General features: G+C 41.9%; 4 protein-coding genes and 4 non-coding genes across 13 annotated transcripts; 1 reads left to right on the forward strand and 7 right to left on the reverse strand.

Moving 5' to 3' along the window:
• Window positions 1–2,490: 2,490 nt before the first annotated feature.
• Window positions 2,491–10,293, reverse strand: LOC138623897 (uncharacterized). Its single transcript, XM_069703696.1, has 7 exons — window positions 9,904–10,293; window positions 9,758–9,800; window positions 6,713–6,807; window positions 6,259–6,397; window positions 5,631–5,738; window positions 5,469–5,524; window positions 2,491–3,939 (listed from the first exon to the last, which is right to left on the reverse strand). The coding sequence occupies exons 1-7, from the start codon at window positions 10,124–10,126 to the stop codon at window positions 3,797–3,799; spliced, it is 807 nt and encodes a 268-aa protein (XP_069559797.1). The 5' UTR covers window positions 10,127–10,293; the 3' UTR covers window positions 2,491–3,796.
• A 348-nt stretch (window positions 10,294–10,641) lies between these two features.
• Window positions 10,642–15,158, reverse strand: rpl7 (ribosomal protein L7). Its single transcript, XM_069703697.1, has 7 exons — window positions 15,104–15,158; window positions 14,499–14,598; window positions 14,219–14,385; window positions 13,641–13,778; window positions 12,557–12,666; window positions 11,166–11,381; window positions 10,642–10,691 (listed from the first exon to the last, which is right to left on the reverse strand). Exons 1-6 carry the CDS (start codon window positions 15,115–15,117, stop codon window positions 11,173–11,175), a joined length of 738 nt encoding a protein of 245 aa, XP_069559798.1. The 5' UTR covers window positions 15,118–15,158; the 3' UTR covers window positions 10,642–10,691; window positions 11,166–11,172.
• On the reverse strand, window positions 11,023–11,115 carry LOC138623913 (small nucleolar SNORD12/SNORD106). Its single transcript, XR_011311112.1, has one exon. It is a non-coding gene; the product is annotated as a small nucleolar SNORD12/SNORD106 (small nucleolar RNA).
• On the reverse strand, window positions 12,297–12,388 carry LOC138623912 (small nucleolar SNORD12/SNORD106). Its single transcript, XR_011311111.1, has one exon. It is a non-coding gene; the product is annotated as a small nucleolar SNORD12/SNORD106 (small nucleolar RNA).
• Window positions 13,414–13,505, reverse strand: LOC138623911 (small nucleolar SNORD12/SNORD106). Its single transcript, XR_011311110.1, has one exon. It is a non-coding gene; the product is annotated as a small nucleolar SNORD12/SNORD106 (small nucleolar RNA).
• LOC138623914 (small nucleolar SNORD12/SNORD106) lies at window positions 13,850–13,940 on the reverse strand. Its single transcript, XR_011311113.1, has one exon. It is a non-coding gene; the product is annotated as a small nucleolar SNORD12/SNORD106 (small nucleolar RNA).
• Window positions 15,159–17,169: 2,011 nt separating the features above from the next.
• rdh10a (retinol dehydrogenase 10a) lies at window positions 17,170–28,642 on the forward strand. Its single transcript, XM_069703700.1, has 6 exons — window positions 17,170–17,806; window positions 18,203–18,438; window positions 24,909–25,007; window positions 26,105–26,250; window positions 26,765–26,896; window positions 27,018–28,642. The coding sequence occupies exons 1-6, from the start codon at window positions 17,521–17,523 to the stop codon at window positions 27,139–27,141; spliced, it is 1,023 nt and encodes a 340-aa protein (XP_069559801.1). The 5' UTR covers window positions 17,170–17,520; the 3' UTR covers window positions 27,142–28,642.
• Window positions 28,643–34,344: 5,702 nt separating this feature from the next.
• Window positions 34,345–119,701, reverse strand: stau2 (staufen double-stranded RNA binding protein 2). 6 transcript variants are annotated; one of them, XM_069703703.1, is made up of 16 exons: window positions 119,601–119,701; window positions 117,543–117,750; window positions 116,514–116,644; window positions 116,036–116,195; window positions 114,575–114,710; window positions 99,100–99,259; window positions 98,504–98,542; window positions 93,541–93,648; window positions 85,210–85,422; window positions 84,586–84,723; window positions 81,558–81,686; window positions 79,263–79,320; window positions 72,086–72,441; window positions 61,240–61,353; window positions 37,549–37,614; window positions 34,345–36,348 (listed from the first exon to the last, which is right to left on the reverse strand). In XM_069703703.1, the coding sequence occupies exons 2-16, from the start codon at window positions 117,739–117,741 to the stop codon at window positions 36,313–36,315; spliced, it is 2,043 nt and encodes a 680-aa protein (XP_069559804.1). In that variant the 5' UTR covers window positions 117,742–117,750; window positions 119,601–119,701; the 3' UTR covers window positions 34,345–36,312. The 6 variants fall into 6 exon arrangements, with proteins under 6 accessions (XP_069559804.1, XP_069559805.1, XP_069559806.1 ...); XM_069703704.1 differs by lacking the exon at window positions 119,601–119,701 and adding an exon at window positions 119,332–119,542; XM_069703705.1 differs by lacking the exon at window positions 119,601–119,701 and adding an exon at window positions 119,118–119,212.
• Between the last annotated feature and the right edge of the window lie 1,306 nt (window positions 119,702–121,007).

The raw sequence follows: 121,007 nt of genomic DNA on the forward strand, positions 1-121,007 counted from the left end.
TTGATTTTCACGTCTGATTACACGAGGCTACAAATAGCAGTAAATTAGCTTAGCCTAGCACTAACGGGGGGGGAAACAGTTGTCCGGCTCTGTCAAACCAGCACCACCACCCACCAGCACCACCACCACCACCACCCACCAGCACCTCTAATGTTCACTAATTAACACGTTACATGTCTTTTGTTTAACGCTAACCCCAAAATAAGGGGCTCTCTATGTGTTTATTCCATCAGGTAAAACTAATAATTCTCCGTTTTAGGGATAGGTATGAGTCCAATTACTTCCTGGATTATCGGCTTGTTTCCTGGCAACTGCTCAGGCCAGCTGTTGGTTTTACACTTCAGATTTTGAACACGTTAGCAACAAGCTAACAAAAGAGAAATCATGTGTTAATTAGGGAGCTTTAGAGGTTCTCCTTGGCAGATTTGACAGAGCTAAGTGAGCTGCACATTTCATTCTCCCTGCAGGACAGCAAAAAAAAAACCTGCTTTCCAAAATGCTTTAAATGTGTTAAATAATGCTGCAACAAAGCAATATTTGAATCAACACGTCATCCACCTCCCGCGGTAACAAAGCTCTGATCTTTTGTCTCTTTGGCGCTTCTCCTCTCATACTGACCCAAACATATTTAGGGCATTTTTTTATTTTTTTATTTGAGGCATTGGCAAAGTTATAATTTGGCAGACAGGCAGCATTCTCTGATCCCTGCTGATAGAGATAACACTGGCACAATATCAAGTCAGGTGAAACAGTACCACAACCTGGCTGTTCTTTTTCTACAGCACCAGCGGAGCTGGGAGCATATCGTGCAAATCCTCCAGGATGAGCACAAGGCAGGAAAGTGTTTATTATTAATGATGAAGTGACGTTAGACTGTCCCTTTAAATCCATTCGTGCATTGTCAGCTCTAAAATCCATTAAAAAAAACTGACCATGGTTATGTTAAATGAGAGTTGAATCTTTGGTCTGTTACTGTCCCTTGTTGTTGAAGATCTCTGTGGAACTGCAGTGAAAGGATAAACCACTTGTGGGCAGGCCCCAGTACAGCTCTTATTAAAGGCCTCATTGTTGACTGTTTGTTCCAGGTCATTTTGTTTCACTACACTTGAAAGGGACAGTAAAAAAGCCTGCAAGAAGAGGGAGACCCGGCCTCCGTTTGAGCGTGAATGCAGCCCCTTCACTTAGCATGAATAAGGGGATGGCTCTGTGTTTCTAGGTCACTGTGTGTCCCTGAAATGCACACCTCACCATCCAGAGTGGAGGAGGGGGCGGGGGCACAAACAGAGGCTGAAGTTTGACAACATCTCATTTGTATTTAACAGGGAGCTTAGAGGTACACTCCCTGAAATATAAAGTGAGCACAGTGACCAATATCCTTGATCTTCGTTGACTCGTGGTGACGGTTTCTAGTCTTTGTCGACCAACCTGCGCTCCCTCTTCTGCTTTGTTTAATCAGAAACATGAAACAAATAAGGAAACAAAAACCTCAAGGTTGCACTTGCAAGTCTTTTAGATCATCAAGAAGCCTCGATCTGTCATTCGCAGGCCCGTCGGCCTCCACTCTGAATGATCTCAGTGACAGACCGCAGGACATCGTCACCCTTCAAGTGACAGCAGCAAGGCCTTCCTGGCTCTGTGTCTCTGTGCCATTCTGATTAGTACTGGAGAAAACTGAGGCGAGCTGTAGTGAAGAGATAACACACATCAGAGATTAGCAAATCAAAATGTTCATTTTAGAACTATTTAGTTATCCTTTTTTTTTTTTTTTTTTCTTTCTGTTTTTGATATTTATAGACTGTGTGCCAAGAGCAGTTTTCATCAGCGTGAAGGTCAAAGTTTGGAGGCCTGTAAACGTCTGCTGTCTTTTAAACAAACTTTCAGAATTATGTCATGTTTTATGGATTTTATGTTGATTTTTTGTTGTTGTTGTTGTTGCTTTTTGTCACAAACTTCTCCTTTCCTTCTCCTCGAGTTGGAATCCAAGTTTTGCCATCCGCTGCCTCGGGTCATACCTGTTGTTATGGCGGCATCTAGTCACTTCTCTTGAGGCAGTTATCCTATAATACATACTCATTTCTATAAATCAATCAATCAATCAGACTTTATTTGTATAGCACTTTTCATAAAAATGACATATAACACAAAGTGTTTTTTGATTAAAAAACAACAACTATAAAAACAATTACACCCACACACACACACACACACACACACACACACACACACACACACACACACGTATGCACACACACACAACTGTTACCGTTCAACCGTTAAACAACTACATTATAAAGAACAGACTCTGTAAAAACAGGTGCAGAGGAACGCTGGGAGCGTTATCTGTCACACTGATATGCAGTTAGGAAACATTAGGAATTGGAGTCAACAACAAATACTAAAATAAAGTATAAGGCTATGCCAACTAATAAAAAAACAACTCAAATGCATTCATAAATAGTCAAATACATTTGTAAAAAAAGAGTAAACAACTACATAAATACAATTTAATTAAATACAAAAAAGGAATAACAGAAGTAAACCAGGTGAAATGTATAAATAGACAATTCAATCAAAAAAAAAAAAAAATTCAATTAAAAGCCAGGCTAAAAATATAGGTCCCGAGATTTGATGTCCTCAATCATCTACATATATATATATATTATCAGACAAGAAACAACTTCAAATGTTTAAAAATGTCGAAGTCAATGACTATTCCAACCGAATCAGTTCTCACAAATTGTTAAAGGAGCACAAATGATAACTGCAGCTGTTACATCTTCAAATAATAATAAAGATCTAATTTCTCTCTAAACTAAAAGACAGTTACCATGACTGCTGTCTTTGTGAAATCCAATGAACAAGACTATTCAGAGATGCGAGCTGCCATGTACGCAGCAGCCAAACAATGTATTGTGTGGGGAAAGTACCACATTCTGGGATCTGGGGGCACCGTTTTCTAGATATGGAATGCAGATTATGTTTCATTGCAGCCTCTTTGGCATCTTGATTATGGTGGTGGTCGATATGTGGTGTGTGTGTGTGTGTGTGTGTGTGTGTGTGTGTGTGTGTGTGTGTGTGTGTGTGTGTGTGTGTGTGTGTGTGTGTGTGTGTGTGTGTGTGTGTGTGCCAGAAGCAGTGGGAAACTCCCTTTTATACATTAGTAATAAAGTGATACATTAGTAACTAGAGAAAAAAGAACAAGAGGGAAAGTCCTTAAAATAACCAAAATAAATTTATTTCATTTCAGGAAGACATTCAACAAGGCACAATAATGGTTTTACCCAACTATTTCATATATACATAAATGTATACTTAACGAAGCTTAAATATGCGTTTGAAATATTTAAAACACTGTTGCAGTGAGATTCAAGCTGGTTAAAGCTGGACACCATCTACAGCTTACTGATGATAAAGAGAGTAATATGGCAGTAATACAGAACAGTTACTACAGGCATCAGAAAGGTCAACTAAATCCTCTTCATACACATGTTGAAAGAAACTACTGACGGCTGAGAGTCGGGCTACAAAATGATTATTCAATATGTATCAGTATTTTGTGGGCGCAAACTCTAATCTACCAGAGTCAATACAACATGTAATCACAGAGAAGTCAGAAATCCCCAAATGTGATGACGAGCCACGTCAGGCAGCAAGCTAATATCACTGAAGATGAGCAAGCAGTGAGAACGAGCCACTGAAATGAACACGGTGCTCGAAATGTTTTATTTTCTTCAGCTGTTGGCACAGACTCGACCGTTTTTATCCTTGACCAGTGCGACTGGGCAGGAGGTGATTGTCAAGATGGAGGCGGTTTTCGAGGCTTCTTCATTTTCTTGAGCTTTTCTTGTCTCACCGTCTCACCCTCCAACGTGGACAGCTCAGATATCCTGTGGAAGAAGGAGCGGGAGGCTCCGACCATTGGGTCCGGATGGGACTGGCCTGTGCGGCGAGAGGCAAGCGGAGAGGAGAGAGAACGAGAGACGTGAGGATGACATCTAGAACACAATACTGCGATACACGCGCTGAAAACATTCACACGGTCCGTGTTAACGAGAATCGCCGCCTCGTCATTGTATGCCTTCGCCAAACCGGTCCAAGTTGCGGTTTCCGTCTACGTCCGTCCAGAACTGGTGATGTTTGTAGTGAAGGCTTGGAAGGAATTTGGCCTCTAAAACTGATTCTGATCGAACACTTAAGTCGTGGCTGTGACAGCAGCCTGCGCGCTTTAAATATGGATGTCGCTGCAAAGCAGCTAAAAAATTGCGAGGGGCGGACGTTTCACAGACGTCTTTAATCTGACAGCACAGACGCTCTACACAATCAGCACGGCTTCAAAGTGCACACAAAGGATTTATGTCACCAATTCAGTATCTGACCACATGTGAAATATGGTCACAAATCTCCCCTTCTGTTCCTCAGTTATGGCGTTGGATAATGGCCAGAAAAGTGGGTTGTTGTTTTTTTCAGAACATGTTGATGTTACAGTGGGGTTGACCTTTGACCTTTTGGACATAAAATGTCATCATTTTATTATATTAGACCTTTGTTTTAAATGTTGCCATAATTAGCAAAACGCGACGTCACCCGTTGGTTTGTGAACTACCATTATGAAGCCTCGACTTTGGATTTTGGCCGTCACTATCTTACTAGTTCGGAGCGGTTTGGAGCCGAAACAGACACGCCCCCTCCCCCCCCCCCCAAACATGTCTTTTGAGGCCCATTTTCTAATGATTGGAATATTTTCAGATGAACTGCCAGAAAACTAATAGGGAGACACTTTAGCCGACAAAAAAAATGATAGACTTTGTCTATCATGAGAGAAGTTGAATGGGAGTTAATGGAGCCAGAGGCTTTTCAGAGCCAACCTCTAGAGTGGTCCTTGGTGGTATTGAAGTTTTTGGCACTTAAGGCATTGGTCTCATTTTTCAGACACAGAAGCAACATCCACTCTTATATACCGTGTATGTAATTAACCTATGAATTCTTTAGTTTAAGTTTTTCATTCGGTCACAATGACCACCAACATGTAATCGGTCCATTTTCGAGTCCAAACAAAAATCGGTGCTAAATTTGAAGACATTTCCCTCAAGAAAAGAAGATTTAGACAGACAACCCAAAAACATAACGCCTCGGCTTCAGCCGGTGGCCCGCGCGGAGGCATAAAAATGAGCAATTTAAAACTGGAGCGTCCGAGTAAAATAAGATATGAAGACACGATGTCCTGAGAACCCGTCACTCCACTTTCGCACCACGAACAACATGCGGTACCCTGAACTGGCAGTAATGAGGTGCAGGATCCCTGCTTTTGTCAAGACAAGCTTGCTGCCTATAAATCAACATCATAAACACCTGCGCAGGTTGAAGGTTGGACTCATCGCTTTTTGCACAAACAGCCCGCTCTGAAATTACGCGTCAGGAACGCAACAAATACCTGAGAATGGTCAAACCGGGGCAGCAAAACAACTCACGTTTCTGATTGTCTCTAACGGCCAGTGGGTTGTAGGTTGGATAATTCACCCTAGGCCTGCAGAACAGAGGTGACAGCAGAAGTGGCATAGGTCTGAGAAATAATTGAGTGAACTATTGATTGATTGGCTTGGTCACGTTGAGTTTTTGAAGTCAAAACATACCTGCTGAGCTTGCAGTTCTCCACCGAGAAAACGTTTCTGCCGTTGAGGACCAAAGCAGAGGGAAGGAGAATGTCTGGTCTGTTGTCCAGCCCAAATCTTTCAGGGTAACTGGAACACAGAATTCAAAAAAACATTATAGACACAGGGCTGCACATGGGGACGTTGGGATAAATCCATTGCACTTACTGCCTCTCTCGGTCATGTTTCATTTATATTTAGCTTCAGGAAGACCACTCATTTAAAAGATAAGATGAGGCAGATTTGTTTCTTTTTGTATGCTTAAATGCCTTCAAATGCCTGTTTCCACAAATGGAGGAGGACTAAGACTGATAAATAATTGTGACACTGTGCAAAGTAATGACTCAGTTTTAGCTGTAATCAGCCCACACTGCCAGATTGTTAAACATTAAAGGCAATCAGCTCAAAAGCGTCCCTTTGTAACAGATAAATGCTGCATGTCAAAATAATAATTGTATCTCACTGCTGTTTTCTTAGTTCACATTCTTCTAATTTGTCATATATGAGATAGCGGCTTGGTACAATTACTGTAATCAAAGCACGCTGTGCTCTAGAAATACGCTACGAAGAGTACGACTAGTGGACTGAGTGACGTTAATCCACTGGTTACCCTAGGGTGAAAGGCCGCCCTGCGTGGCTGTGGGAAAGCTCCTTGGACAGGCTGTAGGGATGCAGGTTACCAGGTCTGTGCACATGGTAGTCTCTTGGCAGTGGAGGAATCACAGTTCTGGTCCTCTCTAACCTCGCACCTAAAAACAACTACATTTAGCCTTCCAGAACTGTCTCCAATGAAGACAATAGTACTGGAAATATATATTTATAGAACAAAAAGGAAGGTGACATAACATCTTAAATACTGTTAACTCAAAATGTTAAGTGATAAAATGTCTACGTCGCTCTCAGGTATCCAATGTTACACTTTGTAGTTACTGAAATGAAACCCGTGCTCATTTTGTATGATGACAACTCCCCCTACTGGCAAGCAGTTTGCAATCCAGCCTCCCATTCAACACATTCTACCAGCTGTAATAATAAAAGGGCAACTCCTTTCCTGCAGTTCTTACATTTTTGATCAAACAGAAAGTGCCTCCCACAGATGTCCTTGTCTGGACCATTGTTCTCTGATTCCATTTTGTCATCTTTGGTTAAGTTGGGTGTCCTTTAAATTTAAGAAAAGCAAACAAATATCAGCACACAGATCTTAAAAAGCTGAATAGCACACATGCAGGATTTTTTTATTTTTATTATTATTCTAGGATCTTTTAGAAAGTATATTACCGCTAAGAATATTACTGCCCTACACGATGACTCCGAACTGGGACATCATGATGGAAATAGGAAGCTCAGGCTAATGGTCTGAGATTCACTATAGGAAGCATATTTAATCCAGACATGACTTGTGGGGTGCGTTCATGGGCGGAAATATGTGTCATCACATGATATTTTAATTTGAATTGCTTAACGTGGATGATTACATTAGAAAATAGAATTTGAATCACAAAATTAGAATTATTAGTACGGGAGACGGTGGAGGGATTATTCTCTCAAATTTGCCAGTGGTGGATCGCAGGGGACGAGCTGAACGGGGCTGCAGGGACAGGGACGCTTTCACGCCATCAGGTGGCCCTCATGCCACGGTGATACGCAGCAGGTAAATGAATAGCACTGTTGTAAACAGTGGTCAAAAAGTCCCGAGGTGTGTCTGACCATATGAGTAAGTAACAGTAGGTGTGATATTATAACATTAAGCTAGAAGTAAGGATCATAATTAAAATGTCCGCCATGGGGAAGAGGATTTTTCCTGGGGGTATGAATATTGTTATGGAACTTTTTTGCAAACGTTTGCTAGGGAGCGTTCCAAAGTGTCACCGAGGGAAAATTCCAAAATCGTATGTTGCAGAACGTTTTTAGAACATTCTTTATGAAACGTTTTAATTGAATGTTCCCAAAAGATGTTCTGCAATGTTTCCACGAGATTGTTCTCGAGCTGAACCTCGAGTCTTGTGGTTCTTGGTTTATGGAAATGAAGGTGTTGTGTTAAATTCTCTGTCTAAATTTATGGGTCTGGCCTCCCTCCAGAGGGTTTCCAGTCGTTTCATCCTACTGTGAGTAGACCTCAGGTTAATTGTGAAACTATTGGACCAGCCAATAACCAATCAGTGTCAAGGGTGTAACCATGGTATGGACATAGGGGGGGATCTGAATGACATTTGCCCCCACAGCTTCAGTTTTCCAATGGGATTATATATATGTATATGTATATGTATATACATTTTTGTTGTCCAAAAAGTTATAAAAATGTCTGGCCATAACATTCGGTCCAAAATGTCAAATAAATTTGGTCAAAAAAAGGCATAAACAAGTCCTGACATAGTATGTCATCCATAATGTCATCAAAACTTTATAGAATGTCGTCCAAAATGTCATCAATTTGTCTGAGTATAGAATTTGGTCCAAAATGTCCAGAAAAATATTGTAGTATCATGGGCGTAACAGCCTTTTTTGGGGAAATGTGTCCCCCCCCATCCCCCCACCCCCCATACTTAAACAAATACCAATCTGTCCCCTCAATATGAAGTAGAAAATGTGTTATTCTCCTTTTATGAACACCATGAATACTTCGGTCTTATTTGCTGTTTATTTTCAATTTATTTCCAATTGTGGAGGGAAAACCCAATTGTGAATATGAAGAAATAGTCATACAATAGTATGTCATCCAAAACGTCATGCTATAGTATGACTTTTTTGTCATCTAAAAAAACCAAAAACAAGTTATTCTATGGCATGTCGTTAAATAAAAGAGAGAAAAAAACTGCTATGTTATCACAGGCACTGTGGTACAGTGGTTAGTGCTGCTGTCTGGCAGTGAGAAGATAATGGGTTTGATTCTGGCTGGAGACATGTATGTCTTCACCCAAAAAAATGTAAAATTACATAAGTCTTTAATATGTCATCTAAAATATGAAGAAAACATCATACTATAGCGCAAGTTATTTTGCATCCAAAATATTTAAAAACCAGTTATACTATGACATCCAAAACGTCATACTATAGTATGACTTTTTATTTGGCCAAAAAAAATCATATCATAGTATGACTTTTTTTTTTTTTTAATCATATTTTGGACGACATGCTATAGTATGAGTTTTTTTTTTACTTTAGTATGTTCTACAAAATGTCATAGTATCGTATTTGGTCCAAACTGCCATACAAATGTCATACTGTATGTAGTCCAAAAATTCTTAAAAATGTCTTGAGTGTAGCATCTGGTCCAAAATGTCCCCAAAATATCACAGCATACTGTTATAGTATGTCCGGCTGACAACACCGTGCTGGCTGCCTATCGAAGACGGAGCATGGACGCAACCAAGTGTACAACTACAAGGGGGGGGGGGGGGGGGGAGAGAGGAGTCACACAATAAGGTTTTCCATCACAATAGGAAATACATTGGAAAATAAACCTCAAACGAGAAGAAACAGTACCGTTGAACAGTATTCATAAAAGGAGAATACGTTTAATATATATTCTACTCTATATTGGGGCAGACAGATTGGTGTTTTCCCAAGTATCGAGGGGCGGGAGGCAAGAACTCCCCCGAAAAGACAGTGGTTACGCCCGCCGTCAGCGTTGACCACCGTATGTGCGGAAAACACATGAAGAGAAACAAAACGTGACTTTGACTTCAACGTGGCGTCACTTCTCCACCAACACGGTCACTAAATGGGCAGAAAGTTCACCCTTAAAACGCATCTGGTCCCCCAACACACACCTCTTGACTATCTGAAGTCCACGTCCCGCCCTCATTCACCCGCTGTGTTATTACAGTAGCATCAGGGCCTCCCGACCGCAGGAAGCGTCCCCCTTTTCCCCCGCAGCCTCCTCCACCTCCTCCACCTCCTCCAGCTCCTCGGCGCGCTTCGTAAATTTAAGGAGTCATTCCCACCATGCGTGGACATGCCGTCTCCAATTAGTGTCCATACACCTCTGCGGCATTTACTGAAAACCAGTCTCGGTAATATCAGCAATCCCCAAAACGGGTCAGTTTATTAGATCAAATCAAAAGGTTCACAGATGAAACCGTTTCCCGTAAAACATTCACACGTCTTACCCTCCGACCGTGAAGCCGCTCTCCGAGGCTCCGTCCCTGGATCCTACGACAGATGTTCATTTGACGTCAACGTTAAGCCGACGACACATCCGGACGGATTTTTTTTTTTTTTTGGCGCAGTTGCGGCTTGAACTCTTTATACTCACCGCTCAAAGGTTTGATGACGGGGAATTTCCTCAGCTGCTGCTGCCGGAGAGCAGCTCGTCCTCCACCTGCTCCCGTCCTCCAGCTCCTGTAGGCCGGATATCCGGACGCATCAGGGCCGCAGGGCGAGCCTCCCTCCGATATTAAAGCCTCGGCGGCGGGCACCGGTGCGCTTACCTGGAAGGTCATCATGTTGGAGCCCCCGTGCAAACATCTACTCCACATGGCGCCTCGGGAGATACGGGTATCCGTTCATCGTTGACGGTGAATTAGTTATCCCTGAGCGGCGACGCTAGGCTCCATCCAGCTCGCTGGGGTGAAATGCTAGAGTCACTGCGTCACCATGGAAACAGGCTTCATCAATTTGCCTGCAGACGTTCTGCTGGGTCTTTTTTTTTTTTTACTTCCGGTCATTATGTTTCCAACTCAGCCGCTGGAGGAGACCAGAGGATAGATATAGCAAAATATGTCCCCTCCACTATAGATCTGGAAAACATACCGTATCAACCAGAATATTTACACTGCAATGCTGAGCTATTTTGATTTGTTTTGTTTTGTTTTAAGCATCAATAACAAGCTTCAACACTTAAAATGGGAAAAATAGACTGGAAACTTAAGTTAAAACCTTAAGTGAATAACGTTTGAATAGAAATAGAGGGATACGGTCTACAAACTAAAACTTTGCATGAGATGGCACTTGAAGTATAATGCATTTGAACATTAATGACAAGAACAAGAAGTTGTTGTTTTTCCCAAGTTTTTAATTGTACATTTTGTGTCCTTTGAAAACCTGAAACATATGTAAAGAAAAAGAGAGACCTGGTTAAAATTGAGACACTAAACATTAGTTTTGAGATACCAAACAATGTCCAATAGATTAAGTTGCCAACAAAGTACAATATATATTCTAGTTCTTTTAAAATAGATGTTATATAATAATAAAGAGGTTATACTAAATATCAGCAACACATTTTGAAATTAGATCATTTCCACACTACTTTAAATGAATCAGTTCTTTTTTCTTTTTATTAATTGAAGCAAGTTAGACTTGCCCTCACATTACTTCTGTCATAATGAAGCCTATCATTCTCTTAATGGATGATTTGAAGCTTAAAGACCAAGATGTGGTTTCAGACATAGTTGGCTTAATCACAGCTGGTTTTCACCACAGTCGATAAGATGGGGAAAAAAGAATATGCATCATTAACCACATCTGATGAGAGATTAATCCTTTCAAGACCTGCAAAATGTTCCCCCAACTCACCAGAACTTCAGTTCATCCTCCTGATCATTCTGTTGATCTGATCCTCCCTGTTGCCAGCGTCTCCTCCCTCCACAAAGTGTGTGGTCTTCTTGTTCATACCGCCGCGTGGTGACGACAGCTTGAAGGGCCACAGGAAGTTGTTGGCGGGCTTGAAGTTCTTTCCAACCGTGTAAATCTCATGGATGAGGTCCTCGACACAGATGATGCCATATTTGCCTGCAGATGAAAAAGCAGTGGACTCTTAACACATTCACCAGCTTTTACAGTCAACTATTTCTACTTCCCCAAAAAATGAAGAGGACGGCAGATTGAACACGTTATTACCAACTGAGAAAACTGTCGTATCATAAAATTGTAACTGCTCCTCTCTCTGCCAACATCAAAACTCCCGAGCTTATTTCTTTTCTGTGAAATGCAGTGTTGACACACTGTGGGAACTCGAGTCAAATTAAGGAACGCCACAGTGGCTAATCGTACTCAAAGCTCACAACATCACACATTAGTGGGTTATGAAAAGACCTGAGCAAGATGGCATTTCATAGAGGAAATGATGAGTTTGTAAACATTTCCACCTGGTACCAAGCAATTATGCCACAATAAAAGTTTAATTGCACGAGCCGACAGTGGACCCAGAGTGTCTACTCCAACACTTTAGGTACATTATTATTTCCTGAGGGGCTGCCACAATTTTTCAAAGCAACCAGATGTCACCGTGTTCACACCTGGCATTAATATCCATCCCGATCTGATCACAGGTGTAAACGCCCCCGAGGTGCACCGAGAGCTGATCTAATCAAATGACATCTGGAGGTGGTTTGGGATGCACGTGGCCACATTCCTATTGGAAGGACCACCTACTCAACTGACATCCTCAGAGTGAGCAACACCAATACAGTCATATCCAACAGGAAAAATGTTCTTGTTCTCGTTGCATTTCAAGCCTTAACATTTTACTTTTTTTTTTTAAACAAATACAAAGGAAGTCCCAAAGTTTCGTATGGCTTTACTGTGTATCATAAGCTGTCTTGCTTAGGGTGCCAGATTTAATAGGCCACAGTCTGACCAATAAAACGATATGAACATACTGATATTTACTAAATATCTCCCAGTGATGAAGTCCTATTGGACTGGCATGTGGTTTCAGACATAACTGGCTAAGTTTTCAGTTTTTTTTCACCAAAGTCGATAAGACGGGGAAAAAAGTGTGCATCATTAACCACATGTTGCTCCGGACCCGAATCTAAAACCAAATCACGAGGTTGCGATTTCATTTTAAAACAGCGCTTCGTATCAGCGAAGAACAACACTGAGGTTCTTTCAAGAACAATCATTTATTGACATCATGTGTGCACCTCTTCACTGTACTAAGTAGAAATAAAGTATATACATACCGAGCGCCTTCTCCACCAGAGCGTTGTCTGTGAGGGCGATGCGCTGTTTCCTCATTCTGCCGTGGCCACGTTTGTATATGAGCTCACGCACAGACTTCAGGTTGGGGTATCTGGGGAAACCGCAGGGCAGAGTTAATAAAACAAGTATGATCAATGTATGGTTGTTATTTACCTCAATTATACCGAAACAGGCTTCCAAACAAAGGATTTTTCAAAAAAAAAAACAGTAATGTTGTGTAATGATTTGCGAGATCCTCCACTGAATTTAGTTTAGGAGGTATTTACAACAACAAAAAAATAAACCCAAACTTAAGAGTGTATCTTTACATCACCTCACAACATGTGGGTCAAATCCCAAATCAGAAGATGCACGCAGGTTTACAATCAACATGTAACGCTGAAACCCTGATTACATTGTGTGCATGTTGCGACATGCTTAAATGTTTCAATGTGGCTGACATGTTCAATTTATACCACATAACCAAGTGTGGATGGCAGAAGACTCAAGTTACATGAATAAGCAATTTCACCCAGAGGTTGCCAGAAGAAGACAATCGACATTTAATTGGCATCATAGGAAGCATATCCAACCCACTATTTGTAGTGGTATAAATCTGGAGTTTCAAATATCCAATCCTTTTTTCTCTTTCACCCAGATCAAGACATTTGATGCGTTTACCTCCTGCCATTAAGTTTTACATTAATGTAAATCCCCAACACGCAGAGGCATCACAACAGTCAAGAAGTGCAGTGCAGTAACAACCAGGTTATGATATTTTCTAGTTGGTTGAGACCAAACATCTGTGAAGCAGGAGGCCTCTTGATGTGCACGGACAAGAAAAGTAGTACCGTCATGGAATGTGGTTTCAGACAAAACTGGCTTAGTTTCAGTCAGTATTCACCACGGTCGATAAGATGGGGAAAAAAGTTCAGCATCATTAACCACATTCCAGACAGAACATTTAGTTGAGAGGAACTCGGCACCAATACTCTGGGACTTTGAGCCCCCCCCCCTCCCCGACTTGTGTTTTAAGATCTCAAAACTATTTTTGCACAGCCGTCCAACAACAATTAACAACCTTACCCCCAAGCGATGTACGGCTCGGCAATCCGGAGCATGTTGATTGAAGCCTTGTTCAGCTTGACGAACACGCCGTTGAAGATCTGGCGCAGACGGAGCAGCTGCAGAACCTTGCGGACCTTGGGGCTGACGCCGTTGATGCTGGAAAACAATTCATGAACGCAATTAGCTTTCAGATTACGATCAGAATACAGCTCGCAAATTAGTCCCGATAAGTGGTTTCAGAAACAATTGGCTTAATTTAAACACCGGTGTCACCATAGTCGATCAGTCGGGGAAAGAATGTGCATCATTAACCACTTGGAGGATATATTTACATGGATTGCTGCATTAACCATATGTAGGCATTACTGAATCAAAGCGTCTCAGAAACAGCAGTTCAATTCATATCTGGGTTGTTGGTTGTTTTTTTGTTTACCTCAAAATGATTTACAAGGTAACACTATCTAAAAGAAAACCCAAGAGCATCACTGCCACGTGTTTCAATCTGTAAATATCTGTATGGCCGGTTTGAATTTCATATCTTGTTGGAAGTGCAGCAATCCATGTAAATGACAGGAACATAACGGGTCAACACTCACCCTCTGATCCGGACCACGAAGGCCAGTTTGGGCTCAGCTGGCACGTAGTAGTTTCCCACTTTGCGAGCAGTGCGGGACATGCGGATTTCACGCCTGTACATCTGCCTGTACTCCTTGTGGTACTTCTCAGCCCTCTTGTAGATCAGCTTCCTGGTCACCTTGCGGGCCTAAAAGCCAAAAGGAGGACATGTTCATGCAATGGGGGGGGAAAAAAAAAATTAAATAAATACTGACATGCTCAGATATACATGGACCCTACAAGCGTGCAAGCTTAACCCACCTTTTTATCAGCCAGCAGCTTCTTGACACGCATGGCCTTCATGGCGGCGAAGGCCTTTCGCCTTTTCAAAAGGCTCTCAGGGACCGCCGGAACCTTTTTTCTGTCGGGACATTTGAAATCATTGGAGCTTAAGGTGACAGCACGTCGCCGGTATCTTCTTCAGACACGAAGCTTTCTCCATAAATCGACACGTCTCATGCTCATCTGCTGCTCGTCGGCTAGCTCGCTAAACCTGCCGGTTTCCACACGGGTTGAACCTCCTTTGAATAACCGACACGACTTATGAAGCATCAAACACATTGTTTTATAAGTCGAAGACGCATTCAAATAGTCGATTCTCATTTCTTTTTTTTAAAAAACAGAGTAAACAGGCAATTGATCTTTCTTTAGTGTTACCGAGGCTGGAGACAGCCATGTTGTTACTCGGCTGTGAGGACAGTTTCTATAAAGTGATCCCATCGAAAGTAAGAATCGCAATTCCAAACAATACTACAGCTGCCTTACTGTATAGGAAACAATCAGCTAAAAGATGGTTTAAAATTTACAAAAGATGGCTATTTTAACGCCGGATGTGCTTAGATTTTAATACAGAGGAAAACACTCACTCTGCGTCCGCCATTGCGATCACCGAGAAAGAGACCTTTTCCTTTGCGCATGCGCGGGTTAACGAACGTAGGACCTCAACGGAAGTCTTTCTATCTGCCTGAGCGGCCAATTTCTCTTTCAGGCCAAACGTCATCTAAAACTTTAAAAAAAATATATATATATAAAAAAAAAAAAAAAAGGTCCCGTTGGCAGTGGTGCTGGTAGCCTATTCAAAATGTTGTGTAGTAGAAGGTAGGCCCACGGTATTCGCCATAGGGATTTAATGGAGTAGAAGTATACAGTTGCATAAAATGGAAATACTTATTTTAATTTAGTTTTCTTTTGTGGGACTGGCTGGCCTATTGAATTGCTAGGAAATACAAGTTTCTAATATTTTAAACGCTACTTTTTCCCCTTTTCCATTTCCTTGCCTTCTCCAATTGATAGTTGTACACTCACTGAGCCGGCAGAGGGAGCCAACACTGCACACACATTTTGCAGACCAGGATCAAAGTCTGCAGGGGGGGAAAAGCCAGAGAGCCAAGAAGCCAAACAGAACCATTTACACAGACACTGTGATGTCCAGCAAGGTTGTGAAAGCAGGAAATAATAGGATGTAGACCATCCATGAGGTACACTCTATTTAGGCCATTATAGCCAAGGCCAAATTCATCTTTAAAGATGCATAGTTTGGTGCAAAATTGTTCTTGTACAAGTATTACCATACTTTACCTGAGTATTTCCGTTTGGTTACCATGTATCCCAGGTTCCCCTCTCTACTTAAAATCTTACGCAAATATTTTCATATTCAAGATCCAGTAGTTAGAACATATACAGCTACAGATATTAAACAATGCTATCGTCGCCCAATACCCACAATGATTTATTTCCCCATAAAATACTTTTAGAATAAGTAGGTCTTTTTTTTTTTTTTTTTTTTTCTTTTAATGCTAAATTTGCTTTTAATGCTTTGTCTTTTTTTTTTATTATTATTATTTTTTAAGCATACTTTTGAATGCGATTTTCACTGAATGCGAGTTTCACCGTTTTTCCATCAGAACCGGAGGATTCTTCCATCAGTGGTTTGCCCACCACTCACCATCAGATACGCCCACCAAACAAAGGCAACACGTGAGCTTGCTGGCAGAGATTACACAACATCCACAGTTTTAAATAAGGGGGGAAAAAAGATTGCAAACCGGTGGAAACCGTTGACACGTTGAACGCAGCCCAAGGTTTGCCTGATGCTCTTTTCACTGTCGGCCGGCTATTTGCATTTGTTTTTAAGCAATCATTAATTAGCCAACCTTAATTAGGAAAAAAAATAAAATAATAAACACTACAATATATTTGCGCGTATGAACATGTGGACTGTGCAGCCCTTTTTTTTTTTTTACGTCTGTCTGGGTGCATGTAGTCTATGTAATAGAGCCACTTTCACTTTCCACCACGGACGGATCGCAGTTAATCTATTCAAGCCAGTCACTTGGACTATTTTATGCCACCTTTAAATTTAAGTATGTTGTGTGTTAAACAGAGGGCAGTTCAAAAGAATATATTTTATAATGAATATTCTTTCTGGAGTAACGATGGTTTTGCTTTCTCCATGCAGGGACGGACATTGACCTGGATTTATGGGGCCTGATCTGTGGCTATTTAAAAATCTACATTTTCTTTTGGAAAACAGACTTTATTTTGATATTACTACAATCCTAAATCACAGTTATATAATAAATCAAAAGTACGGATTGAGGCAAGATCACTCATTAAATCATTAAAAAATCAGGGTATTTTTTGTGTAACTGGTGGTTATAAACCAAATTTGGCATTATTATAACACATAACTGGTTCTTGAAAAGATCAAAGGCACGACCAGACAGCAGCAGCGGTTTTTAAATGGTAGGAAAGCTTAATCTCCAATCTTCCACTGGGATTTTGCATTGAGGGAAAAATGCAACAGATTAGTGTTAAAATCTTTTAGGTTACATCACCTCTGAGTGGAGTGTGTGGACCTGCCACTTCATCCTGACAGGCGCTCAAGTCTCACTCCTATTGGGTCCAGCATTGATGGGTGGACTGAATAAATAGCATGTGAGATGCGGTTTAGAATGAGATGAGTGGAGAAGCAGCAGAGGAAGAAGGAGGCACAGCCCATAGTAGCTGCTCATAACTCACGGCAGCTGTACGTCATACAGGACTCTGACTGAGCAGTATCTCAACTCGCTTTTCACTCATAAATTGTGGTGTTGCATGCGCTTTTTTTGTGTGTGTTTCTCCACCGCTTCTCTGTATCAGCGTGACGGCCGTGTCCGTGCCTGCGCTGTGATCCAAGTTTGTCGGTGTATTCCTACCTATCTGCTGCAAACAGGTTGAAAGAAGGAAACAGTCCCTGCGCGTCTTCCGCTGCTTATTTGAATTGATAGAAAGCTTGGCCAAGATGATGATCATTATCGCGGAGTTCTTCGTGGTCATTTTGAAAGTGCTCTGGGCTTTTTTAACTGCCGGGGCGAAATGGGTTGTGCGACCCAAGGAGAAGAGCGTAGCGGGACAGGTGTGTGTGATCACCGGGGCTGGAAGCGGCCTCGGCCGGCTGTTCGCCAAGGAGTTCGCCCGGAGACGAGCGATACTGGTCTTATGGGACATAAACAGCCAAAGCAACGAGGAAACAGCGGAGATGGTGCGGCAGATATATCATGAATTGGACACTCCCATAACCAAAGACGGTAAGTCTGCTGTCTTTGCAGCAATTAGGGTGCATGGGGTTTTACGCATGGTGTCTTAAATCGCATTGTTTGTTTCTGCGAATTCTATTTAACTGATACAGTCTGAAGGTCACAGTGTACAATGAACTAGCTGAACTGTGTCACATGGCAAGATGTGGGGACATGTTTTCAAAGCCTCAGTGCTACAGTTCAAGTTATATTTGAATCTCTGAATAATCTACTCGCATGCGGACAATACTATTTTCAGATGTACATTTAATTTTAAATCAAAATTTACATTTATTAATTCATCTGAACCAACCTGCTTATCAAACTATCATTGATCACTTTTGATCTTGTGCTTCCATCTCTATCTCTCTCTCTCTCTCTCTCTCTCCCCCCTCTCTCCTCCTGCAGGACCTGTTGGCGGGGTAGAGGAAGTCCCTCCATTTCAGCCACAGGTCTACACTTATGTGTGTGATGTGGGAAAGCGTGAGAATGTGTACTCTACAGCAGAGAAGGTGCGTCGAGAGGTGGGAGATGTGGACATACTGATCAACAACGCCGGCGTGGTCTCTGGTCATCACCTCCTGGAGTGCCCTGATGAGCTGATCGAGCGCACCATGGTGGTCAACTGTCACGCACACTTCTGGGTGAGCTGACACGCAAGCTGATAAAAAAAAAAAAAAAAAAAAGTATTTTCACCGAAACAGAGTTGTATGTGGATATTGTAAATTCGGACGTGATGGTTTGACATGTCTGCCTCAGTTTCCATGAGCACAGTGTTATCCAATGTGTTTACTGTGATGCTACGTTCAAAGGAGTGTTTCCAGTCCGACTTGCATGCCTATTCGTAATCTTCTCCTCCAGTGTGCCAAACTCAAGAATCAAAGGTGTGTGCATGTGTGCCTCCAGGCCTGAAGAATAAATTATGACCATAAATAGTAGCCTTCCATGTTCAGATCTCAGCTTCATTTAGTGTCATTTTGCCAGAGGAAAGTCACAGGTTTGGCTTTTTAAAACCTTGCCTTTGCTACACTTTGGCAGCTTCAGTCTGTGATGATCAGCGCAGTATGTCGACCCGTCCTTCTCGTCCCCTTTGCCGCACAAACCTGATGTGCGTGATGGACACGGGGTTCTGCATGTGGGTTGGATCGGCTCACCACATTTTGTTGGCAGGTGGTGATTTGTTGTGCATCATATTTTACTCTGGCTCCGTTCCTTGTGTCTTTTCAGTGTGACTACTTATCTGAAAGGCTACGTGGACTTGATGGAGTGAATATGTTGCACTTCAGATAAGCATAAGCTTCAGCGTTGAACCAGCATGGTGCTATCACAGTTTATTTTATTTTTCTTATGTTTTTGGGGTGTGGGGTGACAGATGCTGCGGCCTGCCACAGCGACAGAAATTTATTGAAGAGCCGTGCTGATTTAAAGATGGATGTTTAGCATTTAGGGCCCCCTCTTCTTAAATACACCTGTATTGAGAACCACTTAGCTACGGCCACCTCTGTGGGACAATTGTAGGGACTGTGTGTAATTTGTTCTATAGGACTACTGTGGAGTAAATTGAAAGGATTAGGAATGTGTCCATCGCCTGGTAGCATGGCTCTGAATTGACCATTTCATCTTTGATTGTATTTGTCGCAATGTGTCAAGTGAGGCAGATGATGTTCATTTTGAGACTTTGGCCGCCGGCTCTTCTTTTTACGGAGAACTGCATTCTCCATGAAACCACGGTGCTTGGAAGCTTCCTAATTGAGCATGAAAATCTCTTGTGTTGTCAGTCAGACAGGTTGTGTATTTGCTCCTTAATGGATGCTCAATTCAACCATTCATGTGCCTCTTTGCTGGCTATCTCTATGTTCTTTTGCATCCAGGATTTGGAGTCAGGATCCAGTGGTTGGGTGGCAGGTTTGGGATTCTCAATAGAGGTCTGTGTTTGTGTTCTCACATATTCTATGGCGAGCGTGGTTTCTTTAGGGGGGTGGGGGTGGGGGGCAGATGAAAGAAGGACTTAATGAATGGCGACAGCCAGAATGGAGGATGTGGTTCATTAATGACACAAGCTAGATGAATGGAGCTTAGACTAACAGGCATCTGTCCACTTTCCTCTCCTACAAACACGGTACAGTTAGTCACTGCATGCAGGTGGTACCTTTTGATTTTTCTTTTTTGAACAACAGGTTTTTAAAATGAATTGCTTGTGGTTTATGACTCAACCAATAACCTCAGTTTAGGGCTGAGTCATGAAAAGTTTCAGGTGGGTTTTAAACCCTGTTTATTGAGGCACATGCTTTAAAAAAACAAAAACAAATCATTTATAGAACATGGAAACTAAAGGGATTTGATAAAAGAGAGGATTAGTTTCTGAAAACTGAAGAGACCCATTCAGATCATGCCATTTCAATTTACAGAAGCAGGTTTACGAGTGTGCTTGTCATTTTTCCTGCTGCTGTATAATATTTTGATGCTTCAATAGTGGACGTTAATAACTCGGGGTGAATTTTCTTGACCCTCGTCACTGTTTGGCAAAACATTTGAAATGACTTTACCTCTGAGAGAAGAAATATCAACTCCCAAAACTTTGCTTGCTTCTCACCTTAATCCCAGATAGTGAATCTTAATTTCCCCCAATTTTTCAAGAGCAAATCACCAGGTGCCTGCGTGTAAAATAAGCAGCCAGAGAGCAGAGGAATAAAGATTTGTATTTTGTGTAAGTTTTCCATTTGTCGGACAGTGTATTGGGAATAAGGCAGGGATGGAGATGTGAGCAGGAAACGGATGGTAATCGCAGTGTGTGTCTGTCTGTGTCTGCCAGGCCGGCCCAGCTCAGACCCCACACTTCTTCTCTCCTCCTTCCACCGGCCCCTCTGACTCCTCCCAACCTGATTTGGAGGCAGTGGGAGCAGCTGCATGGGAGTCATGGAGGCCAGCTCTGTTCATCCGGCCCTGCCACACACACGCACGCACGCACGCACACACACACACACACACACACACACACACACACACACACACACACACACACACACACACACACACACACACACACACACACACACACACACACACACACACACACACACACATAACTATGATTCAGTCCCTTGCTCCCTTTAGGTTTTTATGAGGCAGGGGGTCATCACAATGAATTTGTCTGATGGTGCTTTGATTAGTCCAGCTGGCGATTAGTGATGTTTGCGGCTCAGTTTTTAGTCCTGCTGGGACGGAGGACGTGCAGTCATTTCACAAGTGTCACCACGGTTTGTGTTTGAGGATTAGCGCGAGTCCAGTGGAATGACATGAAAGGAAATCATCTTCAGCATCTTGAGCTGGTTATCCAACAGGTGGTTTGCGGACAATAAGCAGTTATTTCCCCTCACGTGGAAATCCCACCTCACTTGTGGGACAACATGAACGCGCGCAGGGCTTGAGAGTGACATGGCGGGAAAAGAGCAGAGGAAAGAAAAGAGGAAGGAAGGCAGTGCCATCCCATCCACAGGCGAGGCGAGAGGGTAATGGTAAGCTGCTGCTGACCCACTTTATCTGACAATTGGTTTCTTGTCTGTGGATCAGCTTGACAAGATGCCAGGCGACAGGAGCCAAGTTCCGAAGGCCGCATTCCTGCTGTAGCCAGAGAAAGGAGGCAGCCAGGCAGAAGGGTCCTACTTGACTGGTTTTATATGGGCCCCTCCTCAGGCCCGGTGCACCTGTACCCCTCAGTGAAGCTAGCTGTGACTGCTCCCCTGTTAGCCCTCTCCTAGTGCACGTACCTGTTCCTGTCTGCCTGTAAGGGTGGGATTAGGACCGCAACTCGTGATTATTTTCACGATCCACTCGTTCGCAGATTATCCCGACTGTTAATCCATTTTGCTCGTTTAATGTGAGAAAACATTGAAAAATGCAAGTTATATCTTCCAGCCTCTTGGTAAAACCAAAGATTGTTAGCCTTTTTTTTTTTTTCCCCTGATGATTTAAATGAACGCATTATATCAAATATTTAATCATTAATTATGTTTCCACTCGGATGGGATTAAATAATGAAAGTGGGAAACTACAGTCAAAGAAAAATGAAATTTGAATGGGTTGGACTTTAAAACATTAGCCTGTAGGATAAATGTTCCATCTTGTAATTCAAACCTAATATTTTATTATTGAGTAATGAATGCTCCATTAATATTTGGTGTTAATACAGTAGCTACAGAGCTGCTATTTATAGAACACTTGAGTTAAAGGCAGTTTCAATAAAAGTTATGATATTTTAAAATGCAGATCAAATTTGAGGCTATTGAGGTGACAAAATATTGGTCTTAACCAACATGGGTGAGGTCCTCACAGTCTGGTTCCAATGGCTGAAGCATCAATGCTTCAATTGGTGAGCCTGTATTTAAACATGTTAGTTCAGTAAAAACAGAGTCTACTAGAGAAGTTAAGATTAAGTTCACCTAACTGAGGCTTTTTGCATTACTGTAGTGGACACAGATGGGTTGTTACTTTGGATGTTGGGATTCTTGGTGTTCGCTGTGTATTGACACCACTTCCTCCCAGGACTATTGATGCAGTTGCTTTCTTGGTAAATTAGATTCCAGTTGTAAAACCAGCTGGGGGGGGGGGGTGCATGGTCACCACAACATGAACAATCTGCATCAATCATCCCTGACGACCACTAAAAACCCACTCGGATTCCACGATCTGCTGCAGGACCAGACGAGCTGAGGCAGCTTCCTCCTTCTCTCTCTCTCTCTCTCTCTCTCTCTCCTGATTCTCTCGTCCAGGGAGAAGTCAGCCCAATTAAATGGCCATCTGGTCCGCCGCAAAGGCCAATATTTTGTTCATATTCCTGTTGGTCAGGCGCTAGCACTAATGCAGCCTGACACCCCAGCTGCAAGCAGCTTTGTGTGGCTTAAATGCTCCTGGGGGCACGCACCAATTAGGGGGTGCAGCGGGCAGGGCACCCCCACATAGGCCAAGGAGGCCCGGCTGTGTCAGCGGGTAATTTAGCGGAACAAGGGAGCGTTGAGACCCAATTACGGCAGCTCTGATGTAAGACACGAGCCCCTGGTTGCCTTCACACATTTTGTGTCTGAGAGGTCAGTGGGGGTCATACCCACATGCCAGAGTTGCCATGAGAAGCGGGACATCACGGGAGGGTGGGAGAGAGATGGGCGTCCCATCCCACCCTGGTCTCGTTTAGACCCGACCTCTAGTTTGAGGGAATCAGCATTTTCTCTATCAGTTCCAGTGATTTTCAGACCACTCAGCAAAAGTTGTATCTGAGAGTTGGCCTGTGTTGTAAAGCATTGTGCCAGATCAAGTCATTCCCTTGCTCTCTGAGTTGCTGTGGGAGTGGGAAACTTTGGCTCAAGTCAGGTACGGGCATATCTTAAGTTAATGCTTCATTTGCACGCAACTCTCCTCCCACATCCACTGCCATTCTGGCTCGCAGAGGCCTTTCTCAGCTTTTGCCCAGGCCTCGTGTTCCCTCGCTCCCTCTTTTTGGGGCCCCATCATTTGATGAGCTGAATATTGCAGCAACTTCAAAATTTATGTCCTGGAAAAGTGCAGATGTTTGGAGCCGAGTCAGATCGGTTATACCTGGCTGTGGAATAAATTCCAAAATGATGAAGTCATCTTCCTCGCACCAGCCTTCCTCTGCATACAGTTGACTTATCGCTTCTGTTTTTATTTACCTCACTAATAGAGGATAAACGTCTCTAAACACAGATGTCAAACCTAAGAGATTACACTGTACAGTAAGTCAGCGGTCTTAATCTCTGGGTGCAGTGTTAATGAGGCTTTTCCTCCCTACCAGTGCTGTACTACCTGGTACCATGCTCTTACGGGCTCTGTGCTCCGCTTCAGCAAATGTTTACAAAGGAGATTAAATCATTTCTCTCGCCAGACTTGCATACTGTACAACTAATGAAACTTTTCATTTATATGACCACAGGAATTAAACCGTCAAAAGCAATAACAGATGTTCACCCAATTTACCGCCGCCTAAGAGTGACGTCTTAAACGTTGCTTATTTGGTCTGAACAACAATCAAAAAGCAAGTTGCAAATTTGACACTACCTACTGAGGGCAGCGAGTAACTTCCTTTATGATATTTGGTATTGATTAATAACTATAACTAATATATAGAGTGTTTCAGGAGTCTGATTGTGACTTCAAGCTGCCCCCCCCGTGTTTTGTCCCTCACCTCTGTAACATTTTGAAGGAGCGCTCCATGCCGCATGTATTGTTCTTCACTATGGCAGCGCACGTCTGACTGCAGCAGATTTAGCTCTGCCACCAACAAAAGGCCTGCTGGTTGTTTGCAGACCTCCTGGTGGGAGAGTGATTGGTCAGTTCCTGTCGTTGCCGTCACATGTCACACCTGCTGATTGGCTCATGCTGTGTTCAGGGCGAGCTCCAAAATCAGCAGACGGGTCCTGGAATGGATCCATAGGTTAATCAGCCGTAGCCGCTCACCCTCCGTGTTGCACTTCTCACCAACTCACTAACTCTCTCGTTGGACCGGCCGGTGGAACCACTCAGGCTCTCACGCGGCATCCCGGCTCAAAGTCTTTCATCTCAGGAGCTCGTCTTGTTCGTCTCGCAGACTGCCGCGCTGACCGCTGCTCGGGCAGCGCGCGAGGCCTGTGTAGGTAGATGAGAGGCTGAATTGTATTGTTGGAAGTGTTGAGTGAACGGAGGCCTGCGATTGGTGTTGTCACCAGCTCTTTAGTGCGAGGCCCGACGACGGGCACCAGATCTGTGTGGGAAAAGGACAGATTGTACAGCATCACACGGCGCGCAACTTGCTTGTTCAGTGACTACATGAAGCGGTCATAACCTTCACAATTCAAAATGGATCAGACTTGACTTATATTTTCAAATGCTCTACCTCTGCTGCTCAGTCGTTGTATTTATTTATTTATTTTTTTTCCCCTCCGTTATGAATTCTCATTCAGACGCTCCTCTCTGCATCACCATGGAGAAGAGAGGGAAACGGAGAGGGGGAACGGGAGGGAAGGCAGAGAGGATCAAAGGGCTTTGGCACAGACAAACTGCACAAGTGAACTAACCTTCCTCTTTTTTTCCCTCTGCCCTTCTGTCTCTTCTGTCCGTCCCCCAGACCACCAAGGCGTTTCTCCCCAAGATGCTGGAGCTGAATCATGGTCACATTGTGACGGTTGCCAGCTCCCTGGGTTTATTCAGCACAGCTGGAGTGGAGGTTAGTATCATACACAACAACACATACACATCCCATCGTTCCCACCATCCAAAACCAGTGCCTTTCTCCAGAGCCGCCAGCGTGCCAGCTAGCACACTGAGACGGGGGAGGTTAGGCCCCCTTTCTCTAGTTGTCCCTCCACCCGTTAAATTAAGGAACACAGATGAGCATTGGGAGCCTCTTATAGATTCCTCTATCTGTAGCAGTGGGGGTGTGGGGCCCCTATTGGGCTCTGGCCCCGGGGCCAGAATGAGCTGACGGCTCCCCAAGGGACAGAGACATCTTCATCACTGCTTTGTGAACAACTCGGTGCTCACTCAGTATTCAGCTCACAGACGCTTTTCAATGGATATGGTTTTGGTTTTCCTTCCTATAGTTTTTTTGTTATTTTAATGCATAAGAAAATCTTTAGCGGGGGGAGGGGGGGGGTTGGTGGTCATCTATCTCCATAACCACAGAGAGAGTAAACCGGTAGCCCTCCTAGAAGGTTTTATTTAGATATTTTAGAGAACAGTCTTCTCATTTATCCTTCGAGCTGAGAAAAGTATCCATTTCTGTCGGGACGACGTCTCGATTTTCTTTGTTTTAATAGCTGCGTGTTTGCTTTTGTTCAAGCATTGTCCATAATAATTACATCTCATTTCAAAGGGACCAAAGTGTAGTAAATTTTTGTTAGGCTATTACGGTTCCTGGAAATGCCTCGAATGTGATTTCAGCCGTGTGCATTAGTTGCAGGGAACCAAAGCCCTCTCCTGTCATGTGGGCACAGTCAAATCCCTTTATCCTGCCTGTGTTTATCGACATGCATCTGTGTTTGCCCAAGCCTTTTCTTTTTTTTTTTTTTTATTCTAAAAAGATAATTTTCAACGGTGAACCACATCAAAACCTTCCTGCTAAAGCAGAGCAGTCTCCCGATGCAGTGGAGAAGAATGCTAATGAAACCGTAGAGCAGCGAATAGCCTCGCTCGGGTTTTTGTGGCTGTATCATTAACAGCAAGGAGAGACCTCGGTGCCCGCGGGGCATGTTTGATAATGGTCCCTGGGTGCGGGCAGGGGGTTTTGACAAGGCTAACCTGTTCTCCCTGTTGTTCCCTCAGGATTACTGCGCCAGTAAGTTCGGTGCCATCGGGTTCCACGAGTCACTGAGCCACGAGCTGAAGGCCTCTGAGAAGGACGGCATCAACATGACTCTGGTGTGCCCTTACCTGGTCGACACGGGAATGTTCAAAGGCTGCAGGATAAGGTTAGCCTCCGCGCATACCGGCCGCTGTAATTGTGTTTGTGTCGTTTTTAAAAGCTCTCTTGCACCTGCAATGAGTTTGTCACTTGTAATCTTCACTGTATAAAAGTGCCTCAGAGACACTTCAAAGCAGCAGCTGATGGTTTGTGTTGCGTTACAGTTATCATAAAGCAAGTAGTCTGTAGGGTACACCACCACCAGCAGCAGCACCTGGTTTAACACCCCCCCCCCACACACACACACACACACCTCCACTCCAGGCTGCTGTAATAGTCCCCACTTTGTTTGATGGTTACAGTCAGCAGGTGGCATGTCCTTTAGCTTAACTGTCCCACCATTTCACCATTACTGCTGCGCAGAGGAACTTCTTCGTCAGTATAATTTTCATAAATTGACGATGGCCTGTTCCACTCCAGTTACTTGGATGACTTCAATCACGTATAATTGGATTTTCTGAAGACTAAATTTGACTGTAATATCCGTTGAATTTGTGGCCTGCTTTTTCCTGTCTGCTCAGAAAGGAGATTGAGCCTTTCCTGCCTCCGCTGAAGCCAGAGTTCTGTGTGAAACAAGCCATGAGGGCCATCCTCACCGACCAGCCCATGATCTGCACACCTCGCATCGTCTACATGGTCAACTTCATGAAAAGGTGAGCCGCATCTCTTCTTTTTTTTTTCCACTGTGCATATTTCAATTTCCCTTTCTCCCCTCCCTCACTGCCGCACAGGAGGATCTCGTGTCACTAATCTAATCTCTCCCTCTCTCCACAGCATCCTGCCCTTCGAGGCCATTGTGTGCATGTACCGGTTCCTAGGCGCAGACAAGTGCATGTACCCCTTCCTAGCTCAGAGAAAGGAGGCAATGAACAACAATGAGGCGAAGAACGGGATCTAGGGAGGCACTGTTTTGCAACACGAACAGGGGCATATAAACCTGAAAGCATGAGGAAACAACCACTGAGGATGAAAATGGGGAAGAAGGAAGGAAAGACTGAATCTAGACTGGTGCACTTGCATTGAACAAATGCAAAGGTTTACCATATTGTTCCTCTGGAACAAAGAAAGCTGTGTACTACACAAAGGATTTATTTGATTTTTTTTTTTTTTTTTTTTTAAAGTTTGTTTAAAGAAACCATCATCTATATACGGTGTCACTAGTTTTGAAATCATACAGAAAAGCTATCCAGTAATTAACTATTTACGTAATGTAGTCACCAGCCTTATCTAGTGTCATTGTGGAAATATACAGTATGTTACTGTACAAACAGTAATAATCTTTTCTCACTTATTTTATTTTTGTAGACATGCACTGTAATTTTTTTTTCTTTTTTTCTACACTGCCAGCATTCTCTGTGTAGAGAGGTTTAACACGGCATTTCAAACGACCCAACATCTCCACACACAGAGGCTCTTTTCCACCTGGGAAAATTACAACTTCCACAGCTATAATTCCAGCTTGTGCCAATATAAAATAAAGAGCAAACCATTTCCTAGTTAAAAGTTGACCATATTCTGTTTTTATGTTTGATACTTAAGTTCGAGGCATGTAGCATATGTGCGGTCTACGCATTCCAAATCAGACATTTTATGGCCAGATTGTGGCTGACTTCATCTTCACAGGAGTGTGCAGTCTAATGGATCTGAACACTGTCTCTCAATGGTCCTGTCATTTCAGGTTTGTTCTGACCAACCTCTCAATTGAAAACTGCAACGAGGGAGACTGTGTCCTGTGTTGAATTGGCACGTGTGACGCGTTCAGAATGTACTGTTTAGGGGAGAAATTGAGAGGAAATGCATTTTTATTTTCCTCATTTTCTTTTTTTTTAAATTTTTTCTAGATTTGTGGTGTTCATTGTAAATTTATTTGTTACCAATATTGTTTAAAAAAAAAAAAAAAAAAAAAAATTATACAGCATAGTTTGTAACTCCAGGCAGAACCGCTGTCCCAACACTGACGTGTGGTTGATGGAAATGTATTAAGACACTAGCTATTATGTTTTTTTTTGTGTTTTTTTCCCCCCAAAGCTAATACTTTAACTCTTGTCCAGTGTCCAGTTAAAGTGAAATGTATGTTTAAATGTTGTGAATACCCCTAGTGTCCCAAAATAACTGTCTCCACCATATTTGATGTATGAATATTTTCTATACTTTTTCTTTTTTTTTGGGATGAAAAGAGTTTTTTGAATTTCAACTACATTCCAATAGGCGTCATTCCTTCAGTCACAGTGATGAGCCTAAATTCTCTACCTCTTAATTTTTGCCATTATATTTTTTTGACAGTATGACATAAGCCTCTTTTTGTAATATTCTGAAGACTGCTCCATAGCAGCGCAAATGTGGTTCCAATGTTTAGTGTCTCTACCTAACTTAAATTAATAAAGTGATTTAGATTATTACATGGTGTGTTGTTCTTATCTAGCGGCCAACCTGGATTGACAGCAAAAAAGGAAACGGGAGGGTGAAGGGCGGGTGACTGAAATGTTACGGAAAGCTCTCACTCTGACCTTCAGTGCAAGGGTTTCTACACCTGCGTTCTTGCCTCTGTTCGTGCAACTTGAGCAGCTGGGAATTGGGAAAGTCCCACTTCCTTGTTTAGAGTGTTCACAAACAGGCAACTTGGCAGCCCCCAGAAAATCTCTTTCGGCTATTTGAATACAGAAAAGTGACAAAACTCATCATCGCTCCTAAACCAACACAGGGAGCAAATGGAGCTAAGGAGGTCAATTTGATTTGCACACTACATTTCTACACGGTTTGATGTGCTGCTGTTAGACGCAGCTGGCAAACTAGGTAGGACAAAGTCTATTTCACCTTATTTTCAGAGCGAGTACATTTCTCACTTTCACTACAAATGCTGCCAGGCCAAGTGATGTCAAACCTACTTCTTGGGTTGTTCAGACTAAATGTAAAGCGCACACTGCTGGTGTTTGAAAAAAACAAAAACAAAAACAAAACTGTGGCGCTCCCATTAAAAACTAATTTTGACAATCATTCAGGTGTGTTTTCCCAAACTGAGGTTGCAACTTTCCCACATCCTCGTTGCTCATGAACGCCCCATTAGCGAGTGACCCAAACAATTATAATTACCAAATTATAAACAGAAATGCAACAATAACTCAGCAGAAAATACCTCTTTGTCAGCCCACAACTATGAATTTGCTGTTCTGAATTCAGTGAATCACTAGTGAGTGACAGGAAAGGGGATCTTCTGCAACACTCCTGAACTTATTGGACACAGTTTCCATTATTAAGATGACACCCACCCAGCCCTTTTATTCTCTGTACGATTACTCTTTTGACTAGTATCAGTATCACTGTCCTCCCACATTGTACCACACAGTGAGTCAGGCAGCCTTTAGACATGGGTGTTGGCTACACAGCGTAAGAGCTATTTGCCTTTGTAAGTAAATATACTGTATGTACAGCACAAGCAGACATGTGACTTTTGAACACTTAAAATGAGGGGATGATACGAAAGTAGTCATGTTTTGAGTTTCAGAAAGGTTGGCAGTAGGTCACAGTTATTGACTTCACGCAGAATAAGACTATTGAGTGGTCTAATTGCTGGCAAAAGCACTCATCATCTGTACTACCGCTGTTAAAATGTGCAACTGTCTGCCTTGCTGAGACATCTGGGAGCATGACAATGAAATTCCTACCATTTCTACTGGAGCTGTTATGAAGCTGACCCTGGCCTTTTACTTCCCCAGAGGGAAAAAAAATGAAAAAAAAGCCAAATTTCATAATTGGTGTCAGCAAAGTATCATATTAAGATGTCATGAGCTCGATTTTGACTCACATGCTCAAACTGCTGAGTTGTTTGCACAAGGTTGGATTTACCATTGAGGTCAGAAAAGGTGTAGTTTTGTATTCCACAGCTGAAAGCTAGACATGGCTGTTGTTGTTCTTGAAAAATATAGAGGTTGGGGGGGAAATAGACTTGTTTTAAGTGCAATTAAAATGCATTTTTGACATGTGAGTAAATCTATTTTTAGGACACCAAAATGATCTGTATTCCTTTGCTAGAAATGTCTTTCTGTTTGTGTGCAGAAGCCTTCTTAAATGTGCAGAAAAGTCCAACGTTTGAATTAATCATAGAATTAAAGAATATCAGACAGAAAAAAAAAAAATACATTGGGGTGTTTTCCACAGACCAAAAAAAAAAAAAATTAATCCTAGGAATACCAAAGTCATGTGGCAGCCTGTAGGCTTGACCTTTATATGTCTGTGGGTCAGACAAACAGTAAAGCCTTCAAAGCTTTTTGAGTCCTGTCTCAGAGAATCCCTCATCACTGCTGCTTCTCCAAAGTCCAAAGATCAATTCGGGATAGTTCATGAAAATGGACTCAACCTTGAGCCCCAACAGGAAACACACTGGTTTCTTTGTCTCAACCCATGTGAATGTCTTCATACTTGCAGTGGTTTTCTTGTACCTGAAAGCAACCTAGAAGCAACTGCCGACGAAGCCACGACGACTCAGAAAATGTATTTCTTGATACAACGTAAATGTTTCTTTTGTCTGGACTTAACTAATAAATGTCATGTTCGAAAATATTTAAACTATTCGGCTGACTAATCTGGGAGTTAAGTGATCCTCCTCACAACTATCGGTGTGATAAGAGACACTCGTCTCTCCACTAAACAAATCGATTTCTTTGTCAGTGACAGAGACTACACCCTTCTACAAGACACTCTTTGATTGTTCACTGCGAGTTCCTCTCAAATCTCCTCGGTGCATTACAGAGAAGCGCAGAGATGTCAGAGCTTTCAGTGCGCATGCAGCACGCAGCGCTCCTCTGCCGTGACTAATCGGGCCTGGATAAAGTTGCTCAGTGGCAGATTAGTTCTAATATGAGGGAGAGTTCTACTGACAGTTTCAATCCCTCTGTGTGCAGAAGCAATCAGCGCCAAGCGGCAGCCACTTCCAGCTACTGTTTGGACTCTGCGGGGCTCAAAAAGGTGCTATTTTGTCAAATGTGCCTTCGTGTGGTCCTGTAAAGTGAATGCACAAAAATGCTTTTGACTCATCTAGGCAAGAAAACTATTAGGATTTTGGCTTGAATCATTACCATTCATCAACATCTATAGGATTCCCCTCACTCTTTTATCCTCGTGTTAATACAGCTCTAATTAAGAGGACTTCAAGGGGGTCGATGGCACATAATTCAGATGGAAAAATCAATGGCTCTGGCATCTGCTTTTGCATGGCACAGACAAGCTGCACAGTCCCATTGATTTTGTTCTATTTTGGGCAGTAAGGTTCACTTCCCATATTGGCTGGTCAGAGCAAGGCAATTCATCTGGGGTCTAGCACGGCCTCAAGCTGGTCCACCACTACCTGAACAAGCTTCTGGAATAGAGATCTGCTGCTAATGTATGTGAGCAGCCTTGGCGCTCCTCAATGGCAAGCAGATGTAGCTGCCAGCTGAGTCCATTAGTCAGTGAAGTTGAATTAGACCGCCGCTGTCCCGTTCGCTCATTCGTCTCGCTAATGGGAGAGAGCAGAGTGGGTTTGGAGGTGCAGAGACGGCTGGCGTGCTGGCGGACGGCGCAGGTGGTGGAGTTACACGGAGGAACCAACTAGAGGTGATGGAACGATGCAACAGAAGTATGTGAAAGATAAAGTCCACATTATCACTCTTTGCCTTGGAACACACAGAGCTGTGTCCTTCACTGAGGGGGAACAGTTACAGAATGAGGCTTGTTTGCAGCAGAAATTGACCAGATGTCATGACACTGCAAATGATGTAGTTATTCATTTGTAAAGCCGCATCCTCATATGGCACAAGTGAAGGACATCAGGAAACAACAGTTGCCCGCAGAAAATAAGTTATTTTTGAGTTGTATAGATTCATATTTAAACTGTGAAACTGTTGCCAAACAAGCAGTTCATCCTGGAAATGTTGCAGAGGAACCAAAGCTTGGCTTTAACCGCTTAATGCTCCCAGCTTCAGCTTTCTTCGCTGTGATTATAGTCTGGAAACTCTGTTCGCATTAAGGTTTGCTCAGCCACTCTGAAGGGCGGACCAACCAGCGACTAATGGGGGTGGCTAAATGCGACGATGTTGGAGTCAAGCGTTTGTTTTGAAATTGAGTTCCTTAAGTGGCGGTGATGGTAGTTGGGTGAAGTGATGCAAACATCTGTAGCAAAGCCAGCAAATATTGAGGAACTGAAGCCGGAGCAAGAACAGTACGTAAACTAAATAAAAAAAAAAAAAAAAAAGGTCTGCAATGGTTTGGATAGTCAATTCCAGGCAGGTCCAATCGATTAAAAATAACCTGAAGTCTACCGCCATTAGGTTGCAACGACTAGAAACAATCACCAATGTAGCGCGGCCAGACCCATATATTCACAGGGAATTTGGGTCTGGTAAAACCGGGCTAAATAAAACCACTGGAAAGACCAAAAACAAACAACGAACCAAACCTGTGTAGCACCAGCCTGGTAAACTTAGTTCTCTGCACAATAGACCTCTGTTGTTCTAAAACCTATTAAAAACACATCATTGGCCACACCGTTGCACTCAATAGGCTCCATCAATACTATGACAAACGTAAAGTGTTCAGCCGTAAAAGAGGCTGACACATGATCTGCGTCTGAAAATAGTCTCCAACAAATTCACAATTTACCCTGCCAATTCCGACATGTTTTAAAAATGTAGAAGAGTAGCTTCTTCTACATCTTACTTCGAAAATAGAAAACACAATCTTGAAAATATGTTTGTATAATTCAGAAAATGTGGAAAAATTAGGGTGTAGATTTTATGAGGTTGTAAATCTTGAGGTAAAAAGATGTCTATTTGATCCGGGTGTTTTTTTTTGTGTTTTATGATAAGGTTGGGCTGTCTGAACTATAGAGAGATTAGAAACCATGGCAAGCTAAGGTTGCAGACATATCCTGAGCCCGGAGAGTCATCAGCTGATGTACGAACTGTGCACCACATGCTAGAGCTTTAGAAAAAGCTGCAAGTGATAATAATGTGTTATGAAGCCAGATGGAAAAGGAACACTGACTGTCTTCACAGACTGTCTAAACAAAGTTAAAAAAAATGGCCCCAAAAAAAATAAAATCAAAAACATGTAAAGCCCTGGCTCAGGAGGTGACAAAACTTTTACTAAACTGCACTTAAAGTCTTAAGGTCTTTCTTGAATATAGTTGTAAAAGTAGTGTGACAAAACAATTTATCTCAAGGTCTAATTTCTAGCGTTTTCTAGTGCTTTCAAGCACATCACAAGTTACGGTGAAAAAAATTAACTCCAAGACAACTGATCTTAATATGTGGTTAAAAGTACCAAAAGGAGCTCTTTTAAAAGAGAGAATTATTTTCAACTGCCTTTATAGTAGGATGATGAATTGATGGCGGTGGAAACATCCTATCAGTGTTCATTCTTCAGCTGTAGACTATATAAGAATGTAGGTAGGGTCTAAAAACTCCATTTTCCATAATTAGACACACTTGAACGACTGCCTTCAGACCTCCTGCAGCTGTGAGGCTCTTCTTCTTATCCTGTTTGAAGCTGACGAAGACGAGCAGCTTTTGTTTTTTTAAGTGATGATAAATCTGAATGATTTCAAACAGCCGACATCTTGACTGCAAAATCTGTTTTAAAAACATTCGATTTTTGTTGTTGTCATGGCTGTCACAGAAATCTGTAATTTTGTTGTTTTATGTATTTTTTATTAGAATCCACGGTGGCGTGACTTTTTTTTTCCTGTAACAGCCAATTAAAAATGACGGAGAGTTGACTGATTTTATAGTTGTTGCAGGAAAAGCTGATTAAAGACGTGTTTTTCGAAACAGATCTTCAGGACAAACCGGTATTTGAAAGTGAACGGATGAGATTTGGGTGTCCGTACATCACCAACATATTTTATTTCAGCTTCTTTCTATGGACTGTTGTTGTCGTTATCCTTCACGGCTCTCGATTCGGCTCACTCCCGTCTCTCTGAAAATGACATCATCATTGTGCGTTGCGTTGCAAGAAATCCGATTTGAGCCAGGAGAACATCCGGACTGAGAGGCGGCTGTAGAAATCCGATTTGAATCGCATTTCAAGCCACCTACAAATGTGGTTTGGATCCGGTTTGCAAACATTGTGTTTTTTTTGCTGTTCAGACTTTCAAAGATCAATCTGGATATGAAAAAAAAAAAAAAAAAAACGGATTTGGGCTGGTGACCATAGTCTCCACAAGTTCTTCTTCCCAGCTCGTCCAAGGATGGTCACTTCTGGCTCCAAAAAAACAAAAAACAAACCCAAAATGCCGAACTCGAAGCTTCACGACAGCAGTTTACAAAACCATTGGGTGACGTCCCGGTGGGTGGTTTGATGCCCAAAACTACATTGTTCAGCTTAAACAATCCCCACTTCTCATATTCACTTTCTTGACAGCAATTTAAGTTCCAGTTTATGCTCCTGGAAAATGTGTGAAAAAGCAGATTTGTTTGTGATGGCATGAAAACAATGTTAATTGCAGTTGGGTTAATTGTTCAGTTGTGAGATATTGTGTTTCCACCTGTAAGAAGTAAAGAAGAGACAGAGAAATATTTTTTTTTTTCCACATGAACTGAGGTGTTTTTACTGCATTTCAGTAACAGAAAAAGCCTTATTACACATTGCACTCACAGCGAAGAAGAAGACACATCCTCAATGTCAGTGGACAAAGTGATCCAAAGTGGCTTCGAGGGGAGGGAGTCTGCAGGTCAGCCACGGGCTCCCTCCACTCGAAAGATGCACTCTAGAATGCAGGCATTAAAAGCACCCAGTTGATGCCTTGGCGGGTCAATACAACACACACAATGGGTGTAGATGTGATCGACAAAACTGTGGGGGGAGAGAGGGGACGATTCACTGACACAAAATCACTGGAATGGAGAGGACTTTTCGTTCGCTGGAGGACATGCAGTCCGAACAAAACTCGGGAGAGTTTGGACTCTACGTTCAAAGTTTACTGGCATCAGAGGATGTGCGCAAAAAAATCTGGCCACTGTCGATCAGAACTGGCCTCTTTTTCTGGGTATAAAGTACAGCTGTAGTGGCCCCCCTTTTGACTCCGCTGTTGGTCAAGTGACGCTCCAGTGATGCTATGCCAGTGTGGGGTCATGTTAAAACGGGACAGGTAGACCCTCGGCAGGAAATGAAGGTTAGTCCTACCTTCCCTCCTGGATGGTCGACACTTCTACTGATTACTGCTAACACCAGTTTTATCCTTTTTGTCCACATGAAAAAAAACTTTTCCGTGTTATTTTTTTTTTTGGAATATGATACTCTTGCAAAGTCATACACATCCATATAGATAGATGAACTCTTTTTTTTTTTAATGTCAGCATACAAGGTAAGCTGGGTGACTATATATGAAGACAACAACTACAACTTTCACAGCACTGGCATTGGTTAATTTTAAATACAGTACTCAAGCATTGTTAATAAAATAACAAAAGAAAAAAACAAAAACAAAAACAAAAAGGAAACATAAAACCCCCGAAAAAAATAAGCTACTGTACGCAGGTTGGTTTCTCCCCGAAAATGTTTCTTTTGTATTTCAATGGCATGATGTACATATTTGTTTTAACCATACCAACACTTATCCAAAGGCAAAATTGTCTATGCAGTGTATCACTTTGGATTTCCCTTGATTTCATACAGTACCATGCATTTATCTCATTAGTTTGTATTTTATTTATTTATTTCGTCCTCTAAGTTCTGACTGAAATCATCAATAAACGTGTTAAGATAGCGTTGTCTTCACATAGACTCAGGTAATGGTGTTTTAGTCGGTCATTTCTCGGTGCACATCCACCCTATTGCATGTTGACAGGTTTTGCAGGATTTCAGTGGCAATCGTGGGGTTGGGGTGGGGTGGAGGGGGAGGGGGGGGGTTGTTGGGACAATGTGGGTTGTAGGTTATGGGGGGTATCAGGGTGTAGCGGTAAAGGGAGGGGGGGCAGGAGGGGGGGTGGGGTTGTCAGGTTTGTGTATGCTGAAGGAGGGGATCAGGGTTGTCAGCTCCTAGACGACAGCCTTTGAATCCTTGCAGACCTGAGTGGTGGTGCCTGAGTTAGTCTGTTTAATGTCCGTCCTCCCTCCCACATGGTTCACTGGTCTGAAAAGACAAATGAAACTGTGTTAGAGGGGTGGGGGGGACAGGGAGGATTTTGTCCAAGGACTCGAGCTATGTTGTTAATAATCACTCCCACTCGGAGTAATTTGTTGTTCCGTGTTCTCTGAAAAATACCCAGATTCCCTCATTCTTCGATGACGAATTCTTTTAAATAAGCGATTCCCATAAAAGAAAACTTCCAGAGAAGATTCAAGACCCTTAACAAGTCCTTGACCTCGGTCTGTTTCACAGTAACTGATCAGCCGTGGCTCCTGTTCTCTGTTGTTTTATTAGGAGGGACTGCAGAGAGAGTGAATCACGTGTGGTGGCGCAGGGTCAAATTGATAGCAGGTTTATTTTTGTATTGCATGATGTTTTCATCTTTAAAACTGCAATCAGCAAACAACTAAGACTTCGCGAATAGCAAAGTATGGGTGAGTTAACGAAGTTTCAGAGACCACAAGGGGAAAGAGCGGAGCAAGAAAATGAGCGATCAACTGCTCAGGTGAAAGTGTAATTGCTGCCATATTTGCTCCTCATCACCGTTGGTGATGTAAATAAAGCCGTTATAACCTCGCAGTGGTTTTTCCTCTCTTTGTTCCTCTTCTTCGCTGAAGGAGACACAGAGCTACAAGTAATCAGCTCAGCCTGAACCCCCCCTCCCCACCACCACCGCCCCCGTGGCACACCTACTATGAAAATACTCTAGAAATGCTTGACAGTGACTTCCTCCCCAGTTTCCAAAAGAAAAAAAAAGAAACCCCACAGCGTTCCTACTTTCCGATTTGATTCTCCACTGTCGTCCTTCCTCCTTCCTTCCCTCTCCTCCCTTCCTCGTCGCGGAGGAGAAAGGGAGCGAAGGGAAGGGAGGGGAGGTACGTGGAGAAAGCCCCCGTGTCCGTCATGACTGAGCCTCGGTGGCGATAGCCATCATGCAAAGTACCGAGCATGTAAATGTGTAACGCCCACCGCTGCTTTCCTATGGAAGAGAGAGAAATGTCGAGCGGAACTGCGGGACGAGTGTGTGGGTGGGGAGGGAGCCGATGATGGGCCAGCCTGCAGCGCCACACACACGCACACACACACACACACACACACACACACTGTCCAGCCTAACTGACTGGGACTGGTTAAACATCGGACACCGAGTGAGCTCGGATCGTGTCCGCCTGCGAGGTAGCCGTGATCCGTGCCCTACCGTACCTTGATGGGGCCATCCACCGGGTCCAGTCCTTGCTCCGACAGCTGTTTCAAGGCACTTAGAGCAGCCTGAGAAGAGAGGGAACAACAGATGGTCAAATGAGTGAGGAAGGAGGGAGGGAGGGAGATTAGGGTGGGAAGAGTGTGAGTGTCACCCTTCAGCTGCTTTTCAAATAACACTTACTCTGGGAAACCTGATGCCAGCAGGACACTTTCCCTTCCCTCTCTGTTGTCTTTGGGTTCTCTCCTCACACTGTTTATCTAGTGTTATTGGGTTAACATTTCCACTTCATGTTTTGGCTGCTCTGCATTTTCCTAAGTCAATCTGAGGGACATCTGTATGTGTGGTGACCACAGCTAAACAAATAGCAGCAGGTCTGAAATACCTATAAATCAGAAAGGTTTAGAAACACAACACACGGAATAATCCAATCTGCGTAGCCCCAAAACCCACATAACATAACAATAAGGCAAGATAAACAAGTGTGCATGTAACATTTTTACTGTTAATTGTATAATGACATAATTATACTCATTTTGTGGTCGAGCAAGGAAGCTTTCAGGACAAAATTACTTTTCAGCCTCAAATGTTCAAAAGAGTATTTAACTTAGAATTTACTATGTCTGGCACAATTAGCTCCTAATCACAACCAGCCTTGGGAAGCCACCCAGTGCTATGTCATTAGAAAACTATACGCTATCTATATTTTCAAGCTTGGATCCAAAATCCCATGATGTCATTTCCTTCCTGCTCATTGCCTCCCGCCCTGTCTGTGCCAGCCAGAGAGGCTGCTGGTGATGTAGGGAGGGTCCAGCCTGCTATCATAATATATACAACATGTGTGGGAGTCAGGAGGTGTAGCGCAGACAGACATGCTATGCAAGGAGGGGAGCCTGGAAGACAACAACAACAACACCACCACGCAGAGGTGCTTCAGTAAAGTTTTCTAGAAATTTGTACAATTTGTGACATTAAAACTCCCGAGAGGAGACATTCTATCTAATCCTAACCAGTTTGCAGGTTCAATCACAACACAGATCCATCCTCCGTTTTTTAAGATTCAGCTTTTGTTTGCCGTTTTTCTCGGTTCCTCTCAGTTTGTGCAGAGTAGGAGCGGGCGGTATATCTCGCTGCACAGCTGACACCACTGGGTCTAACTATGCATATTGGAACACATGTAAAAATCTCTTGTGCTCCCCTCTTCCTCCCATATCAGCCATGACTGGTGGGAATGCGGTGTGAGTCTCTGTGTCTGCATACATGAGAGACCACTCTTTAAAAAAAAGTGCAGATCCTAACAGTAGCTTGAATTACACACAGTATCTACTCTCCTACAGTACATTATTCAGTACCTGAGCAATAATAAACTAATCTGTCTTGCTGCTGTAGCAGAGGCCACACATGAGCTGTAACTAACACCAAGTTAATATTATTTGAACTAATAAGGAATGTAAGACAAAGATAACCTAAATACAACAAAAACAAACAAGGTCAGGTGGGCAAGAAGGACGGACACCATCTTAACCAGTGGAGCTGGACCAGGTGAGCTTTAATCTCTCTGATGATCCGAGTCCTCCTGCAGGGAGATGCCTCCTCAAAGAGGGTCGTCATAGTTGTCATGCAGCCAAAAAAAATTGAATTGTCTTTTAAAAGCACAACCATTTAAATTGTGTGCTTAAAAATGTTAATACTTATTTATCAAAATTTGAAAAGTTGATTCGTTTATAATCTATTGTAAGGTATAGGCGGGGAAATGGCTGGTTTGTACGTTCCATATTTCGTTTTTGAGTTAGTGTGCCATGTTGAACTTTTTTTGGCAGACTCGGGGGGGGGGGAGAAAGGTGTATGTAATTGTGATAATTGGGCTAAAACATGAGTTTCTAGTGCGAACAATGTTCAATCCTGAAGTGGTATTTCCTAAACTTACCGTATAGTCTAAACAGAGAATTGCACTGATCATAAGAAACACTACAGAAAAAAAGAACAATCCCAACAGCTCCGGTTTATTATTCTACGCACATCTGGTACGACAGTGGCTCAAACTGAGCCGGTTACACTCCATCACTGGTTAATCAGAGTTGAGATGAGGCACAAGTGGTTCTGCTCAGCGGATGAGTGAGATGTGACGACTGGCTGACTTCACCTCGTTATGAAGCCCACCAACCTCACTCTGTATTTTATTCTCATTAGTGATGACGGCCACGCGGTGCAGACAAATTAACCATTCTCAACACGAGAAGATCTGATTGGGAGACATTTTGTCTTCTACTCTGACAGACAGACAGACAGACAGACAGACAGACAGACAGACAGAGACGTCTCCATGTGAATACCGATTTGTATTTAAGACATATGCACAAGGGGAAACATTTATCATGCTTTAATCCTGAGAAAATATGAATCCCACTGCATGCCATATCAGCATGTCTCTATGGAATGCAATATGCACAGGAGGATGTTACAAACTATTATCTGTGGGCAAATTCAAAGTATTTAACTTCAGACTATGAGAAACATAAACCAGGAATCGTAATTTATGACTTACAGGTGCAAGGGTCAAAATCTGGTTTGTATCCATCAAATTGAGAAAAAAAAAAAAATCTGTGATGCTTACAGGTAGGGAAAAAAAATCTACAACAATAATAGCAGGACTCATTTGAAAAATTGATACTTTCTCCAGAGACCCAGAAATCAGCTGAAGCCCCTCAAAGTCTGTAACAGGCAATTTATGGTGCAATGTGTTTTTTCTTCTCTGTGAAGATCTGACAGCCAGCGAGATTTAGAGACCGAATATACTTGAAGAGATTTAAGGTGACACCTCTGTGGAACATGACAGATGAAGGAATGTTTTCACAATTGCACTGTTAATAAATATAAATCATATCAGGGGACTCTTCATGTAGCAGTTGCATGATGTTTTTATACGTATGCAGCAACATGTCATCTCACCAGGACACCAAGGCTGTCCACATGCTGAAGTGGAAAAAGATAAGAAGGCAGATTAATCTGGGACACACGATCACAATCAGACCTGATAAACGACAGTGACTTTCTCGCGTGACCAAAATATTGTACTCACAACCTACTTCACCATAAACTTCTTGTTTGTTATATTTATTCAATCGGTTTGGGACCCTTCTCTCCCTGAGTAAATAGCCGGAGACCATCTGTTGGAGTGGGAGGGGGAGTGGTGGTGGGGTAAGGGCTGGAGATAAACAGCCATAAATCAGAGGCTTGACAGTGGCAGCGCTGCTGATATACGACAGGCAGGCATAAGGGCCCACCAGCTCAGCGAAGGACACAAAGCCTAAGACAAATACTGGCTCTATCTGTGGGAATGGCAGCCAGTGAAATCATTATTTTTCTAATGTGATAAGTTGCCCATCGTTAGGGGCAGCCGCTACACTGATGCATCAACACTAGAAGAGTATGTTTAGTCTGAGGCCGGGAATTGAAAGGTAGAGGTGTTCCATCTCTGTCAGGGAACAAAGAGAGAGTAAGAGGTGGGTTAGGAGACAATGTGCACAGAGGATGCTGTGCTCCAAGTTGTTAACAAATGGGAAAGGAATGGCTTTTGAATTTGAAGATTGGACACAAAGAGGTTCAATAACCTCTACGTTAAGGGGTATTTTAGAAAATAAATAGATTGTTCTGTGTGTGACCTGACCACCCCTGAAAGCAAATATGCTTTTTAGCCTTGCCCAGAAGGCAAAAAGAAAGGTTAGCTGTTCCAGATAGAGGCAAGATTCATAGTGCTTGGGTTGTACATATGAAAAAAAGTTTTAAAAAAAGATTGAGAGACAAGTTCAAACTATCTTTGCTTTGCCACTCCCACACACCTGGCCAACTGCTGCATGAGGTGCATCAGAAAGTGTGTCAGGTTGTCAGTTGCAGAAAGTTAGAGCGACCCTGATTTCAATGTCCAAAAGGGGTTCTAAAGAGGGGGTTTGTGAAGCTGTTTGATCATCTGACGAGCACGTCTGTTGGAGTACAGAGACAGTTTAAGGCTGCGTTCAAAACAACGCCTATTCTACTTAAAGAGACCAGCAGAGCCAGCGTGCTGATGCAAAGCAGCAGCAAAATGCAAGGGTTGTTCAGCAAAAAATATTCAACTTGCAAAGCAATGCACTGAAATCTGGCAACCAAACTTCGAATCCACCACCATCGCATCCCTTCCCAAAACACCTACGGTAACCTGCCCAGGCGAGTGGTGCTAAGCCCTTTCCTTCATGCACTCTTCATACATGATTGACAACCTGTCCACAATAACCTCGTCTTAAAACACCACAAAGATCAAGGAGACTATTGTGAGTTTTAGGACTACCAAGAAGACAAAGGGAGTGCTGAGCTTCGGGTTCCTTTTGGCTCACCATCACAGAGGACCTCTCCTGGGCTGAACACCTGAACAGTGGTCAGTAAACCACAACAGCGACATTTAGTTTCTGACTTGGCTAAGGAGAGCGATCCTCGCTCCAAAGCTGTTTGTGATCTTTTACAGATGCGCCACAGTGAGCCGCCAAACAAACTGTACGGAAGCCTGGTACAGCAGCTGCACCGAAGCTGACAAAAAAGCCCCCCGGCGTGTTGTGAAAACAGCACAGGACGTTGTTGGCATGGAGCTGCCATCACTGGATCATCTTCACAGCACTCGCTGTGTGAGGAGGGCTGAGAACATCATAAAAGATATTGCACATCCTGGACACCATCTGTTTAAGGTCAATCCACACACGCACAAATAAGACAGAAAAACATCTTCTTCCCAATAGAACTGAACACAAGACATCTCGTCAGTCTGACATACTGCTAACATTGGAGTAACGTAACCTTCACTTATATTTGAAGCTACTGATTATGTGTAAACAAACCACACGTATCATTCACCACCCCAATGCCTTTACTGTCCTACTGCTGCAGATGCTTTTCGTACCCCGACATCAATTGTTTTTTATACTTCATATTGCTTTTATTTTGTACCCGTGTTGTTTAGACTCTCTACTTGCTGAAATTATACATTTATCAACTTATTCCTGGGTTTTTCATTCTTTGTAAAAATGTATAAAGCACAATGACAATAAAGGTCTTGAGTCATATAAAAACAAAAAACAAACCCGTTGCCCTGCAACTACTTAACCTGCCTCTGCCCGCCTATTGCTCCCAGCTTGTCTTCAACCTGATTATAGTCTGGAAACCCTGCTCGCATTGAGGTTTGCTCAACTACTCTGTAGGGCGGTCCAATCAGCAGCCAGTGAGATGACGTTGCTGGTAGCGTTTCAGCACACAACAAACAGTTTATGGTGGTCAATGCCAATTTGGCTAAAGGCTGCTCCAATAGTTTCAAAACTAAACGGAGATCTAAAAAACGAAAAGCCATCCCCAATAGAACGTGATCAGATCCACAGATTCATGCAGTGAATTTGTGGGTCTGGTAATACCAAGCTAGCTATTACATTCAGATTTACAAAATCCATTGATTTAAAACATTGTGTCGTGTTTTTGCTTTTGATGGTGCTCCAAACTAATGTAATGTATCAATCCGCTTATACTGACATATTCTGAAATGACTCTCCTCACCTATCCTCTCTCTTTGCTTCAACTTTAGACAACAACCGTGTACTGGCCATCAATCCAAGACTGGTAGCCAACCTGTAGCACCCCACAGCCACTTCACACATGAGCTCATCCATCTATCTATCCGTCCCTCCCCAGTTCAAAGGCTTGGACAAACAGTGGTCGAATGTGACGGGTCTGAGGAGGATCTGTAACCGTGGCCGAGCTCCTGATGTGGATTGACAAGGGCGGCTCATTTTTCTGGGCCCGCTGAGCTCCTAATGGCTTCCCCAACAGAGGCTTCGCTTCTATCAGCGGCTTAGCCAAACAAAGGCCCATTCCCCCAGGAGTCTGCGGCATCAGCCTGACGGATCTGATGGATCATCGTATCACATTGACCCTGACAAATCAGACCCCTGTATCAGCTCTCACTGCTGGACTAGCATGTTCTAAGGAGGCAATGAAGACATCTTGAGAACAAGAGGCACGAAGAAATGTTGGGTGGGAAAGGAACCAGACAGAAGACAGAATGGGAGCCTTGAGTCCTTCAATCTCCATCGCTTCATCCTGTGGCCCTTGGCGGCCATCAAAGACACCAGGGAGGTCCTAATGAGGTGAAACCACCAGCACATCATTCAGTCTTGAATACTTGCAATTCTCCTGTTCCTCTGAATCTTCATAGCAAAAGAAGAATGGAAACATTAGTCAAATTTGCCTGTTCTCCTGACTTTATCAGATAAGATGCTGCTTCTGCTCTGCTGGAGGCCAGATGAAAGTCCAGACACCAGCTTAAGGTTTAACCCAGTGACCCGGTCTGAGGAGCACAGTGTGGTATTTCCCTCTTAATCAAGCAGGTCTAAATTCCCAAGACTTTTATTTTCTGGCTGTGTGCAGCACAGCTTGAAATAGTCAAACCCTTCCCTAATCTTAAATCCAGGCCAAGAGCATCAGTGGCAACCTCCCATTTTTGCTTTGATCATGCGTCATTGTCTAAGTCATGAGTTTGGACGTCTACATCACCCAAAGGAGCAACAGGCGGGAGAGAGAGAAGGCCGGGTTCATACAGATTCAGCTTGTGGTCTTTGGCAGAACTAGAGTCCATCCCTCAGCAGCTCTGCAGGTGCACTAAAATATCTTCAACTTGGCTTTTATACAAACATGAAAGTTGGGGAGAAGATTTTAAATGCTAAGCGGTATGGTTTTATGTGGTGTCATGACTACACTACCTGCAGAGCCACAAGACCCTGTTGCTGGATTGACATGAGGATGACACGGCCTTTGTTGAAGCACAAAATTGAAATTTTTTTATGACCTTTTTCTGTAACATCAGTCTTTATTATGGCTAGGCTTTGGAGCACTGCAGCATTTACAGGAACAATATTAGGCGAGACACACTTCCCCACTTCTACCAAGCACCATTACACCACTGTTGTACAGAAACCACAGCATTGTTCCACAAACACTTCCAGTTTCTTCTAAGAACTTGAGACGACGTTGGGGTGGACGGACCGTAACTCAAACTGCTCGCCTTTGTTTGTCCTCCTGCACAACAACTATTCATCCTCTTATTCTGCAAAAAAAAAAAACACGCTCGCTATCAAAACTTAATAATGCTTGGCTGATTAACGTCAGGTGGCTAGTTATGAGCTGCTGCAAGGCGGGGACACTCCGAACATGAAGGGGATGTAGGACAGCTGCTGATGAAGATGATCTAAGGGATGTCCACTAGACTAAACAATGACCAGAGTGGATTTCAAACAGGGTGTTTTATGGGCAGGACCTGGGACGATGAAAAAAAAGAAAAAGAAAAAAGTGCCCTGTTGTCGGAGAAATTCTGAGACTGGATATATTGTTCTGGAGAGGGCTTGTTCTGTTTTCAAAAGGCCACATAAAACCTTGACAGAGCTCTCTCTTTTGCGCTCACTCCTCAAAGCAGAAAGAAATATGAGATACCAGGGAAGAGAACATCCCAGCCATCTTTTTGTTCTGTGTTAACCCTGTTGTTACTACCCTGCCATCACGTCGAAACGTTCCCCGATGTTCATTATATTCTTTTAAACGTGTTTCAGATTTTCTTCTCTCCATTTTTTTTTTTTTTTTTTTTTACTTGTGCCATCTACTCCTTACCTTCTTCTCATCACTTGGCATTCGCTTCCTCTAAATTCTTTTCTTTTCCGTTTACCCACATGAAAACCCTGGATCGGGATCACTGGAACATTCCCGGGCAGCTCGTGGAGAACACCTGTGTGTGCATGAGTGCTGGCAGTGTATGCGTCTATTTGTTAATGCGGTGTGATATGTACATGGATTCTTGAGGAACTACAGAGAAAAAATATTCAGATCCTCGCTCCAAATCTCTTCCTCACTCTCTCTCCAGATTTCACATCCTCTCCCACATCAGAGACATGGATAAAAGAGGCAGTGTGCGCCTGGCAGTGGCCTTGCCGTAGCCTGACATAACGTTAATTCTTCTGAAGTAGCACTTCATGTGTGGTGCTTCACTTCTTGTGCAGCAGAGTAGCAACTGTGAATGTTACAGCTAAACAAACTCCTCCATGAGGAATTCAATCGGAAATTTCTGCACACACCCCAGTCATGTGTGCGTGCTTCCACATGATGGGGATCAGAATTCCTGCAGTGGATAGTGTTTTCTTTTGTGTGTCTCCCAGGCATGATATGAACACTGAAGGCTGGCTGAGTTAAGTTAGCGGGTAACGGCTGTGGGGCTCCCCAGGGGAGCAAGCCTTCGCTGACATGGGAAGCCATAAATAAGGGCCCGGGGCGCAGCGCCATGTCATGCGTCATTTGGGCCGGAGAGGCCTGCTTCATCCCCTCCCACCACTGAGCTGCTGAGCATGGCACCTCCTAGGGCGTAATACAAAACATATGGGCAGAGGGCGAGGGGCAGAAGCACCTCAGCATACCAAACTTCTGCCTTGTCAGCAAAGCATCTCGGAGGATAAGCAGATACAGACGGCCTCTATGATAACACAGCCCTGCTTTGCCATAACATAACTTGGTTGAGAAACCTAATCACTGGCCTTGGTTATTTTTAACGTGATAAGCACATTGAAGTATGTTTTAAATGTTTATTAGTATGTTTGTCAGCAAATAAGACTCTTCTCATGATACATGGTTAGGTGTTATCCAACCACTTCATGAATGACACAATATCACAGTTTTAAACATACATTATGACTTTAAAAGTGCATATTAACAGTTAATAGTTTTAATTCTCCTTGACAATGATTTGTGGGCTTCATTTCTATAAACAGATAATACATTATTTATTTGGTAACATACTATAAAATAAAGTCATTATATGAAACAGACTTCATGAACGTAGAAAAAAAAAATGTTCAGGACATTAAAATCAAATGTGGGCCCAGGTTAAAATGAAGTGTTACATTTTACCGTCTTAGGAAAATTCACCGGTGAGATGTATTGTCTCTGCTGTATCAGTACTTTGCCTTCACACCATAAAGCAAATCTAAAACAAGAGTGTCTGAACACTGGCAATGAAGATGAAACATTCACTGACCAAGAAGAGAAAGTATTGCACTTTAATTTCCCATCAAGAACGCAGACAATGACACACTTTCATTGAGAAAGAAGTCTACCATGCACGGGAAGTTACACTATGTTTATCTACACTCAATATTTTCCAACTTGTTCCAAAATTCCAGATGAATCAGAGACTAAGTACAGCTTGAGATGAGATCTCGAGCATGAGGAATGCATTAGTGATGGGACTACCGCCTCTACAGATATCCCGTATGAAGAGAAGAACAGCCTCAAGGCTAGTGATTCACCAACATGACCACTAACTAAGTTCAAATTTACCCAAAAAGTAGGGCCCTTGATTTTTCATTTCCCCCCCAAATAGGCAGACACAACCTGGGTGATGAGACAGAGTCTGGGTGGAGTACTCTTTTATGACTCATCCGAGGAACTTAAAGTATTTCATTCACGATGGATGCTACACGCTTGTATAAATGACAAACAAAAAGTGTTGCTTCATCAACATTGCTCTGTCTACACGTCATACAAAGGGATGAAGATTCTTCCAAAATTTTGCGAAGTTGAGGAGGTCATCAAATTTCATCAAGTTTCACTCCCTGGGGTAACAGTGAAGTCATGGTGGAAGATTTGGAGAACAGCATCTCACTGTCCTCTGTGGATAGTGTCCATTTCCACCAGGTTTCCCCAGTGACTCCAAAGCAGTGTTACGTCACCCCATCTCCACCTGCAAAGATCCACCTTTCTATGCCACAGGGAGAAGCTTCTATAATCCCGAGCAATTGGACTCAAATTGCCCCGGGGGAGGTACAAAAAGCGGTGGGAAGAAAAGCCAGCCTTCAGGCACTCGCTCTCTTATCTGCAGAGAGATAGTGATCGGCCCCAAGGGGCGTCCCATTTCTCTCTTTTCTGCTCGCTAATCTCCCTTTTCCTTCCATTTTTCTCAAAGATTGACCATGTGATCCTTTAAAAACTGCTTTTTTCCTGCCCATTTTCATGGTGCTGAATTCAGAATGACAAACTCACGCTGTTTGCCTGGTGATGAAATGCAACAGCCTAGTTAAATTGGGCAGCGGTACAAGCAGTGGTTGGGTGGAGATGCAAATGTGATGACTGTGGTTGTTGTTACACAACCAAAGGAAAAAACCCTTTTCTAAACGCAGCATGGAAGCACGGTCAGCTCACACCAGCGGTCCGATCCACTTAATCGCTTCCCCCATTTGCATAGATAATAACATTAGTAAAGATACTGCAGTGGACCAAATCAATCTCTAATGAGGATGTCAAAGAGTACTGCAGGCTGTTACCAGCCCGCCCGTTTAAATTGCAATCCAATTATTTCTTCATTGTTGGGTAAGTGAGGAAAGCTAAAATAATGTTGTAACAAAAGTGGTCCGGATGAGTCATCAGAGCAGCAACTTCACTTTACATAAGTTGGAAAACGTCCGACTCCAACATCATGACAACAGCTGCTAATCGTCTGGAGCTCAGGATTTCAGCGGGAGTTAAGAAAAAAAACAAGCGTTTGAGGGTGAGACAGAGAGAGTTTGTCAGGTGTAATCTGTGAGCTGTGGGTCGAGGGGGGCTGTTTGACAAGCTGATAATCACTTAATTTGAATCCTTCGGCCCCCTTTAGACCAATCAAAAAGGGGTGTCAAGATTTACAGGAGAGAGAGTTACAGGTGTGGAAAGGCAGAAAAGAAAAACTTGGGAGTGTCATAAATGAAAGGGTTAAGATAAAGGGTAGGAAAGAGAGGCGAGGCCTACGGTGACAGCCACCAGCTGCATGCAATAATACCCAACCCTCCATCATGAGCCTTTTATATTTCTATGTCAGAGAAAGCAGCGTGTATGAGAGTGGATGTCTCGTGGACAAGGACATCCGGTAACAAGAGAATACACACAGTCAGACAGCGTTTTACACCTCCTTCCTCTTGTCTCTTTCCTCTTTGTAGCTCCCTCAGCTCCTTTTTGCGTTTTAATCACCTAGTACACACAAGGGACATGCCTGTAAAACCTGTTGCGGTGTTTTATAATTTGCAATGGATCCCCACAAAGCCTGTGGGTGTTTCTCATTACCCAGCATGCTCACTGGGCTCATAAGACATGGACAGACATTTCATTTTACACAGAAATCCCAAGAAATACGGAGCGAGCTCGCAACTCACTGTGTGACGGGAGCGATTGAGACCCGCCATGCCTCAGCCACCGAAGTGTTATGAAAACCTTACGATGTTCCTATAGCAACTGGCAGTGTGTATTTCAGAGACAGATTATGGATAAGGCATGTTTACTGAAAACAAGAAGAAATTCCAGTATGCTTATATCAAGAGGCAGGCCTTGTTGGTTAAAGCTCCTCCAACCAGGCTACTTGAGGTAGGTTGAGGGGCCACGCTAACTAGCCAAAGATGAAACATGATGGGGATAAAACGCAAGGAATGCACACTGAAAACACATGTCTTTTAAAATGTTAGCATAATCCCATTACCAAATTCGCTTAAAGCCGGCAGGCCTGTCACAAAGTGTTCATAAACAACAGGAACCAATCTGTACAGGAACAAAGTCATGTTATGGATTCCGTCTGCAAACACCAACGTGAGCCAAGGCCAGACACAGAGAGGCTGACGTGATGAGCAAACATAGATTGACACAGGCATGGTGGGCCTCACATGCAGAGTAAAAGCAGCATGACATGATCTTCTCTGAAGGGAAGGCTCGCAAAGGGAATTAAATAAATTCTGTATGGCACGATTTCAGCTTGAGAGGCTATGTACAGTGTGTGATAGACACACACGCACAGATACTTAGAGTGTGTATATATGTTTATTCATCATAAGAGAAAAAAATAATCAAATCAAATCAAATCATAATGAAATTATTGCAAAGTTGTGATTTCCTCAGACTTTAGTAGCGTTGATGAGGCTACATTAATCATTTATAAGAAGCGGTTCTGTCAAGCACGTCCATGTGTGGTCGTTTTTTCTGCAGCAGCACAATACGAGCATAATCCACTATTTGTCAGTGATGATGTGATTTAATCCACTAAAGGAAAGTGAGTATTTAATTATCTGTCGGCAGGTTTTTACGAGCAACCTCACACATTTTTACAGCATGGCAAACAGTCAGTAAACACCAGGCCAGGCGCTGTGCTTTAACATGTGATCAAGACACAGCTAATTAGATAGCGGACAGTAAAACAGTGAGGAGAATCGTAAAAGAGGGGAGCGGAGACAGGTCTGAGCGAAGGATCAGGTACTACCAACAGACGTTTGAGTCAGGACACAGCAGGCCACTGACAAATGATGGAGGTAGAGTTTCTCATTTCTGCTGCCTTCTCTGTGGTGAAAATGTAAATAACAGACTTTGTAAAGTAAAAAAAGAAAAGACCCCCTCACCCACAAGCCCCCCCGTGTCCACCATCCATCCATCCCTCTAATTCTTCTGCTCCTACTCCTATGCAGTGGTTGGACCCATGAAACAGGGGTCAAGGTACTAATGGAGGACCTTGTGGCCTTGTGTGCCTCTGGAAACACCCCCTCCCACCTCCCACCACCACCACCTCCACCTCCATCACTCCCCGCTCTCTTATAAATCAAGAAGGCTTCATTGAGAGTGGCAGAGTCCTCTGATGTCCCAGCCATGTCTCATTTCAAAGTCTTTCTGAAGGCTCACACGGTTCCACGTTTACTCACCGGGCACAAGGGAGAAGTGTGTGCAGCAGTCAGTGAGACTCAAAGAGAGAAAGAAAGAGAACGAGTTTGTGTTCAGACAGAAGCAGAGGGACATTAGGAACAGAGAGGACGTCTCTGAGGAAAGGGGGGGCCTCTAAAACAAATGTTTACTTAGTAACTATGCTGCATTAAACCTCTTATTTAAAAGCATCTCCAATAAATCACACCGTTTGGGGAGTCATTACTGCATCACTCAAAAATGATGTGTATGTGTGTGCATGTGTAAATGTAATGCAGCTGAAATGCTTCCCTCTACTGCACTTGCACAGCTTACAATGCTTCCACATCAGTGCAATCAAAACATAATTTCCTCTCTTCACGGTAACCTGAGGTGTACGTTCTGTAGAAGTATAAGAGATCATGAGATAATGACAGTCTGCGGTTTCCTTTAGTGGAGGCATTTATAACAAAGCCAGATGAGTTACATAGGGAGTTAAAATGACAGTTTTCCTGGATACAAAATTTTTTGCTCCATATATATATATCTATATATAGATATATATATATATATAGATATATATATATATATGTATATATATTCTTCTGAATGACGCAGAGGGCATCTTATCAAAACCAGTGACACATAAATAAACTCGAGGCATATAAAGTGAAACGAAAACAATTACAACTCCATGTCATCAATAAAGTTTGAAACAAGTCAAAAGGTAGTGCAGGGGGATTATCAGGAATCCTTCAAGGGAATGTAAAGGGGAGACGACCCCCAAAACGATGTATTATGTTATACCAATAGTTTTTTGGGGGGGATAAGAGATTTATGGTTGAGAAAATCAGCACTATCCATCTCACATAAATCTCATCTTTGTAGCTGGAGCGAGCGGTTAGTTTAGCTTTGCGCAAAGACGGGAAAACTATTTTTTTGTCTGGAAGCTGTATTTGAGCAAAACAGTGGATACTCGATAAGTCACCAGTATGAAACACTCCATGTGAACAAAACGTATAGTTTTTGCCTTTTGTTTGATTTTTAACAAAGAAACAAACTTTTTATAACTTGTTAATTTGCAAGGTTTAGAGTTGATGGCAGGATAATGATAACCAAAGTTCAGTATGAAATACTTTTTTGGGGGTCACATTTTGTTTGTCATTAATTTAAAAAAATAATAATTCAGGTGTCAAATTGGGCAATAATTACAACTGATTTAAGTATAAAACTGACCTGAAGTACACATTCATAATTAAATCAACTATCAAATCCAGTAGTGAAATTTCAGTTATAGATCAACATGAAGGGATGGATGCTGCCTTTCTCTCTTTTTTCACAGTTCTTGTTTGGGCCATAAAGCCAATCAAACTTTGTAGTTTGAGTATACACATTGTATGAGATCATTAAAAAATGCACAGTGTCTGCCCAGAGTTAAACGCTGATCCTTTAAACGTGCTATAACCGACAGACAACAACCGGCGCACGGAAAATACTGAACAAATGCACCTACCGTTACAACCGTTACACACCTACTAAATGTGTTGCCCGTTTCCAATCTCTGTTCTGGGTCAAGCTAACTGGCTGCTGGCTGCAGGCTACAGCTGGACTTTTGTTCTGTCTAAACTGCGTGTTAAATAATGAGATAGTGTCACAAACCTCCTCCTCACACGCCGTTCAGACAATGAATAGGGTGTGTCTGTGTCACCCATTATCTGTAACTTTCCAAAATTACAATGCAGTATAATTTGCTGTATCACCGGATCATATTCAGAATAAATACTTGCTAACTTGTTGCAAACCTCTGAGACTGTGATAACGGTCATAATGAACAGGACACAGCAGGCCTGTCTGTTGCTAAGACATACAAAATGAGAGGTGATCTCCCTTAAGAAAAAAAGAAGTGCACCTCCTGTTTCACTCGCCACCGCAATTTCTTCCTCTCACATTTACGTAGTGACAGTGTGGTCGGCTTAATCTGTCCGTATCTCCTTTAAATGCAAAGGGTTGGGCTGCATTTGCATATAAAACAGAGCACAAGCTGTCACTTGTGACTTTATTTACAGAGGAGATTTAAAAGATCATGAAGATACTGTTATGAGGCAGGCAGACACACACACACACACACACACACACACACACACACACACACACACACACACACACACACACACACACACACACACACACACACACACACACACACACACACACACACACACAAAATGTTAACTTAAACTGCAGGGGTATGTGGCACCTCAGTCGTAACTGGTGTTAACCCCCGATGTGACTGTTGTTTTGAGTGTTAAATGTCTGCTGTTTGAGGCCTGAGAATGCGTTAACATCCAGATGAGACGGAGGTGGATGTGGTGGTGGGGTTCAGACAGACAGAAAAACATTCCCCAGTCGCTACGCTCATCGCCATAACTCAGTACACAGCCAGAGAGCACTGATCCTTACATGGGACATTAACGATCCGGCTCCCACCACTGCATGGGCAGTTACCTGCTGCTGAATGGTTCGGGTCATTTAGGGCCCCGATTCATTACTGCCATAATAGAATCTCATCCTGGCAGTAAAAGGAGTTAAAACAAATCACTTGTAGTAATTCTGTATCAGGCAAATCAGGCAGGAGAAGCCTCGTCTTGTACGGCTACGGACCTGTCAGCAAAACCTGAATAATAGCCTGTAATTTTAGTAGGACGTCCCGTAAGCACACTATGTACGACGGAAATCAAAAACAAACTTTTGCAAACAAACAGCATCCAAGCATCTGAGAGATCATATTTCCTCATGTCAGGAACAAAAGAGCATAATTACAACCTACAATACAGGTCATTGTGTAGTGTGTACTCGCCCACGTGTACGTGTGCTTGTTCTAATGCGAGGTAAACATATATGCCTGCAATTACTGTCAGCATGTGATTTCTTTTGGAGCACTCCTGGGATGATTAACTCTCATAAGTTTCTCAAGACGTGTGTCACATATCAAGTATTTTTTTTTTAAAAATTTTAAATGCAGAGGTTTTCTTTGCAGAGTTGCACAATAGAAGTTTGATATGTTGTGCAACTCTCCAAGAGTGGAACAAGACTGACAGCATCAGTGTTGGTTTGTAGCACTGTTTTATCTGTGATGTAAGAAACTGGCCTGGGAAGCAGGAGATTGGGGCACATTTATACACTTCACCAACACAACTGTGTGTCAAATAGATTATTTCCAAAGGGGCTCAAATAGAAGGAATATTCATCTCTGCTGACTTTGGCATCTTTGAAAGGAAGCCTGAGCCCCTAAAAGGATCATCTTAAATTTACTCTACAGCAGTGTAATATACAATATTGAGAACAATGAAACGCAACAAGAGGCAGTAAAACGCTTTGCATAATGCCGATTATGAAACGAAGCAGAAATGCCGACCTTTACAGAGTGAAAACCTAATTGTGTTGGTGTTAGAAAAGGTGTTTCTCCACAGGTCACACATCTCACACATTGTCACTGCGAGAGAGCTGAGCAGAGGAAAATGATTAAATACGTAGCGCTTATCTTGGGGACCTTTTCAGCGAGGCGAACTATCACTCAGTATCAAATGACATTAAGTTAATGAGCTGAAGACGCTACAAAGAGCGGTAGGTAGCGATCTCGCAGCCATGGCCTGCTCATGCCTCCCACAGAGGTGATGAGTGAGGACAGTTGTCAATGGTTTACAGACCTTTATCTACACCAAATTTGTGTGTGTGGGAAATCACACGCAGAGCCTAACGGCACTGAAGGCTACAAGGCCACTGCCAAAACATCTTGCTGCTTTTAGCATGGATGTGATAATGAATCTAGCACCTTTGGTTGCCCTAAAGCAATCACACTGGTCTGGGAGAACAATATATTTATATACACATAAATCTAGATATGAATTATACCTAAAAATAATTCCCGTCATCACTTCTATTCACTTCCTTAAAACTGGTTATTTGCACAAAATACCAATTGTGATATTGCTTAAAAAATGTGATTCACTTTTGACATTAGTTGTGGACATGAATGTTTTAGCTCTCAAAGTGTATAAACTCAGCTTTCACAGACACTAAAAGAATTGAATGTAAACTGGCAGATACGGTAACACTATCTGTGAGAGAAATTGCACTAATGCTCACCATATATTTGAGTGTCTGACAATTTTACACATCTCTGACATCTATAAAGGGTCAAGTTACGTCTTCTACTTCACAAACACATTCCAACAGCCTGAAACGCAGATGAAGGCATTTCTTTTTTGTTTTCATAAGGGCTGAATGGAGTTATCATCTGGTTAGCTAGCACTTGAGGCTAGATTATATAAAGGATGTTTAATCATCATATATAGGTTATTTGTAATGAGTCTCTGTTGAAGCCAAGATGTTAACTGAAGTCCATGCTTCAGATATGTTTCTATAAACCTATTTCTAATGCACAGATTCTTTATACCAAACCCAGCTGCTTTGATATGTAATATTAGAAGGTTCGCTTTACCTGAATTATGAAAAGAAAAAAAAAGATAAAAAAAACAACTTTCTTTCAAGAAAGTTCTGTGGATTATCCTTAATAATGCTTTTCTTATAAGAGAGGCTGGGTATCTTTACAAGATAACTTAGTTGGTTTGAGCAACACAGACAAACTTCATTCTCAGTCAGTATATTGAGGGGGAAAATCAAAGAGGTGGAGATATGAAAATTTTAGCAAATACAATCTAAATTATCTGGATGGCTAGTTATTGTACAACTAAAGTGATGTAAAAATATCATGTAATATATATAATATATAAACCAGTTTAGTTTAAAAAGCAAACAAACAGCTGATGCTTACAGCTTTTCTAAAATCAAAATCTTATGTTTTCTTTATTTTGTAACATTGCAGATTGTGTATTCTCAGGTTTCTGACTAGTGATCGGACACGACAGACACGATAGACTTGGAGCTTTGTGATCACTTTTGGACACTGCCTATATGATTGTTTATATAGACTGAATGACATTTCCATGAAGTGTACTATGTCATCAATAATTTAATCAACAACAGATATAATCATTAGGGACAGCCCTAATGTTTAGAAGAAAAATTAGTTTTATCATTTCCATCTTCAACAACACACACGTCAACTTCTTTGAGTTTGTTACCTTTCTTTTATATTATGTTGAAGTAAAAAAGACTGGATGTGTGTGTGTGTGTGTGTTCAGTTACACACCATGTCAGCCCTTAAAAGACATGCTAATGTTCCAAGGGGCCACTTGGAACTATCAACACGTCCCCTAATGGGCAAGTTCATGTTTATTCTCTCCCCGGTGCTCACTGCTTCCTCTGGCGCGCAAAGAAATAAGACAGTCACTTTTATCTCCCATTTTCTCATTCCTTGTCCTCATCAATCTTTTGCATGCCCACGTAGTCAATTTCTCCCCACTTCTCCTCCACTCTTCTCCAGCCACCCTGCTCCCTCTCCCTATTCGTTTACCCCCTCTCTTTTCTCCTCCATCATTCTTTCACTGCTCCTCTCCTCTCCCGTCACACTCTAATCTCCTGGTCTGAAAGGTGTTTCCTGAGGAGGGCATGTGGGAAGACAGGCGGGAGTGATGGATCGCCCTGTGGATGCTTCACTTTGTCCCCTCTCCAGGGCGGGAACAGGGTGGTGATGGGTAAGGGAAGCAGCAGGGGTTGGGTAGGTATGAAAGTGGGACTGCAGTTTATGAGCTCCTTAGAAAGGTGATGTTATTGGGACGGAGGAGTTTCTACCTCAGGAACTTTCCCTGATTACTAAAAACCTTTTGAGGAACTTAGCTTATGTACTGGAAAGAATTGTGTGAATGAAGTTTCAGGGAGATTTCATCAAGGCGGCAAACATTTTCCCCAAACTATTTCATATTTGTTCTATGACAACATGGAGGTCGAGAAGAAATCCTATGATAGATGCACCGATGACAAAGTCCAGGCCTTCGAGATGGCAGTCTGTAATGACTACTCCACGTCATGTTCTGTAAACAGTACTTGCATTTCTATTCGAGGAGCTGTTAGACCGGCTCAGCTCATAGAAGCAACATATGAATGCTCCTGCAGGCCAGATTTTTGGATCATTACACTCAGCTGTGACTTGATATCGGCCAAATATTTATCACGTCTTTTCAAGCTTTTGGCATGTTCTGGTTTGGCCCAAATTTTTGTGTCAGCATGATGTCTGGCGGAAAGAATTGTAAGAAAAACACCCAACTGAATGAGATTTTTCAATTACATACACGCAGCTGTCAATTAGCTCCTCCACATACAGATCATGCAACCATGCAGATCTTTACAAAGCCTTAGTTCATAAGCTTCTAATGTTGCCTTCATAAAACTGGTATCCTTATGTAACTGTGTGATGTTTCCACAAAATAGTGTCACATCAGTATAGATAGACAGATAGTTACTTCATTAATCCCCAAGGGGAATTTTTTTGTATGTTGAAACAATACCAGCAGACGGTAAACAATGTAGTCAGGAAGGCTCAACATTTACTCAAAAACTTTAAGAGATGCAGATTAAATCCTGCTACCAGGTTTTCTCCACTGTCAGTGATTTAGGATGCGTCCAGGTGCTATGTTTTGTTTCACAACACTGGCACATAAAGAGGAGACAGACACGACAGATAAGGAGGGAGACGAAGCTGTCCGACAGATGCCTGCCTGGTGGGGTAACACTCCAACAGGACCCCCTGAGAGGAGCCCAGCCTGGGGAAATGTCTGCGCCCCAGTTGGGAAGGAAGACTTCAAACATGAGGCTTGTACAACCTCCGCCCCTCTGCAGCTCCCTCTCCTGCTGTTCAACCGAGCTCCGTGGGGGATCTCTGAAGACCATGCCAGCAGTGACCATGCAGTGCATCAGTTATCCTCTATCTGCCAGTATGCTTCCCTACCGTCACACCTTAAACCAACATGGTTCCAATAAGTGCAAGCCACTACCAGCTGTTAAATAAGCAGGAGTGAGCGAGACTGCCTCCGAGTACACTGAGGAATCAATCAAAGTGTACGGCATCCTTGTCACCTACTCCATGTCCTCTTGTGGCAAACATTAATCCAGGAATGTGTGCAACAAGTAAATAAATGCACTCCTCACCACCAATCCTCATTATAGACTCACTAGGCCGAGTTCCTTCATTCTTTGTTTTAACATCGAAATTCTGCTGGCAGCACAAATCCACATACCAGGACGAGGTCAGATGCCCAATTAATTTCAGCGCAACTGTCTAATATTTAAGTGCTGAAGGGAGGTTTGTGTAACCTGAGAGCATGGTTATCTGTATTTGTTTCTGAATCTGGTCTAAGATAATAGAAGCGGTGAAGGGAGCAAACGTGACCAAATGGTGTTTTGGTAAGGTAGCATTGGCCTTGTGGAAAGCTTTTTCAACAGGGGACTCATAGTACTACCTCAGTAAGTAAAGTCTGTTCAGAGACAGAACCTGGAACTCCATGGCACAATTTACAAGAAATAAATTTTTAAAAAGTGTCCCTCATTACCTGAAAGAATGTCTACAACACATTTTAATCCTGATACACTATGGTCAACATGTCAAATCAAATCAGCCAAAAAGCGCTCTTGCTGCAGGAAACCCAAGCAGCTCACAGCTGACAATCTGCAAGACAGGGCCCCTGGGACCCAGGCTGGCTCAGCTGAGGACATTACTGCACGCAAAGCACACACACACACACACAAATACACGCAGACACACAAGAGTCTGGTGGTGGCAGACAACAGTCACCCTGTCATCTTCGATTGCGGGCCACTCATGTTGGACCAGCGACACCTCACACACAGCTCAGTGGGCCTCGGCCCCCCTGGTGTCCCACTGCCGCCACAGAGGGACTGCCAGAGAGTTACTTCAGCTCTGCAGAACAAACACAGAAATCAGTCTGTCTAAAAAGCATGTAGTCCCGTCGAAAAATGTCTAAATATATCTCAGAGCCATGGCTTGTGACTTGGCCTCGAAACAGACAAATCAGTTGTATGAGAGGGGATTTAACTGAGAAAAATGGATATGACCTTCAGAGCATTTCAGTAGACAGCAAGGCTGGAAGTCTGTGGTCATGGAGTAACTTCTTGTCGTAAAAAAATCAAGTGCCCATCAAACAAGAGGTCACTTTAAAATAAACTTGCAGCTGGATATGGGAACTGAGAACATACAACATACTTTACCATGTACACAAACCTTAAAAATATTGTATTCACAAATATTAATGTGAATTAAGGAGCTAATTAAATATACTCCGAATTAAGGCTGAGGCTATCAACAAAAATCAGTTCGATCCAAAATAGAGAACATTTTTGGTTCCAGGCTAGTTTCAGCTAGCGTAGCAGCTAAAGGGCTTACATGTGTTTGGCAGATGGTACCGAGTCGATGGCATGAGGTACAAATGTATATACAGGCCCGAGAGGAATGTCTTCACAAGGCCAAGCGTTATCACAGCGGCCCTGAGCGCTCGGCAGCTTTAGAAAACACGTGCGACTAGACAAAACACAAGCAAAATAAAATAACATGTTCAATTTGAGATGAGCAGCATTCAGAAATTCACTGCAAAGTCAGACAATGCAACCCTTTACACTGACATCCTACAATTACACAAAGCGACAACTGAAGGGCTTCAGAAGACACTTGAAAGGGCCGAACAAGTTTGGACACGCTTGGTTTTGGTGGCTGGTGTTTGATTGGATCCGTGGTTGTGACATTGTGAGAGGGTTAAGGTTAGGTGTAAATGATTTGAGTTGCTAGAGCGCTACATATGTTTTGTAGCAACAAATATACTTCAGTCTTTAACAGCTCAATAATTTCTTAAATATAAATCAATAAACCATTATTTTGAAACTAGCCAGGTGTTACTGAGAACTTCACACTCAAACAATTGAACAGATTTATGGGTAACTGGCACAACCCATCCGGGTGCAGATAAAGAAACAGAAGCTCACTTGTGTGGAAGAGACAATTGCTCTTTTAGTTTTAAACCAAAACAACCTTTTAGCATTATTTGCAGTCAGTTTGTATACAACTATTACACAGTTTATTTTTGCCGTATTCTACTGTGACATCATGAACTGATCAGATATCTTTTTACTATTATTCCAAAAACAGACACAAGTTTGTTCTTTCCTCAAGTCGCTGTGTTACAGTCAGAAGATAATTTAGTTGATAACACAATTTTTTTTATACCAAACAATTTTTTTTTGTAATTCTACAGCAACACCATCTGACCTCCGTTCACAGCTATTCCCTTTTACTTTCAGTTGAAAACTTATTACAGTGTTCAAATAAAGCCTGAAATACCAAAAATTCACAATCAAACCATGAAATCTAGTGACTACTGTCTATTCTATGTTTATGCTTGCAAAATCATTCATAGCTGCAGTTTATAACCTGCATATCTTTCCTTCATACATCATGGGCAGAGAGGTGTGGAGAGGATTTCCTTTGGCTGCTGATCTTTATCGGCTGCTCTGGTCTACCTGACATAATCCTCTGGGAGAGCACAGATAACACTGCAGGAAATTCCCAGAGAGATGTGTAATGAAACTCACTGGAGTCCCCACACGTTACTGTGTTAGTTGTGTGTGTGCTGCAATGGAGACAGGCTCCAGGAAAAGGTTTTATCAGTTCTTAGTGAAGAGATGCCCTGTTCCATCTCATCAGATTTACAATGTCTAATTGCACAGATTAGATTGCAAAGTGAGTGTTTGTGTGAGTGGGTGCCAAGGCCAACATGTGGCATAGGAAACACATGGAACTCCTCTGAGCTATTAATTGGCGACTCAAAAACATAACAGATCGGCCTGAATTGTACAAGAGCTTCACCAGCAGATGAGGGAACCTATCACACTGACTGACAGGTAACTCTAAGGGCCTCATCAGGACATCAATAGCAAGTCTGCATCTCCGTCACTGTCCGTGCACCATCATCATAGCGGCAACCAAATGTGTGACGCCTTCACGACTGTTCAAGTGTTGGGGTTTGAGGGGCTGCTGAGGGTGACCCCTTATTGTTAGGTGCTCCCTTTGTGGTCATACTCCTCACTGTACTGAGAAGAGGAAAAGAAAGGCCTCGTCTAACAGTCGGTCATGCCCCAGTGCTCCTGGTAACAACAGGTCCCAAGGACGCAGACCTGCCTGGCCTATATTGGCTTGGCTCTCAGTTAGCGGTGGCGACACTAACCCCCTGTCAGCTGTCCCATTCGGGGCTGAGCTGGCCCTTTATTAAAGCTTTGAAGACTGATGAACAAAGGGGCGTCCTATGTTTAGATGATAGAATGTAAGCAACTGGTTTTCTGCTTGGGCAACACAAGACAAAGAGCCTCCTTCTGAATACAGGGAGTACGCGAGAGAGAGAGTGAGTGAGAAAACTGGAGAGGGAGGGAGAGAGAATAAGGGGTCCGCCACAAGTTGTGGAGATGCTCAGATTTCTGGATGGGTTTAACATTGATGGATCTAAAATCATTGTGAACTGGCGGGCATGTGTGGGAGGAACAGAGGGCTGTCAGCGAGAAATGCAATGATTGATTTTTAATGCAGGTGGTTCTGATGCCCTGGTGATTAATAAGAAAGCCTCAGAGCTAAGGATTCCCTGTTAATTAGAGGACGAGACCCCTGTCAGAGTCTCCTCACCATATGCCCTATATACTACACTGTATACAGCATGCTACACTTCACTGCACCGGGATAAGCAGAACCTTAAGTGTAAAACCTGACTGATGTTATTTGCCAATAATGTATTGTCGCAGACCATCTGGTATGTACTGTATGCTGGCAACTAAAAATAACTTGATAATTAAATAATTTGATGAAATTTTTTTTGCTAACCGTCCTTTGCATTAGGTTAACTGATAAGTAAAAACTCATTATGGCATGAGTTTTGAGAGTATTCGTATACGTTTGCACCGTACTATATATATATATATATATATATACACACACACACACATACCTGGTCATGGCTGGCTTGGAGGGTGCTCCCGGTGCCATGGAAAGTCATTTGCACAGGGGAGAGGGTCAGGTAGGTCACAAAATCCTTACCACTCTGTGCATCACTGTACTGTACCTGGAGGGGAGGAGGTAGACAAAGGGAGTTACCTCACACATAAGTATAGCAAAAAATCCATTCAAGGCTCGAAACACAAGAGAACTGACGCATCCTAAGTTTTCAGTGGGATACACGCTTGTGTTTTTGGAAGTGGTTGGCTTGAGAGTAAATCTTGCATGTCTAATTGCCACCACAGAGCATTTGTGGACAATTATCCCACACCATACAGAGATGGCAATGGAGGGGAATGAATGTAAGGGTGTGTACGTGTGGTTTTCAGAGTGGGGGGACATCCGAGGGGGTAGTGATCACATCACTGGCGACCCCTCATCATTTAGAGGTTAACTTTGCAGGCATTCCTAAATGCTGTGCAATCAGGACTGTTATGACATGATGCTCCTCCGGGACAGTCTGCTCCTGAGATGCAGGGCTTTTTGGTAATACTGCCTGCCTGTCTACCCTACTTCTAGCTGGCTCTCGCTGGCCGCACGCATGTGTATCTGCATGCGTTTTTATCAGTGCACGTGTGCATGCGTTTACCTGGCCTACTTATGCCCAATACAGCTGCAGACATCTTAATAAATAGCACAAATAACTATGAGAACTGAAAAAAAAAGGGGGAATATCTGACTGAGAGACGAAACGATGAGGGTGGACATTTCTTATTCAATGTGGCTTTGTACTTAAACAAGCAAAGAAAAAAGTAACCTAGCAGGTATGGAAAATTATACAAGCTTCAAGCTTGTGCAGTACAAATGGAGTGCAGATAAATCAGGATTAATAAAGGACTATTTCTACATTTGTGAGCCATAAGAGGTGGAATTTGTTACAACCATAATTAATACCATAATCATGATGTATGAAGCTATTTTACAATTAACAGGTAATTTCTATAATGCCTAATATTGTAGAAAGATGCGTTGAAAACATTTTGATGTCAGTATTTGTCAAACGTATATACAATGTGCTTGTTGGTTTGTCGCTGTATATTTTTGTTGGCCGAGAAGTTTTAGGCTATTACCTTGTTTTAATCAACATAAAATGTGTGCGATGAAACAGAAGTCTGTGTGTGTACTTTCCTTTGTAACTTTCTCCGCTGGATCAAAGTTTCATCTTATCTACCTCGTAATGTAGTAGCTATACATGCTGAGCTAGTATGTATGCACATGTACGCACACCCAAGCGGCCGTATACGATCTGTGACTGAAAGATTCCAGAGTGAGGTGTAGGTGTGTGTGTGTGTGTGTGTGTGTGTGTGTGTGTGTGTGTGTGCGCGCGTGCGAGTCACGATCAGCCAGCCAAACACATGGAAGTCTGCCTATAAAGACACAGTCCCATAATAACACACACAAACACACAGAGATCTGAATACGTGCCCATGGAGATATGAATTGTCATGTGATGTTACGTATGGTACACACGTACATACTGCCGTGTGTGTGTGTGTGTGTGTGTGTGTGTGTACACACCTGCTGATGAGGAGATGGGCCCATAGTGATAAATTGTGGAATGCTAGCTGTTATGTGTATGAATGATGAATGTAGTAAAGTGAGCCATGGAAAAAGCTTTCCCTGACAAGTTAATCTCTAATAAATTCTCCAGACTACAACATTAAGGAGAGAAAAAAAGAGAGCAAGAACGGTGAAAAAAAGAGAGCGGGTAGTTTTTTAAGAGGAAGAATATAAGAGTTTGGTAACAATAAACCTAAGGCAGAAAGTTGGGGAAACGAGTGAATGAGCTAAAAACACAGCTTCTTCCATAATCTTTAGAGTTCAAGCTGTGTGTGAATAAGTTTGGACTGTGTGTTTATACTTTATGAGTCTTTGTGAACTTTGTGTGCGTGTGTAAATGTCCCATATGCTGGTTCATTTAGGCAGTATGAAGGCCCGTGGCTGGGCGCCTGTGATGTATGCTGTAATCATGCTGTCTGATCAGCGGGCACTCGGCTCGGTTCATCTGTTGCGAGCTGTCGGGTCTCCAGCTGAGGGTGAGGCCCTTTAATGGTGCTGGAGGAAATAGGTGCGCTCTTAAAGCCTCTCACTGTAAAGAGATATAGGCTTGGATATATCAAATTACCAATAATTTCCAACTTCTCCCATTATACACTCACACGTGTGTGTGCGTGTGTTTAGTTAATGGAAACTACCAATTACAAAGTGTGTTGACTTTGAGGGGCCAGAGATCAGGAGGTCCCTTACACAAGATACTGCTTGTTTAACCAAATAACAGTGCAAGTTTCTTTGTTTGTGATCAAATTAATTATCAAATGAACTGAACTATGACATCAAAATCTTCACATCACACATTAAGTAATTAACACTTTACCTCAAGTGTCGGCGCAATGTGCTTAACTCCATTTTATAGAATAAAGAAACTGTTAAACCTATTACAATCCTTCTGCTGAATAATTGTTTTTTGTTCTTTTTTTTTTATATCTGCTGATGCATTCTGTTCATTATTTGTCACAACCATTTATCTGTAAAGCTACTTGAGGCAAAGGGCTTCCTTTCTCAATTTCCTCCAGAGAAGACTGGAATAACTTAATGACCACTGGATGGATTGCCAGGAAATTTGGTCCATCCATTCATGGTTCCCAGACAAGGAGTTCCGATGGATTTGGTGATTCCCTCCTCAAGACTCTTAGTCGTGGTCCGGGGGTCAAGCGCGTGACTTATTTCTTTTCTTTTTCCTCATCCTTTTAGAGCTGCTGAGTTGGATCTGGAAACATTGCAGCTGTAAGCCTGCAACCCACTGACACACTGCATGTGATATTGGACTATAGTTTTAAGTAAACATGATGTACTACAGCCACCAGCCAAATACTGGTTACGACAGCAAAGTTGGCAGGTCACCAAACTTTGCCCGGAGGTTTCTCTTTCATGGTGGCTTTTTGATAAAATAGTCAAAGCGCCTGATTACTTTGAGGATTTACCAGCGACTCTGACCTGCAGGCAGGAAAGAAAGTTGCCTGATCTGCCAGCATCAAAGAACAATATGGCATCATCTCATTTGTGATGATTTGGCGGAAACTGAAATAACGAGCATCTCAAAAACAAACAGTCGATTCTCCCATCTAGCCTGTCTGTTTTGAGTGCATGTTTGCATGCAGCTGTGAGTGCATGCATTCTAAACAGGCCCAACTAATCATCCCAGGTCCCATCACAGAAAACTGCCTCTAATCCACTTCCTTCAGAGACAAAGGAGCAGGAGAGTTACGCAAGGCCTGCGATTGATCGGCGGCACTAATGTGGAACGACCTCTGACATCTGGCTTCTAAAGCTGGATGGTTCCTCTTCCAATGCAGCTCTTCATTCAAATAAACATGAACGCGCAAACTAAAAAGTAATCCCAGTCAACGCTGATGCAACCATGTTCAAAATCTGTTAAGTGCACAAATATGCATGACGACACCAACAAATACAAATCTGTGAAGAAATGTTCGGGGCACAAAAATACACAAATGCAAAATATCCATATCATGTGGACAATCTTACACAATGCTGTCAAGGTAATACGACAACAAATACTTATGTGCGTTGTCATGCTGTTGCAGTTAAAAGAGCAGAACAAAAGCATTGCAGGCGTAACAGCACAATTCCACACAAAGCCGAGTGTGAGCCTTAGATAGTCAAAGAGCATGGAAATAACTTTGACTCTCACTACACTGAACTAGCCCTCTAAGCTGAGGACTGCTATCATTGTTGGCGAGAAGCAATTACAGGTCCATGCTGAGCCCCTTCAGTGGGGACCTCAGGGGTCAAGAGTGTTTGAAGCACACTGTTAATATACCTTTCACTTCAAGTAATGGTAGGAGGTTAAGGGCAAACAAAGCCGCTACTCTAAAAACTTGAAGTGCACTCTGCCGGAATCACAGAGAGAAGACGAGACAAAGAGGCAGAGACAAAGCTATTTCCAAGTTCTATTGATACCAGGCCATCATTAACAATGTAGTTACACAAAATAGATTTTCTGTGCTAAAAAGAAAGTGCAGAGTACCCAGAGAAACAGAAACCACAGTACACTCTCATTCAACCCGACCAGTCGACCACGTAATACATTTAACAGTTGTAAAATGTATCCGTCTTAATTGCTGACACAGTCAGACAGCTGCTCTTTTGGCTGTGCTTAATCTAGAATATGTTTTAGGCAAACATTCAGTGATGCACAGAAACAACGATTGGTGTCCAGGTTATAAGTGTTAAGTGACAGTGGTTATACAAATCGTATGTTCATACTTGCATCACTGTAATTAAACACCTGTTTTTTCAATGGCTGAAAAGACATGAGTGCATGTTTTATAGATAAGGAGATATTTCACATCATTCATTAACCATGTGAGTGAGTGTATTTCCCAAAGACTCTTAATAAGAACTGATTTTTTTTCACCAAAAAACTCGAGGTAGAAAACAAAAACAATATGTAAAAACCCTGCTAACCCTGGTTTTTTTCTTTCTTATAACATTGTATTGTTCTCTGACCTTTGTTCTATCTGAATAAACCAAATATCCAGAGAGATTTGGCCACCAAAAACAACACAAAATGGCATTTTTATTGTTATTTTCCATCATTAAATTGTCATCAAAACACTTGGGACTTCGTAGAGACGGAGTTGAAACTGGTGGAAGAATGCAAGCCCGAGTATTTCTGAGAACAGCGACTCGTGTGAAGATTATGAAGAGAATTGTTTTGGTTTCCAATCATAGTGCCAGGTTAACACACCCTCCATCTCCTATTGCTGAGACTGTGCTGACACACAACTGCTATCGCTGCCTCATATTGAGAATTACATGAAATATGATCAATACTATCAAAATACAAAAGAACAAAGGCAAGTAAAAAAACGATTATGCTGCATATTCAAATTTGCAATATGCTGTGCTGGCACTTAAGGATATTTGATTTAAAGGTTTGCAAATGGGCTTGATTGTGGTGTAAAAACATCATCACTCAGTTTTGCCAAACACGCACAGACACAGGCATACGCACCAGCACGCATACAGAGGGCCACCATGTAAGTAGAGAGACTGTGCGCCGAGCCAGCACAGCATTAGTGGTCTGATTTATACCACCGACAAAACTTGTTTTTCGAAGATCGCTCTTCACACAAATATGCCGCAGAGCGCAGCTGGAAGCCATCACCCCACCGCAGAAATCAAACGTAGTGGGATTAGCCATCCCAAAATGTATTTTCTAACGCAAATCCCAGCGTAAACAGAGAGGAGAGGAATGAGATGATGACAAGGAGGTTGGAAACAAACTGTTAGAGTCTTTGAACGTTTGTACCGGATCAGGCGTTTGATGTTGATACAGAGAGATGAGAGTGTGTGATGGAGCTCAGGGAAGGAGGAGAGAAAAAAAAAAAGTGTGTGTCGAAACTGCCAGGCAGGGTACAAGGTGTAGACGGCACCATTTGAAGTGGTATTTCTACACGGCCAAAGAAGGAAGCGGGAGAGAGAGAGAAGAACAAACAACGTGAAAGTGTGAGAAATCCTGGGAACTGTACTGAATGGATATCAACACCAGCCACCCGCCAAGGACAGTGTTTTCATTAACATGGGATTTCCAACACTAAAGTTCTGATTCCAGCACAACAAAGAGTACGCCTCTCCTTCTTCTCTAAATCCATCTCCCAAGATAAGCCTGCCTTGAGTAGACAAAATAACTCGGCTGATTGATATCTCTGCTGCGTTATTGCTTTGGATGGTGAGCAGAACTGATAGACACAGTAGATACTGCTCTACTCTTGTAGGTACAACCTGGAATGAAAGGACAGTATGTTGATCTTTTCCCACTATGTGCAAGAGGACATTAACCGTTTAAAAACAATTCTGCAACAGCCTGTGTTACTAAAATTTAACATCTAACCCTCACGAACGTGTTATGATTACGCTCATTGTATTTTTTTTAAAAGTGCACCTTTAGAGGGATCCTGCGTCCTCTTGAGCAATCCATCTCTGCACACCTCACGTACACACAAGCAATGCAAAGTGTTCCATCAAATTATGTTTTATGCAGGTCATCAAAATTCTACAAGCTGGTTAAAATCTGTGCTGCAATACACAAAGCACTTCTGTCATATGTTCCATTGCAAAACCAGAACACAACCTCAGGAGGGGTGTAATTTCTAATTCTTGCTAGAAAAAGGTGCCTCACTCACTGTACCTGCCAGTTACTGAGGAATATGGCTTATGGTATTACAGTATGCACAATGAAAGTAATGAGAAGTGGGCCTACTGGTCAGTGATGTATTGTTTTTATGCACATTGGACAAAACAAGGCAAAAGACAGAGAACCAGAATGTGATTTAGAACTCGAATGAATATAAAGTGGGATTATCCTGACATTATCATTGTCTCGTCATAGTGGACCTGATTTAAAGAGAAGCACAGTCTTCCATGTACAAAAGAAAAGTTTGATTTATAAGCAATAAAACCCACTGTTGCTCGGTTCAGTGCATTCATGGGTTTTTCTGCTACAGCCCTAAAGCCATCTCACACGCCTCCGAACGGATATGCTCATACTTCAACAATCCAACTGTCTACAGAGGCGCTGTTACAGTTTACGTTTTACTCTCACCCTGCAGCCGAAAATGTGACCAGAAGCATACGTTTGTACTTTAAGTCTATTTACTGCCGTATGTTAAACACATAACTGCAACAGTTGTGCATTGGGCTCTGAGTGTTTCCAAAACGTGGGTGACTCTCAGCTCAATACGGGGCCTGAATGCATCCTGTATGGACAGAGACGTGCTGTAAGACCAACAGCTTATGGGGGCTCCTGTTAGCTAAAAATTGCAAACCGCCTGGAGAACATTGCTGCAGTTTGCTGACCTTATGTCTTCTCGACTAATATCCCATGACTTTAAATAAATTAGGTGCACTATCCCCTACATAAATCTGCCAAACATTATGAATACATTTTCTGAAGCATAAATAAACTGAGAAGATCTTTTTATCTGCCCAGCTCTTAAACATTCATGTCTAATTTTGGTCCACACATAAATAACAGCATTTGATGACATTCATCCACACTCCCCGCTTTTTCATTAATTTACTTTTAAATCTCTCGAACTCTGCCAGACAGAGAGAGCTGCTCTGATAAACACACCGGTTTTTCAACAGCCTGCTTGCATTCAAAAAATAAAGTTCATGCAAATAGGTATGAAGGCATGAGACACAATGAATCAGGTCTAAAGCCTCAGGTGTGTCTTCATCCAGATGTGTACTGTGGCTCCATTTGAAGGTGATAGGGGGGATTTTTTTTTTTTTTTTTTTAAATCATTAGATTTCCATCAATCATTGATCTTTTATAAATTCTTCCTGCTCATGTCTGAATAAAGTAACAGTTAATAATATGAAGTGGTGGCAGTCAGTGTTGACTCTATTAAGTGAAGTGATGGCAGAGTAAATGGGCAGCTGGTGACTGCAATGCCGGGGTCAAACCCTTCAACATTTCCAAACTACACCAACAGCGAGGCGAATCATGAAGTTAGTAAATTTGAAGAAGTAAGAAGAGAAAACAATTGTGATGGCAATGCACAATAACCAAAACACTATCCTAATAAACCAGACAAAGCAACGAGAGATGCACAGAGACAACTAGAAATATAGAGAATCTGTTACGTGGTTTTTACTCGGTACTTCATCCTTGGTCCATGTGTTGTCTATTACCTCCTCCTTTTTTGTTTCTGCCCTACTTCCAGCTCGCATACCCGCCGTGCCAACAACACGCTAGCCAAATTATTAGCAAAGACACACACACACACACACACACACACACACACACACACACACACACACACACACACACACACACACACACACACACACACACACACACACACACACACACACACACACACACAGACACTCACACAGATGCACACACAGACGCACACACAAACACACTGGAATAGGTGCCAGCATCCTTGCTCCAAGCTGGCACGAGTACAACACACTGTTGCTTATCCAGTCAGAGCTTCCACTAGAGGCTATTTTCCAATCAAATCAAAAGAAGGGCTTAGCAGGTAGGCCCGGGCCTTTGTCTGTGGGGCTGGATGGATGAAACAGACACTATGAGAATGTCCTCTGTGCTTGCTTAGTTGCTTTAATCCAGTGTTGAGCAGTCACTGTAATCCGCTCACTTGGATAACATAATTATATTACAAAAACAAAGTGACTAATCAGAGCAGGAGATTATTATCAAATTACCAAAAGAGAAAAAGTTCTGGTAGATCTGAGTGCTTGTTTGTTGATGAGTGTGGTTTAGACTCAACACAGAGCAGCACATTACGTGACCAGTGGAAAAGCAGACAAGTGTAGTTTTTGGCAAAAACATTTGAAATCTGCTGCGATTTGGACCACAAAAACATGAAAGAATACATAATCCTAAAACAGTCTGTCTAACATGGCTGTGTAAGCAACCAGAGGTTCTCATTACAAACGTGCATGATGTGAAACATCCCCCTCAATGGAACACATCTTGTCCGTATGTCACAATTACAGCCTGAATTATTCACTTAAGAAACACACACAAGACAAAATATGTTGAGTACACAGATGCTTGTTTGTGTATTTATTCACAGACACGTGTGTAAGGATGACCAACCAAAAATATATTTACAACTATGTCGCACTGGTGAAACTTGATAAAGTTTGGGAACTACAATGCCTTAAACTTCACAGACAAGCTTTGCCCAACTCTTCCATTTCCACTAAACAGAACATGCTGTGTGTGTGTGTGTGTGTGTGTGTGTGTGTGTGTGTGTGTGTGTGTGTGTGTGTGTGTGTGTGTGTGTGTGTGTGTGTGTGTGTGTGTGTGTGTGTGTGTGTGTGTGTGTGTATACAAGTGTGTTTGTGCTTGGCCAGGCAGCAGAGCTCTCTCAGGTTACACACACACAGGAAGGCTCAGAGCAATAACAAAGGCCTTTCAAAGGAACCCTCAGCAGGTTAAGATAAAATGTTTTCGCTCAAACTGATAAAAAGCATCTGCAGCTTAAATGAACAGGCGCTGGTATCAGTGGCGTGGTATGTGCAGCAGATCGTCCGGAGCAGATTAAAACAGACACTGAGACGTGTCCCTCTTCGACACAGACACACAAGACTGCTAAGAGCAAGTGTGTGTGTGTGTGTGTGTGTGTGTGTGTGTGTGTGTGTGTGTGTGTGTGTGTGTGTGTGTGTGTGTGTGTGTGTGTGTGTTTCGTTTAGTACTGACAGAAACACCTGTGAGGTTTAGTTCCAGTGTCAAATCCACTGCCTGCCAATAATGAACAGAAACAAAGAACGGATAGTGTGTTATCAAGAAGTTCGAAACTCTTCACACGAGTCCACCTGTGCTGTAGGAAAGTCACTCTCATCCCTGTTCTTTTAAGAAAGTCTTTTCTAAGCAGTATTATTGTAAACAACCTTCATCTCATAACCACCTGTATGTTTGAGTGTGTGGAGCAACATGCTTTCTACATTTGTTGATACAGAGAGTCTGCTTCTGTCATGTGAAGAGGCTCCATATGGTGCGCGTGTGTGTGTGTGTGTGTGTGTGTATATGTGGCTGTGTTCCTGTGCAAATGTATTCTTCTCAACCACACAAGTTGACGACAACCATATTCTTATTTACAGCAGTGGCCTACAGGGAGAAGAATCAGGGCGGGGAGGGAAGGGGGGGTTTATGCGCTTTCGTGTGTGTGTGTGTGTGTGTGTGTGTGTGTGTGTGTGTGTGTGTGTGTGTGTGTGTGTGTGTGTGTGTGTGTGTGTGTGTGTGTGTGTGTGTGTGTGTGTGCGCGCGCGCGCGCGAGGTGTTACATTTATGCACAGTCACGCTAATAATACACACGAACTGTGTTCTGTCACTTTAGCATGTGTGCAAACTGAATGACTGAAGCTGTTTTAGTTTGAATTATGACTTTTATGACCAAATCGATGCCAGCTCAAATGGCACGCCTGCATTCCACAAGTGAAATAAATGGGAAATTGAAAACAATTGTATGCATATCAGCATGGAGGCCTCTGTGATGAGGCTTTTACCAAAACAAAAAAAACAAGTGCAATGTGGAAAACTGAACTATATTCAAGGAACATTCAGATTTATTACTACAGAGTTATTGTTTTCTTAATTTTGGCCAACAGTTATGAAAGGCATTATGCCCACCAAAGAAACTGCATATTAGTTTGGTAAGTATACTGCTGGGATCTGACGACGTAGCAAAGCCCAATGGAGAAAGAAAGACGAGCAGTCAAGAGAGATCGTAAACAGGATGTTAAGCCAGAGGTAAGTAAAGCCAAAAAGTTGCTATTAAGCAACATATTTAGTTTTTGCATTTAATAAGCTTCAGGGAAAAGTGCAAATTTCACATCACATCACATCACATCACATCACATCACATCACATCACATCACGCAGCACAGGCCACATATCTAATAAGAGAGGTGGCTGGCTAAAACCATAATATGGTAACTACATTATAAAGTTGGACAAATTCTAAACCAGGAAGTCAGTGAACTGTGATAGTTCACAACGGACACAGTGGGCAGTTTTACCATAAACCTTTGTTTACTTTACCAAATAAATTTGCCCAATCTCAAATTTGTTCCAGCTCTGTTGGGGTGTTTCCAGATCTCAGCAACAAATTTGGTTAGACCAACGTTATTATTACCAACTGAACTCCGGTTGTATGTTATTAGAATTTCCATTTATTGCATAAACTTTCGATTTTTTTTTTTCTGCACACAGTAGCAGCCTGTCCATTGCATCTTACCTGGAAGCCCTGGATGCGAGCCAGGTAGTCCAGCTGCTGAGCTGGCTGCACCGAGACACCACAGGCCAGGTTTTTCCCCTTCATGGGCAGCGAGGCATCGGCTGTGGGTGACTGACCATTAAGCAGCAGCTCCCTGGCCATGGTAGCGGTTGGGCTGGGTGAGGAGGACGAGCCACTGTAATAAGGAGGGTGTCCTGGGGGTAGCGGGGCAGAGCAGGGTCCCATGTCTTTGGATGCCATGTAGTTGACGGAGCCCCCGTTGCTGCCCCCGTTGCCCGGAGCGTTGCCACCCTGCTTTCTACTGGCCTCCATCTCCTGATAGACATCGGGGCTGAGGTGGAGCAGACCTTTCTGGGCTGGAGGGAGGTTGGATAGAGGAGATCGAGATGATGGGGAGAGGAGGGGAGAAAAAGAGTACAAAATAAGGGTCGGATAAATGGACAGATACGGGGGGAAAGTTGAAATAAAACAAATCGGTAGAAATAGTGTTAAAGTGCAAAGAGTTTATAAAGGAGGTGAAAGAAACAAATGTAGGACAATGAAAGAGAGAAGAAAAAAAGGGTTATTATGGTTATCGCTCTCAGTATTAAGTGTTTTTTATATATACACAGACATTTCTCACTACGAGAAAAAGACAGGTTGTGTTTGTGCATGTGTGTGTGTCCATTTGTGTGCGTACAAGTGTGTGTTCCCAAACTGGCATTCCATCGCCAAACGCAGTTGACGGTTTCCTGTGGTTTGGCAGGTCCGAGCACTATCAAAGTGTCTGCTGGGAAGCACACACAGCTTCTTTCTTCCTCCCTCCCAAACACAGACGCAGGGACACAAATGGAGCATCGACCAATATCAACAGAGCGTCTATGACTTCATCTTTGATGGGAAACAGCATCATCAGCTAACCGGCATCCTGCTCCACTTAGAAAAGTCTCCTCAAACGTAGATCCAACAGAACCTGGCTTTTAGGTTCAGATCAAGGTTCCTGTGAGAATATTTTGATGGCTTGTGGAAATGTCCCGAGCGACTTGGATATGAGGGGCTGAAGCACCTTTGTTGTCTGACCAGCTTTTCTTAAACAGGACGCAGCTCAATCCAGACACGCTGCGGTTCTCGCCAGCTGAGCAAAACAGTGCTCCAAGACTAGATTCCGATCCAAACCATTTGGATACATTCCATTTGTTTATGTTGGCTTCCTGGACTCTGCTATCACCGACTTGAAATGGTTGTGACAGGTGGAAACACCATTGGGTTGAGGTTCAACGCTTTCGTCACTTTGCGAAAGTGAGAGGCATGAAAGAAGAAGAAGAAGCAGAAGCGGAGATACTGGAGAAAGGATAAAAGAGAAGGATGAGCTGTAAGCCAGTTCAGATGGAAGAGGAGGTGGGGATGAGTGGATGTGAAACCCATGCGGAGCCTCCAAGCCCAGCCGAGGTCACAAGAGACAGGAAGACCAGCTGTCTGCATATCTGTGCGTACGTCTGTGGGCTTGTTTGTGTGTGCATATGGACCAACAGCTGGGAGGAAAGCGCTGGAGTGAACACATGACTGACAAGCCACTTCCTGTTTGAGTTAAGTTTTACCATCACACAGACACACACAAAGGCAGAGAGTTTTGCACACTTGTAGCTTACTCTAGTCTACGGTTTCTGGGAACCTGCTGACAGTGTTTCCCATTACGAACAAAGAAGTTTGCGTTCCTTTCCAGAAGAGCAGAAAAGCTGAAGGAAACAGCAATGAAATCCAGGGCTTATTACTCATACTACAACAAACTGCCCCTTGCCAGCAATGACACAACTGCTAGGATTTTTTCCCCCCCTCCCAATCATGATGACAACTTTAATTTGAATTTACACAAGTAAACCTTGCAGGCCTGTGCATTCTGAATGTAGCATCATAAAAAATGAAAGGTGTTAGCCAACATGACATCAGCACTGGACAAAGAGTACTGAAGGGGGAGCAGTCAATGTAATCCATGTGAGTTTGTGTAAGTGCCGAAGTGTGCATGTGAGGATGTTTGCATGTTTGCATGTGATACTCAAGGCTGGTGTCAGATGGTAAGCGAGAGCGTGAGAGCAAGGAAAAGCAAGACTGAGACCAAGGAGGACAGACGGGGAAAGTGATTAAGAAAGAGTGACGGAGTGTGTTTGTGCGTGATGTTGGACAGCAATTGTGAAATTGTGTACATGAAGTTAGAGGAAAGGGAGAGCAGCAGAGAAGCAGAGTGAGGCTGAGAAGTGGGGAATGAAAGAGTGAAGGAGAGTGTGTTTGTGGTGCTGGTTCCAGGCAGTTGTGGAGGGGTCCCACCCAGACTTGGTGTCCGGTGGGCCAGGGGAGCCCTGGAGGGAAGCCAGAGCCAAGCATGAGACTGATCGAAAACAGATAGGGCCAAAGCCCGCCGCTATAAATCACCACTGTGGAGCAAGACCTTCACATAGTTCACACATGCACACAATGCACCGGCGCACATGCGCACACACGCACATACGCACACACACACACACACACACACACACACACACACACACACACACACACACACACACACACACACACACACACACACACACACACACACACACACACACACACACACACACACACACACACACACACACACACAGCAGGAAATGAAATGTGGCAACTCAAGTGAAAAGCCCTGCTGAAATACCCATGGGAATAGAAGGGAGAAAAATCACTCTCTTCTTACTCCTTTTTTTTCTGCTTTCTTTTTACGCTCCCTTCCTGTCTCGAAGCCACCCTGTTTGTTGTAACACATAGGGCAAAGGACACTTGGACTTGGACACACACAAACGGACACACACACGGACACACACACACAAACAAAGTGTACAACGAAGGTTAAGTGTGTTTTGTGAGGAAGAGGAAGAAGGGAAAGAGCGATAAATGAACAGTCCTTGACAGATTTACCTACTTTCACACCTTTGCCTTATATAATGTAGAAGTATTCTTTACATGGTTGACTTTACTGGTCAATGACAGTACTGTAGATGTATTGAAAACAGTTTGCATGTTACCTCGGGCTGGCAAATGGCACAAGCAACCACAAAGTTAACTACAGTTAAAAATGAGTACTCTGTGGGATTTAGGGGCATGTAGCAGTGAGGTAGCAGAATGCAACCAAATCAGCACCCTTTGCCTCGCCCTCTCCTGACTGTGTAGGAGAATCTACTAAGGATGGGCTACAATAGAAACATGGCGGTGCAAGATGGCAGACTCTATGGAAGAGGACCTGCTCTCTATGTAGCCATGACGGGCTCATTCCATGAAAACACAACAATTCTTGCTGTGCGTTCAAATACCCATACTACCATACTATTTAGTATGCCAGAAAACTATTTAGTATGTCCCAATACATAATATATGAAATGTAGTATGCCAAGAGCACCAGGATGTCCCACTACATCAGCTCCTATTTTGCAGTCTGCAGGCCAGCATGCTTCTCTGGCTGTTTTGATCCACAATCCTCCGCACAGCAGAAGATACATCACATTGATCGTGCTGCTGAAAGAGAAGGAGTATAAGAATAAGAAGAAGTATAAGAAGAAGAAGAAGAAGAAGGAGGAGGAAGAGGAGGAGGAGCAGCAGAAGAAGACGAAGACGAAGAAGAAGCATACTCATTCCAAATCGCATCAATGTTTTTTCCTCAAATGGCACACTGCGGATAACAATAGATGACAGACTAAGAGGGTCAAAGTTTAAGGAACATTTTTGAAGAAGTAGTATGTCCCCATTGCATACATACTACATGCAACAGTACATACTTTGTAAGGGTCACTGCAGTACGTACTAAAAGTAAAAAGAGAAAGTAGGCAATTTGGAACGCAGCTTTAGTTTCAGGTGATTTTGCACTAATGACAAAAGAAGTCGGAATATTGTATTATTAAAATAGATTCCCTTAAATCCTACACCTTTGAGTATTTACAATTTCGTATTTGCCATTAACTTTGCAGTGCAGACACCTTTACACTCTACAAGAATCCTGTGCTAAACAAAGCAAAACATGCAGTTTTAGACTCATTTTTCTGCTAGTCTTCTTTTTCAAAAACCTTCCAGCCCATGTTTTTCTCGGGTGTGATGTAAACAGATACAAGCTATTCTTTTATGGTGCTTCTGAAAAGTAATCTGCGAACACTGGTCACTAAGTGTCATTTGGAAAAGCACTCCACAACGTGTACAAATTTAAACACACTTCTAACCAGCCAGAACAGATCAACAAAGTCTACAATATCAAGGATTATAACTTCCCTGTTAACTTTTAAACTTGTATTTAAAAGAGTAGGAATTTAACTGTGAACACATCTCCTGTAATTTAAACACCTCTAAGGTTTGTTAACAACTGCCTGTAAAAGAAATTACTAGTTTTAAAATCTTATCACACACCAATGATTCAAGAGAACATATTTTCTGCTGTTTATGTTTTTCCAGGCAGAGTTTTAGTTATTCTCACTTCTGTCCAATAAACTGCATACTCAGTCAAAACAAAAGGACAAACCAGAAACATCTTCCATTCAGCAATCACAGGCACACACAGAGAAAACTGAGACCAGCTGTATCTGTTTGAATGAGTTGTAAATGGTGTTTATGCAATAAACATTATTTAGACATTAGCGTCGTGTGAGTGTTGAGCGGTTTGAGCAACTTTAAAGAGCAAATTAGCAGATAGTTAAGCGTCATACTGAGTGTGAGATAAACTAAGTGGAAATGGCACCAGACCAAAGGCACACGCCTAGCCAACAATAGGAATAATCACCAAATAAGGAAGACTTTGTTTCCCAAGAGGCTCTACTCTGGAGGTATTGGGCAATGTCTAGAGCTTGGGCTACCATAGAAACCACAACCAACATAATAGTTATCCAGAAGAACAATCATTTATCTACAAATATAATTTAGATCCGTCTTTCAGAGAATTTTAATAAATCACAGAATTGAGAGCTATATAAGATGTGGCAGAGGCTCATCTGGAATCTGTATATCAAGTCTGCGGGATTATCTCTTTCAAAGTTGTGTACAGTTTAACATGATAAAGCTGAAACATCACATCCAGTCTCCTTTCCAGAGTGAAGCTGGATACCCCATGTCACAGCACTGCAGCCCTGCCAAAGGCCTCCATTAAGCCCAAGTGACAACAGCACATTTGAATCTAATAAGGCTATCTGTTTGTTTTCCACTCAGCTGCTCGACATCTCACAGACTGTTCATTTGTACCCTAAACTTCTTCAGCTGCTGACATTTACTTTGCTGGTATCTTGTGTAAAACTGCTCACACTGGGTCCTTTTATCAATCTGGGACATCACAACAAACCAAGCATGGAAATTTGTGTAAGCAACACCATGACTATGATTTCTTTGCATAACCTTTTTCACCTGTAATAAATATCAACTTCTTCAGCTCCAGCTCCATGTGGAACAACTGGAAAAATAGCAGTTCTGCCAGACTCTGGAAAACAAGAAAACAACTGGAAATAGAATGTGAAGACTTGAAATAGCCTCAGGCTTGTTTTTTCATTGTTTTTATATTGATTACAGACAAGATAGCCAAGTTTACAACCAATACAGCTGAAAGAGACCAGCTGTTTCATACAAAATTTCATCTTTACGCTTTTCAGTTAACAGTCCTTTGAGTCCTACCCTTCCTCCATAAATCAAATGTCCCTTAAGTCACAGTCCTATGTAAATTCTGACATGAATCTTGACATTAAATTATTTCTATGGTTACAAATGTTTGTAAGTAAAAGATTTTTTTCTAAATGAGGTGACGACTAAGGAGGCTGTCTTTTTCATGTCTCCGTTTCTTCTTCATATCTGCTTCCATGTTTGACAGAGACACACTGAGACTTAACTGCATATTTACATTCAGCTACATGCCAGCTTTGCGCTTGTTTTATATTATATAACAGCATCACTTTATCTGTAGCCATAGCAGCATTTGTCAGAAATAAAAGGGGTGTGGCAATCAACATTTGAGATGACATGTCAGTATTCTGTGACACGTGAGACTAAACAAGAGTTTACAGCAATGCAAGCAGCTCCATGAAGCTGTACCGTCACCTTCCCATTGGCAATGCAAACATGCAGATGTTTAAAAGATATAACATTAACCATGTTTACCATCTTAGTTTAGACTGTTAGCATGCTTATATTTGCTAATTAGCACAGTTAAGCACTTAATATAGCTGATGGGAAAGTCAGCAGTTTTACTGATATTTGGTCAAAAATCTAAATCCAGGACAAATTTAATTTTGACCGGATTATGTCATGAGTGGGAATGTAAAATGATTACCAAAGTCTACAGGATCCATCTTCTGGGGGCTATGAATGTCTTTACAAACATTTCATTGCTATATAAATAATACTTACTCAAGATATGCACCGACTGATTAACTGATGTTGTCATTCTTACAACCATGTCGCTACTGTGGCTAAAAACCTCCACCTAAACTGCATCCAATCTAAAAAAAAAAAGAAAAAAACTTAATACGGGAAAGAGAGCTCAACTCAAATTTGTGACATCTCATATTAAGAACTGCTGTCAGCATCTAAAAAGAGGAAACGCAGTCACAATCTTACCAAAAGGCAAATAATGGAGCAATACTATACTTATGATGTAAACTACCATACCAAGCTTCCATTTTTGCAGTGTTCGTAATGATGATGTTAATTCAAAGTTCAAGTACTTTTTAATAAAGGCTTTATCTTATTTTTCCAGTAGCCGTCATATGATAGACAGATGCTGATCCATCTTTCTTAATGAAAACCCTCATTTCATAACATCATATACTCTGCCTCATCATATGCTTTGCCTCTCTCTGTGTGTAGGATTAAGGGTATGTGTGTGTGCATCTGCACTGCTGTGTGCTTGTGTTAATCCTGAGTGAAAGGCTATGTTTTTTGCACAGGAAGGCAGCGGGGGGACTCCCCGGAGGGCCTCTGTGTGCCGGCCCTGTAAGCCTGTGTGAATGAGCCTGAATTCGCAGGCTCCCCACGAGGACGCACGGCCAATTAAGCTGACAGTCAGAAGCCCATTGACCAGTCACAGAGATTAAACGCCGGGCCATCTCGGTGGCTAAAACCACCTGCGGGATGGAGGGAATGATGGAGAGCCGGAGAGGAGGAGGAGAAGGAAATGGAAAGAGACACAGGGAGACGTGCCGATACTCACTGTTACTTGTCGCTTCGGTAAAAGACGCCTTTTGTCCGTTCCAGCCTTTGTTGTCCATCTGTAGTGATGCGGACAGAAGCAGAGAAAGGGGGAGGTAAGAGAGACGTAGATTCTTGAACAGACAGCTTCTTCACGCATGTCAGACAAGTTCCTTCCTACTGTTTGGACCACAAAGAGACGAGCGCTCACAGGAGGGGATGCTTAAGGAGCCTAGTATCTCAGCTACTTAATTAGAGGGGGTTGTCAATGTTTGCTCACGAAAAAAAAAAAAAGCTCTCCCATTCAGTGTGTTACTTCTGCTGTGGTATGCGTGTCTGCCTGCACAAACACACGCAGCCACAAACGCGTGTGTGAAACAGAAACAAATCATTTCTGATGTGTGGGACAGCTGAGGAGATGACATGGCTGTAAACAAATGCACCCCACAGTCTCTTCACACCCCTACACAGAATACCCAGACTCCCCAGTGGGAATGCAGTGTGGGAGAGCTCCCAGAGAGGAGACAGAAGGGAGGCAGGGAAGAACGGAGAGACAAGCTATGTGACAAAAGCTGCAGAGCTCGAGGTTGTCTGAGGATCAAAAGAAAAGTAGGCCGCCTAACTAATTCTTATAGAGACGTTTCTAGAGTTGTCAAGCCGATGCACATCAGTGTATCGGCAACTAACTCCATTCTGTCTAAATATTCTGCCTTGAGTGTAACCAGAAATGTCCCACCTCTTGGCAGCAAATTCGTTTTTTACAGTGAGACTCAATTCACCGTTTATTTCCAGAACGGCCGACCCCTCATTCATCTGAAACCTCAAGCAATAAAACACAGTGGTTTAAAGGGTTAACATATAAGAAATGCAATGATAAAAATGAAAATGAATATGTGACACGTCCTTATCGACACACTCAACTAGGAGCATTTTCAGTGTGCAGAGTGTTCCACACTTTTAAATACTAATGTGTTGAAGCTTTGGAAAATTTGTTGTTTGAGGTAACTACAGAGAAAACCAAACTGAGTAATGTCAGTTTGACTGTTTCTATTCGTGATTGAAGAAAAGGGAATCAGTGCCTGCAAACTGTGATGAGGTTCACTTGGAGATTAAAAGTCAATTTGACAGTCATTAATAACATAATAATAAAATAATATATACACGCAGCATCACAACTAACGGGCTGTCTGGTGAACAATTTATATTCTACAGAGAGCCCAGTTATGTAACATCATCTCTATCTGATTCTGCTCCTCTGAGCTCAAAAACCAACGAGGTGAATAAAGATGGAGGTGATCAATGGCTGCTTGCAAAACACACTGTGTTCAGAGGAGCTGAACAGGTTACATAACAGGTCAGCTGCCTTGAGTGATAAATCTGGGAATCAACTGAGTGTCAGTAAAGCTGCACAGGGCTGTAGGGATGAGATGAAATGAGGAAGGCGCACACATTTTCTTTATGTAGTCCTTCAGCTCACAGCTATGCAGGTGCCAGCACCCCTCAAGCCTTACTGCAAATAACAATTGCAGACTTTCCTACATGCATGTAAATGTGTGCCTGCATTTATGAAAAAGACATTTTTACTACACTGTTAAAAATAGTTCACGAGGGGCAAAAAAAAAAAAAAAATCAAAGTACATTTCTGTCCAGTACAGTAAGGAATTATATTCTGTAAGAATCAACTGTTTGACAGTTTTACAGGTGTTTATTTCACCACCTACAAAAATCTGAAGTAAATCGTAAATCATATTTGTGAAATAAAATCCCCAAAAATTCATGTTATGACAAGAAAAGAAATGAACTTGTCAGAGCTGGAAACATTCACATTTCTAAACCGGCAACAGTTTGAAAGAAAATGATTGTTTTCATGATGTGAAACTTTTAAAAGTTCCCATTCATGCAACTTTGTCACTGTTTTTGGATGTTTATTATCTTGGGAGGGTTGGATGGTTAACCACATGCTTATGCGTCTGGTATCCATTTTGACTTGATGAAGATTCAGTTGGGATTTAACCACCGTTTGTTTCTTTGGGGCTTGGAGTCAGTGTACTGATTTCCAATAGCCTTGCACCTACGTGTCATGTATTATGATCAATAACACAAATTACTGTGAGCTGCACTTAGGCTCCTTTGACTCAGTCGAGCAACGACGGCATACAGCACAAACTGTTTAAAAAGAAACTACCTGCGCTTACGCGAGGCAGGCACTACAATAAACAAACAGTTATACATCATAACAGAGTGTGAGGCGTGTGTATAACATGGATATAAAACAAACAAGTCAGTGTCGGCAGCAGCAGTGATGTACGGTTTGTACCTCGGTGGGATTCTGGGGGACTGTAGAGGCCTTGTATCCCAGCTGCAGCAGCATCGCCTCGGCTGCGTTCCGCTTGGCCACCTTCTTGTTGGGTCCTGTTCCCGTGGCAACGTCATTATTCACCTTTACCTGCATGTGCACGCAAACAAGTATACACGAGATAAAAACATGAAAAATGGTTAGCTTTATCTTCAGATTCATACGCCCCCGTTAAAGTGGCAATGAATTACTGGAAATGAAAATAATATTTTATCATGACTTTCTTCTTCCTTTTACACTTTCATTCACTTTTAGCTGAGAAAACTCACTTCCTGAGGCGAGGCAGCCATGCAATGTACATCGCACGATGAAGTGTTTGTTTTTCAGTAATCCCAAAACATTAAATCTGTCTGCACAGAATGTAAGCAAAAATTTCCAAGAGAATATCAGACGTCGTTATGTTATCCAAACAGACAATTACACTGTACAAATAACATTCTGGGAGCCAAAGCCTGTGAACAGCCAGGCCCCAGTGCACTTACTCAAAGTGGTCTGACATGCTACAGTAAGTACTCCTCTGAATGCATCGAGTGGGACACGACATAGAATGTGAAGGAAAGCCTCAATAAATTACTGAATCGCTAAAACAAACACAATTGCTCTTTTTTATTAAATTTGAAAAGATGATCAGCTCCTCAAAGGCATTTGACACAAGGTGGAGCCTTTTCTGTAACCAGTGATGGGTTCGGACAAAAGATGCGAAAACAGAGGCTCATTTGAGCCCCACTGCTTACCAAAGGAAACAATGTGGAAATTTTAGAAGAGTGAGTGGCCTGCACAAAAGCACACACACACTCACGGGGCCTAATGCGTGTATCAAAGAGGCATGGAGAAAAGGTTTGAGGCTGAATTACTGCCCAATGCTAAGAGAAGCTCTGTTCTGCGTATGAAAGAAAAGGATTACGCAAAGAGAGACAAAGAAGGAGAGTTTGACTGAGAGATAGAGAGACAAACAGGAAGAGAGAAAGACAAATAGAAAGGGCTGTAAAAATGTTGTGCATAAATTAAAATGGAGTGGGCTATGCCAGCTTTGTTAGTTGTTAGTCTCGTTAAAGCAGCGAAGCTAAAAAAAAAATAAACAAGCTCTCACTGAGGTTGACTTTTATAGATACACTGAGTGCAGCAACAGCAACTACGGGACAAGAAACACACTAACATGGTTTATATTTATCAGCTCTGTGTTTCCCCTCCAAACCTTCACATACTCACGAGAACAAAACCAAAGCAGCTCCTTGATGCTGCGTCTTTCATGATTGTAGCCCTGTCGGCTTTCCAAAAGAGACTGTAAAGACGTTTATTCATTACTTTGCCACCCTAACACACAATATGAGGAACAAAGTAACTGTTTATTGTGAGCATCTTTTTGGTCGTAGTTTAACTGAAGCGTTTACATGGTTCACAGTTGGCATATTTCTACAAAAGGCAGACTTCACATAATGTGCTTGATTATCAAATTTGTGATCCCTTCCCGGGAACAACTTATTAAAGCATTTATAAAATTTCTCCATCTGAAGTCCATGTCCTGTTTACTGAATTAGAATAACTTAATTAAGCAGTAAAGGTTACTTTTGCAGCAAAACCATGACATTTTATTCTGTTACGAGTCCTGGCTCCTTACTACAGAAACACATTCCTTTATCTCTCTGTGGTACAGAAAAACAGACTGTGCTGTTTTTACTAGCAACAAAAGACAACCTGAAGTTTAATACTATAAAAGTTGTGGAGGAACACAGGGCTGTAAAGATGGATGTTCATCTATTCTGAGCTTTAACTGCTTCTATAAAAAAAAAATAATATTAAACAGGAGCATGAGAGACAAAGAGAAAGTGGAGGGGAGGGGAGGAAAAATACAGGATCCAAACAGTGTAAAGAACTGAATTTCTAAATAAAACATAAACCATCTTTTAAATGGAACCATGTGCCAGAGCTAACATTGACCCATCAAGTGTTTATACGTGATGAAAGCAGGAATCAACTGTTCAACCATCTTCTTCTTACATAACAGGAAAAGAAAACTTGCAAACAAATAATTGAACCTTTAAATATAACGTGGTGCTCAAAAGTTAAGCACAAAATGTGCACATCTGGACTTTTATCATCCTTTCACATAAGTAATAATGTATATTACAGAGGGTTCAGTTGCTGCTGACAATTTTTGTGAGTTACTTTACATTACATTTAGCTGATGCTTTTATCCAAAGTGACTTACAACACTGATGGTACACCATCGGGAGCAATTTAGGGTTCAGTGTCTTTCAAGGACACTTGGGGATGTGGACAGGGGGAGCTGGGGATTGAACCACCAACCTTCTGATTGGTGTGCAACCCACTCTACTGACTGAGCCACAGCCTACCCTCAGTTCCTGAATGTACCGGGTTTTTTTTGCCCCCAATCCCGATCTGAGTCAGTACAGCTGATACCAATCACGTTAAAAGAAAAAAGAAAAATACTTTACATATGGGCAAAACAGGAAATGGCAGATTGTTGTTTTTCCATTCATTAAAGACCAAAGCTGGTTTGTGGTCCTGAAAGGGAAGAGTTTTGTTCATGGAAACTAGCATCTTGCACAAACTACGTATGTGCAAGATGAAAATGATCATTGTTTAAATGTAAGGAATAATAGTTCCAGGAGGAAACTAAATGTGTCATTGAGTGTAAAAGAGATTATATAAATATATATTTGGCCAGATAAAGGTTTATTCTTGTTCTGCCGTTAATATGTTCTCCCTCTTGATCTTAGTCCTAACAAGATTGAGGCACCTTTGCAGCCACGTTTTTCATCCACCACCTCACAGCAGACCGAGATTCAGTAGAGAATAGTTAGATCCTCTTTGTCATGGGCATACATAACCTCATCCTTTCATCCTCCTTAATCACACGCCATTTAGATGAGACAGCATCAGCTAAAACTTGTAAAAATAGTTTTATCTTGCAGCAGCATACTGTGACAGGGAACTGAAGGGACCATGAAAACACACCACTTCTTACCTGCATGATGAACTCCCGACGTCGGGGCATACCTCTCTCAGAGAGCAGCAGGTACTCGGGCTCCTTCTCCTTCTTGGCCTGCTGGATCTGGGCTAGGCGGCTGATCGGGTTCATGCCCTGGCCATAGTCTGGTCCCGTCTAGGAGAAAAAGAAGACAGACGTGATCAAATACGATCGGCACATTCATTCATTATATCATTCCAGAAGTCTACTGAGCTTAACTGATAAGAGGTGTGTGTGTTCGTTCATATATTGGTTAATGGAAATGAAATCATACTCGTCTGCAATGGATAGATGCAAAAGATAGAGAGACAAGTCGGATAACACAGGAAATTAGCTGGGTCAAATCTCACTATATAGTATTTCCCACATGTTTTGAATGTCAATGAGTTTATTATATTGTGATATTTCCAGGTTAACTTTCCCTAATTTTTCAGTCAACTAATTAAAATGGGGTCAGGGCATAATTTGGCTGTGCTTGTGAGTTTAATATAGCAGGCACATAAACACAATGCCTTGAAAATATCTAAAAATTTACTGGATTAAAGGATCATTTAGATACATCGAATTAAAATCACACCCTGCTGTTACTCTCAAACTCTGCTCCCCGCCCAGCTGCAGTACCTTGAGGATGGTTTTGGTACGTTTCTTGTAGTGCGTCTTGGGTTTCTCCACAGTGGGTATGAAGGGCAGCTTCTTCAGGTCCTGCAGGATGGACAGAGCGGCACGCTTCTTGGACAGCTTCTTGCTGTTGCCCTCGCCTTCGGCAGAGAACTCCCCCACGGAGACGCGGGTCAGGAAGCTTTTCATGTGTGGAGGGCCGCTCTCCTTCAATACCTGGAGGAAGTTAAAGGAGGAACAAAGATGGGATAAAACAATGTCACAAAAAAAAAAAAAAAAAAAAAAAAAAGAATCCAGAGCGCAAAAGACAGAAGAAAACTGGGTGAATATGTTTATTGCTTATTTTGTCGTGCATATGTGTGAGGGAGTGTGTGCGGCGCATTCGACAAGCGGCTACACCAGGTCGTCCGAAACATCTGCTCTCGATGGTCACACTGCTACCCACCCATATGCGCGTGTTATCCATATACAAAACACACTGAGCTGAACAAAACTGACGTACAAACACACAAATGAGGAGTAACATGTTCCTAGATGACAGTCTCTGGTGATGAAGGCTCAGTTTCCTTCCTCTAGCCTCTGGTCACCTGGGAGACCTAAAACAAACACCGGCTGGCGTTAGGTCATGCTTCTGCAATCACATCTACTTCCTGTGAAGTCCGAGAACAGTGTGTGAGTGTGAGTGTGAGTGTGTGGCAGGTGGGATTCTCTTCAAACTTGTATAGGAAAACATACTGGAGGAAGAATTAGGTTTCACACACTTACTGAGAGCAGAAGTACATGTTTAGTAAATGTGGGTTCTGTGTCAGTTCCTTGCTCAATGGGGTTTTTCCTCTAGTTGTCGCTGCTGTTTTTTTTTGTTTTTTTTTAAAGAGTCTTTTTCAACTGCCTCCCACGCTCTTCAGCTTTTCTTTATTTGAGCTTAATTCGTGGTGCAGACAGAACAAATTGTAGCACTCAGATGCAATCTAGAAACAGTTCATTTGAACCCAGTGACCGATAAAACAGATTAAACTGATAAGCGGAACCTTGAGCATTCCTCAGATACTTCACACATCAACACAGGCTAATACCAGACCTTGAGGAAAACAAAGGATAATGTGTGCATATCCCCTCGTCTCTCTTACACAACTACTCCCACACAAACGAATGATTCAGTTCAATTAACAAACTAAAATGACAAGAAAAATCTGGGGCATGAGAACTCAACAAAAAAAGTAAAGACTTTTATTATCCTTTAACATAAGTAATAAATTATATTACAGGGCGTTCAGTTGCTGCTGACAATTTTTGCGAGTTCCTGAATGTACCGTTTTTGTTTTTGCCCCCAATCCTGATCTGAGTCAGTAGACGATACCAAGCAGGTAAAAAAAAACAAAAAAACAAAAAACAAACAGGAAATGGCAGGTTGTTGTTTTGAAAGGACGTATAGACTCACTGCAGAAACACATCATGTAGATGTAGCAATTTAAATAGTTTATCGTTGCCAAATGGCATTTGAGTCACATTACATACCGATTATTATTTCTACGCAAGTGACTGGAAGATTTTTTTAACACGCCTGACACTGGCCCCGTGTTTGCTGTCAATATTAACCTACGAGCCTGTCAGCATTCCTGCACAATGACTTACAGTATACAGTATGCGCGCATGTGTGTTGCAGAGAAACCTTGGAGCACTAGCTATCCAAGCAAACAGCCAAGCTCACTCCCGCCCAGGGGATCCACTCTGGTCTTGCTCATCACCAGAAAAAGGAAATGCAACATGGCAGCTTCTTGTACACTACAACATTCAACTCATTTCTGAACGTTTTAACTGTGTCGATGGTGTTGATGATGACACTGTGCATCACAGCTCAGCTAAGATTATGTCATTTGGAGGAAATAGATAGGAGCTATTACATACATCAGCAGGTACAGGTGTGTGATGCTGTTGTAGTGAATAATGAGATGTGCAGGACAAGAAGCCTCCTCAGTTCTCTGGCTGCTACCTCTCATTCCTTGTCCATCGCAAAGAACATGTGTAAGTGCTCAGCTCTCGATGAGCGAGATGGAAGGGTAACCAAGACATAGACACAACTGCACCAGTAAAGACAATTTCCACAAAAGATCTTTGTCCAAAGAGGAAAACGAAAAAAAGATGAACTGAGAAGAACTTTTCCTTCATCATTAGATAAAAGTAGGCGTAACCGTGTGAAGGGGCAAATGCTCCAAAATGACTATGATTGTTATGGCTACAAAAGGAGAGACAATCTCCAGTGTTTCAAAGATGAGAATGACGCCTTTCCTAATCTGGAAATGCAGAACATTCTACCGGACAATATTAGCGATGACTAAGGATAAAATAGCTCAGACACAGAATGGGAAGAGGCCACCTTGGGTTGTTATCTGACTTTCCTTGATCGTGTATGTCACTAAATACTTGATGTTATTAAAGAGTTAACCAGCTCCACGATTTCTTTCACAAATTGGCATCACAAACACAGTCTGGTAAGTCTTTTCCAGGGCAGCTGTGGCTCTGATGGTAGAGCGGGTTGCCCACTAATCGTAAAGATGGCAGTTTAATCCCCGTAATCTCCTTTTGTCCATAATGTTGACGTTTCCTTGAGCAAGATACTGAAACCCAAGTTGCGCCTGAAAGCAGACAGGCACATTGCATTGGTGGCGAATAAGAGGCTAATTGTAAAGCACTTTGGGACTGCTGATGATAAAAAGGTGCTATAGGTGCAGACCAATTAAATGCAAATACCGGTAATCATTTATTCTCCCTTGCATTTTCTGTGTCTGACAGAATTGTATTGAAAATGTACACTTTCTGTAATTTGACTGCAAAAATCTAGGACCTCTGGGGGACTGGGAAGACTCGATTGGCACAAACCTCCTGGCTGATTCCTGAATTTCTCCAAGTTACGGGGAAAATCAGCATCGTGGGAGGTGAGTGGTTGAGAACATGTGAGGGTGCTGTTCCCGGTTTGATTTTGGCCGGAAAATGATGCTACATGTCACTGTTTAGTTGTCAGGCAGGGACCACAGTCTCCAAAAAAATTCTGTGACCCGGCCAAGAAATTGTCTGGCCCAACACTCTCCATAAACAGCAAATTGTCAATGTTAAATTTAGGTTTTTATATGGATTAAACAAATTAGTTATAACATTAAATAAATAATGAGGTTTAGAGGGGCTATTAGATAGATTTTGCCACCTTTGGAAAGAACAAAGTTAGCAGTTTTATCCTGTAACCAGCTAACGAGCAGCTGGATCCAGCTACATATCTACCATACATATATAATGTGCTATCCTTTACAGAAAATGTGAATTAAAAATTCAGACAAATACCGCAAAATAAGTGGTGGACAAGCATTGCACTGTTATATTCATCTTTGCCGTCTAAAGTGAAAACACACAGTTACCAACAGGAAGAAAGAAATCAAAGGTGGCCTGTACAGGTATACGGTACAGTCAACAAAAGAGTAAGAGACAAAGTGTATATACGTGTACACACTGTTACATACTCTTGGCCCAGGATGGCGGCAGACGAGCTGCAGTCAGTCTCCTGGCAGACGACACAGGATCTGCACCACACCGATAGGATTTCAGCACTTCCATTCATTTACACGCACAGCTACACACACATACATGCAAACAAACACACAAACACACCCATCTCCCACCTAATGACAGGGATCAGGTTGTTGCACAGGAAACCTTCGGTAATTCAATGTTGATTTTTTTTTTCTTCCCAATCCCCTTCTCTTCTTGTCTCTTCATCTCTTCTTTTTTCAAACATGAGGCCTTCTCTTCGGCTTCCCATAGAGACATTAATACCCTGAGCAGTCTGAGGATCTGTGCAAGCGAGAACTCAGGTACTCTGGAAGAGGAGGCTATGGGAGCAGGGAAGGACAATGGTGGGGACTGGTAGAGGGAAGAAAGGCTCTTTTGTGACGAATAGTGGACGGACAAGCCCTGAGGGAAGCTGCTCCTTGTAAGATGGGTGGTTCTTGGCTCGGACCCTCTTCTCCTGTGTCCTCCTTGGAAAGAGAGCTTCCAATGCAACACACAAGCTGTGATTTATAGATTGGTTCCTCTTTGATGCTGACATCTGTTTGATATTGCCTGACGGGGGGATTAAATGAGCCAACTGGCTCTCAGGGTGGCGGCGACCCTCATCGTTGCAGAGGGATGGGAAAGCAGACACTCGCTAGCGGTGACTCACGTGTAATTTCATGCCCCAGTGAGGGCAGGGATGAGATGATGTGAAAACATGGCTGCTTGGAAAGCCATTCACATTGAAGATGACCGTTACAGTTTTGTGTAGGATGCACGAATGTGTGACGGTGCGCACATGTGTGACAGTTTAAGGGATGGTCTGGGGGTGTGGGAGTGTACCCTTTCTTCTCAGAGCATCAAAGACGACCCAGTAAAGAGGATGTGACATCGCAGGAAAGGAGATGAAGCCAAAGTTTGTCAAATGAGTTAGTATGTAATGGACCCAATGGGCAAAAAGAGACCCATAGAGACATGTAATTCACACCTGGCCACAGCATAGTGGCAGCATATTGTATGGAACACACTGACTGAGGATGAAAGTGAATCTGTTGGAGAGAAATCAGAAGTATAAGGGCGACAGAAGGGTATGTTATATCAGTAGTGGGTGAGGATAGATTTCCATCTCCCCGGCTCATAAATGTTCTTTTATCTTCAGCTGCTATCAGCTATGATATCTTATGGATTTTCACAAGCAGACAGACTGCCTTCCCACCCCTTCCATACAATGTTGAACAAACTCCAAAGGTCTATTCACTTCTGAATGAGGGTCAGCATAAGCGTCTTGGGGCCTGTCTTGGTCTCTGTCGGGAGGGCTGAAGTTCAGCGCCCTGCAGCAGTCTTGACCTGGAAACTCATTTGGAACAATCTCTAAAGATTACTCCATATGAACGCCAGATACACAAACACTGTAAGTCCCCCTGTGTCTGTCTGACAAACAGGGTTCTTCTATAAATATGATACAGTCCTGGCAGTTCAATACTTAGTTTGTCATTCTTTAATAAAAGGCATTAAGATGTATTATTTGGTGATACGTTAGCATTTAATATAGTTAAACTACTTCAGATACCACATGTGGGTAAAAAGACAATTGTCTTCCAGTAGAAGCCCCTTCATTTTATTGACAAAGATAATCGGGAGGAAGTGTTGCGATGTATATTTTTTAATCTCCAATTTTCAGTAACAAAAATAGCACATCACTAACATATCCAGAATTGCCTGGTGTAAAGTTCATAAAATGCATAAAACACAGACTGTATAGCGAAGTGATGTTTAGCTGGACTAACTTGTACATTGGGTTCCTTTCAGGCTGAATGAGAATATGTTTTCCTTGTTTGTTTCTTCCATTTTCTTCATTTGGTATTTATTTTCTTTGGTTCTACTGGACTTTTTTTTTATTTTTTTCCCACCGTGTTTCTTGTTTCATTTGGATGAGATAATGTGAAAGCATGTTTATTTATTATATCTCTTGGGCCTATACTCTTACTGTATGCCATAGTAAGCCACATATACAGGCTGTTTTTTTTCTCCTTTCCTAAACCCCAACGGGTTTTGTATTCAACAACTCATTCTATGCTATCACGTTTTATGTCAAAACTAATAAAATGTTAATTGTTGCTCAATGCAGCCTGGCCATCAGACAATTCAGCTTGACGTGGCACAGCAAATCAAATGCACTGTGACTGATGACAAGATTTTTGCATAAAAAAAGAAGAAAAAAAAAGGCTCTTAATCTGATCTGTTTCCACTTTTTCCCCTCCATTTAAAATCCTGAAAAAAATGTACAGCTTAAAAGGAGGCTAAACAACCCAGGCTAAACACTGCAGCCACAGAGCGCACACAAATCATAACTTGTGAAATAGACAAAGAATATTAACTGTTGATGGAGATGTGGATGAATAGTGAAAGAAAGACAAAGTGAGAGAGAAAGCACATGGAGAAAAGTCACTGATTTACTGCTCATCAGACAGCATTAATGAACAGCCTGTCTCCAGACTGACAGTGAGCAGAAGAGAAACCATTTGGAGGAATGTGGCTGCGGTCTGCTTTTCAAAAACCTCTGCTCTCAGCTTCCAATTTGAAGGGACAGAAAATGAAAGCCTCGTAATTGCTGACAGTGACAAAGACATGACAGATAATGAATCACATCAATCCAGATTTAGCTGGCTGAAAATTATTAATAGCAGTTCCAGGAAGGATAGTCATGTCATGGTCTGATGAGCAAATGCGTATTGAACAAAGAAGGGGAAAGGGGTGGTGTAACAGGGAGGATTGGATGGCTTTCCAGATAATTTTCCTGATGCTGAGTAAATTCTTATAAACAAGCAAAGTCAACACAGTGAGAGGAGTTTACATCCCTTCCTGTCACTGTTTCCTCTCAACCCCATGTGCCTATCCCCCCTTTGCCTCCACAGGCAACTGCCCTGTGCGTGATTTTTGGGAGTGACGGCAGTTGAGGTGGAAGGGAGGGATTCTGTGGAGGAAGGGAGGGGGCATACAGTGTAAACTGAGCCGCCCCTGGCTTTGGCACCTTGCTGAGTGCAGAAGAAGAGGGGGTGATGAAGGACAGAATATTGGATGAGTCAGCTGAGATATGGGGAGGGCCAAGAAGAACGGAACCAGCCGGTTATATGAGGACACACTCAACTGCATGGCTTTAGAGGAGTTGGGGGCTCTAATGGTTAGAAAAGTAGTGGTAGGATTCCCTGTAGTGTCAAGAGGATCTGTGAGCATAGCAATTAACTTCCTTATCCAGTGAACTATGGCAGTGACCAACCTGATAAGACTGGTGTAACTTATAGAGGATCTACAGGTCACCAACCCTCCAATGCAGAAAGCTTTTGCCAGAGGCAGCTGAATAAGAACAAGCAAGCCCATGCAGAGGTAGCTGAAGAGTAATTTCCTCTACATGCTGGTTATTAAAATGAAAGTGAAAAGGAAAATCCCAAATAAGATTACAGATTTCTTTCTGAATATTAATCACATTTGCTCCAGGGTTTCCCACAGATGGAAATATTAAAGTTGGGCCCCCTCCATAGAATTATGGACTGCCTTTCCTAAAGTTTTAAGAAATGTATCCAACTAAAAGTTGAGATTGTGTTGGGATATGCCAGACATCCTTTAGCAGATGATACTGATTGATGGCTGAAGCTCACGAAATACAAAACAGAAAACCTTTCTAATGTCGACTCAAAGTAATTACAAGGAGCACTTCTGGCCAAGAACAGCTTAGTTTAGTCTGGAATACTTTGAAGATAATGCGTTTCAATTAAGTTAATTTGACAGTTGATGTTCTGTAGCTTGATAAAAGGTGAATAACTCTGTACGGACTGCATGAGTGGCTCTCATCACAAATGTTTTGAAAGGGAAACACAGGCCTACAGCGCTGCCCATTTACCTCCAAAACATCCTGAAGCTGACAGGATAACACGGGTGGAACATGCCAAATGTCTTCATAAATGGAGCACACAAATTAAAAGGCAGATTTTGAATTGGGACGCTTTGTTATAAGAATTAATAATACTGTAATTCGTTACAAAGCAAGTCCCACAGGCAGAGAGTAAAACAGCTCAATTGATGGAACAACCCTTTTTGTCTTTTGGGGAAGGGTGGGTAGTTTATAAAGCAAAATGTGATTAAACAAATTGATTTGTATTTAATTTATTTCGTAAGTCCTGCTAATCTTTCATGGGTTCATCAGTTGTTATTGTGTTGACTGTTCAAGCCCGCAGAATTAAAAATGATATTCTTGTCTCACGGACAAAATACTCAGAAATGTTCATGATTACAAAAGAAGTTTGACTCACAGTAACTAGATAATCATACATTTACATGAACTTAGTTAATGAGTCACCAGTCTCCACAGGACTACTCCACTGAGCCCATTCCTATTTGCTTTGTCAAGTCCAGCTTAACATCAAAAGAATTCCCACAAGCTGTAAAAGGTAGTGGGGCATCGGAAACTTCCCCTTCACATATCTTCTAAAGTCTCTGTAAGATAGCTGACCACACTTATGTCCAAATGAGTCAAAACTGGTCAAACACATACCAACACAGTTCATTATCAGTACAGGATACAGTATTATCAGTGACTCGTTCAGTTTCCTCCGTGTAATCTTTGCGTGCAGTAATGAGGTATTTGGTTTTAGTTATCCTCCCCACATTATGACATTTTACAAACCCTTACTTACTGCATGGTCTTATCCTTATTCTGCCATTAAAATAATGGTATCATACGACCATTTCCCTGTGTCTATTTTTGGGGGTGTTATAACACGGGTATGTTGTTCTCACCTCAAAATTAACAGACAAGTTCCTCTTGAGGGCAATTTCGTAGACCAGGCTGATCTCTGATTTACTGGCATCAGTGCCTTCCTCAGTCTCCCCTTTTTCCTCTGGGTTCTGGAAAAGAGAGATTGCAACAACAAAAATTGTTATGACTTAAACTTGGCGCATAGGTTTAAAAATGGTCTGTCAGTTCATGCAGTTACTTTAATTGTAAAAAAAAAAAATTATTATCACAATTCATATTGAATCAAAAGGTTAAATTGTGGTCAGACAAGCAGCGGGGGTGGTAGGAATGAGCGGGTGCGGCTATTTCTCATTAACAGAGCTGATGAACTCGTTGTTCATCAGCTCTATTTGATGCTAAAATGTCAAAGTACAGCTACAATCACAACGCAGAGGCAGTTTACTGAGTCTGATTCCTATGGCATGACTGGAAAAGAACCTCAAAGATCAGTTATACCCCTCTTTAGGAGCATTATGATCTCCCACTGAAATTAGACCACCACTGAAAAGGAGTGCAAATTAGGTCACAACTGTCTCGCTGGAAAAAGCTACAATGAGGATGCTAACTCTTTGGTGTCACCAAAGTGTGTTTAATGGGCCTCACACAATGATGCAAAAAGTCTGGTCAAGAGTAACAACAAATCTCATAAGAGTTCTGTATACATTGCAGCCATAAATAATCAGAGAGAACATAAAGAGCAGGAAGCCTGCTGTAAGGAGCAGATATTTTTGTAAATGAGTTGAAGCAATTAAAAATATGTTTTCTTTTGTTTGTTTAAAGAGTTTCTAATGCGTCTTTTTTTTTTTTACAATGAATGGAAAAACAAAATTCTGTTTGGTTTCCCCCAGCTGTATGAAAATATAGCAAACCACAAGTACAAAACTGTGGTACGTTTCAAATAACAACATTTCCGAATTACACACCGAGAGCGTGGATGTCATCCAACCTGCTGCAACGAGAAGCTTGTCTGTTTTCTGGATACAATCCTTATCTGATATGAGATCGAGAACTCGATTACCAGGACATGACTGGTGGTCCTCTGTCTGTACAGGAAGGCCTCTTAAAGGGGTTGTCCCATAATTCTGAATATTACTGTATACAAATTCTCTGTTCTAGATGGAGAAAATGTTTGTAAACATGTTCTCCCCAGAGCACAAACTACAGAACAAAAACAAGAGACAAGATTAAGGTCAGTGGTGAATCACCATCTCTGGAGTAGTCACGAAAGTCTGGATGCAGACAGGTCCAATGACATTTCTGTTAGAAATTCAAAGACATTTTCTCTATTGAAAAAGTTTTCTGCTCATAAATTCCTGAAAGAGAAATTTTCAGGAATTCTTAAAGTGGTTATTATTCACCTCTAAATAGAAGTCTTACTATGGGTCGAGACAGTCCTTTCTTCTGATAAATAAACCCAGTTCACACCAAAGAGATCATATCATCAGCCATACAAAAAGGGCTTTTGCTGCCAGTTGTCTATAGGAATGCACAGTGCTGTCTCGATCTTTATCTTTTCATGTCCAGCTCTTTGTCCAATTAAGTCTGAATGGCTGTGGTCTTTCCCTTTGGGGTTCCTTCCCTTGTACTGCCTCATTGTGTGATCTGATACAGCACATGATTAACACTGTTAGATCTCTTGGATTTCACAGGAAATAGTCACATTACACCTACTGCATAAGGCCAAAGATTTAATATCAGTGAGAGGGACATGTATTTGTACTAAGACATACTGTACAGTATGTACTGTACATATTAATCAAATAACATAATCAGGGTGGTGTCTGATCAGCCTCAAATTCTTTCTGCAGGATGAGAGCAACCCCAAGAATACCACCAGTTATAAAGAACTATATTCACCAGAAAGAAAAACAAGGAGTCCTGCAACGGTCTGACCCTCACTGAACCAACATCATCGATTCAGTCTGGGATTACAGGAAGTGAGAGAAGCAGCCATGGCAAGCTCTCCAGGTTGCTTGGAGCAACCTACAGTACCTGCCAAGTACCTTGAAAAACTGAATGCAAGAGTACAAAGAGAATTGGTGGTGGTTTAAAAGGCAAACGGTGGTTACACCAAACATTGATGTGATTTTTTTTCTGTATATCCCTGACTAATAAATCAAAACAACTGTACTGAACATTATCTAACTGCTTTATGTATATAGATGGGCATGAGAGACACTTGAGAGTGAGTCAGTCCAAAGGGGCTCGGTATATTTCTCCTCTTGTTTGAACCGTTTTCATTTGAATTCTAAATGTGCATTCATGCTTTTCATGGCTACATTTTCCTCTTTCGCTGTGCATTATTGATACGTGTGATAAATAGTGTGAATCTGCTCTCAAGGCTGCATTAAGAAGCTGCCGCGGGGTAAGAGTCTGCATGTGTCAGTGGGTGTGTGTGCAAACAAGGAATGACCAAGCAGATCAACAATCCTCCTATGACAAAGACAAACAGAGAGCTAAATCTGACTTTAATACTGTTTCTACTTATGGACAGAGTGGACAGAGAGTCACGGGGAGAGTAAAAGGAAACATGTAGCGCTCTGAGATATGAACAGCCACCCTGAGGGAGCTGTTTGAATAAAAAACTGTCTGTGGCCGAAGAGATCACTTCTCTTCACCTAACTTCACTAAAGTCCAGGCTCTTGATGGTTTACATTTGAATTCTAATGTGAAATGATGGTTTCCTTCGTTACATTTTTCTCTTTCACTGTGCATGCTTGAAATGCGTGATTAATAGTGAGAATCCGCTCTCATGGCTGCATTAACAAGCCGCCGGGGGTGGGTGGGAGTGGAGCCTGAATGACCAAGCAGATCAGCAACCTTCCAATGACAAAGACAAATAGAGGGCTAAATATGACATTGGGGCTGCTTCTATTTATGGATGTACTGGACAGAGAGTCCTTGGGGAAAGTGTAAGAACCTATAGAGCGCTCTGAGATATGAACAGTCACCCTGAAGGAGTTGTTTGAACGAAAAGCTGCAGAACACGCTTCACTTTCACATTCAAGGTCAGACTCAATTGATTTCACAGGGGAAAAGCATTCCAGATCAAAAGGATAGGAAGAAGGGGCTCCTAGTGAACGCAACAACATAATTCTGTAAACACTGTTCTTCTCACGGATCTAAATATATCCTCCTTCACACCAACCAATCCCTGAGCACACGTCGTTTCTCCTAGAAAACCCTAATAAATGCACAGTAAAACCACTGATTGTGAGTTTTTTTTCATGACAGAAAAAGCACTTGGGATTACAAGATAGACAACAGTTTCAGTATTCAATCTTTGTTGTCTGAATCCCTGCAGGTGTTTTGTGATTCCTGGGCTTACATATGGTTGTATATAGACACTCTAATTCCAGCGATATTTACCTGTGGTCTTCCTCAAAATAAAGGTTTGACAGCAAAAAAAACAAAACAAAACAAAAAACACTTTTAGCCAGAAGGCATCCAAACACTTTCACATGTAGGAACACAACACACACACTCAAGCAGAGACAGAATGACAGACATATACTGTAGACACAATGTGCCTCAATTTGTAAATCAAGACTCAGAAGCAGCAGCAAACAAAGAGCTCATTTATGGAGGCTGACGCCACAAGACAGCAAGGCAAGCAAGTGAGAGGAGCCAAACCGTTTTGAATAACCATCAGTGATGCCAGGCGGTGAGGATATGGGGTAATTTGATTTCCGGTGGGAGATGATAACAACAGTTAACAGCTATGCCTGAGGGAAACTTTGGAAAGGTACTATGACATTGGAAGTAGGCAAAAAAGAAAAGCGCCAAAAAAAGAAAAAAAAGAAACAGGGAACAGCAAATACACTCCTGCCGGGTGCAAACTAAAACTATGGGGATTGTACGGCTTAAATTATACATTTGAGTAATTACAGCTGAGATGGATTTGGATTCGATCTGATGAAAGCTGGCCACACATTCATCTTGGTAACACTCTTTAGAGCCAATCCCAGGCATAGCACTAACAGATCAGCAGCAAAAAAATCCTTTGGCTTTTAATTAAGGGAAGAGTTTTCAGGTAGGAGGGGTTGGAGTAGTCATATGGGCTGAAAGCAGTCACAATGTGACAAAAGTGGGGAAGGGAGGAGGCGCCAATGATAGAAGGTCAATCTGAGTCGGAGGGAGGGGTGGATGTTTCATAAGGTTGAGATGTGGGCAGAAAGCACAACTTGCGCGTTATGTTTAGCTCTGGGAATGCATGTCAGGCATTTTCAGCCATTTCATGAGCCAAATCATTAACTGATGAATGAAAGTATTTGGCAGAATAATCAACGACACTACAACACTGGACATGGATGTATTTAACTGGAATAGTCATTCAAGTTGTTATTAGTTTGGACATAAGATGCACAAAAGGAAGTCTTGTTTTGGTCTTTAAACTGTTGTTAGGACAAAGTAATCTTGCTGATAACTACAATTCCATGTGATGCGCTTCAGTATAATTATTTTAAGTGCTCAAATGTTGAAGTTAAGACACAAACTTGTAGAATGAGGATAAAAGTTACAAAAAGATGAATATGGAAATCATTCGTTCACTCAATGGCGATATTTAATATTTTTCTTCCAGTCAAATCCCAAAATGAATGACGACTTGATCCAATATACAAGTATTGTCTATTTGGACATAGCCTTAGAGCTTACTGCTCTCTCCCATAGACATCCATAGTTGCCCAAAACGTTTGAAAAACAGGTAAAAAGATGAACATTTTTGTATTGTTCCTTTATTACGATGAGCAGTGTAGTTTATTAAACTCCCGTCAATCTCAGAGAGTTGTGAATCAAATCTGTATCAATGTGCGTCTGAAAAATAGTCCTCGACAAATACACTGTTCACTCCTGTTTGCTAAAAACTGCAGTGCCTAGATGCTTAATGAATTCACGCAGGCTTTATTTTTAAAGAAATGATACACATAAAATTATATATTTGCAAAAATGTTTTTAAAGCCTTACATTTTCAGAAGGACAAACAGGTTGGGACACACAGATGGGCTAAAAAAAAAAAGTCAGAAGATCTTGAGAGCAAATCACTGGAATTGTCAGCAATAACACAAATATAAACTCAGTCAGGCATTTCCTGTGAACAGGCCGGACATAATAAATGTTTCAGTTACAAATTATATTGTAGCTGCCAGCAAAGTGAGCTTAGCAAAAAATGATAGTAATGATTATGTAATTATGTATTTTATAAGATAATTAAAAGCACAAGTGCTTTACCAAAGTGTAACATGGTACAGAGGGAAACAGGAACAGTATGGCAGCCAGAAAAGTAAGAAATAAAGAGATTTCATACAATAGTCCGTGTAATTATTTATAGCAATAGTAGTGCCATGAAGATAGCCGTGGGAATTTCCAGAGTTGAAGTAAACAAGTGCATGTTAAGCAGCTACTGGTATGCAGTGTTATTGCAAGCCTTTCTGTGTGTGTGTGTGTGTGTGTGTGTGTGTGTGTGTGTGTGTGTGTGTGTGTGTGTGTGTGTGTGTGTGTGTGTGTGTGTGTGTGTGTGTGTGTGTGTGTGTGTGTGTGTGTGTGTGTGTGTGTGTGTGTACCTGTGGTGGCCGCTCAGGGATGGGTTCATTGCGCAGGGCTTGCAGAGCCTTCATGGCAGCGTTGTGTCTGGCTGCTTGGCGGGTTCGTCCCTCGCCAATAAATTCGTGACTCCCCACAGACAGCTGCACATAGAAGATCTTAGGAACAGGATAATGGTACCTGGATGAAACAAAACAACAGAAGACAGACGGGAATAATTATCAAAAAACTTTTCACCACAACATATACCAAAATGGGAGTGAAAGGAAATTCTTATCTGCCTTAAAACCAGATGAAAAACAAGGGAAGGAAGAGGCTCTTACATTATGAGCCAAGTTATCAATTCACACCGTTTACACCGTTACCATATTAAAGGCCCACCACTTCATCAGGGTCAATTACTACACAATAGCCTGTTGGCCAACTACTTGAGTAATGCCTCGCTATTGAATCTCAGTTCAGGGATGCAAAACAAAGCACAGGGACATATATCCTCTCCTCTTTCTTCTTGCCCCAAACATAGATTATACTCTCTTTCTTTGGGTCCTGACAGAGCGGGACTGAGCTGTCACCAAGCAGATTTAGAGGTCTGCGTGTGTGATACCCCCTCCTGGGTCAGCAGGAGAAGGGCTGAGAATGTCTGCTGGACTGAGGACAAGGAAAGAGAAATAGTGGGAAAACTAATAAAAGAAGCGAGAAATCCAAAGTTTTTAATATCCGTCTCCCTGTCCACTTTACTCTCTGCCAATATACACTTATATTCACAAGGACATACAGCCTCCATATGTGGTCGACACAAATGGATAGCAGAAGCTGAGATTTATGGAAATGTGTCTTGATTAGAGTCTGGTTCCCAAACTGTATTCAATATTTTCATGTTTGGCACCGGGCTTTTAATGATAGAATGAAAATCTATAGGCAGTGAATATGGTGGAGTTTATTTCACCACTTGCTGAAGAAAATTAAAACAGGTTTTACAGATATCTCTTTTCTCTGTGTATACATTTCTATACCGCAACATCCTACTTGGCACTGCAACCAAGCTAATACTTGATTGAGTGCGTGTGGGAATTCGGGGAACCCAAGAAGCTTGAAAATGTGGCACATGAAAACCAGTGTGCGCTGGAAACCTTTGACGATTCTTTCACAACAAATTGCACACATGCACATCATTAAATGAGGAGATATCAAGTTGAGCTAAACCGAACCCAACAAGCACTTTTTGATAAGTCAGAACTACAAACACTCCCCTGTGGATGCACTTATGTATTAAGTAACTGCGATCACATGTTATGAGTCATTTATGTGCCGTGTCTCTTAAAGTATGATAAGACAAAGAGACTAGTATCATGCTAGCCGCCCAGTGAGGCTGAACAGCCGCGCTTTAAGCTAACATTGCCAAGCTTACATTCTTACAAAGAGAACATGCTAAAGTTTAGTGAGCGTTTACCAATTTTTCAATCTTACTTTAGCATCTTAGCATGCTAACATTCGCCGACTCGTGCCACACCCAAAACACACCTGTGAATGTCATTAGTATTCAAATTATTTGTTAACAAATCACAAAGTATTGGACAAATTAAAATTTCGACTGCATTGGATGAAAAGTTAGGGGCACACCAGTTATTCTATTTCATCCTAAGGGAAGCATGAATGTGGGCTGCAAATTTCATCGCAAACCAACCATTAGTTGTCAGGACATTTCAGTCTATGTCAATGCAAAATGTGCCAATTCAGATGTTAGTAAGGGGAACCCCCTGGATCAATAATGTTCAGCCTTGGGGCATCATAGATATTTGCACCAAATATCGACGCAATCCATCAAAGTTTTCAGGACAGTTTACAAAAACATGCCAACCTCATCATGAGAGGAAAAGTCAAGAGAAATATCAGTAAGATGTCCGTGAATGTCCACACAAAATTTAATGGCAATTATTCCAATGATAATTCAGTGTGGTCCAATGTTGTTGACTGATCGACAGTGACTAAACATTTTCTGTAACATTTAAACAGCTGTTTTTCATAATACTGCTGATTTCAAATGAAGAGATCACTGAGGCTTTACTGTTATGCTTCCTGTGGATGTGTTGACATTGCAAGCAAAGTTGGCCGACATTACTAGAAGTTGCAGTGTTGTCAGAAATTTGGGGTTTACTGACTTTGGGTTTCACTTCTAGAGAAAGTGGCAGATGATTATGAATGAGGTGCTGGCTTGTTTACAACCTGCCCGACTGTCTGATCGATCAATTGTCCTGCCATTTCAAACTTCTCCATTTCAATGTCCCAGATGTCAGCCATTACTTTATTAAGTACAGTGATATCATAACTGACAGGAACTGTGTTAAATACTGTCAAATCAATACACAATAATGAAGTGAAATTAACCTCCTACTTGAAGTTCTCCAAGTTAAATGTAGACGTGTTTGGCATTATTTTTTACCTAAATACCAAAACTACTCCCTCTAACTATTATGAAACAATTCTTCTCGAACACGTCATTTTTTTGAACATCTCTTCTCTCCCTCTCCTGATGTCTTCCCTCATTCATCCTTCTCAGCAGTCCTAACAATGAGTCAGCATATTACTCCCAGAATTCCAGCAGGTCTTTCTCCAGGCCACAGCCCTCCTCTCATCCGTCTGCTCTCAACTCCTGGCCACGGGAGCCTTCCCTGGGCGGGGGCCTGCCTGGCCCTCGCACGTCAAGTGTGGCCCCAGGGTCTCAGAGGACATGCCAAGTGCAACATGGGCCCCGGCCAACAGCGCTGAGACGAGATGGGAGCAGCTGGGGCTGGAGTGCCGAGTACAGGTGCAGAAAGGAAGAGAGAGGGGGAGAAGAAAGAGAGAGAGAGAGAGAGAGAGAGAGAGAGGAGGGAGGACTGAAGAAGAGGGGGGAAAGGGAGGGAAAGAAAGAGAGGAGAGAGGAGAGTGGGGTGAGGGGGGGGGGGCGTGGAGGGAGGGCCTGTGGGAGACCCGACTCCACAACGTGGGAAAGTAGTGGCTTACACACATGCACGTAAGCCAAGAACACAGGCGAGCACACATACACACATCAAAATCACACAGACAGAAAAAAAAGGCAGGAAAATCACATTAGTGGTCAGTACAAAAATCAGCACATGCTGGCTCCATCTGCCTATTCTGTGTTATCAATTATTATTTTTGTCATTATTATTACTAGAGAGGGAGAAATGTACCGGGACACCTATAGAGAGGGTGTGGAGACTGCTTAAAGGGAAAAATAATAATTGTGTCTGTGTGTATCTGGTATGAGTCAGGAAAGAGAACGACTGATGCCACAACTCAATCAAATGATAACTCATCACACATTTAGCGGTGACTAATGAATTTGACTTTGAAGGCAGAACCTTCCCTGCAGCTCTGTTTAAATGCAGCCCATGTTCGTGAAGGTTACTTTTTCATCTTAATCATTCAAAGACTCGCGCACAAACACACAAAGATCTTGATATTTTTAAGCCCACACACAGTCCTACTGGGAAATGGGAGATTTGGCATTGCAATTATTACTATAAATGACGGTGACATTTCAGCTGGAAACTATTTTCATCAGTGGCATGAAAAACTATTTCCTTTCTAAATGCCTGTGTAGAAGTCATTATCTCTTACTCATGTGTTACACTTGTTCCTAAACTGAGCAGCTCACTTCTCATCTACTACCTTGACGTTTTTATTAGTTTGCAGCATATTAACATTCACGGCACCAGATACAGCCACTAGTTTCCATAGCCTGTGAGTCATATACATTAAACTAAGTGATGCCAGGAAAATCATGTCAATATTCACACGCGCAGACACAGGCGCACACACGCACAAACAAAAAAATACCAAAGTCACATAGCCTTGTGCCAAAGGCAGTGAAGACATTTACCAAAAATGTCTCAGACACACCTTGTTGTTTTTATAGATGCTTTTCCTTGACTTTAACTTTCATGTTAGATGCCATTAAATAGAAGATTCTCATTAGGCCATGTGAGACCGCAGGCAGGTCATATATTGAGGTGCCTGACTTGTAGAGCTAAAGCACAGTGCCAACAGAAAGAGAAAAAGCAGATGCAAACACCTTTCACCAACTTGCACTATCCATCTGCATCTAAGTGATTTGAAAATGTAGCACAACAATATAATTTGATGAGTAAGGGCTTGTTGCATGAGTGGGCTCTTAAGAGCCATGACATTTCTTTGCAAGTCTATATTTACTATCTGGTCTGTGACTGTCTGGTGCCGTGACAATGGACTTTAAATTGGCCATGAGATGGTGTTTTGATTGTGTCTTACGTATCGTTGTTGTTTTTTTTCTCCATTGTGTCATTTCCATTTGTACATTTCAAATCAATGATGTTTACATATCAATGGGAAAAACAACCACTCACTTATTAGAACACCTGCTTATTAAACCATCTGGCAGCAGTACAATGCATACAATCACATAGATACAGGTCAGGAGCTTCAGTTAATGTTCACATCAATAATCAGAATGGAAAAAAATGTGGTCTCAGTGCCTTTCACCATGGAACCAGACAGCCTGCTTTAAGTATTTCTGAGACAGCTGATCAGTCTCTGGAGTGTACTCAGCATGGTGTGGAAAACAGAACAAAAAAAATACCAGTGTGCGGCAGTTCCACCGACCAAACGCCATGTTGATGAAAGAGGTCAGAGGGCAATGGTTCAAGCTGACAAAAAGGCTGCTGAAATAACCACTGTTTACAACTGTGGTGAGCAGAAAAGCATCTCAGCAGATGGGGTACAAATCCAAGGACCATATCGGGCTCCACGCCTGTCAGCCTGGAACAGAAATCTGAGGTTGCAGCGGGCACATGTTCACTAAAACTGAACAGTGGAAGAGTGGAAAAGCGTAGCCTGGTTTCATGAATCTTGATTTCTGCTCAGGCTGCAGATAGGGGTCAGATTTTGGGGTCATCAGTACAGGCTGCTTAAAGGTGTGGGTGATGTGGGGAATGTTTACTTGGCAAATTTGGGCCCTTTAATACTGATCATAGTTTAAATGCCACAGCCTGTCTAAGTATTGTTGCTGATCAAGTGCATCCCTATATGGAAACAATTTCCCCATGTTCCAGTGGCTACTTCCAGCATTATAATGCTCATTATCACTATAGCAAAAGTCATATCTCAAACTCTTGTCTGGTTCCATCAACATGGCAATGCATTCGGTGGACTTCAGTGGTTTCCCCAGTCACTAGATCTGAATCCAACAGCACACCTTTGGTACATGGTAGAACGTAAGATTCACAGCATAAATGTACAGCTAACAAATGTGCAGAAATCCTTTGGCGTATTCATGTGAATATAGACCACAAACTCAAAGGAATATATTAACATTTTGTGGAATCCATGCCATTAAGAAGTGAAAGCAAAGAGAGGCCATAACCTGTAATAGCATGGCCTTCCATAAAGTTCTTGCTGAGTGTACATTAAATCCATTTAACCGTCATTGAATTATGATGGTGGATCAAAATGTGGAGACAAAAATGGGTACTTCAGTCCTTTAGAAAATTGACGACGAAGAAGCAATGAGCAGGGTAAGGAGTTTTGAGTGACATTCATGTTTGAAGGGTGGCCGAACATCACTGTCTGAGACAGAAAAAAACACATCAGGCCAGGAGCGCAAACAGGCTGGTTTTCTTTGACATATGCAGGGTTGTGCACCATGAATTCATCCCTTAGGATCAGATTGTCAAAGCAGAATTCAACTGTAATGTTACGAGGTGTCTTGAGGGAAAATATTTGGTGCTAATGATCTGAACTGTGACGCGATAGAAATTAGGTTCCCCAGCGTGAGAATGCATCTGCTCAGCGTGAACATGCAAGTTTCTTGCCTGCAACAACACAACCACCACGTCTGATTACTGGATTTGGCTCCCTGCCTCTTCTTTCTGTTTCCCAAGAATTTAACACAAAATCTGACGTGCACTCTCAGCTAAAGTTTCAGGTGCATGGTGACACCACAAATGTGCACATGCCACTGTTCACAAAAATGAATGTAACGGATGTTAACTGAGGTGCTGATATTGATCGAGCGGCGTTACTTGGAATATGTATTCATGAAGTTTGTAGCTTCCCCCTTCTCTGTGCACATCATTGTACTGTGATCTGTTTAATCACAACAGGAACAGTCTCAGAACTTTTTGATTGCCTCTCGTCTCTGGTTCAAAACATTAAAACTAAAAAGGGTCATTCAAGACAGAAAGTTATCAATTTGGTTGAGAATTGCATATTGAATACAATTTTAATCGAACAAACCTTGTAAAAATGTAACAAAGGCAAAAGAGCAATTATATTTACCCCAACTAGCAGTAGTTTTAAGTAATTAAAGAATACTTTTTTAAAAGAGTTGCAGATGGGAAAAAGTGGGCCAACCACACACACACACACACGCACGCACGCACGCACGCACGCACGCACACACACACACACACACACACACACACACACACAAAGAAGAGCACATGATTGAGGGAGTGTACCGACCTACTTGTCCTCCAGCATCAACTGAGTTCGACCACCAAGACATCTACTGGCCACTAATGCAAACATAAATAGCTGCGTGCATGAATCTACAGCCACACGCACAGCCTTGTAAAGGGGACAGGACTGTACTGGAAGCAAAAGGGTGACAAGAGATCTGGGAAAAAAAAGATGCAAAAACTTGGACAAGCTCGATCCTCATCCAGCTGCACTTTCTTCCAAACTCCTGCCAGACCTTTACTTGTTTTCTCTCCCTCCCAACTTCCATACTTCATTCTCTGTGTCCCATCATTGATTGCGCTCCTTCCCTTCAGCCTCACGCAATTTCTCATGTAGAAAATACATAATGTTGTGAGAAAATAGCCCATGTAGTCAAGTAAACACAGTGCTCAAAACACTAACTGTTATGGTGCTGGGGGTGGACTCAAAGCTCCTTGGACCCTGCCTGAGGTTACAAACCACACGATTTTCAAATCTAATATGATGCTGGAGAGGTGGTTTCAAATCACATCATTTCTTTGGCTCTAATTGCTCATTAATATCATCATTTGCAGCCGCTGTACATGAAACACAAAAAGAAAAGTTATGGTTGTTTTAACCCACAAATGTCAAAGCCCAAATTATTTACTACAGCTACAAATAATCTGGATGCAACATCATTGTGATTTCTATTACCATTTACAAATATTTATATTTTTGGTGATTTATCTGAAAGGGTTTTGTGAGGAAAATGATTTGTACAGCTGCAAAAGTGAGTTGATTAATTGATTAGTTCGTTGACCGCCCAGTAACCTCCAACTATTCTAACAAGTGACTATTTTGAGTGTTTTTTGTTTTTGTTTTTTTTTAAACATAAAAATGCTAAAATTCTCTAATTTCAGCTTCTTAAAGATATATTTTGATGGTTCCCCTCGTCCCCCATGATATTAAACTGACTATTCTTGGTCGGGACAAAACAAGACATTTTAGGCAGCACATTGGGCTTTGGGAAACGCTCATCCACATTCTTAACCATTTTCCTACATTTTAAAAAGACCAAACATCTGATCAATTGATTGAGAAAATAAACGAGAGATTGTAACTTATTTGAAGCTCTATTTTTATTTTTGATTCCTTGACTATAACAACAGACTGTTAAAGTTAAAAGTTTTCATAACCTTAATCCCATGTCCTGATATTTGTAATTTCTTTTCCTCAAAAAGGCAATGACAGCCACATCACCGGGTCATGGATATACCAGGAGCTTTTATAGAGTCAACTGAAGTAGCAACCACTTGTTTACAAGCTCACACAAAACTGTTACAAACAAGTGTAACAATTCTTTGACTAAATTACTGTATATAAATAAAAGACAATGGTTTTGGTTGAGGGCTTTGAAAATGTAAATAGTTACAGCTTGCAGATGATTGTGGTTTTCAACAGTTTACAGAAGAGGCAGACAGTAAAAAGAGATGTCTGTAAGTGCAAACAAAGAATTAAGGGGATAATGAGAAACTGTGTGTCTCACACACACAGTTTCTCATTATCCCCTTAATTCTTTGTCACGGTTTTGGAGAAGCCACAATTAGCATTAATAAATCAGATGTCCCCTCAGTCAGCTGTGACAAGAGATACACGTGTTCGCTGTGAAGGTCAACAATTTAAAAGGTTTACATGGCGTCAAACCAGCAGTGCTGAAGAATTTACAATAGAAATCTTGTAGTGGCATTTTGAATGTAAACTTCATACTTAATACTAATAGTAATGACAGGTGGAAATCATAAATCAAGTTAACATAGGGTCATTAAAGGCTTTGACCTGTCGCTAACAGCTTTAAGTCCTTGGTTTAATAGAGCCAAACCTTAAATTCTATAGGTTTTCATTAAAGTTCACCATGGGAGCAATCCATTTCCTCCCTCATATGTCTCCAGTGTAATGAACTGCTGCTTCTCTATGCTGCCAACAGCTGGTGTCTCATACACACGACTCAAATCACTGCTTTCACCGACAACAGATATTAATCAAGAATAACTAACAGACACAGTGCATAAAACAAAAGGCTTTCATAACTTGTTTTAATTAAATTGTCCAAACTGACAGTGCTTGTTGTTTTTACTGTTTGTTGTGGTTTTGATTTTCTACAAGAGATTACAGCTCTCTTTGTGCAAGCTCTGTAATCAGTGTGCTGTCTTGGTGCCCTCCTTCCAGGCCTGGCTCATGACAAGTCACAGCCCCATGTAGCTCTCCTGATCGCTCTCCTGTCCAACTTTTATAAGTACTGATTCCAAACATGACAAACTTGCAGGGATGACAGGTAGCATGCTCCAAGAGAAAACACTAATGAGCTTGAAAAAAAAAAACAAAAAAAACAGGCTTGATTTCATCATGCTAATAATAAAGGCAACCACTGGAAAATAGTCTATTCTTTCATTATCTGACTGAAAACAGGCATCGCGTGAATAATTCTGACTTCTTGAGCACAGAAACAAATCAGTGAGTAATAGAAGCCTTGCCAATATGTGTGACCCAATTACAACATGTGTGCATTTATGTGACATAGCAAAAAAATTAAAAACACTTCTTAGACCTTGTGCCCTTTTAGTGCCAACTGTTAAGACTTGGCTGCTTGAGAGGAATGGCTGGCTGAGGATCAGTCTAAAATCAGACCCTTCTGTCCTCATTAAGAATATTACAATGTGACCTGCTGTTTTATGTTCATTGCCATTAAGAAGGAAAACTAATTGCTTTGTTAAAAAAAAAAAAATTCTCCTACTATGAATTTCTTGTGGCCTGATTATTATGAGTTGGTTTCTGTGCAGGCTATGATGCCTGCAAATCATTTGTGTTTTCCTACTAACATCTCTGTAGTGCTATGCACCCTATTTTACTATATAGTCCCCCTGGAAATTAAAGCAGCAACATCAATGAGCATCCATGGTTAAATGCGCATCAGATTGGTGTGTATTTTGCTCACTGTTTATTGTTTGTGCAGTAAAAATTTCTCTGAACAAACAAAAACAACAAATTTAGAGCTAAATGGTTAATGGTTTGGGAAAGGGACCATTCCAGCTCATTATCTTTCTCTTCATTCCTCACCCCTCTTTAAATCACCTCATCTTTTTACAGAGGTGAGGAAAATGTGGTTCAAACTAGCAGCTACCACACTTTCATATCCTTAAAAATGTGGATTTTTGAGGTTTGATTATGCTGAGAAAGACACACAGCACCAATTACTCCACAGGATGTGAAACACGCATTGGTTGCTCTGACTCCACTGTTTCCTTGCAAGCTTTGGGACCACCAAAGAAGAAATGCAGCATCACTTGTAAATAGTTTTTACTTTCCATGCTGAGGAAAAATTATAATGATGCAAAATGATGGGTCCTAATAGAAGTAGATGCATATTCCAATGTGTGTCTACTGCTGATTCAAACCAAAGTAAACAGTATAAATTTGTACTAGATTTGTGATATTTCTGTGTTCCTTGTCACATCTTCCAGGGACGATCCAACCACAGCAGTTATTGGTGATTGTGATGTGGACTGAGTTCAAAAAGTGGTTAAAACCTCTGAATCGATTTTGCCAGAAAAAGGAATTGTTTTTTTTTCCATTACTGTGACTAAAGTTATAACAGATTTGTACAAACACCTGGTGTAATCTTTGACTATAAACTGGATCGGAAATTAATTTTTTCAGAGGCCAGTTTAGGAACATTTAATACAATTTCATGTAATGAAATTGCTGCTGTTCTGCCGACTTACTGCACACCAACACTGGAAAGTAGGACAGCGGTGTGTCCCGACCACTTGATGTGCATCAACCCGTGATGATCCACGCCAACAATGGGTGCAGATGTTATGATGCGTGTCATGCGGCGTTGGTTGCTACTGCCCTAAAAAGAGGGTGACCCAAAAGACTCTCAATAAACAGTCAGAAACGTCAACTATTTCTGATGACAGCCATTTACTGCTCAGCACTGATACTGCACATCCACCCAGGAGGTAAGAATAATCGCTCAGAGTTCTGCAGCAAAAGTAGAGTCCAATTTCCTGGGAGAGACCCAAGTAAGTGGGGTGTTTTTGTCAAAATATTAATAAGTAATTTATTGTGAAGAAGCCTTCTTATTCGTCTGACTCACCAAGGCGGCATTGCAAAAGGTGCTTCTTCTGATATAACCTGCCAGGGAAATTTCTGAATTCAATGCATCAAGGCAAAGAAGGGCAGGCGAACACACGGGGATACACAAACACGAAACTCCACTCAGAGGAGAGGAGACGAAAGGGGAGACTAGACTTCTGTGTCACCGAGTCTGTTGAACACAACTCATTCCAAGCATTTGTTTATGTTGGACTTGTGTTCCACTCCTCCACCCCCTTCAATAAAACACTGCTTTATGAGTTTACACCCATTTTTACAATTAGGACATAACATCCCTCGTTCTGGCATGTCGCCCATGGTAATTTATGCACTATCTGACTCAATGCATCTGATTTTCTGATCTTCAAAGATACGTGGTGATTAAATAAAAAAAAATAAAAAATAAAAAAAAATGTAATGCAATAAAAAGTTAGTCCTCTGAAGTCTACCTTGTGGGCTTTGGCAGCTCCCTTTACTTTTTTGGGCAGCTGTGGATGATGGGATGGATAAGAAAAGCCATATCTGTGGAATGCCTGGGTGGACAAAAGAGCACACAGTGTCCCGATCAGGCCGCATGAGACTGTGAAGCCCAACGGGCCGGTGAGTTATATAAAAAAGAAAATAAGAGCGAGTGGGAGAAAGTGAGTGAGGAAAAAAAAGAAAAAAAAGAAGATGACTGCGTGTGCGAAGAGGACCTCAGGGGATATCTGATACCTCCACATATGAAGAGATGAGAGGAAATGTTGAATATAGAAAAGCGCTCGTGGGCAGATTTGCCTTTTCAGTGGGCCACGTTAGCCCAATTAGAGATGTAGATGACAAAGTACACCTGTGTATCTGTGTGTGCTCTTTGTGTCTGTGCTGCCGTCTTTGCCGTTTGATGTTATGCTGATTTCCTGCAGGCATAAGAGGTATTCGTCTTTCAAGGATACGCATCTTTCATGGGGCAACTGTCTCTTTAGATTTCTTGCATGAGACTGCACACGCATACCTCATCAACGCATGTGTAAGGATGTCATTGATTTCACAAGGCACTGCCATATAGCTGAGGCAAGTCCAGAACATAGTTGTAATGCATTTAACCCCCTATGTGCCACGATCAACAGGCATGGTCTCAGCTACTTTTAGGTATTTAACACTATTGACTGATATCTCCTACTGGTGATATCATCCCTGACAGTTTTTCCTGTTTATCATAAGATTTTTTTTTTTTTTTTTAAACAATAAAAAAAACAAAAAAAACATTGCTTTTATAAACGAGGATGTTGATTTAAACTGATAAAGTTCTTGGTGGTGAGAACAGCAAATAAAATGTGGAAATTTTTTATATTAAATATCCTAGCCTTAAACAGTGATAAATCACTGATTTGTTATTGAAGCCTGCATTTAGCCTCTAGGGGGCAGCACAACATTGACAAGCTATGACCTCAAAGAAAAGATGTGGCTAATCTAGCATGTTGCCTATTTATAAATGCAACAGACACTGAGCAACATTAACATTTAGTTGGAGTCATGTTTCTGACTACCTGTAAGTCCAGTATTCATCCTCCGGTTTATCTGCAAAATGCACCAGTAGAGCTTGCCACTAACTTTGTCTGCCCAGTAGGGATAGTGTGGGGTGGGTTGTTTAAAACTGGGCTGGAAACAATATAAATAAGAGCAACAACACTGAAAAATAGCTGAAAAGCTGCAGTCCTTTCCAGGGAGCAAAGAAGTCTCCGAAAATTCTGCATAGAGCGGAGGTAAACTGCGTCAAGTAATACTTCAATGGGAGTTGTCATCACAAGAGAAACCTTAACAAGCGGAAATGTTCCTCAGTAAAAATGTATATATCAATTAGGACAAGTTTCAAAAGAAAATTCAAAATTAGGAGCTCTATGTGCTCTCCTACAGGGAAAAGATTCCACACTGGCCAATGCAATAGGAATTGAATTCAAGTCAGCACAGGTGACCCATTCTTCCTCTCTGTTTCCTACAGAGAAAGCAGTAACAGCCAGCTCAGTATCTGAACACCATCACAGGAGGAAATGTCACAGAGCAAAGCACCCCCAGTCATTCATCCCACTGTTCCTCCAGCTGACATAATGTTACTGTCATAACCAAATGAGGGTGGGCGGCTTCAGATTGCTCAGTTTTGCTCTAACAGGGAAAGTCCTATCCAAATTCCAGCTCTGACAGAATGCAGGATGCAGGCGCCCCCGCCCCCCTGAGATCAGATCAGCAGGAGGAAAGCTGGGAGCGCCGTGGACAAACTGGAGGAGCCCAGTATGACTCATTGGAGTCAGGTGTTCCAAAGATAACACAGGAGTTGGGGATTGTCCATGAAAACGGTTAATGTAACCAGATTTCTTGATAACGCAAATATTTCTCCGATACAATGATCATTTTTGGTCATCATTGGGGCTGAATTTCCACACGTTTCATAGCAGCACCATTGTTCACTGGGAATGAACAATGGTGTGGTCACGTCTGCATGATAACAGAGATGAATCGCTGATTTAAACATGGACTTGGATGGTAAGGAATTACGCGCAGGTCCTTCGCCATAAATAAGATTCATTAAGACGCTGATAAATGCACATTTCATATTATCGCTGTATTTCCTCATCAGGGCACTTTCTGAATGAATCAATACTGGTCTTGGTGGTGATTAGAGTGCTGATGGATCAGAGCCAGGCTGCCCTTTTAATGGTCAGATTTTCCATCAACATGACTCTGGATCACTCTTATTCATCATAATAGGTAAGGACATGGGCATGTGGAAACCTTCGTTTCCCCACAGCATCATTAAGGTGACTGATTGTGGATATGGCCTGTCACTCTGCCACATAGTCAGTCATCTGATGAAAAGAATTCATATTCAGAAGGTCTCGCTTTCATTAATCCATGGCTTGACTACATTGAGAGAAAGAGACCTCGTGGAAACATAAGTGACCTTGGGATAATATATGTCTTCTCATGTCTCTTCTGTTTCCGACACACACATCCTCTTCCCCCCTCTCTTGTCTCCCTTATAAAGTGGCATAAGAAAACAAAGAAGACCATGAGGAATAGATACGGCCTGTCTCTTAGAAACTCATCACTGTGACATATGACATTGACAGACAGATGCTGGAAAACAGATTTTTTTCCTCTACCCCAAAGACATTCATCTTTCACCCCATGTTTGTTCCTGCATGGATCAAATAGTAGATGTGAGCCAGATGTTAGACTGTCTGCTCTCGGTTACATAACTCTGCCAATGAATTACTGACTTTTTCAGCCAATATGTCCATATTTTAAAACAAAATCGCACATTAAGCATCAGAATACACCACCAGGACCTTATTGAGCAAAAGTTTATGTAAAAAGCAAAACAGACATAACAAACAGGCTTCTGTTTTGCAGGTCGCTGCATTTAGTGCCTTAATAATGAAAACTTTGCATTCAAATCTTGCAGATTACAAGGAAAAAAAACAAGTGCATTAAACTCTATATAAATTCACCACGTTCCAATTTACATGTTACAAAATGGGTTCTCAGTCACCTTTGGAAAACAGTGTTGTAGGACTTTTAAAATGAGGGAACACTGCCATCTGGAGGGAATTTTAATGTGTCCTGAAAATGACTCAAAGCATGTCAAACAAACATGAATACTGACTTTATCTGAGTTGTTTCAGGAACAGTGTGTTTCTGGAGCCGCACAACTCAACTTCTATTAAGTTGTCAGCACAACATGTGTCACCCTGCATCTGAATTTAAAATAATATTTAGAACAGTAATAGTGTAAAATACTGTGATAAAAAAATATATAAATATTTAGATTAAATTTCAGTAAAATTATCACAAAGGATAAGACTGTGTGATAAACCTTTATACATATTAACCAAACACAGTGTTTGTGCCCTGTCCAAAAACATATGCAACAGATGTAGCATTTGGCTTTTACAGTGTACTTTTTTCACAGAATGATTTTTTTTTTTTAAACTACTTTGTTAATAATGTTCTTATCCTCTCAACCCTTAAAATGGCATCCTGCTTTTTCCTAACTGAGAGTAGCAGAGTATACCTGGGTCTGGTGGCAGGCAGCCCAACAAATCCAGAGGCCGAAATAACATTCCTTCACGGAGGGAGAGGAGATCATTAATTGCACCTCTGTGGCACTTTTATGGAGTTTTGGAAATGGCTGGATGGCTCCAGCAAAAAAAAAAAAAAAAAAAAAAAACGAAAGAAGGCTGACAGAGACTGAGTGCAGAGGGAACCCATGAGGGCACCACATTCATCAGTTTAGAAAACATATGGAGTGGAGAGCCATGGCTGACGCACATCTGAGCCAGAGGGATCAAAGAAACAACGCTGTTTGAGGTCATCCATATCAAGACCACATTAAGCTGGGTGAATCTCAAAGATCATCTAGTCCTCTGTGCATTAGCCATTTGCCACCCAAAACTAAACCTTTATTTCTCTACACTCTGAAGAAGCCACGAATTTTGATGTTTTCCAACTGAAAGAGGGGTGAGCATGACAAACTTAGCCTTTTATTATTGTTTGTTTGTATTTAGCCTTTCAGTGTGGAAGTAGGTGGTCTTTACTAAAACGACCTGGAATGGTTTGTGTGGCCACAAGTCATCACACATGCAAACTGCATTTTTGTCAACACCATATCACCCTTAGTACTGACATTAGTCCAAAACTTCAAAGTTTAAGACGGGGACTGTGATCAGTAATCAGTCCTAATTTTAGCTTTGAAACAGTCCTTCATATTCTCAGGCATCATTGTGCACTGCCTCACCCCCAAAGTTAAAACAATAAGCAAGCGTCACCATATAGCTTTAAAAATGAAATTAATAACAGTTGAGGCGATAGTTGAGGTTAAATTTGGTTTTGGTTTTTACTGACCTTTGGTTAAACATCCCTCTGAAGTTGTAATTTGCTCTGTAGTTGGGCATGGGCTTGGGATCCAAAGGCCTGTAGATAGCTGGCTCCCCTCTCTTCATTGCCAGACCATTTAGCTCCACTGTGGGTGTTATACTGCCTATGTGAGGGAGTGTGCAGAAGCCAGCAGAAGAAAATATTAAAACCAAGACAATAAAAAATAACTCTCTAAAATGATGTAAAAAAAAATCTTGTTTTGTAACATCAGCGAATAAAATGTCAAAAATCACAACAGTAATCTCTAATAATAAAAAAAAAAAAAACAGATTAGGTCGAATTTAGTTTCAGGATATAGACAGGGCCAGCAACTGACTTGGCAAGCTGTGCTCTGCACCTAAAACTGTAAAACTGAAAATGTCCACCCAAAAATGGTCAAGCACGTTTACCTGCTTGATGCATGCACCGCTAATCCCACACCGATGTTGCATAACCTATCACGGGACTTCCTTAATCTCATAAAGAGCAAGCTATGAGGTCTGTCACTACTACAACGCCACAGAGGGCAGGGGAGGCAAGACAAGCCCAGTGGTATTCATTTGGCAAGAGATAAAAAACAAAAACCTGCCGTTACGTGTTACTGAGAGGATCTGTACTGACTTTGTTCTGAACACGGATTATTTAAATATCTCTAATAGTTTGAGAGCTACAACTGGAAGCAAAACTCCTCCAGGTGAAAAAACAAAATAATGATACATTCCATCAGCACTGGAGACAGAAGGGCAATGCAGGCATCACAATGCTTAGTCATGTTTCTTCCCCTCTCTCTCCTTCATGATTACATGTGCACATGAAAAGTAGTGACGTCCCAATGCAAAACTTGCTCTGTAAGCCCTTTTCCATCTCCCTACAACATGCAGAATTTTAACACCACATTTGGTCTTAAATTAAACATAGAGGGAACTGATCCAACAACAAACAGGAAGTTTTACAATTTGCAGTCAAAAAGCAAGCATAACTGCATGGATTCGAGCTAAAAGTCATGCAGAGGTACACAGAAAAAAAATATCAGAATTATGACAAAGATGCTTCCAAGTTCTTCCCTTGTACCTCACTGTATGATTTAATTAGTTAAGTACCGAACACAGTCACTGAGCATTGTGGCTAAAAATGGGTCATTTTATGTTAAATTTACTTTGGTTTAACATGTACTTTTAGTTTTTTTTCACAGTAGACATTTTGGCTTGTCACAGTGAGACATGTACAGGCATTGATTTGTATTGGCATGTCTAACACTAACCCCTGGAGCCTCAAATTAATTCACAATTTTCAATTCAACGTGCCTCAGTTAAAACAACCCTTTTATAAATGTAAAAAAAAAAAAAACTATTACAGGAATATGACTTTGGCAACAAGTGGGTTTAAAGGGAATCCTTCACAGGTACATTCTTTGTACAGTAAAGTCGGATTCTGGTGTGGTTGCCGTACCTGGATTACTGTTGACGTCAACTTTAGGGGAGCGAGGCGCTGGCCTGGGAAGGACACTCTCAGTCAGTGCTTTGGCAGCTGTGGAGTGCTGGGCCTTTTTAATGCTGGTGCCCTCTGCCTCCCACACCTGCTCCCCAAGAGTCAGCTGCACTGTGAAGATCTGAAACAGTAACAGCCAGAGGGGATGGAGACATTACCTGACAGGGACTACTTTTTTTTTTTTTTTTACCAACATCCACCTCCAACTCATACGGTAGCAGTTCCATAAGTACTAAAGAAAAAGCAGGATCACATACTGGACACTTGACGTATCTGTTTAGCCAAAACAAGCATGAAATTGAACTACTACACACAAACTACAATAAGGATTTCTATCGATATTTACTGGTTATCAATATTTGACCGCTGAATCTGAAAAAAAAAAAAAAAAAACTTTTTCTGCACACATTGAGACTACTGTAACGTCCCAGCTCCTCACCTTGGCATGTGCAGGACCTCTCTCATTGAGGAGCTTGTACTGTGGTTGGATCCTGTTGAAACGGGCTAACTCATTCACCAAACACATTGGAGTTTTCTCTTTAGGGTTTGCCATGTTCTCCTGGGGCGAGCCTGAAACAGAGTAGAACACCATGCAGTGAGCCACGCGTTGACTGAACGAGAGTTAAAACTATATTCATGAATAATTATAATGTCTTATATAATAATAAATAAATATAAGGAATTCTAAAATTGTATTGCGTGACTGGACACGAGATATTCATATATTTGAGCAAGGAGCATTTACATGTCAAAAATGCTACAAAACAAACATTTTACATGTAATTAATTTTTATGCAAAAGAGACTAAATTCTGAAAACCAACTACTTGATATACAAATGAGTCGATTAGTAGGAGAGACATGAGTGTTTAAGATTGTTTCCCCTTCACCAGATGTGCAGGGGTTGAGGGGTGTTTTGATCTGCCTAAAAGCTACTGGATCTTGAATCTTAAATGAGATTCAAGGCTCTATTTTTATAGTGCAGCCAATCAATAATAATGAATATTATCACAAATTAAGCTCATAAAAGGTTCAAAAATTTTATGTCGCAAGCACTGGGGCAGAAAGTCTTTTGAATTTAGGTGAGATTATTATACCCAATGAGTAGTGAAGAGCACTGTCAGCCAGTTAATATCCTCCCTCAAGTTTTTAATTTTTTTAAATTTAATAAGAAATACTAAACACAAGTACAATTATAACCTTAAGGCAGATTGTTTAGTTAAATGTTTCAATAGGGCTTGAATCAATATCAATATCATCTAGCTATACTATTTATATTAACACTATATGACAACTAGGGTTATACAAACATCACACAATAACTGTACATTGCCAGCAACACTGAGACACTAAATCTATTATCCATTAGCTTTGGCAATTTCAACTAAAATAATGAAATGTATTGTCTTTATAATGCAAAATAATAACCAACGTCCCCCGAATGTAAACTATTTTTGTCGGTGGTCTACCTGGCGGTGAGGCAGACACAGGGGCGTCCCCATATCCGACTGCAGGAGCAGGGCAGGCGGGTGTGGGGGCCGGGCCTGTGCCGTTGACGGAGGGCTGCAGACCCAGGGGTCCTGGGCTGGCCATGGCCGTCGGGGGAACTCCGGGGGAGAGGCCAGGACCAGCCAGGGGCGCTGAGGTCTGTACTTTCACTTGAGCCATGCTCTATTCCTGAAACGAGACCACAATTAAAAACTTCTAACTTTGATAGCGCCACACTGACACTGCTAGACTGCAATCAGGGCTTTCAACACCTGCACAAAATCTGCGCAGTTTGACAAGTTCACCAATGAAGTGTACAATATACCGTTCATGCATTACATCGTTAGCCATTAAGCATTCATGCATGAGTCCACACACACATGCACATGTAAATCCTCACTACTTTCTGCACAATTTAAAGTTCTTTACTGTTCTTTGACACATTTCTGTGGGCTAAGCCAAGAGAACAGACTTCAAACTGAGCAGCTCTGGGCCTATCTCACATTCTGATCCACTAGCAGCTAATACACCCAGACAATGAACCTTTATTTGAAGGAGCTTTGCTCATGTTACTGCTGCCAAACCTCTCCAGAAAAGGAGGAATCCTGTGACAGCAGCCGGAAGAAGACAGTAAATGTTAAATTCACATTTTTATTTGGGACTAAAGAGAGGCACTTAGACCTACATCAGGCAGACAGAAGTGAACACTAATGGCAGTTAGCCCAACAATCCACTGAAAGTCAACAAAACACATTCAACTTGTTTAGTGTTTTAAGCATTTAAGCAAAACACTCAGGTAGCCTGTGGCTAAGTAGTAATTTAATACATTGTCATGTGTTTTTCATCAACAAAAGCTGAATGAGTAGATGGCTATAAAAACTCACTTAAAAAAAAAAAAGGTACAAACTGTGTCACAACATCTTGCCAAAAATGTCCCACGTTGATATGTGGCAGTCATTGAAGGGAAATTAGTGAAAATATTTCTGACAAGAGGTCAGAGCAAAAGGTTAAGACACAGGAGTAAACTCCTGGAGTGTGGAGAAACTCTGGTGTCTCGCCCTTTGGAGACTTCATTTCAAACCTAGCACATTCAGACCTTAGACCACATTGACACAAATCAATGTCTTTCGCTTTAGCTCGCATATAAAACAAGTCGGCAGAGCAAGATTTCTTATTCGTGATTTCAGGGGTTTTCATGGCCTTCAGCCTGCAAACATGACTACAGGTGTCACCGGTTTAGGACCAGGCTTTGGACTGGTGTTAGCAACAGTGCAAGTTTGCATATCCATAAAACAACTGACATCGACTATACAAACAAGATACGTTGCATTTGGTCCTGTGTGGCATGACCTTAATTCACTGCATGTAATCCAAGTTGTTTTTTTCCCCCCCCCCCCCCCCCCCCCCCCTGTATATATTGTCGGTGCATTGCCCGTGGAGGTTTCTCGGTGGGGGGAGTGGGGGGTGTCACAATCTCTCTCTCTCTCTCTCTCTCTCTTTGGCTTTCTTAAGCTGTCTCGCAGTAACATGCACGCATACAGTGTTGAAACAGCAACCTTTGTCCATGGTTGTCTTCCCCAGCTGGTTGAGTACGGAGGTGGTGCAGCGTTCAGGGTTGACTGACAGAACCTGCACAACCCCTGAAACCTACACTACAGCCTCGGTCGGTGTCCACCTTAGCCGGAAGCTAACGTTACCAACGAGAAAACGGCGTTTCCCCCAAATGTCAGCTCATAAAAACACACCGACAGAATGGGCAAGCACGCGTACCGTCAAGAATACGTATCTGTGCAGTCTCCTGATGAATATATACTATTTAGCCACCTCCGGTTGCGCTAGTTTAGCCGGTTAAAGCTCATCATGGCTGATCGGCCGAAGCACCCCTCTTGCTAGCATCTCCATACCACCCCCATCCTCCACGAAAGTCTGGGGGGGGATTTCAGTCCACTCTAACGTCACATACTGACTGGCGACAACGTGACGAATAATCCAGAGACTATCCGGCAACAAAGGGACAAATATTTTAAGGTATTTTTTACCTTTGTCCAGGGCCAGACCCCAGTTACACCTCCAACATTGGCAAACACTAAAGAGAACTGGATGGAAGAGGGAACAGACCACGTTATTTCTCTGGGTAAGAAAAACTCAAATACGTCCCATTAGAAGCAAATGACTTGTCATTTTAATCTTGCATGTAAAAACTTCGTGTTTTGTTTATTTCGCTGGTGTTAAGTGTTGCATATTGTGACCTTACTATCATTCGAGTTTGAGGTGAAAGCTGAATGAATCAGCCACCCCCGCTGCGATACGAATGGTTCAGTCCTGGTTTGCTTCCTCAGAGCTCAGTTTAACTTTGGATTCAGATCCAACACGGATCTTTTCAAACTTGCTTTCTGCACATTGGGTTGTTATAATCTTATTTTTCATTTAAATTTTAAGGATCTCAATATCACTGAAACTTACCATGTGTTTATAACTTGCAACTTATAGTTGCACGTAACATTTTTTTTTTCTGTAACGCCTTTACATCTTTTTAAACATAAAGTTAAGAAAAAAAAAAAAAGTTTGTTTGATTTTTTTTTTTTTTTTTACACAGGCAGTACATCAGTGCCCATCAAAGAGCTGTCCTTGCTTCTGGTAGGAGTTTACAGCCTTGCTCAAGAGTCCTTCAGCAATACTCAAATGAAAGGTCCTGCAGAGCAGATGAGTGTCTGTCTCTCAAACCACAAGACCACAACGTCTGTATTCTTACTCACCAAGCTCTTCCTGCAAGAAACCACATTAGGCTAGTGTTATTCTTGCTAAATTGAAAGGTGGTGATGATGCTGGGGTGCCACAGCTGAAGAAAGCCCGTATAAATCACCTTGTAAACATTTTATTTTTGATAAGGAATAGGGGACCACAAATCAAACGACAGTGAATAGTAGATCCTCACATATCTGACAGATGCTTTTGTCGCTTGACCAATAGAGGGCCACATGAAACCACTTGTTACTGTGATGGGGTCCTTCACAGAAAGACGTGTGTTTTCCTTTACTGGCATCATTAAACACAGACTTGTGGCTTATTTGTGCATTAATAAATCATTTTAGCAATGCAGCTTCAAAACCTATAAAAATCAAATTAAGTTTAGCAGTAACTTTTTTTTTCTTCCAAGTTAGGCAAACATCATGTATATAAGGCAAAACAAAAATTGTTCCGAGTTGAGATATGTTGACTGAATTTTAAATCAATCCACAGCACTAGTGTAACTGCAGTCAAGTATGAGAATTGTTTCTAAAGATATTTTGTCTGTTTAGCTGAGTGAGACATGATTGATGACAGATGTAATTTCACATGGTTGATAGTGTGCATCACACTTCAAATGAAAAGGTCTTATGTTGAAATGCAACCATTGCTACATAGATTTGATTAAATGGCCATGACAGTTCAGGTAAACATGTAGG

The sequence above is a fragment of the Brachyistius frenatus genome, unplaced genomic scaffold, assembly GCF_029030835.1.
Source record: "Brachyistius frenatus isolate BFR_SWC_R1_liver_20210118 unplaced genomic scaffold, ASM2903083v1 Contig_47, whole genome shotgun sequence".
Taxonomy (NCBI): Eukaryota; Metazoa; Chordata; class Actinopteri; family Embiotocidae; genus Brachyistius; species Brachyistius frenatus.

Coding starts and splice junctions, on each gene's coding strand:
- LOC138623897 (XM_069703696.1), bottom strand. CDS start 10,126: ATGTGGAGTAGATGTTTGCACGGGGGCTCCAACATGATGACCTTCCAG. Junction 5,739..6,258: donor GGGCGGCCTTTCACCCTAGG/GTAACCAGTGGA, acceptor TCTGTGTTCCAG/TTACCCTGAAAGATTTGGGC. Junction 5,525..5,630: donor GAGAACTGCAAGCTCAGCAG/GTATGTTTTGAC, acceptor TCTGTTCTGCAG/GCCTAGGGTGAATTATCCAA.
- rpl7 (XM_069703697.1), bottom strand. Junction 14,386..14,498: donor AGCTGCTGGCTGATAAAAAG/GTGGGTTAAGCT, acceptor TTTGGCTTTTAG/GCCCGCAAGGTGACCAGGAA. Junction 12,667..13,640: donor GAGCCGTACATCGCTTGGGG/GTAAGGTTGTTA, acceptor CGGTTTCCCCAG/ATACCCCAACCTGAAGTCTG.
- rdh10a (XM_069703700.1), top strand. CDS start 17,521: ATGATGATCATTATCGCGGAGTTCTTCGTGGTCATTTTGAAAGTGCTC. Junction 17,807..18,202: donor CACTCCCATAACCAAAGACG/GTAAGTCTGCTG, acceptor CTCCTCCTGCAG/GACCTGTTGGCGGGGTAGAG. Junction 26,251..26,764: donor TTCAAAGGCTGCAGGATAAG/GTTAGCCTCCGC, acceptor CTGTCTGCTCAG/AAAGGAGATTGAGCCTTTCC.
- stau2 (XM_069703703.1), bottom strand. CDS start 117,741: ATGGCTCAAGTGAAAGTACAGACCTCAGCGCCCCTGGCTGGTCCTGGC. Junction 84,724..85,209: donor GTACCAAAACCATCCTCAAG/GTACTGCAGCTG, acceptor TTTTTCTCCTAG/ACGGGACCAGACTATGGCCA. Junction 61,354..72,085: donor CTCGCATCCAGGGCTTCCAG/GTAAGATGCAAT, acceptor CCTCCCCTCCAG/GTACAGTACAGTGATGCACA.